The sequence below is a fragment of the Hirsutella rhossiliensis genome, assembly GCF_020360975.1.
Source record: "Hirsutella rhossiliensis strain HR02 chromosome Unknown scaffold00006, whole genome shotgun sequence".
NCBI classification, from domain to species: Eukaryota; Fungi; Ascomycota; class Sordariomycetes; order Hypocreales; family Ophiocordycipitaceae; genus Hirsutella; species Hirsutella rhossiliensis.
In genome coordinates this window covers 3,220,596-3,357,782 of record NW_025408672.1, presented here as the reverse complement: position 1 = coordinate 3,357,782, position 137,187 = coordinate 3,220,596, and the positions used below count along the sequence as shown (strand labels likewise).

General features: G+C 52.8%; 31 protein-coding genes across 31 annotated transcripts in view; 14 read left to right on the top strand and 17 right to left on the bottom strand.

Annotated features, from left to right (window-relative positions):
• HRG_06646 (PIF1-like helicase domain-containing protein) overlaps positions 1–109 on the bottom strand; it is a gene marked incomplete at both ends in the record, with an annotated part of 1,876 nt that extends 1,767 nt beyond the window's left edge. The window contains one exon of the mRNA XM_044865117.1: positions 1–109. This exon is cut by the window's left edge and continues 1,169 nt beyond it. Coding sequence (XP_044720057.1) covers positions 1–109 — 109 coding nt within the window.
• Positions 110–841: 732 nt separating this feature from the next.
• Positions 842–3,011, top strand: HRG_06645 (MULE transposase domain-containing protein; the record flags this gene model as incomplete). The annotated part of the gene is made up of 4 exons (XM_044865116.1): positions 842–1,856; positions 2,003–2,431; positions 2,488–2,710; positions 2,762–3,011. 4 exons carry the CDS (start codon positions 842–844, stop codon positions 3,009–3,011), a joined length of 1,917 nt encoding a protein of 638 aa, XP_044720056.1.
• Positions 3,012–3,526: 515 nt separating this feature from the next.
• On the bottom strand, positions 3,527–4,456 carry HRG_06644 (putative zinc finger protein; the record flags this gene model as incomplete). Its single annotated transcript, XM_044865115.1, has 2 exons — positions 3,527–3,696; positions 3,754–4,456. 2 exons carry the CDS (start codon positions 4,454–4,456, stop codon positions 3,527–3,529), a joined length of 873 nt encoding a protein of 290 aa, XP_044720055.1.
• An 859-nt stretch (positions 4,457–5,315) lies between these two features.
• On the top strand, positions 5,316–7,946 carry HRG_06643 (DEAD/DEAH box helicase domain-containing protein; the record flags this gene model as incomplete). Its single annotated transcript, XM_044865114.1, has 9 exons — positions 5,316–5,618; positions 5,691–6,023; positions 6,085–6,118; positions 6,174–6,315; positions 6,373–6,484; positions 6,544–6,669; positions 6,725–6,767; positions 6,814–7,832; positions 7,887–7,946. 9 exons carry the CDS (start codon positions 5,316–5,318, stop codon positions 7,944–7,946), a joined length of 2,172 nt encoding a protein of 723 aa, XP_044720054.1.
• Positions 7,947–9,314: 1,368 nt separating this feature from the next.
• HRG_06642 (uncharacterized protein) lies at positions 9,315–9,991 on the top strand (the record flags this gene model as incomplete). The annotated part of the gene is made up of 3 exons (XM_044865113.1): positions 9,315–9,437; positions 9,498–9,729; positions 9,807–9,991. The coding sequence occupies 3 exons, from the start codon at positions 9,315–9,317 to the stop codon at positions 9,989–9,991; spliced, it is 540 nt and encodes a 179-aa protein (XP_044720053.1).
• Positions 9,992–10,332: 341 nt separating this feature from the next.
• On the top strand, positions 10,333–10,864 carry HRG_06641 (centromere DNA-binding protein complex CBF3 subunit; the record flags this gene model as incomplete). The annotated part of the gene is made up of 3 exons (XM_044865112.1): positions 10,333–10,510; positions 10,585–10,724; positions 10,787–10,864. 3 exons carry the CDS (start codon positions 10,333–10,335, stop codon positions 10,862–10,864), a joined length of 396 nt encoding a protein of 131 aa, XP_044720052.1.
• Positions 10,865–11,023: 159 nt separating this feature from the next.
• Positions 11,024–11,486, top strand: HRG_06640 (centromere DNA-binding protein complex CBF3 subunit; the record flags this gene model as incomplete). Its single annotated transcript, XM_044865111.1, has 2 exons — positions 11,024–11,262; positions 11,348–11,486. 2 exons carry the CDS (start codon positions 11,024–11,026, stop codon positions 11,484–11,486), a joined length of 378 nt encoding a protein of 125 aa, XP_044720051.1.
• A 3,038-nt stretch (positions 11,487–14,524) lies between these two features.
• On the top strand, positions 14,525–18,479 carry HRG_06639 (MULE transposase domain-containing protein; the record flags this gene model as incomplete). The annotated part of the gene is made up of 4 exons (XM_044865110.1): positions 14,525–14,686; positions 15,804–17,091; positions 17,792–18,043; positions 18,115–18,479. The coding sequence occupies 4 exons, from the start codon at positions 14,525–14,527 to the stop codon at positions 18,477–18,479; spliced, it is 2,067 nt and encodes a 688-aa protein (XP_044720050.1).
• A 1,298-nt stretch (positions 18,480–19,777) lies between these two features.
• Positions 19,778–20,478, bottom strand: HRG_06638 (uncharacterized protein; the record flags this gene model as incomplete). Its single annotated transcript, XM_044865109.1, has 4 exons — positions 19,778–19,809; positions 19,875–19,981; positions 20,065–20,180; positions 20,302–20,478. 4 exons carry the CDS (start codon positions 20,476–20,478, stop codon positions 19,778–19,780), a joined length of 432 nt encoding a protein of 143 aa, XP_044720049.1.
• A 9,269-nt stretch (positions 20,479–29,747) lies between these two features.
• HRG_06637 (tryptophan dimethylallyltransferase domain-containing protein) lies at positions 29,748–30,087 on the bottom strand (the record flags this gene model as incomplete). The annotated part of the gene is made up of 2 exons (XM_044865108.1): positions 29,748–29,850; positions 29,915–30,087. 2 exons carry the CDS (start codon positions 30,085–30,087, stop codon positions 29,748–29,750), a joined length of 276 nt encoding a protein of 91 aa, XP_044720048.1.
• Positions 30,088–30,357: 270 nt separating this feature from the next.
• On the bottom strand, positions 30,358–31,079 carry HRG_06636 (tryptophan dimethylallyltransferase domain-containing protein; the record flags this gene model as incomplete). Its single annotated transcript, XM_044865107.1, has 2 exons — positions 30,358–30,941; positions 30,995–31,079. The coding sequence occupies 2 exons, from the start codon at positions 31,077–31,079 to the stop codon at positions 30,358–30,360; spliced, it is 669 nt and encodes a 222-aa protein (XP_044720047.1).
• Positions 31,080–35,686: 4,607 nt separating this feature from the next.
• HRG_06635 (cytochrome p450 domain-containing protein) lies at positions 35,687–37,497 on the top strand (the record flags this gene model as incomplete). The annotated part of the gene is made up of 6 exons (XM_044865106.1): positions 35,687–35,893; positions 35,959–36,075; positions 36,137–36,236; positions 36,291–36,359; positions 36,410–37,000; positions 37,070–37,497. The coding sequence occupies 6 exons, from the start codon at positions 35,687–35,689 to the stop codon at positions 37,495–37,497; spliced, it is 1,512 nt and encodes a 503-aa protein (XP_044720046.1).
• A 14,663-nt stretch (positions 37,498–52,160) lies between these two features.
• Positions 52,161–52,466, bottom strand: HRG_06634 (uncharacterized protein; the record flags this gene model as incomplete). The annotated part of the gene is made up of 1 exon (XM_044865105.1): positions 52,161–52,466. One exon carries the CDS (start codon positions 52,464–52,466, stop codon positions 52,161–52,163), a length of 306 nt encoding a protein of 101 aa, XP_044720045.1.
• An 859-nt stretch (positions 52,467–53,325) lies between these two features.
• HRG_06633 (DDE superfamily endonuclease domain-containing protein) lies at positions 53,326–55,491 on the bottom strand (the record flags this gene model as incomplete). The annotated part of the gene is made up of 5 exons (XM_044865104.1): positions 53,326–53,897; positions 53,982–54,174; positions 54,266–54,620; positions 54,897–55,367; positions 55,433–55,491. The coding sequence occupies 5 exons, from the start codon at positions 55,489–55,491 to the stop codon at positions 53,326–53,328; spliced, it is 1,650 nt and encodes a 549-aa protein (XP_044720044.1).
• Positions 55,492–55,960: 469 nt separating this feature from the next.
• HRG_06632 (uncharacterized protein) lies at positions 55,961–56,306 on the top strand (the record flags this gene model as incomplete). The annotated part of the gene is made up of 2 exons (XM_044865103.1): positions 55,961–56,110; positions 56,193–56,306. 2 exons carry the CDS (start codon positions 55,961–55,963, stop codon positions 56,304–56,306), a joined length of 264 nt encoding a protein of 87 aa, XP_044720043.1.
• A 325-nt stretch (positions 56,307–56,631) lies between these two features.
• HRG_06631 (ATP-dependent DNA helicase PIF1) lies at positions 56,632–58,962 on the bottom strand (the record flags this gene model as incomplete). Its single annotated transcript, XM_044865102.1, has 8 exons — positions 56,632–56,910; positions 56,975–57,197; positions 57,251–57,270; positions 57,357–57,577; positions 57,668–57,711; positions 57,802–58,617; positions 58,682–58,722; positions 58,951–58,962. 8 exons carry the CDS (start codon positions 58,960–58,962, stop codon positions 56,632–56,634), a joined length of 1,656 nt encoding a protein of 551 aa, XP_044720042.1.
• Positions 58,963–63,043: 4,081 nt separating this feature from the next.
• HRG_06630 (phosphotransferase enzyme family domain-containing protein) lies at positions 63,044–63,928 on the bottom strand (the record flags this gene model as incomplete). The annotated part of the gene is made up of 2 exons (XM_044865101.1): positions 63,044–63,680; positions 63,735–63,928. The coding sequence occupies 2 exons, from the start codon at positions 63,926–63,928 to the stop codon at positions 63,044–63,046; spliced, it is 831 nt and encodes a 276-aa protein (XP_044720041.1).
• Positions 63,929–65,210: 1,282 nt separating this feature from the next.
• On the bottom strand, positions 65,211–66,049 carry HRG_06629 (tc5 transposase DNA-binding domain-containing protein; the record flags this gene model as incomplete). Its single annotated transcript, XM_044865100.1, has 3 exons — positions 65,211–65,378; positions 65,405–65,517; positions 65,659–66,049. 3 exons carry the CDS (start codon positions 66,047–66,049, stop codon positions 65,211–65,213), a joined length of 672 nt encoding a protein of 223 aa, XP_044720040.1.
• A 2,151-nt stretch (positions 66,050–68,200) lies between these two features.
• HRG_06628 (uncharacterized protein) lies at positions 68,201–69,205 on the bottom strand (the record flags this gene model as incomplete). The annotated part of the gene is made up of 2 exons (XM_044865099.1): positions 68,201–68,919; positions 69,082–69,205. 2 exons carry the CDS (start codon positions 69,203–69,205, stop codon positions 68,201–68,203), a joined length of 843 nt encoding a protein of 280 aa, XP_044720039.1.
• A 2,679-nt stretch (positions 69,206–71,884) lies between these two features.
• On the top strand, positions 71,885–72,824 carry HRG_06627 (very large low complexity protein; the record flags this gene model as incomplete). The annotated part of the gene is made up of 3 exons (XM_044865098.1): positions 71,885–72,010; positions 72,071–72,198; positions 72,251–72,824. 3 exons carry the CDS (start codon positions 71,885–71,887, stop codon positions 72,822–72,824), a joined length of 828 nt encoding a protein of 275 aa, XP_044720038.1.
• A 1,077-nt stretch (positions 72,825–73,901) lies between these two features.
• Positions 73,902–75,708, bottom strand: HRG_06626 (transposase; the record flags this gene model as incomplete). The annotated part of the gene is made up of 3 exons (XM_044865097.1): positions 73,902–75,038; positions 75,083–75,243; positions 75,366–75,708. The coding sequence occupies 3 exons, from the start codon at positions 75,706–75,708 to the stop codon at positions 73,902–73,904; spliced, it is 1,641 nt and encodes a 546-aa protein (XP_044720037.1).
• A 2,800-nt stretch (positions 75,709–78,508) lies between these two features.
• HRG_06625 (very large low complexity protein) lies at positions 78,509–86,970 on the top strand (the record flags this gene model as incomplete). The annotated part of the gene is made up of 13 exons (XM_044865096.1): positions 78,509–79,257; positions 79,416–79,999; positions 80,154–81,267; positions 81,327–83,566; positions 83,632–83,647; positions 83,731–84,199; positions 84,275–85,317; positions 85,436–85,560; positions 85,616–86,009; positions 86,064–86,079; positions 86,132–86,368; positions 86,429–86,777; positions 86,951–86,970. The coding sequence occupies 13 exons, from the start codon at positions 78,509–78,511 to the stop codon at positions 86,968–86,970; spliced, it is 7,356 nt and encodes a 2,451-aa protein (XP_044720036.1).
• Positions 86,971–98,086: 11,116 nt separating this feature from the next.
• On the top strand, positions 98,087–98,473 carry HRG_06624 (uncharacterized protein; the record flags this gene model as incomplete). Its single annotated transcript, XM_044865095.1, has 1 exon — positions 98,087–98,473. One exon carries the CDS (start codon positions 98,087–98,089, stop codon positions 98,471–98,473), a length of 387 nt encoding a protein of 128 aa, XP_044720035.1.
• A 1,827-nt stretch (positions 98,474–100,300) lies between these two features.
• Positions 100,301–101,983, bottom strand: HRG_06623 (uncharacterized protein; the record flags this gene model as incomplete). The annotated part of the gene is made up of 4 exons (XM_044865094.1): positions 100,301–100,646; positions 100,724–100,803; positions 101,198–101,368; positions 101,489–101,983. 4 exons carry the CDS (start codon positions 101,981–101,983, stop codon positions 100,301–100,303), a joined length of 1,092 nt encoding a protein of 363 aa, XP_044720034.1.
• Positions 101,984–105,318: 3,335 nt separating this feature from the next.
• Positions 105,319–105,792, bottom strand: HRG_06622 (gag-polypeptide of LTR copia-type domain-containing protein; the record flags this gene model as incomplete). The annotated part of the gene is made up of 1 exon (XM_044865093.1): positions 105,319–105,792. One exon carries the CDS (start codon positions 105,790–105,792, stop codon positions 105,319–105,321), a length of 474 nt encoding a protein of 157 aa, XP_044720033.1.
• Positions 105,793–106,051: 259 nt separating this feature from the next.
• HRG_06621 (integrase core domain-containing protein) lies at positions 106,052–108,035 on the top strand (the record flags this gene model as incomplete). Its single annotated transcript, XM_044865092.1, has 3 exons — positions 106,052–106,293; positions 107,041–107,288; positions 107,476–108,035. 3 exons carry the CDS (start codon positions 106,052–106,054, stop codon positions 108,033–108,035), a joined length of 1,050 nt encoding a protein of 349 aa, XP_044720032.1.
• A 902-nt stretch (positions 108,036–108,937) lies between these two features.
• On the top strand, positions 108,938–110,165 carry HRG_06620 (reverse transcriptase (RNA-dependent DNA polymerase) domain-containing protein; the record flags this gene model as incomplete). The annotated part of the gene is made up of 2 exons (XM_044865091.1): positions 108,938–109,694; positions 109,765–110,165. 2 exons carry the CDS (start codon positions 108,938–108,940, stop codon positions 110,163–110,165), a joined length of 1,158 nt encoding a protein of 385 aa, XP_044720031.1.
• A 7,077-nt stretch (positions 110,166–117,242) lies between these two features.
• Positions 117,243–117,422, top strand: HRG_06619 (uncharacterized protein; the record flags this gene model as incomplete). The annotated part of the gene is made up of 1 exon (XM_044865090.1): positions 117,243–117,422. The coding sequence occupies one exon, from the start codon at positions 117,243–117,245 to the stop codon at positions 117,420–117,422; it is 180 nt and encodes a 59-aa protein (XP_044720030.1).
• Positions 117,423–118,946: 1,524 nt separating this feature from the next.
• On the bottom strand, positions 118,947–119,648 carry HRG_06618 (gag-polypeptide of LTR copia-type domain-containing protein; the record flags this gene model as incomplete). Its single annotated transcript, XM_044865089.1, has 1 exon — positions 118,947–119,648. One exon carries the CDS (start codon positions 119,646–119,648, stop codon positions 118,947–118,949), a length of 702 nt encoding a protein of 233 aa, XP_044720029.1.
• Positions 119,649–119,849: 201 nt separating this feature from the next.
• HRG_06617 (tc5 transposase DNA-binding domain-containing protein) lies at positions 119,850–120,467 on the bottom strand (the record flags this gene model as incomplete). The annotated part of the gene is made up of 1 exon (XM_044865088.1): positions 119,850–120,467. One exon carries the CDS (start codon positions 120,465–120,467, stop codon positions 119,850–119,852), a length of 618 nt encoding a protein of 205 aa, XP_044720028.1.
• Positions 120,468–123,139: 2,672 nt separating this feature from the next.
• Positions 123,140–127,211, bottom strand: HRG_06616 (endonuclease-reverse transcriptase domain-containing protein; the record flags this gene model as incomplete). Its single annotated transcript, XM_044865087.1, has 11 exons — positions 123,140–123,443; positions 123,534–123,696; positions 123,783–123,973; positions 124,020–124,105; positions 124,153–124,319; positions 124,398–124,419; positions 124,486–124,939; positions 125,002–125,629; positions 125,687–125,870; positions 126,082–126,839; positions 126,893–127,211. 11 exons carry the CDS (start codon positions 127,209–127,211, stop codon positions 123,140–123,142), a joined length of 3,276 nt encoding a protein of 1,091 aa, XP_044720027.1.
• Positions 127,212–137,187: the final 9,976 nt, after the last annotated feature.

Here is a 137,187-nt window from a genome sequence, read left to right as displayed (position 1 = left end):
CATGGGAATGGTGCTGCTGTCGGCAGTATTGGTACGCGGCCGCGAAAGATTCGAACCGCTGCCCGCCCACAGTGAGCAACTCCTCTGGGTAGCGATGCGGATGGACCATCATCAACTTGACACGGCAGAAGTCATTAAACTGGGGAGAAGCCTCCGGCCGGTACCGAGGGAAGTAAGACAGGACCCTCTTCTTCGCGTTCGCACAGAGTATCCTCCACGTCTTGAGACCCCTGGGCCCCAGAGGTGCTGGCCCCAGGGAGGACTCTCGACTGCAGCGTCACGCTCGCGGATGCGGCATGCGCCTGCACCTCTACGGGCAACACCTCCCCGGGGATCGCCTTCTCTCGGGCCGACTGCACCGTTTGCCGAAGACTGTCTTCCACCGGAACTTGACTACGACTCTCGCGATGACCTCCTCATTTCGATCAACGCTTGGGCTGCGACGCGGGGCTATGCCTTCACAACGGGAAAGTCCACCAGAGCCAAGGGTGGCAGACAGACAGTGACCTTCGCGTGCGACCGGTCTTGTCGACCCCAAATCCGTCGATAGAACGTCAGCGAAAGACAACAACCCGAGGGACGGGCTGTGAGTTTTCGATTTTGGCCAAAGAATCAGCCGACAGGCAATCTTGGGCTGTGCGACACCGCCCAGACAAACGATTTTCCCTGCATAATCACGCGCCCAGTCGCCACCCTTCTGCTCATCCTGCTCATCGTAGGTTGACGGAGAAAGATATTGAAAAGTTATCGCGCCTTTCTAATGCCGGCATTGTCCCAAAAGATATTCGGACCTATATACGACAGAACTGCGATTCTCTTGCCACACAACAAGACATTTACAATGGAATTGCAGCTACCAAGAGAGATGTATGCGAAGGGCAAAGTTCAATTCACGCTTTGGCCAGTCAGCTCGACCAGGAGGGGTTTTGGAGTCGGATCCACCCGCCAAGACGGCCGAGTGACCGCAGTCCTGTTCGCTCATCCAGAGTCCTTGACGTATCTCCAGGCATACCCAGATGTCTTGTTGCTAGATTGCACGTACAAGACGAACAAACACGGCATGCCGCTCCTCGACATGATAGGAGTAGATGCTTGTCAGCGATCATTTTGCATAGCATTTGCATTCCTTGGTGGGGAGACCGAAGCTGACTTCGTGTGGGCGTTGGATCGCCTGAGGTCACTGTACGAACACCATAGCGCCCGCTTACCCTCTGTCGTCCTAACAGACCGCTGCATCGCCTGTATGAACGCCGTTGCCATTTCCTTTCCCACTTCTTGCTCACTACTCTGTCTGTGGCATGCCAACAAGGCCGTCCTCCGCTATTGCCGGCCAGCCTTCGTCCGCCAGGACCAACCGGAGTCCACAAACGCAGAGACAATTGATACGTCAGAGAGCAACGGCTGGTCTGAGTTCTACCAATTCTGGCACTCGATCATGGCTGCACCAAACGAAGAAGCATTCAAGGACCGAGCTACGCAATTCGAGAAGAAGTACCTACCCAACCACCTCAAACAAGTTGGATACATCAAAACTTTCTGGCTTGAAGGGTATAAGGAAAAGCTTGTTAAGGCTTGGGTTGATCAACATGCTCATTTTGGAAATACAGTCACGTCGCGCGTGGAGGGCATACATGCATTGTTGAAGGCCCATCTCAAAAAGTCCACGCTAAATCTTTTCGAGGCTTGGAGGGCGATGAAGCACGCGTTACTCAATCAACTGTCAGACTTGAGATCGAATCAAGCCCGACAGCAGATTCGGGTCCCAATTGAGCTCTCTGGGCCCTTATACGCTTCAGTGCGCGGTTGGGTCTCCCATGAAGCGCTGAGAAAGGTGGAGGAGCAGCGGAAGATGCTTGGTAGGAGAGATCCTCCCCCACCGCCAACTTGCACGGGGGCTTTCACCAAGTCCCACGGGCTGCCTTGCCTTCACACTCTAAAATCTTTGCAAGAGCAAGGACAAGTACTCTTACTTGAGCACTTCCATACGCACTGGCACCTGCAGCGGGATGGAACTCCCGGCCGCTGCTAGAGCCGCGCCAGCGAATCGAGTCGACCTTAGCAAGTTCGGCTATTCCCAAGCAGAGCACTCGGAGAGAACCCAGTGCATTTGAGAGTATCGAGGAGGCTCGTAAAGCGCCACCCACATGCAGCAGGTGCCATACGGTTGGTCATAGGATGACCGCGAAAGCCTGCCCGCTGCGCTTTGGAGAGCTGCTTCAAGAGACTACGTCGTCGATGCATTCACGATCGGTGTCACCATCGGAGATCGTACCGTCATCCCAGTACGTGCAAGCCGCTTTGGACGCACAGGAGCCAGAGCTTGCAACTGAGCCGCCAACTGATGCGTCCCTGGCGACGGATTTGGGGAGTGTCGCAGGAACCCTTACAATTCTGCCCACTACAGCTCCAGACCATCCTCCTGCCCAGTCGGGTCAGTCCTTTCACGCCGAAATAGGTTCAGTTGCCACGACCTTCCCGGTGACCAAGATTCCGGGCCCGTACCGGGTCCGCCCCGCGATGCCACTGAGCTGCTGGTATCGCCACCACCTATCTCACCTGACTTGCCAGCCCCACCGCCGCCGAAATATGATTCACCAGAAGCTATACACAAAAGTTATACCGCTGCAAGAAGCGCATGGTATGCAGCGCAGCCGGCCGGCAGCATCAAGACAAACCAACAATACCGCAAGGCAATGAGGCTTCCAGCTAGGTATGACAAGCAAAGCTATGAATGGTGTATGGACTACAAACAAATGTCCAGGCATTGCGCCACTACAACGGGGTTGAGAGCATGGACGAAAGAAGAAATGATGGCATACCTTGACTGGAGCCATGCAGAAGATCAGCGTGTTGAAGCCCAGATCATGAAGGAGATGGGAGACAATCCGTTAGCCAACACACGGAGGGGCGTGGCCGACATTTGGCGACAGGTAGAAAAGGACAGCCGAGAGCAGGAAACGCTGTATTCTGCACATGTTGAGGCAGATGATTGTATTTTCGTCGAGCCGTAGTTGGCTCTACTGATATTAGCAGCTCTTTAGTTCTAGTAGACAGTAGACTCACACATACGACGAGCACAGTGCCGACAGACTACCCGCATCATGGCTTTACGCAGACAACGGACTGTGATTAGTCATTTTCGCGGTGCCCGCGAAATATTAGATTCGCGGGTACCGTGAGCCTATTGGCTCCCGCGCGGATGGGGAAGATGACGAAGACCTGAAACGGGTGGAAGCCCCTGAGAGGGATCTTGTCCGGGATCCCGGGAGTGATATAGGTAGAAAGCTGGAGGAAGCCGCAGCACCTCAGCTGGGCGGCGTCTAGACCTGGCAGAAGGTCCTGTCGTAGCAAGGAGTGGCCGGAGCCAACGATGAGGCCGGTGAAGGAAACGATGGGCGAGATACGGGGGAAGCTGTCCATGGAGGCAAAGAGCCTGGGAAGAACGCTGGAGGCCCATTTCAGCCAAATTTGGTGCTCGAAGTGTGCGCGGAGGAATGAGAACCGCCTCTCCACCCGTCTAAACGTCTCAAAAGGTAATCAGGCGGTTCCCGCTGACCATGTCCCCGATCTTGCGCTGTACCGTCTCGAAACGCATGCACCCGCAGGCCTCGCTCTCCAGGTGGTTGATGACGGCGGCTAGGCTCCTAAAGTCCATTGCGCACATGTAATTGGGGCTGTGGTACAGTGCCTGCTGGTCTGCGTGCGGACAGGCATCAGCAGACGGCGCGCCTCGGGGTCGGGGGAAAGACTTACGTCTCGGCGAGTTGAGGTGCTGATTGAGGCCGGCCAGCAGGCGGAACGCGCGATGGCAGAGGTAGCACTCGTAAGCAGCGCCGTTCCACGCCCGGTTGGAGGCCACATATTCGGCGGAGCCGGTCCAGCCGATGAGGTTTTTGGAGATGAGTCCGCACGGATCCTTACCCCGGACGAAGCGATACATGGCGTCGCGGTTCAGGTCCCGCGCGTCGGAGCAGGCCCCGGCCTCGAGGTGATGGGTCAATCCGGCGGCGGTGGCGAAGTCGATTTTTGCAGAAGGGGCACTCGATCTGCTGGCCTCTGTGGGCGCGCGACCGGAGGTGCTGTCACCGCCGCAGTCAGCTTCCGCCTCGCCGGAGAGTGGCGCCGGCTTGCGTACCATGGTTAGGTTGTTAAAGTTTTGAAAGGTTCGGTTGCACTCGGCGCAGTAGTTGTGGTCCTGGTGCTCGTGCTCGGTGCATCGCTCCTCGGTCGGCCACGTGTCGTAGCAGCACGCGCACTCGTACCGCTCGACGGTCTGCCAGTGACCCGTATCTCTCATGTGCTGGTTGCAAGCCTGCTGGCTGCCGAACCACCGTGGGCACACATCACACTCGAACGACCGTCGTGAGTGTCCGGTCGAGTTGCAGTGGTTGTCACGGGCCCTCCAGCCCGCCGGGAAGGTCTTGCCGCAGGTGTCGCACTCGAAGTCGAAGGCCATCGTGAGTTAACGAGCCGGTCGGGCTCAATTGACGCCAAGTTAATAGGAGCAAGACGTCGCGCCCGAGACTTGCAAGTTCCGCCTACGTCAACCAGCTCTCAAGGTTAGCGATTATGGCTGTAGCGATAACCGTTTTTTAACGATAGCATCAGTACACGCCTAGTTTAGGGAAACAGCCAATGAACACCTTAGGACCTCTCCATATAGCCGGGGCCCTAATGACAAATCTATATAAATATCCATAATACCGCAATAGGGAAGCAATCTCATCGGTCGTAGTGCACTCTTCTAGATCGTTGTGGAAACCTCCCTGATGTGACGCCAATACGTGACACCTGGTTATTCGAATGACACGTCGTTTCTGGCGCTGCCATCTAGCCTTCATATTCTAGTGCTCACCCGCACTAGCATGTACACACGTAAACCCAATCGCTGCCAGCAGCGTCACGGCAGTGATGCTCCCGAGCAAGCTTCACGCAAGCCCGTCTCAGCCTCGTGCGGGACAACTCGTTCAGGGCCGAGCAGCGTCACCAGCACGACAAGGCGCACGCGCTGTGGAAGAGGTTCACGATCGTCGCCATGCTGGACGAGCAAATTTATAGATAGTCTTCTCGGCATGCTCCAAGATTTAACATATGTTTAGACCCCAACAGCATTCAGACCTCCTGTCCAAGCTCGTAAGCTTGGCGACGAAAACACGGCAAGTAGGCGCGAAGCAAGTTTCCTTGTCGACGGATGACGCTAAGTCATCGCTTCCGGCAATTGGTCAGGTTCTTATCGCCCCCCCGCCGAGATACGGCTGATTTTCTCGACTCTTTCTTTTCCAGACACCCCCTCTCTCGTCACTGCATTTCCCAAGATGGACGACGTCGACTTTGACTCGGGCGAGGAGCTCTTTGACAACATCGACAACCAGGACCTGCTCCCGTCACAGAAGCGCAGGCGCCACGACCAAGATGGACACGACGACACTGCCTCTGGCGCCACGAAACGCCAGAGACGCGATGCGTCGCACGCCGCCCTCGCCCGTCGGATCCTGACCGACAAGTTCGGCTACCACAGCTTCAATCACCAGCAGGAGGCTGTCATCGGCCGCGTCCTGGCTGGCGAAAACACGCTCGTTATTTTCCCCACGGGCGCTGGCAAGTCCCTTTGCTATCAGGTAACGAGTCGTTCACGCTCCCACCTCATCGTTACTGCCGTCCCTCCGAGTCCTAACCAAAGTCCCCGCAAGATTCCAGCCATTGCCTTCGAGGAGCTCGACACGACTGACGGCTCCAGGGCCCCCGGCCAGTCCGGAATCAGCATTGTCGTGTCGCCATTAATCGCTCTCATGAAGGATCAAGTCGATGCCTTGCAGAGCCGCGGCATTCCTGTAGCGTCCATGAACTCCACAAAAACTTATGAGCAGCAGCAACTCACCCGCGTCGCCTTGCAAAAGGGACAAATTCGCCTTCTGTATTGCGCCCCCGAGAGACTCAACAACGAGTCCTTCATCGAGAATATGAAAACTGTCCCCGGAGGCGTTCGACTCGTCGCTGTCGACGAGGCCCACTGCATCTCTGAGGTTTGAATCCTCCCTCTCTAGGTCCGTGCAGCTCGATTCAGCTAACTTTCCCATGCGACAGTGGGGCCATTCATTCCGCCCTGAATATCTCAAAGGTGTGAAAGTCTTTCGTTCAGCCCTTCCGTCTCAATGCTAACCAGTGCCCTTCAGTCGCTCGGTTCGCTCAAGAGATCAACGCCGAGCGAGTCGTCTGCCTGACTGCCACCGCCACCCCCAAGGTTGCCGACGACGTTTGCAAGGCATTCAAGGTCGACAGCTCGTGTGTTTTCCGCACATCTCCATACAGGCCCAAGTTCGCTCCGCCCTCACAACAGCCGACTACACAATGTCACGACTAACGCCATCACAGTCTCCATCTCTACGCGGAATCTGTCCAACAAAAGCAAGACAAGTTTGAAAAAACCTTTGCGTTTCTGAAGTCCCAGCCTGGTCCAACTCTCATATACGTCACCTTGCAAGCGGTCTGTTGCTGCATCCTTTCCTTCCGCCAGTGGTCCTGAACCAAGCTGACAAGTCGTAGCAAGCAGAGTCGCTCGCCAAGGATCTCACGCATCAAGGCTTCCATGCTGAGGCATTTCATGCGGGCATGAAAGCCGAAGTAAAGCTGCAGATCCAGGATGACTTTATGGCATCCAAGATTCCGATTGTAGGTAAATGAGATTAACGGGACATGACAGGCGCCAACACATCATCGATTGCAGGTTTGTGCAACTATCGCGTTCGGTATGGGCATCGACAAGCAAGGTATGCCGACCTCCCAACCCCTCTGGGCATACTCTGACCACGTCAGATATCCGAAACATTATTCATTGGGACATTCCCGCCACTGTCGAAGAATACACCCAGCAAATCGGTCGCGCCGGTCGAGACGGCAAGGCGAGCCACTGCATGCTCTACATCTGCCACGAAGACTTCTATATTCGGGAGAACTTTGCACGTGGAGACCTTCCGTCACGGACGTCTCTAAAGGCCCTGCTTGAAGACATCTTTGACGAGGACGCCGTCTTGTTACCGGTTGACGGGGTAATACATACGAACCACAATGCTCAATCCAAGGACTTTGACATACGGCTCTCGCCGCTGAGCATCATATATGCGTCGCTGGAACTCCGCTTTGGGCTCATCCGGGCCATCACACCCCAGTTCACACAGTACTCCTTCGAGGCAACATCCAAGTACTACCCATCATTAAAAGCGGACAAGTCCGAGGAGGGAAAGGCTATCTTTTCCAATGCCCGCAAGGCGGCGAAATACCATCACATTGACGTCTCAGGTGTCGCGAGAGCAACGGGCCTTCTGCGTGCAGATCTTGTCAGGAAACTCAACCAGCTGGAAGAACGGGAGTGCATCAGACTTAAGGCCAGCGGGATCGAGCATCGGTATCGCATCCTCCGGTCTCTTCCATCAACAGATGGCGCAATCGTTAAACTGGTGGACGAACTGTACGCCGACCTTGAGTTTCGGGAGGAAGAGGTCATGCGTCGGGTTCAGCAAATGGCTGATCTGATAACCGGGACCAAATGCTTCGCATTAGCCCTCGCCGAACACTTTGGGATGAAGCTTCCAGATGGAAAAAGGAATTGTGGACATTGCACCTTCTGCCTCCTGGGATGGCCGGTCGTCTTGCCACCCAAGCCCCCTAAAGCAGTCGACAGGGCGGGAATGGAGCGAATCCTTCAGGCTTGTGATGTCCGAGACGATCCGAGGTTCTTGGCTCGTGTTGCGTTTGGCATCAAAAGCCCCAGAGTCACACAGTTGAAGTTGGACAGGTCGCCGGTGTTTAGATCCTTGGCCGACCACGACTTCAAGGTGAGCAACTCTTGCATGCGCGAATACGGGGCCTCGAAGCTGACAGTCATGCAGACACTGCTGAAGGAGTTTACCGCCGCGTGCGAGGAGGCTGGCGCGGACTCGAGGCGTTGAATTGGCGGCGTATATGTATGTGTCGGTGGACTGGGGCAGCCCGATAGGGAGGGACTTGGAGAAGGGATTCCTGGCCTATGTAGCAGGAACGCATGAGAACTTCCTGAGTAAGGAAGGCTACTCGGGGGGTTGAGTACCCCTTTATGCGTGGGTAGAGCACCTTACTCAGGAGGTCCCCAGAAGTCCCTAAGACCTCGTGTATAATTAGCCCCTTCAGGCTGCCCCCCTTAAGAAATAGAACATGCATCTTGAACCTAGCTGTGTGACCTCCTTATTCCGATGTTTATTGACATCACATTTCACCAACAGTATGGCATGCTCCTGTGGCAGCTTGTCAGAACAACGGGAGCATGGATCACGTGCGATAGGGAGATAAGAAGATGACTCATCGCAAGAGAGCCCGAGACACCCCAAAAAGGGGCACCGCGCGCGCCCCTGAGTGCTGTTACGGCCAGGCACATACGAGCCTTGACGGCTATAAAGATGTATTGGCACTATGAACAAAGACTCAAAGCTAAGGAGCAAGAAAGGAAGACTAGACTACACGACCGAGCGGGCCCTTATATAGACACGAGGTCGCGCGTGGGCACGTGATGCTGCTTGGGCACGTGACACTGGTGAGGTTCTGCGCTGGCGGCTCTACGCTGGCGCCCAGGGTCGTGACAAGTGCGACACACACACGCAATACACACATCTCGGCGGGCCACATAGGCCTGCCTTCCCTAATTCGATTGATCCACTGGATCACAGCCGTATCTTTCCTATTCTGGGATCACCTAGAACCTCTGGTTCTGACACAGCTTTTATCTCTGGACCAGCCTCTTGATCGCTCAGGGCGGCGGTGAGCCAACAACTGTTCTCGGGCACCTGCGTTCATTTCGTGTCACGCTTGGCGACGCGTACGACCCTGCACCTAAGCAGGATTCGCTTCTCACGTCATCGTCATATACGACAACTCCGATAAAAATAATAGCCGGCCAAATTCTTGCTACACGCCGCTATAGGCTTTTAAACTCGTCCGAATCTTTTCGATGACTGCGCAGCTTATGACAGTTCTTCATGGCGCTGACCTTGCGCAGGTTAGCGGTGTCACAGGTCCCGGGGCCGGCCGACCGGTCATCCGGTAATCGGATTACCGCCCCGCCCCACGCAAAACCATGTCGTTTTCGAAGGCCCGGCCCTGCGGGGCTGGCGTTTTCTTAGTCGGATTACCGCCATCGGACGGCAAAATCGAAGGTCCACGCCCGCGGGGCCCTGCGCGAGACCTTCGATTTCGGTCTCGCTCACGCGCGTTGCGCTCCACCTCCTCCTCCCACCTCCTCCTCCACCTCCTCCATTGCCACCGTCGCGACGGCGACCGCCTGCACCATGTCGAACGCGATAGAGGATCCCCGGGTCAGGGCGGCCATTGAGCACTACCTGTTAGATCTGGAGAACACCCAGCCGAAGAATACGAAGCGAAATTATCGTCCCAAGCAGGAAGAATGGAAGGCAAGCCCGCATGCGCGCCCTGCAATCTTCATGTAGATCCATGCATTGACTGCCTCACAGGAGTGGTGTCAAGCCAACTGGCCTGCGATCCCGGACGTTTGGCCGGCCTCGGTACCACAGGGCCAACAGCTACCCGGAGACCTGGTCGATGAAGGAAAGCTCTTGCTCTTCATGAAGGAGGTAGTGGCATCACGTCCTCCCAAGAAAGGAAAGAGGGTCGCCGATGAAAGAAAACGACACCTCGAGGCTCGGGAAGCCAAGAGGGCCGTGAAAAGACGCAGAGCACCATCAGGTAACAGATGTTGATCACGGGATGTGGTCGTCGGACTGAGCCAGCCCATCATACTAACACCCAGCTTCCCCCAGCAGATACCATCGTTGTAGGCGGCGGAGGTAGCGAATACGAGTCAGACTCCGACTTGGAGTTGTATGAGTCCACGCTCAAACTACAGTATAATACTGTACGGGGCTACGTCTCGGCCATACAGAAGCTTTACGACGAGCAGAAGAGCCGGGAGTCAATCCTGCGGCCCGGCCACAGGGAGTGGCACTGAAGGCGCTCAAACGCAGCATTCTTGCAACGACTTGGAGCCGGAAGAGGAAGGAATACATGGACAGGGAGTTGGAACTCTGAGAGATGTGTATGCGCCGGCGCAGATACCCGACCACACCAACGTGGCATGGTCCGAGAGAAAGAGATCGCCTGCGCCCTGAGGACGCAGGTGGACTTTCTGCTCGGGAACCACATGCTGCTGCGGTCCGGCAACCGCCTGCCGATGGAGTTGGCAGACTGCTTTCCCTGGACTTACCCAACGAGGGCTTCAAGGCCCAGGGGTATACCACGAAGGCGCTGGTTGTCGTGATGAACTGTGGGAAGACCAACCAGCACGGCCGCATGGAGTATGGATCTGCTCTGCGGCATCGAGATCCCAGGTCTTGTCTCATCGGCGCCCTCGCGTTCTGGCTTTTCTGGCGCTGGCAGGTAGAAAAGGCGGAAAGGTTTCCCGTCTTCCAAAGAAGCGAAGACTGGTATGAAACGAAGGTGCTCCGCCGATCGGCGAAGGAGCCTCAAGGTAAGCGTGATGGCATTCACCGGAATCCCATAACTCAGAGGGTGCATCGACCCTTTCACTCACCGAATATACAGCTCCGTTGTCGGGGCAGACTGCCCGAGAATGGACGTCCAGGTTCTACAAGAAGGCCGGCATCAAGGTCTCCAAGGTCAGCCTTGCGCCTAGAGTGGCCGCGACGCAAAACGCCGACATGGCCGGAGTGGATGAAGGCCAGGCATGTCATCTGCCCTAGGCAAGCCGCCAACCCCCTGGCCTGGGCTGACCCGAACTATACAGATCCGCCGAGCCGGTCGTTGGAATAACGGAGACCAAATGACCGGCTGCTATCTGACTTCCTGCCTTTCGAATTCATGAGGGCCGTGGCCGACTTTGACCCTGAATGGTCGGGGTCTTATTTCGTGCCCGGGCCACCGTAAGGCCGCCTGTGGTGCTACTCGTGCAGGTCTGGCCTCAACTCGACAAATGGAAAGAGGCCCACAGTAGCCCTTTCTCAGATCTCGGGTGGAGCAGAACATGGCCGCCGGCGCCTTCTTGGAACTCCTGGAGTGGCTTCGAGAGGTGCTCCTGCAGGACGCTGTCTTCCTTCGCGAGTCCTACCCCGACCATCCTATCTTCCAGGATCCGGTCTTCTCTTGCCCCGAGTTTGAAGCGTTCGTCAGCAAAGTTCAAGACACATGCACACGGGACCACGAAGACAGCCATACCACGGTCATTCAAAAGCGATGCCGGTGGTTGCGGAGAAGCTGCGCACAGTACTGACTCAACAGGTCGCAGCCGAGCAGTTAGCTGAGCGAAGACATCTAGACCTTTGGGGCTTCTTACGAACTATGCACAAAGTTGGATGAGTTTGCGCAGGCGACCTACACCGTCACCTTCAGCCCCGGCCAAGGTGCTGCAGGTCAACATGCGGAGATCGCGGGAGCTCATCAACAGAGGCGCCGCGCTCCACGAGAGACGGTCCTCAGGTCCGAGATAGGCCCTTCGCAAGCGGGCGGTCCGACATACGCTCCGCTCTCTAGAGCAGCAGCAGGGAATGGTGCAAGCGGGCCAGGGCAAGCCCCAGGGAAGAGCGCATGGCGAGCCGCCTGGGCCGCGCGAACCTCCGAGCTTCAAGCTCCCCGTTCTGTCAAATCTGTACAGGAGCTGCTGCGTCTCTGGCGGCAGGGCTGGGGCGAAATGCCTTCTGTGGATTCTCTTGAGCGAGACTGGGGTGCTCGATGGCGGCCATCTGCAGAGAAGAATTACTTTTCCACGCGCAAGATCATCGTCGATGAGGTTCGGAGGCGGGACCAGTCGGACGGCTTAACTGAAGATATCGTGGCGAGGCAAATGGACGAAGAACGTGGACCCAGCTCTTTGGATAAGTTGTTCAAGGCCATCCGAAAGGACAGGCAAGGCGAAAAAGGGACACAAACGTGCGTCGGGGCAATTCAACGTCGGTGGTAGCGAAAAGTCGATGGCGCAGTGATTTTGAACACCCGTCTGATAGAATGACGAGGACCTTGGCGGCGAAAGTGCCCCCAGGCCGTCAGGGGCTGCGTCGCTACAGTCAGCGGTAGTGGCCTGTAGACAGGGTATGCATCCGCTAAGCGCCGCTGTAGCTCCAGCGCGTCAAGGCTAGAAAATGCTTCAAATCACCGCAACCTCGCAACCGACAGGATGTAGGACCTTAGACAGGGTGCATTCTGATCGCACAAACGCAGGCTATCCAGTCGAACTGGTTTTCTCGTCGTCGGTCCCGCCTTTCGCGCTTTATGGCGCTCCGAAGATGACATCAACCCGGCAGAGGTGATGTCAAGGGCAAGCGGGTAATCGGCGGTAATCTGCGGGGTAATCCGCTGACCGCCCACCAAAGCCGGACCTGTGACATCCACTTGATGTCGCCGTGATCAGCAGGCGATTCGAAAGGCTCCTCCTACTGAACAACTCGACGAATGCCTCGATGATTCGCGACTTGCCAGTCCTGCCCTCGCCACCGACGAACTGGCAGAGTTGGCCGACTTCGCCTCCGTCGTTTTGTCGCATCAAATCGAGCTGGCAGCATATGATTGGGAAAGCGATCGACTGCGTTTTGTTCAGCGTCGGCCGTGTTGCCAACTCTCTGCCCGCCAAGCCTGCATTCCCGCCTCTACGTCGTCTGCGGTCTCGTCGAAGTCGGCCAACGCCATTTCGACATCGACCTCCTCGAAGCCAGCTAAGCCGACCATGACCCTCCGCAACGCAGCACGGCAGTCGCTTTCTCGGACCACGGTTATACTTTGTATGCCTTGGATCATCCTCTCTCTCTTTCGAGGCACTCATCTGCTGCGACTTGGTGGCCCTGACCTGATCCTACGGTGGCAGTGCGACCCCGGAAAATACCCGCCCCTACATGCTTATCCGTCTCGCCCTTGTTCGGGTACTGTACCACGGCGGCCTGCAGCTCGGCCGTCGAGGAAAGCGCTGATCGATGGAACCGATAGAGCTGTTGCATCATCGCCATTGCTCCGGCGACTTGGCCGTCACCTGATTCGAGTCCAGTGCACCTCGGACGACGTCGATCAGCTGCGTTGCGTTTCCGATGCTGTTTGGACTGATACGTCGCTGTTGATTCTGCGCCCGCCTCGTCCGTCCCGCCCTTCCACGTGTGCGACCGTCGGATAGGCATCTCCGGATGAGGATGCCCATTGCTTAGCGTCGCGTTTTGCGTCTTCGGCTGATCGTCGAACCAGCCGCACGATATCGGCACGATGTCGTCGAGACATGATATTCTCGGAGCCAGCGCCTCTCGCGCCCGCGCCCAGATGCTGTTGATGTCGCCCATTTCTTCGCACATGAAAGACTCCCATGGTACAAATAGCACAAAGTGCTACACGGTTGCCCTTTCAAAGGTGGCAAAAAATTAGCGTCTCCCATATCCTCCGGCGAATCGGTTTCCGCGCAAACCTCCGATGACACGAGTCCTCGTCGTGGGCAAAGTCTTGCTCAGGTAGCCGTCAAGGCAAACGGTGGCCTGCTTTCCCGGCCGCCTGAGCACCTGAACCCAGCGTCTTCCTGGTGCCCGCCCATCATCGAAAGGCACCTCCCCCCTAGCCCCACAGCTCCCGTCGTTGCTGTTGCGTTTGAGTCTGACCAGCGATACGTAGTCGTACAGGCATAGGCCTCGCAGGAGATCTCCACGGTGCTGATATGCCTCGACGCGGGAGATCCTGGGGCCTGCTTCTTCGACGACGACCGATTCATCCAGGGGATCATCTGTGACCCATGCGCTACTTGTCGCAGATGCCGCAATCGTCGAAAGACGTGCCAGTACAGCTAGTACCGGTATGTGTTTAGGTACGCCTAGGCGCTGCCATTGGAAAATTCGGCTGGATATCCTAGAAGATGAGCGACGACCTCGACCTGCGACAGGGGACGCTCCGTGAACATACGGTTCGTCACCCTCATCAAGAACTGTATGGTCCGATCCGTGCTCCATGGGGTGTATATTGCATGTCACCATCTCGTCTGCCGGTTCGGTTCGGCCGACGCAAGCACTAGATCAATCGTGCTTTCCGAGTCTTGGCCCTGCCACGTCTTGGTGCCTCGCGGCAGGCTGCAGAGCCCACAGTCATTCATCAGGTCGATGATCGGCTGCGCTTCCTTGTCTTCTTGTTGCTACCTCATCGCCTCCCCAGAGCAGATCGTGGCGATTAAAGTCCCCCGCGACGACGTCCAGTTCCACCACGGAAGCCCACCACTAATCCATGCAGTTCTCTTACCGCTCTCGATAGCACCTCGCTCTTCTACTCTACGTATACCGACACTACCATCAGATCTCGGTCCGGTAGCCGAAGGATTACCGCCGTCAAATCCGCTGACTGCGTTACCGCTTGCTCCGCCTCGAGGTCACTCCGCACCCAGAGCATGCTCCGGATCGGCCAGCCGGTCTCGTGTATCGTCGTCAGTATCATTGTCACCCAACTGCTGTGGCTTATTGAGCTCGTAATTACCCTGTCGTTTATCCTCCTTGCGTACGGAATCCTGCGCGGCACCATGAACGGCAGTATGAGCGACAGTATGAGCGACTCTACCGCCGGTGACGGCATCTTGTGCTCGATGTCGGACCAAAAGGGGATAAATATCATCAGTAAAGATATCGACGGCGGTATAGTGCTGGAGATCTTAACATTAGATCTCAACTACCGTGGCTTCAAGGTCACGCGTCATTTTCACTGGGTCTAACCAGACAGAGAAATATGGTTTTGGATGCTATACGCCAAGCTAGACCTACGAGGAGCACGAGCCGACAACTCCACAGGCTAAAAATCTCGAAGCTAGTAGCCTCGAGAAGACTTTGAGAAAGATATCTAGAGTGTTTGAGCGCAAGGAGCAGAGTTGGTGTTGAAGGATCAGAGATTTCAGGCCTCGGCGGCTACGCTGCATCGCATGAGGCCAAGGAAGGAAAGAATGATCCCCAATCCTAATAATATGTTCATAAACCTCCGATATATATTAGGGAATGTCTATATGCTTCCACAGGGCGATGAAGAGGTGCTATATGCGATTGAAGGTGCATTTGGTCAGGTTGAAGAGGAGGAGGGGAAGGGGAGGGTAAAGCCACCTGATTCGTCGCCTTCTTACACATGGGCGGAGACAGACCAGAAACCCAACAGTCCACGGCAATTAAACATTGAAAGCACTACAGAGTAGTATTTCTTTTATAATTTATTATGGGCTAATAGCTTCAATTCAATTGATATAGTTTGTATGGTCAAGGCACCTTTTTGCGGTACCGGTGAAGGGGGTGTAACAGGCGATGGGTGGGGCATGGTAGGCCCGGTCGCCCTCGCTAAGCAGGCGCCGAGGGTGGGTCCGAGTACTCTTCGGCTACGCGAAGAATATATATCGAGCACGAATCTGTCATTGGGAAGATGCCACGTGATCACGGCGTAACAGTCACATCCACAGTCGACGAGAGTGCGTATTCAGTAGCCTCTGTTGACGGGTCGACCGTTCATTGGTGGCTTGAACGCTTCCTAGTCGACCGTGCCGGTCACAGCCCGTGACAGATGGCCAGCTGTTGGAACGGCGCAGCAGGAAGGGCGGCATGGGTCACCTGCCAGGTCACGTGGGGGGGCCACCCTAGTCGCACGGCCTCTCGGCGATTGTCGCACGGCCTCTTTGGCCGGATTAGGCAGTTGCGACACGAGAGACTTAGGGCCTAGGCAATTTTATTAGCAAATTGATGTACCTCTTGTACCGATGGTTGCCGCACCGTTAAACGCGTAAGACTCGTGGTAGTAACGCGTAAAAACGCAGTCTGTCAACGCAGTCTATCAACGCCGTCAACGCCGTCAACGCCGATATCACCAAAGCCGCATTCACCGCCTTATTTGAAGCCTTTACAATGGACTCAATGACACTGCCTACCGAGATGGCTGCGCCCTTCGATTTAGGGCCATTCGAGACCGCGGATGCCGCAATTGAAGCTATTCAGGCCCTCGCGAGAGACGAAGGCTACGCTGTAGTCAAAGTCAGATCCTCCAATAAGCGTATGGGTATTCCTCACCGCTGGGACCTCGCTTGCGCCCGTGGACCTATCCATCATGTGTCTATTGCAGCAAGGCTCCGCGAGTCAGGCACGAGGAAAGCCGGCTGCCCGTTCAAGGTCAAGATAGTGCAAATGACTACACTTGACGACCTGTGGCATATAACGGTGATGTGCCCAGAGCACAACCACGGTCCCGAGGATCCAATCGCCTTCCCAGAACACCGCAAACTCACGCAGGCCCAGATTGACGAAGTTGAGCTCTTATCTCGCGATGCTGCCCAAACGGCTCGAACGATCCATATATCCCTCTCCGTTCGTAACGAGGGTATTTTGACAACGGAGAAGGATGTAACCAATCTTCAGACCCGGCGTCAAATGCGTGAACTTGGGGCTCGAACGTCAACGCAGGCGTTGGTAGCAAAACTAGACGATATACGTATACCGCACGCCGAGACCTATAATGACGAACACCTCGAGAAGATCGTCTTCCTGCTAGACGAAGGCTTCGAGTTCTGGACCCGGCATTCGCATTTAATGATGCTCGATGTGACCTATAATACTAATAGGTTCGGGCTGAAGTTACTCGAGGTAAACGGCATTACTCTCTCGGGCTCGATTTTCCCACTTGTGGCCTGTCTCTCGCCAGACGAGAACGGTGGTATCTTCGAATGGGCGCTGGGCCAGTGGAAGATCTGGATAACGGAATATGCTCTCAGCCTCGACCTCAACGACGATGCCTTCTATCCGCACGTTGTGATTACCGACTTCGATGCAGCGGAGCGTTGGGGTATCGATCGTGTGTTTCCGTTGGTCCAAAAGCAGCTCTGTACGTGGCATATCGAAAAAAACATCAAGAAGGCGGCTCGTGAGCGTTGGGTAGGGGAAATGGCCGCTCGTGAGGCTGATCCGATGAATATCGGTATTCTTGTTGATGGGGATCGCGGCGTACGAGCACAACGAACCCCGGATGACTTCGTGAAGGCGTGGAAAGGCCTTCGTGATGCAGATACAGAGGCAGAGTTTTTGGTATTGTGGCAAGCATTGCAGAACGACTTTTCAACGCAGCCTGGTAAGTCTATTATTCCGTACCGGCAGGCAGCTGCCGGGCCTACCTCTCAACACCATAGCTAAGATCACCACTTTCAACAGCCTTAGTCTCATACCTCTCTACGACGTACATTCGACTACGGCCACAGTGGGTGAAGGCGTATACCAAGACCTACCGTAACTACGGTCTACGACGACTTCGCCTTGTGAATCTCTTCACAATAGCTCGCAGAGCTTTATTAAGAACGGAACTGCACATCTTTTGCAACTATATAACGCCTTACGACTCCAACGGCAAACGGTACAGCGGCGGCATCGGGCTCTCGTTGCTAAAGAAGCAACGAGAAATAGGAATCCATACAATCAACTTCTATATCAAGAAGTCGTCTCATCAGTCTCCTACCTAAGTCTTCAAAAGGTACAGCAAGAATACCGTTTTGCTAAAGGTTACCGCCTCAATCCACGCCGGACGCCACTACAGCCTTGCGCACACAATTTTACAGCACAATTCGGGCTCCCTTGTCGTCATATTATATTGGATTATCTCGGGCTTCAAACTACCAACTCTGAGCGGATCGTGATACCGCTACGGCCGCTACCGCTATCCCTTTTTGATCGACATTGGCATCTCAAAAACCCGTTACCAGAGTCTGATCCGTATCAACGCATCCGTGACCCTCGAATTATCCTCGCCGGCGCGTTGGGCAAGATATAACAACGAGTATTCCTCAGCAAGCAGGATCGTCACGAGCCTCACAGTCACAAGCACGCCCTCGAGCACCCCGTCAGACCCAAGCCCAACGAAACGCCGCTATTGCACGCATGGCTGCCCTTGAAGCTCTACAAATGCAGCAAACAGCAGCCTCAACACCACAGGGTCAGTTCACGATATCTAACGACGTTACGATACAGCAGCCAGCCCAACCGCTACAGCCGGTACGTCAACCTCACAGCTTTCGATCGCACACAGCACAGTCACGTATACCGTCAAGCTGGGGGCAATTCGAGCCACAGGCCTCACAGACTGAGCCCGGGCCCCAACGAGGGTATCGCGAAATGCCTCGTTTTTTCACGTCACAGCTAGCTACACAAGGTGTATCTATCCAGCAAGCAATCCAGGATTTACAACAATCCTCACAGCCGCTGCCGCCGCCGCCGCCGCTGCCGCAGATAATAACGCCGCTGATGACGCCGCTGATGACGCCGCTGCTCCCACAGGATGATGTATCGCGAGCCTCACAGGATATGGCACAAGGTTACGTTGGATTTCCAAGGCAGCTACCGCAGGTCCCTTCTGAACAGCAAAATGAAGTGGGAAACGTAGGGCAGATACAGAGGCAGGCGAAGCCGCGGGTCACACGGCGCCAGGCATCGCGCAAGCGGCCGTACGAGCAGATAATCCAGTTCTGAATAGCCTCGCGGGAATCATTGAATTGCAATGCATTACTTGCGCCGGTCGGGTTGTCGCGCGATACTTCTTTTCGTATGCAAATCGCAGGCAAATTGGAGGGATCCAAATTACGTGTCGCAACTGCCTAATCCGGCCAAAGAGGCCGTGCGACAATCGCCGAGAGGCCGTGCGACTAGGGTGGCCCCATTCAGCTGAGATTTCTGCGGGCCCAAAGGGGCACATTCCTAGCCGGAAGGGGGCATCACACACATCGCCTTTACACACACACAGCCGTGCCTATAGCTCCAATTGACCTCTTCTGTGTGCCCACTATCGTTGCCACCTTCCTCATTCGGACGAGCCGCAGAACCGCTGTTCTGACACCAGCTTAGGATGGTAGCTTAATACTACAAAGGAACCCCAAACGAGCGGCAACACTCTGGGCACAGGGAGCAAGACGTATCAGCAGATTGAACAACTGGACGCACGTATACAGGCACGCCGCCATGAACAGTAACGCTGCACGGCTGCCTAACCAACAACCGCCTGTCAAGAAGAGATAGTCCCTTGTGTGGTCCAAATCGACAATGATGTGGCTGGCCACGGCCTGCCCCCATAACCTCGTCCGCAAAAGTCAGTTTACTTTCCCGAATAAGATCCAGGAGATTTGGGTGTATCAGAAGACTTGGGCGATAGCATGAAGCCTCGCCCGTACCTTGCCCCAAATTGGGACCTGGCCTCTGTTTTGGCACCGACATCAGGTCCAGGATATGCATTGTCTTGCGATTGAGATTCCTCCTCCTTGGGCCTTTGGATATTAAGTGTGATCATGTCCCGTGATATCTGCCGGACCGTTTCATCACGAAGGTGACCCCCTACTTGCCTGCTCCTCCATCCAAGTCCCTTGTTTTGTCCGTGAATCGTCTTTCCGTCAGTCGAAACCATGAACTGCATGGCGTCGCCTGTAGCGTAGTTGTCAATAACGCTAATGTTTTCCTTTAAGCGCTTGTTTGCTTCGGAACAAATGCTCAAGCTTTGGCGCGCGTTTTCCCATTCTTCACGCAGCCTCGCAATCTCGGAAGTATCCCCCTCAGAAGCAGGCACTTTCTTTATTTTCCCCATCAAGCGATCGAACAAATCCTTCTCGTGTTGTCCCAGTTTCACGACTGTGTTGTCAAGGGTCTTCCTGCACCCATTCAGACCCTCATTGACGACCTTTTCGGGGAACGTAGCTGTCTCTTCATTTTCGGACGAGCTTCCACTGCGTTTGGTGGCCAGCTGAAATTCATCGATATGCTTCGACAGTTGGTCACAAATTTCAAGGCATCGCTGCGTGCTCAATCGCTCTTCCTGCATGGTTTGCAATTCTGGCGCGCCTAAGCCGGTCTCCGATATGGCGTCTGCGAGAAAGACACCTATTTTCTCGTCGATACTTTCGAGGTGAGCCCGGAGGTCACTGTGCGCTGTCTCGACAAGGTCTTTGTAGCTTCGAATGGTCTCGGCGGTGGCAGAGCATACGCGGCTACATTCACAGCATAAACATTAGAGTTGTTACTGAATGGTTTATTTTATGGAGGGTGGTGGCTTGCAGACCGTGAAACGTACAGATTGGCGTCAGTGAGGGCAATAGTGATTGTCGACTTGTAGCCGGATAACAACCGCCTAAATCCGTCGATATCATCACCCATGTACTTGAGTTTAGCCCACCCCCGAAAGGTCGTCTGAGTCCCCGGACTGCGACACGCATTTCATGAGTTCCTGATTGAACTCTGCACAGGCATGGCCGCATCGCAGCAACGGTCGATCGAGCGCTGAGAGGTCGACAGTATGGACGGCACTGACCGTCTCCGTAAGTGGGCCTAAGACTCCGCTCAAAGCTTCAAGCTCGTCAATGAGATCGCGCACACGTTTGGGATGGTCTCGAAAACTCTGGACAGTGCTGTAAAGCGTAATGCTGGATTGGAAGGCGAACGTAGCCAGGGCCAAGAGCCCGGAAGCCAGTCCTACCGGCTCGGCCATCGCGGTGGACGGCCTCAGGCATGAAGAGCGTGTAGGAAGATCGCAGGAAGGTGTAACAAATAGTTGTGGGGTGATCGCTCGTTTTATGATCTGCGAGGCGGTGCCTAGAGCTTCTTCGTCATACTTGATTGGTTCATCTCAGCCGAATGCCCCACGTGACCTGGCAGGTGACCTACTCCGCCCTTCCTGCTCGCGTTCCAACAACATGCTATATTACCGAAATTCTGCCTTACGACAATAAGCGGGAACGCCAGTGCGCCAATCAGTGGAGTTCGTGCGCCAGGGGGGTACCATGATTTGCCGCTTCTTAACTGGCTCAGCACAGAACAAGGCGAATACGTGCAAAAAACAATTCTTTGACTTTCTGGCCAAATTTTCGAAACGGCCACTGAAATCCGAAACACCCATACCATGAAAATCGCCTCGACCGCCGTCCCCTGCCTACGGAAGTGCAGCCGCGCGCACGTTGTTGCGGGTGCGCTACGTGGCAGCAAAGATGGCGAGAACAGGCGGAAAATTCGCTCTGCTTGCGCTGGAGCCCCCCAACGGGAACCTTGGTCGGCGGGTTGACCGGGGTAATTAGCGCCATGCGCCAACCTGACGTGACTTAATTCAGGGCTGCAGATATAATCGTAGGCTTTAACCGTGCCGTACCTTCCTCTCTCCACATTCTGCTCCACTTTCTTTCGTCCCATGCAGAAACCTGATTCCCCCCCCCTCAAGGACGAGGAAGGCGGCGGCAACAAAGAGTGCACCCCGTGCCGCTTTGGTTATTCATGACTCGTGATTGGTGAGCACTATCGTTGCGTTGTTGGTCTGCTGTGCTGCTAATGCATCATCGCAGTTCGTTGTTGGGCTCCACTTTAACCTACTGGGATGCACCAGCGTACCACAGAGCGTGGACAGACGGAAGGAACGTCATCTGGACTATGGAGGCTTAGTGCGATCGATAAGAGCTAGCGTAGGATTTTGAGAGTGACAGGTCAGTCTGCAGGTCCAGGCAGCATCCAAAACACATTGTCTGTAGATTAGTTGGTTCCCATCGACTGGAGTAACCTACATACATTCGATGTGTAACACGTGAATGCGGCTCGCTGTGCGACTGCGGCAAAGTCGCCTCCCTTCCTCGCTCCACCTCTTATTGCGAAGCGGCAGTTGGGGCAGTATTACTCGTCTTCGCTTATCGATATGGAAGCCAAATTGTCGCCCGGTTCTAGTTCAAAATACGACATGCTCCATGTAGACGCAGTCTTCGCCGAAAAGGGAACCATGCGCCTCGTGTATGCGTATGACTCCGTTACAGTACTAGTTACAGGGCTGCAACAAACCAAGAACCAACAACCGGCCTCTAAGGCCAATCGGAGGTGTCCCGCCCCTGTAGGGCATTCACTGCCCACCTAACTATCATCCTGCAGCACGAGCGTGCATCATGAAAAGGATGTGGGGCCTGGCTGCAGCGCAATGTCTTGCAGAACAAGTGCTATTGGAAGTGGAAGCACAATGTGGCTGCAGCGTGGCAGCTCGCAGAGCGATGACATCAAAGTTGTTACGAGCCCAATAAGCCCCAGCGACGAGGTGAAAATGTTACCGCCGACGACGCACGAGACAGGCTGGCCGATCCGGAGCATGCTCTGGATGCGATGTGACCTTCAGGCGGAGCAGGTGGCAACGCATTCAGCGGATTTGACGGCACCATCCTGCGGCTGCCGGATCGAGACCTGATGGCAGTATCGGTGTACGCAGAGGGGAAGAGGGGAGGCAATGTAGATATGATGGTATCGAGGTACTATGAAGTACAACAGGAGAGGAGGAGGAAGGAAGGGAAGCTGGGCGACGCGGGGTCTCAGAGTCGTTGGTGATAAAGTGACCAGGAGCCAGAATCTACATTGCCAGACAGCGTCCGCTTCGAGATGCATTTCAGCAGCTCTACTTTTGAGTACATGTACATAATCACCCATAGTTCCGTGTTGCTCCTAATACTGCAGTTGGTTCTCAATGCGAGGTGGTGACCGCAAGGTGGATGTGCGTTGCTGCAAGTGGGTGCTTCTGACTGTCCCCGGCACGGGTGGTGTGAGTCATTTGGACGGCATTGCAGCTGCAGATCGTAGCCCCGTCACATCCTCTCCCTGTGCATTAGCGGATGTTTGCCTGCATCGAACTGCAGCCACCATTGTGATGTAACGACCTGAGCAAGAGCAAGATGGAGATTTCTCAGCCAGCGTCCACTCAGCCCATGGCCGTTCATCAAACCCGCTTTCCCACCGACCCTCTGCCTGGCACCCGCCCGACACGAATCCTTCTAGGATACTGGAAGCAATCCAGCGAGCCTGATCCAAGGGATCGGCATGCCGTCTATGGAATAGGGGGATTCTAACAGGCCACCACCTCTGCCTAGCAGGCCACCAAAAAATGGGTCCGATGTGGCGCAGTAGCCTTTGGCATCAGCCCGCCAATTTTGTGCACTTCCTCCGCACCTACTGCACAACATACTTCATATTGAAGTGAAGCCATCGCCACCCTCAACGCATTCTGCATTAAATTGAAGCTATCGCCGCCATCATGAATACTGTTTTCTCACGTCAATATGCCACCTTTCAGGCTGCTGGCGATGCCCTCAACGCTGCAGCCCGCGAAGAGGGATTTGCCCTTGCAATCCGCAATAAGCGCCCCAACGCTGCTGCTCCGACCTACGTGCTACTGAGATGCTCCAAAGGGCGCATTTGGCATGACCAGGGTAATGAGGCTATCCCTAGGTCAAAGCGGCGTAAGACAAATACGCAGATGACTGGGTGTAGCTTCCTTGTGTCTGTGAAGCTACACCAAGAGGCCACGCCGCCATATTGGACTGCCCAGGCAAGCGGCAGTCACAACCACGAATTCACCCCTGCTATTACACATAGCAAATACCGTGCTGAGATTACGAGCCGATACCATAATGCCATCATAACACAATATAATAATGGCCTACGGCCAGTTTATATTGCAGCACAGCTACGAGGGCGTCCCGCTGAAGACCCTGATGTTGCCGGCATCTCAAAGAAGCAGATACACAATGTGATTGCACGACATCGCCGAGAAGAGCTTGCTGGGCGTACGCCGCTTCAATTCCTCTACGATCAGCTACAGGATCGTGGCTTCTTCTTTAGGGATTCAAGGGATCCTGACGGCCGTCTCTCTAATCTTCTGATCGTGCCACCTAGCGGCGTGAAGCTGTGGCGCCGCTTCCCGCATCTTATGGTGTTCGACTGCACATATAAGACCAATCGATTCAACTTGCCCTTATTAAATATATGCGGAGCCACGCCACAAAAGAAGACATTCTCAATAGCCTCGATTTTCCTTAGCGGCGAGACCGAGGGCCATTATCAGTGGGCAATACAGCAGCTTCTTAATCTCGCAGCAGAAGAAGGAATTGCAACACCACGGGTTACAGTCTCTGACCGTGATGTGGCCCTCATCAACGCCCTAAAGCTAATGCCGGGATCAGCTCATTTACTTTGCCGTTGGCACATTAAGAAGAATGTGCTTGCAAAATGCAAGGGCTTCTTTGCAAAGGCTACGAAAGATGCCCACGGTAATGTTGTTCGAGCCCCTAGCTTTGAGAAATTTCTTCAAGAGTGGGCAGAGCTCATAGCATCGCCAAACGAGGCTATATTTAATACTAAACTTCAGGCATTCAAGACTCGGGCCGGCACCCAGAAAAGGCTGTCAAATACGCTACTAAAACATGGATTGAGCCCTGAAAGAGAAATTTGTTCTTTGCTTTATTAACCGGCATCATCACTTCGGCCACACTTCGACCTCTATTATTGAGGTCTCCATGCACACATGAAGCGGTTTCTTTGGTCTTCAACAGGCGATTTGACTTCTATTTTCCACAAGTTCTGCGGCTTCTGGAAAGACCAGTCCTCTGAGATCGAATATATTGCGAAAAATAGCCTACACAAGATATCAACCTTCAGCCTCAAGCCCATCTATATCAGGGTCCGTGAAAGGGTATGGTCTACAGCCCTTGAGCTAATGCAAGAGGAAGAGACCACAATCAAGAAGAAAGGGGACCAGCTACAACAGCCGCCTAGGCGTTGTGATGATCGATCTCCCTGTGGCTTCAAGTCCTCATTTGGGCTGCCTTGCCGGCATGATATCTTCACTCGAACGAATAGTGGCCTACCTTTCCTACAAAGCGATTTCAACGAATTCTAGCATCACGAGCCCCCCCAAGCACCGCCCACACGAATTGAGGCGCCATACGAGCCTCTGACAATTCGAGCCAAAGGCAGGCCAAAGGGTGCTCTTGGGCAACGAGGAACAAGGCGTAATCCCTGCGAATTCGAGGTTGTTGAAGCGCATGAGCGCGCCGAGGTAATGCCGCCGCCGTCAACAGCTCCAGCAGCGATGAACACACGAGGGCGCGGTGCCCAAGGGCAAGAGCAGCGGCAGCGGCCACAAGAGCGGCAGCGGCGGCAATAGTGGCAGACGATCCCTACGAGCCAGGTACAGAGATGCCTCGTGCATATCAGCGTGCCGGCACGCCTTCTGATGCTAGCGATGACGATGATATAGGCGCCTGCGCCGGCGACGACTCTCAATACCACGAATTTGACTCTATTCAGTCAGAAATCGTGGTCGCAATGTCCTCAAACGACGAGTCAGAGGATGAGCTTGCTACACAGGGCGCCCCTGCTGCTGTTGAGGCGTCGCAAAGGCGGCAAAGAGGGCCAGTAGCGGCCACAGCTACAGCGGCTGCCAATGAGCTAAGTTGGGATCACGTGGATGCAGCGGTTGAGGCAGACGAGCGGCTATTACAAGACCTTATAGATGAGGACTATATATAATTATCTCATGATAGCTTCAATTGATCACTTCAATATGAAGTATGTTGTGCAGTAGGTGCGGAGGAAGTGCACAAAATTGGCGGGCTGATGCCAAAGGCTACTGCGCCACATCGGACCCATTTTTGGTGGCCTGCTAGGCAGAGGTGGTGGCCTGTTAGAATCCCCCATGGAATACTTGACCACGACAACAAGTTCTGAGTCAAGGTGGTACGAGAGACGAGAGACGGCCGCTTCGTGGATGGAAACTTCCCCCTCGGGAGCTGGGGCTCTGGATTCCGTACGAGGAGGTAGGCTTTGAGAACCACCTCAAGGCTCTCAGCAAACAGGAAGTCAAGGAGTACTGCCGCATTCGGCAGTACCAGCTGGATCACGGCGAAATTGATAGGAAGCGGATCGAAAACGAAACAAGGGCCGTGTATGAGGCCAAGACCCGAGCCAGAACCCCCATTAAACAGACCAGTGTCGCTATGCCGACTTTCAGCATCACCCGTCTTGCCAACGTGGACATGGATCGGACCAGCCCGAGAACAAGCTATGGCGGCGGTGAGCCTGGCCAGTCGCGGCGAATCGATCCGCGAGCGGACAGACGGGCGCCGCGTCAATTGCTCAACGAGAACGAGCTGAGCTCGGCTCAGCTTCGTCAGAGGCTCCACGTCATAGAACGCACCAGCGCCTTAGCGCGTCGCGAGCTAGCCAGAGCTGAGGCGGCCCAGGTCATGTGAAGGTTGAGGAAAGTCACATCTTCGTAGGCATGCCGATGGTCCTTCCTGCGACGGATACCTGCGTGGAATGCTGGTGCCGAAATCATCAGTATATCGAGATCCTGCGCCCTCCGTTGGTACCGTGGCCTGATATCCTTCTGGCAGGGTCTCTCCACTCGATGCCCGCCAGTGCTCGGTTCATCTTCCCAGGTCATCCCCTCGATGAGTAGAGTACCGTGGACGATGTTGCCGTGGGCCGATGGTGCTCGTGGCCCCTGTTGGTTCCTGTATCGCGGGAGAGATCTGGATGATATGGGCCGCGCCGTCTTCTTCCTGGTCCTGTCTTTCTGCTTCTTCCCAAAGGTGGTCTCGCCGCTCTACGTCGGCCTGAACTCGTAGGGAAACTGGCTTCGGGTACATAAGACGAGAAGCCTTAAGTGCAATATCCGGGATCCAGTCCCTCTGGGCTTCCAGCTCAGGAGGGAAGATAAGGCGACGACGGCGGCAGTCGAGACGGATATCGAAATGGCTCAAGAACATAAGTCCTACGATCAGGTGGAAATCGTTCCTCGTCCCTAGGTCGGCCTCAAGGATCGGTTGATCGCGGAAAGTCCGCCCCTGGAGCTGGAAGTCTGCTTGGATAGAAGAAGTGATACACTGAGCACGACCATCAATTCCCTTAATATAACGCGGCGCTGTATAGCTGCGTCTAGGGAGGTCGAGTCGTTTAGCTGCTGGCTTTGTTAGGCGTGAGTTGCCTAATAGCCACGTTTGTGCTCCGGTATCCACAAGGATGCGTACTGAGATAGCGAGACCATGTTTGCGAATCGTGCTATTAATCACAAAACTAGGACCGCCAATTAAGTGATCAATTGTCGATAAGTTCAAGTTCTCAGTCAGCTTGCGAATACTTAGGATATAGCCTGTGCGGGAGCCTTTGCTCAGGCTATGGCATTTCCCGCTACCTCGAACTCCTCATCTTGATCGTCCTGCGACTCGCTACCTTCGCTGTCCGATCCTTCCAATAACGCTCTCAGTTGGTCGTTTACCGTCCCCACTGCCGCCACAAGTGCGGCCACTCGTGGGGATCCTTTGTCGGACAGACGGCAGCCTGATGGCCCGGTCTTTTGCAAACGAAACAGTTCCTTAAAGGTACCATCAGACGGCAACGTGGTAGTCGGCGGGGTCGAGGGTCGCTGGGCCCGTAACTCGGTTTGGGGAGCGAATCGGACTGCCTTTGACCGAGGAGGCGGATTATTCCTCGGTCTGGGGTCGGTATCCTAGTCTTCGCAACCTCCTCTCGGTCCTCCTTCAGTCCCTCTAACGCGTCAACCTGAACAAGATACCGGGCAGTCATCCGGTCACGATATTGAGCAAACGTAAGCTCCTCGTACCGCTCGTAGATATCTTGGCTGTTTAGGCGGATCCGACCGGTGAGCTTCTTGTGAAGCTCTGTGATCCGGTCTCGGTCATGGAGTCCTGCTTTTGTCGCAAGGGTTACGAACTTCGCTGCGAAGTCGATAAAGGACTCCCCTTGTTTCATTTTCAGGCTATCCAGCCGCTGCCTCGCCTCCCACTTGCGGCTCTTGTTATCGTAAACTGACCCAAGGAGCTCGAAGATCTGACCCACGGATCTGATCTCCAGGTCGTCCTGTTTCGCGAGGTAGGGCGCTAGGACCTCGTGCGCTTGTCCTTGATAAGGGTCGCGATCCACGTAATCCTAGCGAATTCGTCGGGAAAGAAGTAGGCGTTTAATTCCATCTTCCGCTCCACTGCTGCCTTCCAGTCAGCGTAACGCGGATTCGATCCATTGTCCAAGGGCTCCGGGTCCTTGATCTTGATTGTATTGTGCCGGGTCCGGGCTGTGGACGTAGTCGACGATGGCGCCTGCGAGGGTTCGTTCTTCAGACGGGGAGATGGCGTGAGGTCGTGGGGTGTGTGGTGCTCCTGAGGGGCCCGGGGTATCCTGTCGGAGCGCCCCAGAGTCTTTGATGCCTGCATAGCTCGCCTCGATCGCACGGATCTGGTCCGTGTAATCCATAAGATCTTGCTGGCGAGCTCTAGCCTGACGGCCTAGCTCCTTCTGGTTCGCGAGGGCTCGTTCGAGGATCTGACGGGCAACCTTCTCTCGGGTGCTGGACCGTTCGACCGTCCAACGAAGTAACTGTAACGCCGCGTTACGTTCGTTGACTAAGTGTTGCAGTTCCCTAGCAAGGCCCTCATGTTTCGCATTCGCGATGACGCTTTTCACCCAGGCCGCGTCTAGGTCCCGCTCGTGCGGCCTGTCTTTGCTGTAAAGGGGGTAGGGTTCTCCTGCGCGGCAAGGACGGTGTGTGCGAACTGCTGGACGAGGTCCTGGTCGGAATCCGTAAGGAGGAGCTCGTGCAAGTCTGTTGTCAGTTTCTGGGGGACCTGGAAGTCGCGGCCCACTCTAGCCGTCTCTTCTAACGGTCTCTGCATTGTCGTTCGTCCCTCAAGTAGGGGATCAGGTTGTCTCTCGTTCTTCTGACTAGCCATCTGTACTTCGATGCAGTCGTGGTCGTCGGCGGGCCCGTCTAGGCTGGCCGGAGTCTCGCTCGTCGTAGGAGCCATCGTACGCGTACTAGCGGACGGAAGATCAGTTTCTAACTGATATCTTTGGAATCTTCCACGTAGGGTAAGGGGTGCCGGGTGTGCGGCGTGACCGGCGGCAATAACCACTTAGCGCAATTGGCAGAGCAATTAACGCAAATGGGTATTGGGGTCGGTAAGGGCGATCTTAGTATTATGTCACGGCGAGCGAAAGGAGACTGCAGACAAAGCTAGCAAGATACTCTGTAACGAAAGAATACTAAGATGAAGAGGAAAGAAAACCACATAACTCCTAACGCCGTGACCTCCTCATATCCTCCCTGTCGCTTCGGACCTGGATGACGGGGCTGCCCGTACCTACCGTCGGAGCTGCCCGTGCCCGTGCCCGCCCGCGGGTGCCGTGCCCGTCCGCGGGTGCCGTGCCCGTCCGCGGTTTCAGTAGTAGTCCCCAGGTGTGTCACGGTAACCCAGGGGTCCCAGGTAGGGCCCTGACAGGCTCCCTATTTATATCCCTTGGTTCCCTATTGATATCCCCTTTTCAGTTGTATAGGTACAATATCTAGGAGGCTGGGCTCCTTTCCCCAGCCCCCCCTTTGCATACTGACTTTCCCTAGTCGCCGGGGGCTCTTTCAGCTTCCCCCGTATATGCAGTCTCTCTACAGCCTATGTGGCTGCCTAATGCGGTCTCCTAATAGCCTTCTGCAGCCTCAGAACTCTCTACAGGCTGCCTTTCGATCTAGCCTGTCGGGGCCCTTAGCTGTATACCCCTTATGGTCACCTCGAGCTCAAGATCTCAGACGTGCTTCGCGACAGCATTCGATTCGATGCGAATCTGCAGAGGCCCCGTTCGATTCTAACGCCAAGTCTTGGCGTTCGATTCGATAGATTCGTAAGATGTCCGTCCCTGGCAGGGGAAACAGCAGCGGAAGGACAAGGATAGGAATAGCCACGGTTTTATGTCAACACTACTCAACACACTTGGATTCAACGCAATTTTGCACTCGACTGATCAACCACACCAAGCCAGTCAGTTGACAAGGTAAATTAAATGTCACTGAGATGCCTGGTGGGTTGAATGGAATGACTTGGAACCCTGATTCCAGTCCTGAATATCTCCTCTTGGCTCTTTCTTCGTGCTCACAAGTTTACTTTCCGCGCTCTCTCAGAAAGGCGAGTAATAAAGACTTAGGTAGGGCTTTGAATGGCGATATGAGAAGGAAACTCCTGAGTGTATGTAGTTGGTTTTCGTTAAATCGAGGCCGGGACTGTCAGCAATGTTAGTTCTACTCCAGCCCGTTGCGGCATTAGTCCACCACAGGGTCAACTTACTAGTATGAGGCCACTTTATCCTTGTACGTGTTGGCCAGATCCGTCCAGCCCAGAACCTTGTAGAAGGCCACGAGTGCGTTCATTATCACCTCGTCATTCATTCCAACGGTAAGGAGGTATATTTGGGGGTCCGGGAATCTTTTCGTGGGAGACAAGGTCCAGTTCGCCATCATGACGGGTCGGTAGTCCTCGGGAGGAGGTGTCCCAAAAGTAAAGTCGGGCCGGACGTTGCTCCGATACCCTTCAGGTATCTCGAGAAGATCCCACAGCTTCCTCAGGAGGGTCAGACCATCAGCACATTGAGGATCTTCCAGACGTTTCCGCCAAGAGTCCACATGTTCTCTACCCGATCCCATGATACTACCTGGTCGGTGACGTAGAATTTCAGGCGACTTCGCTCGGGAGCGCACAGGTCGACGCCGAGAAGGAATGGGGCAATGGCGCTATCTCTTGGGTTTCCGTCGTCTTGTAGGCCGAGAGTTGCAAAGGTGTTGCACGGGCTCCTTCAATCCCGAAAGGGCGAGCGTCTCGATGGAGGCGAGAATGAGCTTTCCTGGCGAAATTCCAGTCGCCAGCGACTTCATGCCTGGGAAGAAGTAGGCCTTGGCGCTGATACCGCCATTCTGGAATTCTACCGCCAGGGTTTGCTGACCTCGTCCGGACATGGGAGGGGGCTTTTTGAGCAACCGACTTTCTTCATCAGGAGTCACCACAAGTTCGTGCTGGAAGTGCCTGAACCGGGCTAGATCGATGGTGTCGTCTATACTTGCAAGGCGGGATAAGCATTCGTCTGGTGCCGACTTGTTAAAAGCATCGACGCCGGATTCTGCCAAGTGCGAAAGTGGTTCGAACCCAATCCGCACGATATTATGGAGGAGATTCCAGCTGAGCTCGAAAGGAACGCCATAGGTGGTCACATTGCTCCACCAAGGCAGAGGTGCCTGCCCAGCGACAGGAAGGTGCCGAGGTATGGAACCAGAAGTTGCTGCAGGAGATGGAGGCAAGGAAGCTGGTCTTTCTGCGGATACTGAGCATCACGCAGAAGCTTGAGCAATTTGGGTTCAGTGTGTTCCCACCAACGTCGCTGGTCGTCATTGGGAAACCTCAAGTTCTTGCCGAGGAGACGGAGTGCCTCTTCTTCAGGGCGCAAAATCTCAGTTGCCATGGTCCTTGTATGGCAGGGATGCGGATACTAGAGCGAGATGAAAGATTGGGTGTTGTAGAGAAGTGGACTGTACAGGGAGTCATAATCTTCGCTGCTGGCCGCAGGACGAGGTGCGGCTTTGAATTCTTTAAGTACGATTCTATATAAATTGTAAGTGTCTGTGAACATGTACGGTAGCGCGGCAAAAAGAGCAGTCAGGTCACCACCCTAGACCTCATAACACCCCCACCCTGGTCAAGACCCCCCCCCCCCCCTTTCCCATTCAGCCGGCGCCTTCGCTCGGCCAAGCTCTTAGTTGCCGAGGCCCGAGGTCTTTGATGCCAAGGCAAAAAGTGCGGAGGAGGACCTGCGTGCTGCTTTAGGTCCCCTAAGGGTAGATCGCATCGTTATTTGCCTCGTGAACCTCGAAGCAGCGACACGCTTACAAGTAATAAATACATGATCTTAAACTGTACTAAAAGAAGCTTAAGTATATTTACTTCTACTAATAAATACTTCTAAGTAAAATTATACTTGTTGTTAACGTTAGGATAAACTACTCTGCTATATAAAATAGGGGCACTGTGGGAATTGTAGTAATCCATTGTACCCATCTAGATAGGTCACGTGCGCTCTCACGTGTGCAGTTGAGGATAGCGGAGGACACATAGCTAGCTCCGTGCCCTTTGCCCCCTCTTCCCCCTTTCTAGAACAGACATCAACGATTACACATACCATTGCGATTTGCACGCAGGCCTGTGTAGAGACCTACCGACACTGATCAGTGATTGCAGTGACAATCACAGACAGCTAGGACAGAAGAGACAAATCGCTAACCTTCAAGATCGGCTGCAAGGCATCGGTTAAGGAAGGTTATTTGTGCTAAGTGGCTATCTCAGACTGCAAGGCATCTGGGAGAACCTACAAGCTATTAATCGGCTGCAAGGCATCGATTAGTAGTGCGACCACATCGCCTAGCGACTTCTATTATCGGCTGCAAGGCATCGATCAACAGTTGTTACTAGACCCGACAAAGACGTATTTCGACAGCCAGATACGACTCCATCGTCTCATTCACTTGATCAACGATGACCCCGACCGACCGAGCTACGACTCCGAACGAGAGCGCCCAGCTCGAACAATTGAGCGAACGGATGCAAGGACTAGCTATCCAGACATCCGTATACGATAAAGTTGATGTTACCCTTTGGGGACAAGACATCAAACCTGACGAGGAAGATGAGATCGCAGTTACGACGTACGCCGCTAGGTTCATGTCCAATGCCCAATTCGAACGCCTAGAAGGAGACGACATCCTTGACCATTTTCAACAACACTTCGAAGGCTGGAACCAAGACATATGGAACCGGGTACATATGGACTACAAGAGAGCCCTTAGATTACTTCTAAGGAGACGTGGCATCTATACAGGACGGAAAAATGGCCCTTTGCACCCCAATTCATCATGTTGCAAACTGCGGAGGACCGACCTGCATGGCCAGAACGAGTACATGGAGATGGATTTTGACATTGGGACGACCGCTTATAAGTTACGAGCAACAGGATCAAATGCCCTAACTTCTCCCCGAGAACCCCAATCGCCACCGGTAGCAACACCCGTTACAGTCTTAACGAACAACAGCCCATTAAGACCTTAACGAAGCCACCTGCCCAGGAACCCATCACTGAGGCACTACCGATAACAACATCACCTCCCACGACTTCCGCTCTGACCCAAGATGCACCTAACTTGAACTCTCGTACAGCCCATCCGACAACCCACCGCTTCAAGCACCCCGAACTCGTCCAATCCGCCCAAAACCCCACCTAAACCTCCGTCCGAGCATATGCATCTCGACGCATATACAAAACTTCCCCCGGATGATACCCCGAATGCCACTGTTGACGCAGATACCCAATATATGTTCATGAAGCTCTGGGATAAGGACCAGAACTACACAGGAGAGCCGTACGACCTCCTCGATGAGAAACTCCGAATCTTCATGAGTATCTGCTACAACATCCAAGTGAAACCGTCACAATTTCACGCCCTTTCCCCGAATCCTCGCTGGAAGAGCACAAACGTTCTACATTGACAAGATCGAATGGACTACCACGTTTAGGAAGGCATACGACAGCATCAAACAACACTTTGACACGGAAGTTAACCATGTCCATTACTATACAGATTGGACCACAACCACTTTCAACTCGATTCGTGCCCAAGATGCTTCCAAATCCCTCCACGAAGTCCTTCAACTACTCTTCGATAAGCTACAACTCTGTCAGAGAGCCCTTGGCCCTGACTACGCAGGAAACATTCCACTGCGTACTACGCTTATCATCGCATGCCGTGGTGTACCCGAACTTGAACACGCCCTCTTCAAACCTGCAGCAAAGATCGAGACCCTCTTTGCAGATCTACGATCTTCCGTTGAGACCCACCTTGCCCGACAGACAAACCCTCAGTACTTGCAAAGCCCTGACGGATCATTTGGACCAACGAATCCGAACAATCAGTACTACCTCGATCGCCGATACCATAACAACCGCGTACGAGGAAGATACGGATACTCAGGACAACGACCCAATCGCGGATATGGACAAGGCTACAACCGTGGAAGCTACAGGCCCTCAAGCCATAGCAACTACACTAGCCACACCAATCGCAATTGGACCAAAAGTGCTTTGTTTGTGGACAAGAAGGTTGCTGGTCAACCAAACACTCTGCAGAAGAACGACAAGAGGCCAAGGACCAATATGTCGCACGTTGTCAATTCACAGGCATACAACCTCCAAACTTCATAGCCTATCTTATAGACTACGAAGGTCATGAGCTTGATGAACTCACTACCGACGACATATGGGAAGAACCTGACAATGGCACCAACAATCACCTAGACAATGGAGAAGTCTACCGGACGGATCAAACCATTGTTCCCGCCTAGCAATTCGTCATTGAAGATCAATATTCAGTGGACAATTTCCCAGGCATCATGATTGACACAGGTTCAGCAAAGTCTCTACAGCCGGTCACTCTCAGTACATTGCTCTACAACGAGAAGACCCTCTGTAGCCCTAGACAGCTCAACCTCCGGCCAGGCTACCATCACATTTGGACACGGCGAAGCCACTCACTCGATTGGTTCCATCGCCCTCAAAACACCAGTCGGAAGGATCACGTTCCACATCCTTCAGACCCTACCCAGGAAGAAGAAGAACCCCAGACCGGCATGAAACCCCGCACCCCACAGAGAGGACGCCCGCCCGGATCAAAGAACAAGCCCCAGCCCGCAGCACACGGAGCCTCGAGGACCGGCCGGCACACAAGAGCAAATAACAATATGTGCCTGTAGTCCCTAGAGGAGCCATATGCCCACAAAGAAGAAAAGCTCGAGGAAGCACAATTTCGAGCCAAGCCAAAGACCTCGATGACCACAAGTACAACGGTTGACTCCAACGCATTTGATTAGCACCAGCGCTACGTTCAAGCATCAGCGCTACGTTCAAGGTATACACAATCAAACAGTTCCTGTCACCGACAAGTCTTCCAAATCTTCTTCGACTGTTCACCTCTTTGACCCCAATACACTCTTTTCCCCTCTTTTCATTATGGCCCCACTTTTTGGGCCTGTTGACATTTTGCCACCACTGCAGCTGGTCTCTCCCTCTCTTTCCCTGCTCGTTACAGCGATTGCAACCACAAAAGAAAAGTTGCCAGTGTGGGAATTGTAGTAATCCATTGTACCCATCTAGATAGGTCACGTGCGCTCTCACGTGTGCAGTTGAGGATAGCGGAGGACACATAGCTAGCTCCGTGCCCTTTGCCCCCTCTTCCCCCTTTCTAGAACAGACATCAACGATTACACATACCATTGCGATTTGCACGCAGGCCTGTGTAGAGACCTACCGACAGGCACCCCTAAGGGAGGGCTAGTTTATTTAAGTACATAGGTTTTTTTCTATCTAAAACTTATAAATAAAATATATTTATAAAGTATATAAAAGAATATAAAATATTAATAAAGTTGATGGTAGGCACCTATGTGCCTACAGATACGCATGCGCACAAGCTGTAGGCTGAGTCACAGTCACGACAGGTAGGGTAACCGGTGATGACTTCAATTGTAACTAACTAGGGAAGAGGAAGCTATTCACAAGAAACGGAATGTGCACCCGGTAATGGGGGCATGCAGCCGGGGCTGCGTGCCCTGATCGCGGGGTAGGGTGTCACGTGGGAGTCGTGCATGAACCGTGATGGTATCCCGATTGCACGGGTTACTCAGCAGGTTAGTATTCCAACAAAAGTATTAATTATAAATATTATAGCCTAGCTAATTATAAGAGGGACTAGCTAAAAAGTAAGCTATAGCGCCTTAGTAATTAAGATCTTATAAAGTATAAAGTAACCCCCTTTCCACCCCCTTTCCCACCCCAAACACACACACCTACACCCACCCCCTCATCTTGCGCTTAAGCAAGTGCACTCCTCGTCAGGCAGGATATTATGTAGCGCCCGTTACTTAATTCTGAGCCATGGGCCTCCGCCTGATCAACCCCTGCCTGGACTTGAGCTGTCCTCAATCGATTGGCAGGCTCTACGACTGTCATAGAAAAGCGATTCGACAATGACAACCTTCGATGCGATTCCGCTGCCCTACGCCGGCGCAGTCAGTGCAAGCTTGCTCGTCATACTGGGAGTCACATTGTTATTTCCCTTGAACAAGGGCAACTTTATAATCATTAATCGACACCCGTGGGACTTTTTTCAGACAAAGGCCAAACAGAAGTTTGAATACAATGCAACTGCTCTACTCAATGAGGGTCTTCAGACGGTGAGCTTATAGATCCGGTCTGGGCTCCATATCTTTGCCAGCAGGGACTTACCTGCTTTATAAAGGGTTGCTCAGCATTCCGGCTGGTGACCAACATGGTCACCTATCTGATCCTGAAAGACAAGTATGCAGAAGAAATCAAGAATGATAGTCGGTTCGGCGCTCATGAAGCAGTAGATCCTGTATGTATCCCCTTTCATGAAGCAGATTTCTTGCAGAACGATCCAGTTCTCATCCGTCTAGGTACTACTCGTGGACCTGCCTGGCTTTGAGACCATGTTCCAAGGATCGCTGCATAATCAAGTGCCTCCCGTGGCAGTTCGTGCGTTAAACAAGGAGCTTGGTGAGTCCCCTGTTTCTTTCTCCTTCGGGAGTTATCACTGAGCCCGGGATATAGTAAACTTGACACCTTTCCTCTCTGAGGAAGCTATGAACTGTCTGCAAACCAGGTGGACGGACACAACTGGTACGTGCGTTTCTAGCATCTCAGTTGGACAATAATCTGATTAAAGGCAGAATGGCATGACGTGTCAATCCCGGAAACAGTACTGGCCTTGATTGCCCAAATGACAACCCGAGCACTGCTGGGCCCTAAGCTCTGCCGCGACCCCGAATGGCTGGATATTGCGAAATCCTTCACAACGAATCGAGCTATTGCCGTCGCCGCCGTCCATTCCTGGCCAAGATTTCTTCAGCCTGTGGTTCATTGGTTTCTGCCCCCTTGCAGGGCTCTTCGCCGTCAAATCCGATGCGCCCAGCGTATCCTCCTTCCGGCCCTCGAGCGTCAACGGCGTGCGTATCGCAGTAATCAGCCAACGAGGCGGGAATTCTCAAATCTGGCGGTCATCGATCAGTATGCCAAGGGAGCTCGCTATGATGCTACCATGGCGCAGCTGCGTATCATCGCCGTTGCGTTCCAGACTACGAGTGATTTTGTCGAAAAGGTGATAGCACGACTTTGCAAGCACCCAGATCTCATTCAGCCCTTACGCGATGAGATGGTTTTGGCATTCGGGGAAAGTGGCTTGCAAAACCACTCATTACGCAAGTTAACGTTAATGGAGAGTGTGATGAAGGAGAGCCAGCGGCTTGAACCTGCTGTTATCAGTACGTTGCTTTCGAAAATTTTTACCTTCTTCGCTACGGGCATCTTGCTAATCTGGTTTCCGGCCTCAGTCGGCATGTTCCGCCTCGCCAAAGAAAAAGTGACCTTGAAGGATGGCACCGTTGTTCCCAAGGGTACCAATATCGCCTTTGCGAATGATCTCCGCTTCGACCCAGAAATGTACCCGGAGCCGGAAACCTTCGACGGCTATCGGTTCCAGCGGATGAGAGAGGATCCTGAGAAGCTTGACCTCACGCCGTTAACCAAAACCAGAATGAGCCATCTCGCTTTTGGCCACGGCAAGCACGCATGCCCGGGCCGCTTTCTCGCCTGCGATGAAGCGAAACTGATTTTGTGTCATATACTCCTCAGTTATGATATTAGGGCCGTGGAGGGATCTCCTCCGGAACTGCGTGCAAATGGGATGTTTGTTCAGCTGGATCCTAGAGCAATGATGTCAGTGAAAAGGCGGGATAATGAAATAGCACTGGATGGGTAGGGGATCATCTTGGATGGTGAAGGTGCATTCTGTCTGCCTTCTACGGTTGACCACTCGCCTATTGTGCTTTGATAGAGATCACAGATGGTAGTATGGTTTGGCTTCGTCCTGCATGTAGGAGCTACTTTGATCTATCTATTATCGTGTACTATACAGTGCATAGATACATAGTTTTCACTTGAACGAGTGTTCCATGAGGAGCTACTTTGATCTATCTATTATCGTGTACTATACAGTGCATGGATACATAGTTTTCACTTGAACGAGTGTTCCATGAGTTGCGTGCTCCTCCTTGCTGTTTAAATCTTCTTGCCGTCAGAAATTGCAGGTCAATGTTCGTAAGGAACTTGTACGGTTCACCGAGCCCGTGGGAATTTAATGTTCGCTACCCGCTGATTCAATCCGAAACAGGATCCCGCAACTGCCTATTTAGGAAGTTGCATTGCTTTTATTGTCGTGAAAACGGGTTAACGATCTAAGTCCGAGGGTTACCTAGTCGGGCTGACTCTAGCAAAGGTGACTGAGAAGGATGAATAATGTCGTTGGTAAGCGGTGGTATCGAACCTTCTAGATGACAACAGACAACGTCATCTAGGCGGCCTGGGTGGCGACATCGCCACCACAGACAAGTGACAGAACTATAAGAAGTCACTTTTTGTTAGAGAGGAGGAATAACAGAAGGACAAAAAACATAATCTATTCATCACTTGCACCCTCTCTTCGCGAGAGTTATGAGCCCGGGAGAAACAGTGTTTCTGTAACTTCCGGCTGCTGCATTCTTCCACAGCCGTTCTCGATTGAACTTATCGTCGATTAAGACACCTTATGCCCCCTTTCTCACTCCTTAATCCTTCTTTCTGCTTCAACCAAGATGTCGAAGGACACCATCCAGCGCACGATTCTTACGGAGCCTCAGGATTGGGATAAGTGGCTAAAGAGCTTCGGGCCCGTGTGGACAAGACCATCCACAAGCTCATCTTCGAACATGACAAGACCCCCCTTGAACTACCTGAACGCCCCGAATTCAGTGATTTCAACGCTGAGGCTGAAAGATTTGCTGATCTGAATGCAGGCCAGCAGAAGGCTTATTCTGAAGCATCGAGGGACTACGAAGGTTGTTACGGCCAGGCACATACGAGCCTTGACGGCTATAAAGATGTATTGGCACTATGAACAAAGACTCAAAGCTAAGGAGCAAGAAAGGAAGACTAGACTACACGACCGAGCGGGCCCTTATATAGACACGAGGTCGCGCGTGGGCACGTGATGCTGCTTGGGCACGTGACACTGGTGAGGTGCTGCGCTGGCGGCTCTACGCTGGCGCCCAGGGTCGTGACACTGCCCCCCGTCTAAGGCCTTGATATGCGTATCAAGGTAGTCGTCGTGGCGGCGGCTTCTTGGTTTCACGGCTTTCTCTGCTGTGTCGTCATCGTCTCGTTCCTCGCAGCCCTCCTCCGCTGCAGCACATTCGATCCAGTATTGCAGGTTGACGGGCGGCCAGCTGAGCCGTCACTTGGGCCATCGTTGGCGGGTCTTCGATTGAGGCCGACGTCTCCTCTTGCAGCTGGAGAATCGGGGTCGAGTCTTGGTCTTGGTCTTGGGTCGAGGGCCTTGATCAGGCACTTGCGATGCCGTACGGACTGACTTCCTTGTCGGGGGTCCGTAGTCGAGTTTCTTCGGCATCACCTAGTCAAGGGCGAGTCGGGGTCGAATCCAACACGAAGCGAATCGGTGGGCCAAACCTCCTGATCACACACAGGAGGGTCAAGTCGACAGGCGGAGGTTGTTCCTTTCCAGTCTTTAGGAAGAGGAACGGGTCGATGCGCTGCACAGTCCTTAGTGCGTGCGCGGGTCAAGGCCGAGCCGAGCTGCACACGCAGACGAGTCGACAGGTGCCTCCAGTACCTTCGGAGGGCTTGGTCGAGTGTCCTCACGGACAGTCAACCCTCTGATCACATACAGAGGGGTCGGAAGTGATTCGCAACGCAGTCCTTAACGAAGCGAATCGGTCGGGCTCCTGATCACACACAGGAGGGTCGGTCGGTGTTGAGTCAGGGCACAGTCCTTAGTGCAACGGGTCAACGGTCGGTCGGAGTGCACGAGTTTTCAGTCCAGCGCGAAGGACCAGGTTGTGGGTGCCTATTTGTTTATCGCGGGGCACGCGAAGGTTGCCTATATTTGTTTCGCGGGGCACGCGAAGATTGAGCTTTGAGTAGTGTTACGGCCAGGCACATACGAGCCTTGACGGCTATAAAGATGTATTGGCACTATGAACAAAGACTCAAAGCTAAGGAGCAAGAAAGGAAGACTAGACTACACGACCGAGCGGGCCCTTATATAGACACGAGGTCGCGCGTGGGCACGTGATGCTGCTTGGGCACGTGACACTGGTGAGGTGCTGCGCTGGCGGCTCTACGCTGGCGCCCAGGGTCGTGACAAAGGTCGCCGAAAGGAATACCTCTACGAGACGAGGCTCGTCACAGCAGCCCGTACGACGATTACGGAAACGATTAGCAAAGCGAAGTTGACCTCTCTTCACGACGACGAGACTCTTCGGGAGTGGTTTTTAAAGCTCGAGGCCTCGACAGCCCCAACGAGGGGCTATATGATGGAACGTATCCGAGCCCAGTATACGATCCATCTTCGAGCTTTTCCGACGAAGAATATCTCTACCTGGCTCGCCAGATGGGAGGAAATCATGGGAGAAGCTGAACAGTACTTCCTCGTGGAGGCTGTGACTGGCCAATGGCTGCGAGACATAGCTAGCCTGATTAAGCCCCTTTCCGACGGCTTTTCGGCTATATTTATCCGCGGAAGCAAGAGGCTGAACGAAGAAGCCGCCGCCATCCAGTTCAAGATCTATCAAGCACATAGGCCAGGGCTTCATCGAGAACCTCCAAAGCGACAAAAACAATACCTAGAAGAAAGATGGACCTATCAGGAAGCAGCTCGCCAGATCAGGGAAATCGTCGAATTGAACCCAATAACGGCCCCTGGAACGGTCAAAAGAGGAGCCGGCTTTCAGGCCAGTCCGAAAGAAGATTCCACGCCACGGAAGAAGAGGAAGGAAGCATATGACAAAGACCGTTGCCCAGCTTGTGGTCTTGACAGTCACGAGCTTGAGGGTTGCTGGCAAGTCTTCGAGGAATTGCGGCCAGGCCATTTCAATCGATCTGAAAGGCTATGCAAGAAAGCCCAGAAAGCTGTCGAGGATAGTCCCGACCTACGGAAGAAGGTTGAAGATATCCGGGCAAGCCAGAAAGATTGGAAATAGCAACCAGCGACCCGAGTTCGAGGAAGGATGGTTGGGACGGCCAATCCGGCTTTCGTCTACCCAGCCGGGTCATCGGTGGCAGCGTCGGAATACCCGCTCCGCCTATCCGCGATGCTTGACTCAGGAGCTTCCCTTCACGTGTGTAACACACTCAGCCGATTCCGGTCATTCAGAAAGGCCCAGAAAGACTACCTAATCACAGGGGAATCAGAAGTCCGGATTGAGGGGTACGGCAGGGTTAATTTCACGATGACCTTACCGGACGGATCATTCCAAATACTTCGGCTGAAAAAGGTAGCTTACTGCCCAAGCTTTTCAACGAGCCTGATTTCCTTCCAAACCCTACGAGATGAAGGAATCTATTGGGACACCTTCTCGGAGCCTACGAGGCTAGTACGGCGGAATCAGACGATAGGGATTCTTCAAAGGAAATACCGACAATTCGTCCTGGAGTTCAGGCCAACAGCAGGAGCGGAGACCGTCAATTTCGACACAGTTTTCCAAGCAACAAAACCTCGCAGGGCCGGGACCAAAGACCCTCGCCCGGCCAGCCAAGGAGACGGCAACCTCTGGCACGCCCGCCTCGGTCACCCGGGCCCACTGGCCCTCCACAAGCTAGGCCTTCGGAACGGGGTTCGAATCAAGGGGCCAAAGACTGTGGAGTGCGAATTCTGTGCTCAGGGGAAGGCCAGGAAACAAATTTCCCGCAGACCCCCTGACCGGGAAAGAAATCGCCCTTGTCACGAGATTTGGATCGACTGGACCGACCTTTCTGCAGACCACGAAGACTTCGTCCGTGTGATGTTTATCACAGACGCCTTTACAGGAATGGTTTTCCCCTATTTTATGCGGACCTACCAAGAGAAGCATAATTGGGCTGTGTTGAGGATTTTGTCCATTGGATGAAAGACCGATACGGCTTCGAAGTGAAGATCGTACGCTCAGATGGGAGCTCTTTACGAAGAAGATCACAGCATGGTTACGAAAGAAGGGCATTTCAGCGGAAAGATCGGCTTCAAACACCCAATCCCAGAATGGAGGGCCGAAAGATCAGGAGGCCTTTCTATAGAAAGAGGCAGGGTGATGAGAATCGCTTCAAGGCTCCCGCATAACCTCTGGAAAGAGATCGTGGAAGCCGCATGTTATCTTCGAAATCGAACTCCAAGAGAGCCGAGGGTCCAAATCAACGCCGGGTCCGACGCTCCGGAGCCCGACGCGAAGCCAGGGGCCGAAGAAGAACTTGAATGGAAGTCCCCGATCGAGCTGTTCACAGGCAAGAATGCCCAACTGTCACATCTTCGGGCTTACGGTTGCAGGGCCTACGCGATGACTGCAAACGCCCAATTGAAAAGGGACAAACTGCGGAAGCTTGACCCGAGGGCTCATATTGGGTATCTTGTCGGTTATAATTCTACGAATATCTTCCGGATCTGGATTCCATATCTTAAGAGGGTTGTCTCGACAAGAGACGTTGTTTTCGACGAACATACCTTCTTCGACGGAAAGCTCGAGCAACAATCGCTGCTATCAGGCATCGAAGAGCTTATCCAGAAGATAGAGATCCCGGAGGATCAGAGAGGTAACCAAGAAGCTCTCGATGAAGAAACCGATGAAGAAACCGATATCGAAGACCTCGACGCAGAAAGCACTGCAGGAAGCACGATTGTCGTAATGACCCAAGAAGAAGAAGACCGAAGCGAAGAACAGGAAAAGGAAGACTACGAGAAGGCTAGAGCTCTCGAAGAAGCTGGCCTTCTTACGCCTCCCACAACAGCGGATCCAGAAGACGAACCAGAGGCAGTCTTTTCAGTCCATCTTCCTGTCGCTACCCCTGAGGGGGGGGAAAAGCCGCACTCCGTGAGGGGGTGGAAAAACCTCACTTTCCGGCAAATCCTACAGCGGCTGTTTTTTCGGCCCTGCTCTGCAAAGCCAATGAAGCGTCTGATCAGACAGGGATAGGACAGGAAGACCCGTTTTTCGACCGATCGGACCGATTTTCGGACTTTAATCCTACGCCCATCCAAGACGGATGCCGCGGAGCATTTACAGCAGGGAGGCTCTTCAGGCCACAAAGAAGCCCACCAAGGTCCACAAGAGATCTCCCGGATCCCCAGAAACCCAGCAACAACTCGAGAATCACCCTTATAGGGAGGAATTCGCCCAAGCCCAACAAGATCATCTTGCCTCACATGAGGAAATGGGCTCCTTTGAAGAGATTTCTTGGAAAGGGTTGCCGGCCACCAGGTTCTCGGATGCAAGTGGGTATTCATCTATAAGACAGATAAGCACGGACTTCTTCAGAAGTGCAAAGCCCGGCTTGTCGTTTGCGGCAACCAACAGAAAAGGGGGGACCTTCCGACCCGGTCCACAACCTTAGCCGGGATGTCTTTTCGGACCCTCATGGCCATTGCCGCCGAGTATGACCTCGAGCTTGATCAGATGGATGCTGTCAACGCATTTGTCAATTGCCCCCTTGAAGAGGAAGAAATCGTCTTTATGAGGATGCCGCCGGGCTTCCAGAAACCCGGAAAGGTGCTACGGCTTCGGAAAGCTCTCTACGGTCTACGCCGATCCCCCCTTCTTTGGCAACAGCACCTCACAGGCTCCCTCGAAGAGCTGGGGTTCAAGAAAGTCCCTCAGGAACCCTGTGTGATGATGAAGGGTGCCGTGACCGTCTTTTTCTACGTGGACGACATTATCTGGGCCTACCGAAAGGAAGATGAAGGCTTAGCTAAGGAAGCCATACAAAGGCTCGAAGAACGCTATAAAATGAGCTTCCTAGGGGAACCTAAATGGTTTCTAGGGATACACATCCTCCGGGATCGGCCCCATCGAACGATCTGGCTGACCCAGGATCCGTATATCGACAAGATAGCTCATAAGTACGTTCACGAAAGCCTAGGTCATTCAAAGCTCCCAGACACTCCGATGGTCACGAACGAAGAGCTCCTTCCGGCTTCTAGCCAAGCAACCCAAAGGGAGATACATCAATATCTCCAGAAGGTCGGATCTGTGCTCTTTTCAGCCATTTCCACGAGGCCGGATATTGCATTTGCAGTCTCCCGGCTAGCCCGCCACAACCAGAACCCGGACGAATCACACCAACGAGCCGTAGACAGAGTCATCCTTTATCTCTACGGCACGCGTTCGTATGGCATAAGGCTTGGGGGCTCAAAGAAAGTCGAACTGTTTCTTTGTTCGAGTGATGCATCATTTGCAGACAATTCTCTTGACAGAAAGAGCTCTCAAGGCTACGTTATGACCCTATTCGGGGGAACCATTGCGTGGAAAGCCTCGAAGCAAGCCACAGTCACAACGTCGAGCACAGAGGCGGAGCTCCTAGCTCTTTCAGAAGCCTCAAAGAAGCAATCTTCTTAAGCCGGTTGTTGACGTCTTTATGGATTCGGATCCCCTTGCCGTTGCTAGTAGAGTGTGATAACTCGCAGACAATCAGGCTCCTCGAAGAAGGAAGCGCGAAGCTATCTACACGGCTAAGGCATGTCGATATCCATCAACACTGGCTACGTCAGGAATGCCAGGAAGGCCGAATCCGGGTCCGTTGGGTCCCCACGGCACATATGAAAGCCGATGGCTTGACCAAAGCTCTGCCAAAGCAGAAACTCTTCGAGTTCCAAAGGATGATTGGGCTCGAAGATCTCAGGGAGCGGCTACGCCTAGAGGCCCGGTTAGAAGACCTCCGAGACCAGATCAAAGACCATAGGAAGCCTATGCCGCCGGGAAGGTAAAGCATTCGTATCTCCTATTCACACCGGTCGATCGGCCCTTCGATCGTTGCCCTTAAAGGCTTTTTAGCTACACCCGATCGGGATAGGCTATAGCTAAGGGGGTGTGTCGTGAAAACGGGTTAACGATCTAAGTCCGAGGGTTACCTAGTCGGGCTGACTCTAGCAAAGGTGACTGAGAAGGATGAATAATGTCGTTGGTAAGCGGTGGTATCGAACCTTCTAGATGACAACAGACAACGTCATCTAGGCGGCCTGGGTGGCGACATCGCCACCACAGACAAGTGACAGAACTATAAGAAGTCACTTTTTGTTAGAGAGGAGGAATAACAGAAGGACAAAAAACATAATCTATTCATCACTTGCACCCTCTCTTCGCGAGATTTATAGCGACCCCAAGACCTGTAGCTGAAGTAGAAACACCTTATAGACTGTCCAACCCTAGCCCACAATGGGACGTTCTTGTGAGGGAACGATCATGTGACTTTCATACTTTATGAAAGGTCCCGCTTTTATTCATGTAAATAGCGAAAGTCAGAGTCTTCCTTAGGAACCTCTTTCTCTCTTGTAGACAATCACTTTACCCAAGTCGCACTCGACCTTGTTCGTGCACTTGTACCGTCACATATTGTCTACCGACTACCCTTCCTCAATAGACCACTGTCCGCGACGTGACTATTGATTTCGATACCTCTAACCTCACCAAAACACCCTGCAACCAAATTTCCACCTAAACCACCACCACCGCACCAAATTCACCAATCAACGAATCAGCAAACCAACAAACCAACAAATCACAATCGCAAAGTCAACTAAAACGTAACGAAACTGTCGAACGCCACCTGCACTATAGCCATCACCGTCAACAACCCAATGGCTACCGCTACCCCACACCCGTCGATCGAGTGCCCCCCTGCCCCCTCCTCAACGCCAGCAATACCGATGAAACGTTCCGAAATGCCTTTGTTGCTAACCCAGCCGGTCTCATGAAAGAAGTCTTCCTCGTATGCAATGCCGCATACAGTATGCAAGCGGTAATCGATTCACTACGTGCCTCGACCACGACGACAAATAGGGCAATGGAGGACCTCCAAACCCGCCTAGAAAACACGCTCATTTCTAAAAGTGATGGAGACGCAATGATCGCCCGTCTTATGGCAGAAAATGAAGCGTACATAAAGATCATTCAGTCAAAGGAGCTTCACACCGCACACCAGAACACCCTGATCCTGAGGCCTTCACCGGAGAGGACCCACGCTTCTGCCGAATTTCCTCCAGCACCTCGAGTTGAAGCTCGAAATGAATAAAGATTGGTGGAACTCGGAACCTCAACGTATGGGATATGTCGTCTCATGCCTTAAAGGCAAAGCACATGACCAAGTCCGCTACAACATTAAAGATGGGGTGGTTCTCTTCGACGATGTCAATGCCATAAAAACACCCTTCAGTCAGCCTTCGGGGATATTGACGCTAAAGCTACCGCCCAACTCAAAATCTTTGACATGAAACAAGGCCATAGATCCCTTACGACATTCCTCCCGAATGGTATGCCGTCGCCAAGCTCACCGACTGGGATAGTGGGGCGCTCATTGCTCACCTCCGACGTGCCCTCCACGACAACGTTATCTGGAGACTTTCTCTCACTAAGGGCAAAGATACTCCTACCGAAATTAGTCAATTTATGGACCTTGTCCGTATCTGCGATAACGAATGCCGTCAAGTCAATGCCAATTACTTCAAGAAAAACACCGACAACTCAGCAAGTCACAATGCAACCTTACAACCTCCACTACGCCACAATCGACGACCTCTAACGGCGGGGATTCAATGGATTTGAGCGTCATCACCTGGGGGCCAAAGATGTCGCCTCTGGTCGTAGACCCCAAACGGAAGCAGAGAGCGGCACGCAGAGCCTATTGCACAGCGCATGGACTCTGCCATTGGTGCAGCTCAGGCAAACATCGTTCCCTCAATTGCGACACCGCACCATGGAGGACGGAAAAAGTGTAGTCTCCGACGGAAGTCGCCGCAGGAGACGCAAGAAAAAGGGCGATCTACTGCTCTCTTCTCTGGACACTAACCAAGCTCATTTGCTACTGCCTTGTAACCTAATCGAAGACAATTCCACTCTGATTAAAACCGAAGCAATGCTTGACTCAGGTGCCACTGGAAAGGGGTTTGTAGACGAATCCTTCGCGCACGCCAACAAACTCACGCTTTATGAACTACGAAACCGTCGCCGGCTGAACGTAGTCGATGGAAGACCCTCCTCGGCTGGCGATATCACTCATGTGGTGAAACTCAACATGGAAATCAAGGGACACAGGAGAAGATGCTATTTTACGTAACGAAGCTTGGGAAGTACAATGTCATACTCGGAAAACCCTGGCTGACAGATCACAACCCAATCGTCAATTGGAGCACGAATGTGGTCACTTTCAACTCTGATCACTGCCGCAAATACTGCATGGAGAAAGGACAATACCAACTGCCTGTTTCTGGAGCTCCTCTTTGTCAATTTCTGCAACCACGACTATACTGGCACGCCCATCAATCCCCGAAGAGTCGGCGCAGCCTGCATTCCATATGCTGACCAAAAACCGCGACGTCGACGTATTCTCACTATCACTGTATGAGATCGACAAAGGCTGGCTGAACTTGGAGTCATCACAGAAGCCTCCACCTTCGTAGAACCTAAAGCACGCCGAAGGGTCCGATTCGACTCTGCACTCACAGACATGGACAAGATGAACCGAGAACTCCAGCTACAGGACGGAATCACCTCCCTTGACCCCAAGGACCAACAAACACAGGAACTCCGAGCTTCCCGGAAAACGGCAGCCGATATGTACCTTTCAGGGCATCACTCGAAGACATTCACAAAGCCCTCGAACCCAAGACTTTGATCGATCCTGCAACAAAAGTACCCCAACACTACCATGAATTTTTGAAAGCATTCGACCAATCAGAAGCGGATAAACTCCCCACACCGAGACTGCGACCACGAAATTGAACTTCAACCTGGAACGACTCCACCACATGGACCTCTGTACGGGATGTCACAAGACGAACTTCTCGTCCTCCGGAAATTCCTTCAGGAAAACCTTGATAAGGGTTTCATACGCGCTAGCACCTCACCGGCAGCCTCGCCAGTGTTATTTGCAAAGAAACCAGGAGGGGCCTTCGTTTTTGCGTGGACTACCGAGCTCTTAACGCGATAACCATCAAGAACCGTTACCCCTACCGTTGATCCAGGAGACCTTTCCCAGCTAAGCCAAGCCAAGTATTTCACCAAACTCGATGTCGTCGCAGCGTTTAATCGAATCCGCATCAAGGAGGGTCAGGAATGGATGACGGCGTTCAACACAAGATATGGTCTCTTCGAGAGCATGGTGATGCCTTTGGACTATCAAACGCCCCGGCTACCTTTCAAGCTCGAATTAACGAAGTCTTACGCCCATTCCTTGATAGATATTGCACGGCCTACATCGACGACATTCTCATCTACTCAGACGACCTTGCCACCCACAGACTCCACGTCAAATCAGTACTCCAAGCACTTGAAGCCGCAGGCCTACAACTTGACGTCAAGAAATGCGAATTCGAGACTACTGAAGTCAAATACCTGGGCATGATCATCTCAACCACTGGAGTACGGATGGACCCAGAGAAAGTCAACTGTCTCATCAACTGGGAGGCCCTATCAATGTCAAAGATGTCCAAGCCTTTTAGGATTCTCAAATTTCTACAGACGGTTCATCAAGGGATTTTCACGCATCGTACGACCACTTGTTGCCCTGACACGGAAGCTAGTCAAATGGAACTGGACTTCATCTTGCCAAGAAGCATTCGATATGCTCAAAAATAGCTTCACTTCAGCGCCAATCCTCAGACACTTCGACCCCGCAAGAGAAGTGTTTGTCGAATGCGACGCGTCCGATTTTGTGTCTTCGGGTATTCTCTCCCAGGAAGACGATCAAGGAGTGCTACACCCAGTGGCTTTCATGTCCAAGAAGTACGACCCGCTGAGTGCAATTACGAGATATATGACAAAGAACTTTTGGCTATTGTACGCTGCTTCGAATGCTGGAAACCCGAACTCCAAGGCACACACCACCAGATTACAGTCATCACTGACCATGCCAACCTTCGATATTTCATGACAACCAAGCAACTTTCAAGACGACAAGTCAGGTGGAGCGAATTCCTATCACAGTTCCAATTCGCTATCAAGTCAGTGCCTGGAAAGAGAACGGAAAGCCTGACTCACTCACACGGAGATCACAAGACTTACCGAAAGATGAAAATGACGACCGCATCCAGTACCAACAACAGTCGCTGCTTAAGCCTTCCAACATAGACTCCTCTGTACAAGAACAACTAAGGCTTGACCCCGAGCTCTCAGAGCTCTTTGCAAATCTCTCCTGGGAACAAGAGATTGCACTATGTCCCGCCATTCTTGACGAAATTCAGCCAGAACCAATCAACCACAAAATCACAAGACTTCTAGACAAGGGCTATGAGGAGGACGAATGGTGGATGAAAATCAGGGACGAGATGCTCAAACCCCATGGAATTCCCCACTCAAAGGAAGTTTCTCTATCGGAATGCATGATAAACGAAGGCCGATTATATTTCCGAGAGAGGCTATACGTACCCGCAGGCGAACTACGGACCCTTCTCACTCAACTCGCCCATGACAGCGTCGAATCAGGCCACCCGGAAAAACAAGCTATACGAACTCATTTCACGCTCTTATTGGTGGCCAAAGCTTAGCGCCGATACGAAACAATTCACACGCAATTGCCACGGATGTCTGAGGAACAAAACCTCCCAGTTGCGGTACCAGGGGACATTGAAACCGCTCCCAATTCCCTTGCAAAGATGGAGAGACTTATCCGTTGACTTCATTGGCCCAATTCAGCGCACAGCTCGTGGATTCAACGCAATCATGGTGGTAGTCGATAGGCTGTCAAAGGACAGACATTTCACGCCCTGCAAGACCGACATGAAAACACATGACTTGGCAACACTCTTCGTACGAGATGTCTGGAAACTCCATGGACTACCGGATTCAATCGTGTCTGATAGAGGACCACTGTTTGTCTCGGAATTCTGGAAAGCGGTTTGCCACCGTCTACGGATCAATATCAGCCTTTCTACAGCATATCACCCCGAAACTGACGGCCAGACGGAAAACGCTAACTCATTTCTCGAACAATACCTTCGCCAATATGTTAGCTTTGCTCAGGACGACTGGGACGAGTGGCTCCCATTGGCCGAATTCGCAGCCCGTAACGTTGTCAGCGATTCAACGGGAATGTCCCCATTTTTTGCGAACACAGGCTATCACCCCCCGAATGAGCTTTGGTCCCCCCTCGCGCAATACCACTCGCGGCATCCAAAGACCTGGCAGAACGCTGCAACGAGGGGAACGAATTTGTCGCCAAGATGCAAGAAATCACTGATCTACTTCGGACAAACCTGCTCTCAGCTCAAGCCTCACAAGAGCAGTTCGCCAACGCAAATAGATCACCGGCGCCAGCTTACCGAGTTGGAGACATGGTGCTACTTAGCACACGCAACATTGATTCAGCCCGACCCATCCCAAAACTAGATCACAAGTTCATTGGCCCTTTTCGAATCGAGCGCGTGCTCAACCCTCACTCCTACCAACTGAAGTTGCCACATGAACTAGACTCAATTCACAATTCATTTCACACCAACCTCCTGCGACCGTCACCAAACGACCCGCCCCGGCCAATACAACACACCGCCCCACCAATAACGCTAGATGCAAAGGGGAGAAACTCTGGGCGATTGAAGAAATACTGGACTCGAAACGCACAAAACAGAAAGGCTTCCAGTACCATATACTATGGAGAGGCTTCGACCTTGAGCAGGCAACATGGGAACCACTACACAACGTCGTCAACGCTCACATCGCCATCAAAGAGTTCGAGAAGCACAACAAAACAAACCCAGACCGACGAAACAAGAAGCGCAAAATGCTCGCCTACAGGCTCAGCAAGACGTGGAAGAATCAGAAGCGATGGAGTAAAGGAGGCCCATGTGTGAGGGAACGATCATGTGACTTTCATACTTTATGAAAGGTCCCGCTTTTATTCATGTAAATAGCGAAAGTCAGAGTCTTCCTTAGGAACCTCTTTCTCTCTTGTAGACAATCACTTTACCCAAGTCGCACTCGACCTTGTTCGTGCACTTGTACCGTCACAGTTGACCTCCAGCGTTAACGGGCCTCAGACAAGCCGAGTCGCACTGCTCTTCAACCAGCTAAGCAACTATGAGCGCGCGCCTAAAGGGTTCATGAAGTCGTGGCGAGAAACCCAACAAGCTGGAGAGTGTTCAACCGCAAGAATATTCCTAGACGAAGGCAAATTCCCAGCCTGGTTCGCATATTTTCTCACCAAGAACGCTGCAGAAACCCGGTATCATTTCCATGGGAAAGCTGAGTGTTCTCGTTTGATCAGTGATCTGGAGACTGAGTCTGTCGCGTCTCGGAAACTGTTGGCGGCACAAGTTGCCGCCGCGATTGGACCGGAAGTAGCTCAGAAAATCAACAGTCTGCATCACAAAAGGATCAAACCGCTTCAAAATGGAAGCATGGTCCATGACTCGAAGAAAAGACGCAGTGAGTCGTCGGCCATATCCCAGTGAGCCTTCTAATACGGAACAGGTATAATAGACAGTGATGATCGTCCACCACCTTCCCCTGCCAATCTGCGCAGCCCGACCACGACGCCAAACGTGCCGGAACTGTCTCTCGATCATGTGCCAGATCAAACGTCGCTATGCTCTTCTGTCGACCTATCCTATTGCTTCGCCGAAAATGAACATGTGCTTGTCAATGCGTCCCTCGCCAATGCTACGCGCCTCTTTCCACGAGACCTCTCGAACGGTATCAAGAGAAATCATGACCCAATAGACGGAAACGTTCTGGCTGCCGCCATATCAATGACATTTCCCAATGCGCCGTTCACGGAAAAATTTGGATGTCAGATGGCACTGGAAGTCACAGACGACAAGGTACAGCATCTTGCACGAGAATTATTCGAGGTGCGCTTAGAGACGAGGCCGGACTTCGGTATGTGTGTTTCGCCGGCGGCTGCTCGAAAATACTGCCCAACCCCAAATTCACATTCCAGGGTGTCGGCGCAACGTTATTCTGTCCACTTTTGGCTCCGATATATCCAATGCAATCACAGCAAGCCCTCTGTATCAGGATGAAACCAGGCAATGGCGCGACAGTACAGACTGCGTATCAATGGTAATCTCGCACCAAGCTCACGACGGAGCTCTCATCTTCGTATCTCTGGGGTTATGGGAAGGAATTCAGATCAGGAAGAAATTGTATGTTTGATGGTGTGGATGCTCAAGTTCCTTCTTTCACCCTCCCATCCCTGCCGCCAAACAAAAGACTAGTGCCCTTCGGCACCGTCCCTCCCATCGCAGGTCTCGTGGGCTTTCGTAGGGTTTTGTATCGCCAGTATTATAGATTTGTATGAAGGAGTTCCTCCAGTACACCATTTGGCCTGATCCATCAATTGTGGTGGGAGTTTTCCAGCATCGCTGAAGAAACTTTCGTCTTTCGTGAGATCTTGTATCTCAAATGACTGATGATCATGTTAGGCGAATCCTGATTTACAGAAGGGAACAGACCATCGGAATCTGATCTTTGCACTCAAGAAAGCAAAATTTAAGGATCGTGACTGATGGAAGCCTTCGGCGCCCGGCGCGGTCTGGTCGAGAGCGTTGCGAATTGGAGGCGAACGACGATTATCGTTGAAGATGAGGCGGCAGTATTTGAGCGTCACAAGCTGCACAAAGTCTCCCGATTTTGGATCGCGACCAAGGATAGTAGAGTCCTTTGGGATGGGCGTGATCAGATCGACGACATGGTTGGGGGAGGTGGCGAAGGAGGGGTTGGGCATGGATGCGTCTGGCAGGAAAATCTTAGATTCGAAGTGGGGGCACGCCATAACCTCGGTATTAGGTCACGTGGGGGAAGGGATGAAAGGGAGCAGAGTATTATCAAGGGGGTGGTTATCCGTACAACACATTTTGGTAAATGTACAACAGAAAGTGGAGTAAACGTGGCTTGGGTGTACCTAATACATGGCCAAAGGTCGTAGGCATGCAGGCATAGCACTTACACAAGGCCACACAGGCAGAGGTTGCAAGGCCATAACAGCCAGACGTTGTGAAGCCTGCAGAGTGTTGCAAGGCTATACAAGAAGAGGGCACACAAGCAGAGGCCATACAAATCAGGCGGCTTGCAGCCTCACAAGGCTATAGCCTGCCTGCTGCCATGTCGTATTGCGCGAGAGGCGGGTGATGCGCACGTACTAAGTACCTTCTATACATTTTGACTGTGGCGTACTGTGGCGTATAGAGCCAGCCAATAGAAAAAGGTGGCGCCACGTCTGCCCCGCCTTTGTTGTACATTTACCAAAATGTGTTGTACGGATAACCACTCCCATTACTAGGGGGGCCTCAAAGTCGGCCAATCCCCGTGACAGCTCCACAGTCACGGGGGGGCGGTTGACCTAGAAAAAGCTCGTTGACTGGAAAAAAAGAAGTACATAAGAGCCCCGCCATTTTGCTAGAACTTAAAAGTACCTCTCTTCCCTCGATAAGTGCAACACATGTTCGCTTTATTGCAAGCTAGTCATAGCAATGCAAATGCATCACCATACTGCCTTTGAGGTGTTTTTGGTGTTTTGGCATCGAATTGAGCTCTATTCGATTTCTTCTTCCTTCCCAGCCTCGAGCGCGTCTTATGATTCCTCTTTATCGCATCTCGATGCCGTCAGCTTCCAAGGAAAGCGTCTGACGGCAAATAGCACGCTTATTTGCCTCCATCACCACTAATTCGGCTGCTTCCTTTACAATCTCGCGATCATAGTACTCCGGCCACATGATCGCCTTGCTTTGCCCTACGCCGCGGTTGTGTAGCTCGCGGAGAATCCTGTAGCTTGCGCACATCCACTCATTGCAATTGAGGTGTGCGCGCTTGTCGCCCTTGGCCCAGAGACCTCTGATGTCTCGAATCTTCGCCTCTGTGATGCTAATCCTGACGTTGAAGCGTACCTTGCGAAGCCAGCGGCGTATATAGCCAGCTTCGTCGCGAACCTCCTTATTCCTGACTCTCTGTGCCTCCTCTTCTTGTGCCGCTTGTCTATTGTATTCGTCTCGGGCGACTCGAATTCTAGCGTCACCGTCGCTTAATGGGCCGTATCTCGCTACAATAGTTGTCTGTTGCTGGAGACTGGAGCGCTTGGCTTGTTTCTCTTTTATCTTCGTCATCTCGGCCGTTGCGGTGATGCCGTTGAGAGCGAGGTTTTGTCGGCTTTCCGCGCCTTCTCATAGACGTATGTGACGGAGGAGTCAACGGCATGTGGGAGTCAACTGATGTGGCTAGACGAAGCTGTACGTAGGCGTGATACCTCTGAATCGTAGAGAGGTTGAGTCTCGGCGTTGAAACATTGTTCCAGTTGAATCGTTGAATCGAGGCGGCGTGTGTGGCGATGGTGTTGATGGTCTTGCTGCCTGAGGCCCGCCCTGAGGCTCGCTTTCGATCGAGCCCGGCAGGTCCTTAATGGCCACTTCTTCTGTGAGCGACGAGAGCGTGTCTTGAAGCTGGGAGAGCACGATCCGGGATTGAATGGGAAGAGGCCACATTTCTGCCAAGATGAGAGAATTGTGTGCTTTTGAAGGTGCGAGTGCGGACCTCTTGGAGATGATATAGAAAATCGGACTTGTTAAAGTCATATGCCCCGTCAGCAATCTCACGATGTAGAACTTGTTGATGCCAGTGTTTGTATGACCTAAAAACGCCGACATCAAGAGGTTGAAGCTGATGTGTAAGATGGGGAGGCATTGGGAAGACCTTAATGTTGTGATCGAAGCAGAAGTGAACCATCTCTTCTGTATAGTGATTATCACAGCTATCCATAAGTAGAAGCCGCTTCTGAAGTGGATCAACCGGTCTCGTGTGTTTCTCGAAGTGTTTGATCCATTCAATCGCGATGACATCGTTAATATACCCCTTTTGGCTGGTTGAAATGATGGTATCGTCGTCAAGGCTGTTGGTAACCCAACGGGCAGGAATTTGGACTCAGGAGTATCACAAACGAAGGAATGCAACTCCCAGCTGCAGAAATAGCCTCAATCGCTGTGACCGACACTGTATCGTGAGCGTCAGATAAAATAGGGGTATCAATCTCGCGGAAGGTCCAAATAAATGTGCCTTTATGTAGATATCCCACCATGAAGCCTGTCTCGTCGAAATTCCAGGTGTTCTTAGGGAGAATCTCGTCTTTCTCGATCGTTTGAGACCAGCCGCGAAAAAAAGCCTCAACGTGGATGCGATCTTGCATAGCCTTCCGTTTGATGTCTCGCGCTGCTGCTCTTCGACGGTGGAAGAGTTCTCTATGCCGCTGTATAAAGCGCTTGGCCCAGGCTCGCGATGCTGTAGCTCCACGCCCTTTGCCTTGAGAATGGCGTTGGCGTGTTGTTGGAGCGCACGACCCTGGATGTGGTGCCCCTGTGTGATGCGGCGATGTGCCCCGCAAAATACCTCCTCTTCATCCGAGGAATCAAGCAGGGCACGGTTGCCCCCATTCTCGGCCGTTGAGTGATGCCCATTGACTCGATAATAGAGGCGCTTGTAGGGCACGCCAAGCGCCTTCGCCGCGGCCACAATTGAGCCGTAGAAGCCCTCGTAGTAGAGCTCTGCTCCTGCAATAGTTCGCGTCTCGAGGTTTGCGGTTGTATGGCGCGAAAAGTTGGGTAAGCCGGTAGCAGAATCGATCCATTTTGGACAGCAGACTCTTTAGCTTTTGAAGAAGCCATAGTCAAAGAATTGGCCTTCCTCGATGACTATTGAGATAGTGACGTGACGATAAAATGGAGTGTTATGACGCCATCGTGAAATGGGTTCTGAATTATTGCCATAGGGGTATATGGGGTCGAATTGTAACTATGGTAGATATGATCTTAAACATGTCTACTTTTATTGTATGATGCGTGCACACTAATTGAAGTACCCAGTTTTTTCAGGTCAACGAGCTTTTTCTAGGTCAACCGCCCCCGTGACTGTGGAGCTGTCACGGGATTGGCCGACTTTGAGGCCCCCTATCAATCTTGCCCGCCCCACTTTTTCGGATTGACACGAAGCGAAATCCGAAAAAGTGGGGTCGGGCACGAGTAAAGAGTAGTCTGTAAGTATTGAATGGCCCAGGGTCAAGCGTGTGTGGGTACGGAATGCCCTTGCCTTGTGCCTTTGCCTTGAGGAACGATGTCTTGAGGAACGAAAGGACTTCATTAGCGCGCGGGGAAAAAAGGCCCCAGACTTGCTTCACCCTCAGAATTCTCCGCCTCTGATTGGCCCACCAGGTCTCTCTCCCGCACCTTGGACACGAGCATGATGCCGTCTGGAGTTCGGCAGCGCGATAGCTACACGTACAAGCTGTACGGGTCGCACTGCGAGGCACAACCATTCCATCGATCTTCGTCGTCCGTGTCCCTCGCAGCTCGAGGCCACGCGCTCAAGCGTTCGGCCCTGCACCTTATAGTCCGTGCACGCGAAAGGCTGCTGCGCACGGCAAACCCTTCCGGCTGACGTCGTTCTGCTGCCACGGCCGCTTTGTTGGCAGTCTATCTTGACGCTCATCGGCGTCAGCAAGATCGTGCCCGGCGGCATCCCGACGAAGTGGAGGCCCTTTGTCGTCTCCGATTCGAGAATGATCCCCGCCGGCGGCCCGAAGTGAAGCATCATGTGTGTGTGTGTGTGTGTATTTTTCGTCCAGCGACCTTCAGGTCGCTCAGGTCCCCGAGACGGGGCACAGGACATGCTGAGCTGCTGGAAGTCTACAGTCTACTTATACAGTGAAAATAGGGCGGCCCACAGACCGTGAAAACACCCATGCCATCTGTTCCCGCAGAACGTAAACAAACCATCATCCAGCATTTCATCGGCTCAGAGGCACTTCTTTGCTCAGCCTGTTTCCCGTCAGCGGGACTTCCAGGCGCGACAGTTACTTTGTCTTTCTATTTGGTCTTGCGGGACCGTTGTCGGAGACTGCGAGGGCAGGCTCAGAAGTGAAGCATCATGTCGGCCGAGATCCGATGTCCCGGGTACGCCTTGTCGACAATGACCTCCACCGCCGAGTAGCTGGCGCCGTTCACCAGCTTCAGCCCCTGATGGGTGTTGTGGTTCACGACGACCGGCATCCCGGCCACGAACATGAAGATGGCCGGCACCGGGATCGCGCTGTCGTCGCCCTGGTTGAGCATCATGATCGCCTCCTTCTCCGTCGGCAGCTCCTCTTTCCACTTATGCTCGGAGATGAAGATGCGCATCATCGACTGTTGCTACCCGGAACGACAAGCTCGCCTCCATATTTAGGTTCCAACGATTCCGGTTCAGCGGCGTCACCACGGTGATGCCCGCCTCCCACGGGATCCGCCTGCCCTCCCGGTAGCACCTTGAGTTGAGGAGGTATAGATCCGTGCGGTCCTGCACGCCCAGTCGGATTCGCTTCAGCAGCCCCTGCAATTCCGGATCCCCGGCGGCTCGCATTTGCTCGTCCAACATGACGACCGTCGTAAACCTCTTCCACAGCGCGTGCGCTTTGTCGTGCTGGTGCCGCTGCTCGGCCCTGAACGAGTTGTCTACGTCCCACGAAAAGCCGCGCTCGGCAGGAGGATCGACCTCTCTTGGACCGGCCGGAACTGCTGAAAGTCCCGCAGAAGAGAACGATGGGGATCCCCCCCAAATCTTCCGGCGATCCGCGAAGCCGGCAGAGCTGCTCGTTCACGGCGTGCAGCGTCCGTGATCCGAGCATGCTCACCTCGTCGATGACGAGCACGTCCTTCTCGTGCCAGCTCATCCGAGACTGCCCGTGGATGAACCGCTCCGTCCGTTTTGGCAGCCGCACCCCGTCGAGATCTTTGGCCGTGTTCGCGCCCGCCCCTTGGTCCTTGCTAAACCCGCAGGCGGAGTGGATCGTGATGCCATTGATCCGCGCCGCGGCAGCCCCTGACGGCGCCGTGATCAGCAGACGATTCGAAAGGCTCTTCCTACTGAACAGCTCGACGAGTGCCTCTATGATTCACGACTTGCCGGTACCCCCCTCGTCGCCGACGAACTGGCACAGCTGGCCGGCATCGCACCTGTCGCTTCGTCGCATCAAATCGAGCTGGCGGCATATTATTAGGAAAGCGATCGACTGCCTTTTATTCAGCGTCAACCGTGTTGCCAACCCCCTGCCCGCCGCGAAGAAGGAGGCTGATGGTCCGAACAGGACGCGCATTCCCGCGTTTACGTCGCTAGCGGTCTCGTCGGAGTCTGCCATCGTTATTTCGATCTCGTCCTCCCCGAAGCCAGTCATCACTCTCCGCAACGCAGCGCGGCGGTCGCTTCCCCAGGCCACGGGTGTGCTCTGTATGCCTTGGATCATCCGCTCCCTCTCCTCCGAGGCACTTGCCTGCTGCGACTTGATGGCCTTGACCTGATCCTGCGGTGGTAGTGCGGCCCCGGAAAATATCCGCCCTGGCATGCTTATCCGCCTCTCCCCTCGTTCGGTCATCACGGTGGCCGCGAGCTCGGCCGTCGAGCGCAGCGCCGATTGCTGGAATCGACAGAGCTGCTGCATCATTGCCGTGAGCTCCGGCGACTTGGCCTTCACCTGATTCGTGCCCACTGCACCTCGGACGACGTCGATCAGCCGCGTTGCGTCTCCGATGCTGTTGGACTGATACGTCGCTGCGGATCCCGCGCCCGCGCCCGCGCCCGCGCCCGCGCCCGCGCCCGCCTCGCTCGCCCCACCCTTCTCCACGTGTGCGACCGTGGGGTCGCCATCGCTGGACGAGGCTGCCCATTGCTTGGCGTCACGCTTTGCGTCTTCAGCTGATCGTCGGAGCAGCTGCACGTGGTCGACGAGACATGATATTCTGGGAGCCAGCGCCTCTCGCGCCCGCGCCTCTCGCGCCCGCGCCCAGATGCCATTGATATCGCCTGTTTCTTCGCATAGGAAGGACTCCCACGGCACGAAAAGCGCTAGGTGCTGCACGGCTGCCCTGTGAGGGGGGGCGAGTTAGCCTCTCCGATAATGCCTGTCGGCGGAGCAGTTCCCATACACACCTCCTCCGATGGCAGGACTCCTCGTCGCCGTGGGCGAAGTCCTGCCCGATCCCGACCAAACCCCAACCAAGAGACCGCGACTTTCTCCCGAAACTTCCACCATAGTCGCCGCCTGTAATAGTCAAGGCTCCGCCAAATCTGACACTTCCTCCGTTCTGTCTCAGGAAGACCCCGCAGAGTCAGAGACAGACACCGACCCAGTCAATCACCCAGACACATCCACCCCTGGCTCTATCAGACCTCCCACGTCGATCTCTTCCCGACCGCACCGCGCCCGACATCCGCCCAAGAATATTCTGTAAAGCATCGAACGAAACAACACAACATGACAAGGAACATGTCACACATAGGATATCAGCCTCCAACAGTCTGACCCCCTATTCGCACAGTCCGTTTCCACATTTCCCCACAGAAACTTCTAGGAGGCATCATCAACGCATCAGTAGCTTCCAGATGATCCGATCAGATGCTTCCATTCACTACCATTCCCTTCCATTCTCATATTCAGGCAGTCTATAAAGATCTCGCCTCTTTCCCACCTTAGATAGCAGAATCAAGAGTCTTCCAGTCCCTGATCTTTATGCCCACTTGCTCATCCTCCGTGCGATAGAACATGTTTCATCATACTCAAACGCAAGGTGCGAAAGGCTCGAATAGGACATTCCCTTCTCCTCTTGCTCACCTTTTCACAAAGACAATCCAGTCAAAACTTCTCCAATATACTCCTTATTCTGTTTATATCTACTACCACTTAAGGGATTTTCCGATGATCTGCCGGATCTGGTGATCTGCCGGATTGCGACGACTTCGCACAGCCTCCATGGCGTAGTGGTGACACGTCTGGAGCCTCTGCGTCGCAGAGGGGTCGGTTCGAAGCCGTCTGGAGGCACCCCTGAGCGAACAGGGTACACCGGGTTCCCGCCCGTCAACAGGGAACAGCGTCATGAGAGAACACAATCGGCGTACCAACCACCATCAATGACTAACACAACCACGCTTCAACTTCGACACATCGCGCTTCAGTTGCTGGGAATAGGATGCTAAACACTTGGAGAAATTGACCTTCAAGCAGGTCTGTCATGGAGCAAGACAGTGGTACGGTTGGCGCAGCGTAAGATGATCTGTGGGGCTTGGGAGTCAAGGAACAAAACGTGCTGAACTGTACTCTGGACTGTGTAAAGGCCTTATAGGGACGAAATAAATCCTACCTACCTACCTACCGACATTCTGTCTCAACATCAATCTGGAACGTCTCAACAACCATGGCGGCTATTGACGAAGCGCTTGCTTTCCTGAAGTCCTCAGAATCGGTCAATTACGCTGAAACAGTTCGCCAATTTGGCTGCGATGAGACCACGTTGCGCCGCCATCAAGGCAAACAGCGCTCAAGACGCGATGCGGACTCCCTCTATAAATCTCGACTTTCAAAACAGCAGGAACTAGATCTTGTTGCTTATATTCATAAGCTTTCGTCACGTGGCATCCCGCCTACGCTGTCTATGATCAAGAACTTCGCTCAGGATATGGCGAAAATGAAGGTAGGAAAGAACTGGCCGTATAGCTTCGTCAACCGCCATCGTAACGAGCTTGGTTGTACCTGGTTCGATGGATTTGATGTGGCGCGAAAGAGAGCCGACAGTGCTTCAAAGTATAGAGATTATTTTGAGCTGGTAAGTTGATGCACAGCAGCATCTCATTTCCGTTGCTGACGGTAGAAGTTACGCTCAAAAATTGAGGAATACGACATCGCCCTTGCAACACGTATGTATAACATGGACGAAAAAGGCTTTCTCTTGGGTGTCATCAACCGAACTAAGAGAGTGTTCTCTCTCAATCAGAAAAAGCAAGGCAAATTGCTCGGTGCATCGCAAGACGGCAATCGATCCTGGATCACGTTCGTAGCTTGCATCTGTCAGGACATGACATCGCTGCCTCCTTTTCTCATCTACCAAGGCAAGCCAGGACAAGTTCAGGATGCTTGGCTTACGGAATTTGACCCAGAGCATCAATCAGCCTTCTTTATGACCTCGGATACAGGCTGGACCAACCACGAGCTTGGAAAAGAGTGGCTTGTCGGCGTTTTTGATCGGTTTACTAAGGCAAAGGCGCGAAACGGCCGCGATTATCGCCTTCTCATTACCGATGGCCACTCGAGCCATATTAATACGGACTTTCTGGAGTGGTGTGACCAGCATCGGATCATCGTTGCGGTGTTTCCCCCTCATTCTACTCATCGGCTCCAGCCCCTGGACGTATCTCTATTCGGTCCCTTGTCGACGGCATATACAAATCAGCTTATCCGGTGGATGGCAAAAACACAAGGACTTGTTGGGCTGTCCAAACGCGAATTCTGGACCTTGATTTTGAACGCATTGGAGGCGTCCTTCTCCCCGGAGAACATCGCAAACGGGTGGATGCGGACCGGCCTCCTGCCTTTGGACTCCGAAGTCGTCTTGTCACAGATTGTGAAGAAGGAATACGACGATTCCGATGCAGGCAGCGATTCGGAAGACTCCCCTAGCATTGCAGCAACCTACCGCTCGAGAATTACGACGGCTTGTCGACAAAGTGGTCGATAAATCCACCGCCAATGCTGAAGTCAGTGCTCAGAAGCTGAAGAGCACTCTTGAAAGTCTTCAATCCGAGGTTGAGCTGCTCAGATATGAGAACAAGGGACTCCGTGAGACTATAATTCATGAGAAACAGCGCAGGCAGCGTGGTACAGCTCTGAAAGATTATCTCTTTGACCGTACGGATCCTAACTCTGCTCAGGTCTTCCGCCCGCAAAAAGTGGCTCAAGCTCGAGTGAAGAAAGCGGCTATGGAGGTCCAGAAGAAAGAGGAAGCAATCCAGAGGGAATTCCAGAGGTTCAGCGACAGAAAAGGCGGAGGAGCAAAAGAGCAGGCGTTGGAAAGAAAGAAGCAGCGAGAGGAGAAAAGGGAGCGAAAATTGCAGGAAAAGAAGCCAAGAAGCAGAGAAAGCGGCCAGTCGACAACTTCGAGACGATCTCAAAGGTGTAAACCGGGAAAGTGCGCAACAGAAGCCGCGGCCCCAGCGGGTGCCTTCTAAAGCTCGAGAGAGTCCAGGGACTCTAGACGAAATAGTCGTCGCTCTTCCACCAACCCCAGAGCTTCCGGTAACATCGCAGCCGCCAGATCAGCCAAAGGACGGGTTAGCAAAGAAGGTAAGGAGTCATCGATGGCCTTGATAGCGTGAACCTTGCGGTGCGCCCTGAGTTCGTCACCAATGCGGCAAATAAGAGACGTCTGAGGAAAACAGATATAATTAATTTGAATTGATTTAAGGCGTTTAGAATTGGGATTTTGATGGTTATGGCCGCATGGGTGTGGATTGGTGTCCAGCTTACTTGTCTGTCCAGCTCACTTATCAAGTACGTTACACTTCAGTGAAGTTCAGTCCATCATTTGAGCCCTTCTCTCCGTGCCTAGTGCTGCGGGCCCTCACGGGTGGATGCTACAGGTTTCTTATGGGTTTCGCCGCCCGTTAGAGCTGGTCGAACAAATGTACTCTCTAGTGACTTTGACCTTCTTCTGAAGGCGGTCCGACATTGCTGGACTGGCTTTCCTCGGCTTTGGCTTCTGAGAGTCTGCCACATGGGAAGTATTTTGCGTCTCCCCGTTCGCCGATGCTGGAGCGAGCTTTGGTAGCTGAGGTGGCTGAACAATGCGCTCCCATTTGCTCGAAAAGTTAACGTCGTTGACACGTTCGTGGCCATGCGACCTATGCGTATGACCATTCATAGTCGCAGGGTATTCATCGATAGCTTCTATCCATCGCCAAAGCCGTCTGTCTGCCACGAAAAGGGGATTATGTTCGGACGCAAGTGTGATCTTCTGAGCCAATGCAAGTCGTCCCTGCCCGACAGCACTGAAATACTCTCTCTCACGCCTTTTGACTTCGCTTTCGGGCTCGTCGTCAGCTGCCAGTGCTTCCGCCAACGCCAGTGCCTCAGGGTTTGTGGCCAGTCCAGCGAGGATCGCGCGAATATGGTTGGCACCGCCACCATCTTGAGAAATGGAGCAACTAAGTGCAAGTTGATGGAGTGCCTCTAAGTGGTGGTAATCCTGCAGGGCATCCAGGTTCACTAGGCGCATTAGATGTGACATCATGTCACCTATCGTCCAGTGCTTGGGCTCGGGTACAAAACCGCCGATAGTCCTGCTCTCGTCTTCAAACCCGGACCGAAAGGCGTCGACTGAGGCCGAGTCAAACACCAAATCCGGGGTGTGGTAGACCAGGGTGCCGAGTAATTGAACGGGCGGAACAGTGGACGAGAATGCCCAGTCGATAACGCATGTGATATTGAATTCCCCATCAACAAAGATGTTCTGGGTGCTGAGGTCATGGTGACAGAGGAAAGCCGAACATCCGCGGGATATTCGGCCGAGTCAAGTGAGGGATGATTTGGTCGCGAATGAGATAGCTAGCAATGCTGTATTGCAGGCGATTTTTGCTCGACTCTGCCTTGCCACCAAGAGCAGCGTAGTCGTTCCACCGTCGCTCGGCAGAGCGATATTTGGTGAAATCTGAGTACTCCTGGGGGATGGGAACAGGCGCGAGGAGAATGTGGTGTTCCATTGGGAGTCGCTCAGCATGTAGAAGAAGGGCAGAGACGAGGGAGGAGTAGTAGTCGGGCTCTCCATGGTACGGGCCACGCGAGATATCTTCAATATCGTCGCGGCCGTGGAGAACATGACCGGGGGAGAGACACTCCTCGATGTTGTAATCTTCGCCATCCTGTTCGAAGAGGGATCCAATTGTAGCAAACCGTAATTGGAATAGCTGACACGCGTAGTTTCCAAGCTGTCTCATAATCTTCCCCTTCTCGTCCCGAGTCATAGCCCGTACCGGGTCTGTAGGACTTGCAGGCTTAGGGCGCTCATGGTTATACGTTTGCCAGTCGTACGTTGCGAGAGGATTGCCGGCAGCCTTGCTCATAAGGATGTACGGGATTCCGATATCATTCTGGTCGGTCACGCTTTGCTCATGTCAGCAGTATCCCTAGGCTTGAGGCTGGAAGACACAAAGTTACCAATAATGGAACACCTCTGGAACAGGTATAGAAGTGTGTTTGCGGATATACTTCAGCGTAGCGGCCTCGCTAGCCAAAAGACGGCAGGCGGCAGTATCGCCAACAACAGCATATCTCGTCCTGGGCGATCGGAAAACCCACTCGACACCGTCATCGAACTTCAACAATATTGCCCAATTCAAAGCGCCGGACATCGGGGCTTGAGATACGTCGCAAGTACATGGCTGATGTCGGAACCGTTCTGCTAAATGAAGGAGTTGTACAAGGTTGAAATCGCCATGGTAGAATATATCTCTCTTGCGGCGTTCAGCAGGCATAGACTCCGGCATCGAGGCTCAGCCGTGGTGTTTACCCCAGAATTGCATAAAGAAAATGGGCGCCCGTCGATTTTGTTGGGGAAAGATTCTTGCCTTAGGCAACAACAAGAAGACGGTGGGGCTGCTTACAACCCCGAGCCCCGCACTACCATGCCCCACCCCCCTTTCGGTAACACCCACCTTTCGGTAGCGCAATTGAAAAATTCTCCACCAAAAGTCTACCATTTGAACTACATGAAATATGATCAGAACTTAACATTATAAACACAAAAATTATATCATTCCGTAGAGAAATGGACGCTCTTATATGTACCGGCGCTTTTTTACCATTCGCCCGGATCTGGTGGTGACTGGAAGGGCTTCGGTTGCCACCTTGACTTCGATCACTGAAGCTGTCTCCACCTCTGAGACCGCCTCCTCCTCTGTGTCAGAATTCAGCACAACGGCTATCTCTTGGCTTTTAATTTGGGAATGGCTTCCTCAGCCACCAAAGCTTCACTGAGAGTCATGAACCGTCTGTTCGGGTTCGGAATTGCTCTCCTCTTCTTGCCTCTCTGCAGCCGGGCCACTTCTTCCTCTAGCTTCGCGATTCTGTTGCTGTGCTCGGCAAGCGTCTGTTCTTGGGCTTCAAAGCCTCTAGCTATCACGGCGTATCGTCTCCGGGTGCCAGGAGTCTTGTTCTTTCCGAAATCGCGAATCTGGCGGCTGTTTCTTGGCGTATCATCAGAACCCAAAATGGCGCGGACTTTGGAGACGTCTCTACAATGTCCGCGTGAATTTCTGGATGCCGCAATGCCTTGGATCGTGAGATCGGCCAATTCCCAGTGACCCTCCAGCCGGACAATATATTCTTTGCCGTCATTCCAACCTCGCGCGCTTTAGCATATGCCCGTATAAAATTGACCTTATGAACAGGCGCAGAATCGGTCAAACAGGTCAATTTCTGAAGTTCTTTCCGGTAAGCTGCCTTGGAGGCATTGAATACACCGTTATCTAACGGCTGGAGGCCATGAGAGCAGTGGGCAGGAAGGTAACAGCAATAAACGTTGTTCAAAAAGCATGTGGCCATCCATGCATCCTGGTCCCGGTTAACGGTAATTCCTACAGAGGTGGATAAAGAAACGCACCGTTGCATGACTTCCATGTCCATCTAATATGATCAGTCTAGCATCTGAGGCATCGGCTGGTCGCGTCTGGGGCAAATAGACCTCTCAAGCCACTCAATAGCGATATGGTTGTCCGTCCATCCGTTGGGCGACGTTATGTAATGCCAGTCGGCTATTTTGCCGAATTCCGTCAAGAACCACTGTTTCTGAAGTTCTTTGCCCTTAAAGATAATGCCAGGGTAAGGACACGGCCGTCCGCGGTGATAGCTTCAATAAATGAGGTCCAGTTGCGGGACTGTGGCCCTTTCAGAAGGGCCTTCCGTTTTGGGTCTGCACTCCCAACCACAAGACTATCCAAACCTGGCAAAAGAGTCTGGTTAGTAAAAGTAATGAAAGACAAGCCAAATACTCACCAAAGCCAGACATAATACCGCCTTCGTCAACATTCACGGTATTTTCTGGTTTAATCCATCCATACTCCTTTCCCTGATATCGAAGAACCAGTGAACCGCACGAGGCGTAAAAGCATTAAATCGGTTAGCTTCCTGACGTCTCCACGCTTGTTCTTGATGTCCGGATGGCGATTGATGAATTTAGAGACCCAGTTGCGCCCCACTGTCCGCTCGTTGTTCAGTTGCTTCATAAGAGCCTCCACACATGCGCGGATCTGACTGTGGGAGGGAGCATAGCCGAGAGACTCTTGGCGGAGGATCCAAGAAACCAAGCGAGCTTCCTGAGACTTACTCAAGAGTTGACGAGGCTGGATCTGATCAGCCAGGGCTACCTGGCCTTTGAGTCTGTCGGAAATAGACTGCTGAGGTATGTCATACTTTTGGGCGGCGCGGTACTGCGACAAGCCGTTTTTTGTGACATCAATTATCGCATTAGCCATAATATCCTCCGTATAAATACTCCGAGGCCGCTTTAAGGTCATTTTGGTCATGTGGTGGAGGAATAACGAGAAGAATCATCGTCAGGAGGCGGAAGGAGATTAGGGGGTTGGATGGTAATTTCGCGTGCAAGGTACGCACAGGCCACAGAACCGAAAGGTGGGTGTTACCGAAAGGGGGGTGGGGCATGGTATGAAGTCCGGCAGCCAGTCTCACAACACTCGAGCAGCACAACAGAAACAATCAGCCATGCCTCGCAGAAGGGCACTGCAACCACCAACGCCGGAAAACATACCTCCTCTACCTGCTGGGGCGTATAAGAAGTTATACTATTCCTACCCTGATACGGTGTATTACCTGCAAGATCGTGTGTTCTGTCGTCTCCGGGGGGCGAACCCTTGACTAATGGCGCGTAGCCAACGACACTGAATGGAGCCGAGGAACCGTCGATCAAAGTACCAGTAGTACCACTCTTCATTATGTAGGAATGTCTTTGCTTCTCAGCAGATTTCGTATAACTAATGTTTGCTAGGTGATTGACGAGTCAGATGGCCTGATATATTCTGTCTACGCCCAGTACATCCGCAAACGGGCCGACGGGGACTAAGGTTTAGCTAAGTTATCTCACTGGCTCAGCAGAGAAATATAACGCATCAAAATGGTCCCTATAGGCTCTAGAGCCTCTACTCGTTACCTATATAGGGAAAACCCGGTGGCCCAGGAGGAAACCTATATACAACCTTCTCATCTGCCTCGGCTAGCGGGCGGCCCTCGTCGCGGTGTTGAGCAAGATGGGTCGCAGCCGCCAGCCTGGTGCAGGTGGGAGACCTCCGTCCCAAACCGGGCCGGGTCGTCAGGTCCCGTAGGCGCGTTACACCCGAATAGCCGTCAACTCGCGCGCGGCACGGCGGAGACTCTATCCCGCTTATACCTCCTCCTCTTAGGAAGCTCTTCTCACTGGTGTTCGGTCGGTCGCCCACGGCCCGCCAAGACCCCGAGTGTTGAGCCGTACTAGGGGCGGGGGGGCACGCTTGATGCCATTATGGGAGCCGTTCGCAGCTGTTCGTGATTGGGAGCCGACAAGAGTAAAAACCTTCACTGCTACCGTGTTCTCTCTTTCTACTCTCCGTCCGCTCGTGGTCGTATTGTTGTCGCGGCGCTGGCAGACCAGCTTCTTGCGAGGTCTGCTGCTACCTTGTAGCGGGGTATTGACCGAAATTTGAGAAACCATCGGACGAGGGATGGGGCTGTGTCGGTCGAGACTCTGTTGTAGAGACGAGTTACGTGGGAACGGGTTGGGCGAGAAACTCGGGGTGTCGTTCCTAGACCCTTCCGCCGCGGCCTGGTGGGGGGCAGCAATGCTACTCGGCGCCAGCTCACTTTCTGGCTGCAGTGGAGACGATTTTGCTTATCAATAAGGGGTTGCAACTCTTACAGCTCAGTACTACCAGGCAGCCAGATGCGAGGGTGCTGTCAATCACCCAAGACGTGGACTTGCTGCACTGTTGTGAAGACAGAATCGGCCGCAGGTACGGTAACGGGAACCCAGGCGCCCATGATCGGCGGAAGGGTCTAGGAGCGACACCCCGCGCTTTCTGTACCCAACCTTCTCTCCCGAATTTCACTTATGCGACAGCTGGTAATTTGGTCTTATTCGAACGCGTAAGGGTCCATGGCGCAAACCCGGAAATGGCCGCGAGTGGCGACAGCGCTGGTGCATAGGCTCAACGGAGCCTCGTGAAGCTGTATGGCGTGAATGGACGAGAAGGTGGGAAAGAGAGCTGCGAGACACGAAGGCGCGCAACCCTCGTCGTACTCTCCAACCGTCAGACACCGAACCGCCCGGGAGAAGGCTAAAGGCCCACGCCGACCTCTACAAGCACGAGAGCTCCACGCTTATCCAGCTCCGCACCGGGAAGATAGGTTTTAACAGCTTTCTCTATCACAGGAACGTCCCCAGCGCGACGACCCCCCTCTGCCGGTGCGGTGGCGGGGAAGAAACTGTGTTCCACGTCTTCCTCCACTGCCCCCTACAAGCTGACAACCGCAGGCTCCTCCCAGCCGCCCTCCGCACTGACGCCCTCGCACTGACGCCAACCTCCGTGCGCTCCTTATGCAAACTAGGTGCACGAGGGCTTCCGACCCAAGATGACCTAGGCGTTGGTGCCACCGTATGGCTTCTGCAGCGGACTCGGGTCTCGGCTGCGCGGATGAAGTGAAGGCAGTTGCCGACTGGGTGTGCGATTCGTAATCGACTTGGTTGTATTCGATGATAGGCTGGCGAAATCGCCTCTCTGTGCGAAAGATCGTCTTTCCGTCTCTTGAGACAGCGCCTGTTGCAGGGTTCCAATTGTATCCTCTTTGAGAAAGAGATCAAGAGATGCAACGTTTGTGTGGAAGTTTGGGATGTAGGCGACGTTCTGCAATCTGAACTTATCTGAGCTTCCGATGCGGATGAGAACGTCTCCGTATCCGTGGATCTCAAGCAGTGTGTCTGCCGAGAAGGCTGCTTCAGGCTCATCGCAGGACTTGTACGTGCCTTCCGTAAAGCGTACCGAATTGTTGCAAATGTGAAAGTCCGATCCGGAATCCATGATGAACGAGTCACGGAGTGGATAGACTGGTGATGTTGAGAAGGCTGACTTGATCTGTGGATCGGGTGACTGCTCTTGCTCCTGGTCCTTCTCGCCTTGGTTCTTTTTGTCCTTGGCTCTGAGTCCAGCGAAGGCAGTACCTCGGAATTCCGGTGATTCTTGTCGAGACTCTTCCTTCCTTTTACGATTCCTGATGGACCGTTCGATTTTGCCCTTGGTAGTAGGGTCTTTGAGCTTCTGATCGATTTCTTCCTGGACTTTGCTGTCCGGAGACCATCCTTCAGGTCGTACCGAGTCAGAGAGATATGGACATTCTGAGTAGAAATGCCTGTGACCGCAGAGGCACGGTGGTTTTCCTCCTTGGTTCCTGTTGGGTTTTGATGTTCGGGTTGTACCGGAAGCATCGGGCTCTCCTTCACCTTGGAAGGTGGAAAATGCACCTTTGGTGTCTGAGTTGCTGGTGGTTGATCGATACGATCGCTCGAAGATCTCACTGATCTTGATTCCGTCAGGGAAAGTCTTTTGCCAGTCGTCGTCCGGATTGGACAGGGCATTTGCTTCCATCTGATTGATCCAGACTTTGGAGAAGGTCGAGTCGATTGCGTTCACAGCTTTGAGGAAATGGCGAGTTGGTCGCAGGTCTTTCACGTCGGGTAGGTCGAGATTCTTGGCTTCGTTCAGGACGACTTGCCACTTCGAGATCCATTCTTCGACTTTGGACCGGCTGACTGCCTTAAGCGTTGCGTAGTATCGATCTGTGACTTCACTCTCCCGAGCCCAGTCGGTTGGTTTGACTCGGTTTTTCAGGATTGTGAGTTCCTTGGCCACATCATCTTCCTTGGCGATAATATCGTAGTATTTGCCAACGGTCTTCACGATGTGTTCTTGCAATTTTGCGAGTGCCTTAGTTTTGTCCTTGTAGGTCTGGAGCTGGCTTCGATGCCGTGCCTCAAGGATCTGAAACTTAGTAAGGCTGTCCCCTTGCAGTTGGTGTATGCCGGTGGCATTTTCCTGCACTTCTCCTGGCGTTGGTTCGACTGGCGGCATCAGAGCCGGCTTGCGCGCAACGGCAGGGTCAATGAAATCCCAGATTTGTTGATTCTTCGCAAATTTGCGAACAATGCTGATCCATAGATCCCAATTACCGGGGCCTTTGAGGGTGACCCGGGAAGAGACTTCGAGGTCGTCAGCGGCCATTTTGGCGTGCTTATTGTTGGTGAGGCAAACGCAGTGGACGCAATGTGTGTAGTAGAAACCCGGCTTAGCAGACCGGGCTCATAACTGTCACACAACAAGAGGCACGGACAGTATGGATGACTGAGCAACGATCGGGAAGGAGATCCTGTGAATCGGGCAACGAAAGACTCTTGATTCTCTATCTAAGTGATGGTGAAAAGTTGGCTTCTTATACTTGTGATTTTGGGCTGAGTGGCGATGTTGCCACCCAGGCAGCATAGATGACGACGTCACCTAGAAGGTTCGAATCCATCACTAATATGGCATTACGAACTGCTTGCTGCCTGTTAGGCAGCACAGTGAATGAGCGTTCCGATCTTGACACTTTTTCTTTCCTTCTTCTCTATCTTGATAGTAAACAGCATAGGGACTAGTCAGTTGAATCAACTCACTAGAGGCCTTTCACAGTATGCTCCTGAATCCTTAAGAGGGATCGGTCGATGTACCGGTAGACCCTGAGATCAATGCAAAACACTGGGAAGATAGATTCACCGTCGTACTGCGGGGTCCAGCGGTTGAACCGCAAATTTGCCACCATCATCTTCTATGTTCGAAAGCTAGAATATCGCGTCATACGGGTCAGCCAATCACTGTTCATTACCGACAGCCCAGTTATTAGTCTTCGGAGCTAAGTTTTGAACCCGCTTTCACGACACCTCACGCTTCACTTGTCGGCTTAATGCCTCATACTTTGCGTGCTCGTCAGACTGGAAGCCTTATTTTTTTCGGGCCCGAGAACAAGACGTTTACAACGAGTATCGCACATCGCACGACCGTAGATCTTTGATCGCACGACAGGCCCATTCTTCCGTGACCTTCGCCCCACCAGGCCCCCCATCCGATCTGTGTAGTCCGGCGCCGCTGGGAGTCACACTAAGTCACTAGGTATATCAAGCACCAAAAGTCAACTGTACGTCGCATCTGCCTCGCGTGGGGGTTGAAGAACTCTTGATTTTTCTATCTAAAGAGGGAATGCTAAGCCATTATAGACTGCCTGAAAGAGGGACTCTTGAGTAGTAGAAATATCCGATCAGAGTGTATGGAAGCTATTGGTATTAGGTGTCTCCAATTGGAACGTGTTCATACCTGGCTGGTCTGAAGAGGGAGAAAGGGTCAGGCTATTGGAGGCTGGGATCCCTTGTGTGATGCCCTGTGTGACACATCTTATGTGACAATCGATTTTCCTGCTGCCGTTTATTTGCCGATATTTGATCTATGGCCAGGGAAATCGTTGCGCTCTTGGTTTGTAGGTAGAGATACAAAGCCCGTCACAGAGCAGGACATTCCCTCAACGAAGCCTAATATCCTGGTTACAGGGAAGTTCCTGTGACCTGATAAGCGATGCCGGCCTTCCCCTGCGACGAGGCTATAGGTTAGCAGCTAGCGGGTTTAACAATCATATTCTGCGCACATCGGTACTGCATTGAACACAACGCATGTCCCATCCCTCTATGTACGCGTCAGCCCGCATGCGGACACGTAGAGGAGCAGTGAAATGCATCCTCATTCCGCCTGAACCTGGTTCTTCCCAACACGTTCGCTCGGAGAACATTGACAGTGGACACCGATCAAGTGCCGGGACCATAGCGTCAACGATAAAAGCATAACTATAGCATTTCTCTATGACATAGACAAGCATTGGCAGCAAATCCAAGGAATCAAATGCTTTAAATTCATGAAACTAAGCACTGTGAAGATGCAGACCTAGTCTTCTAGGGACTGACAACGCTATTCCCGTGATGGCCACCCTTGGTATGCTCTAAGCTGCCACCTCGGCCTCGTCTCAACAGTATTTTGAATTATGCACTCAAAGTCCTCCCCGCTCCTTACATATTGGGAAATAAAGCTCAAGATGATCCTTAGGCCCCAAAGCCTGAAAATAAACCCCCTCTTCATCCAAAGTTCTCTCCTTCCTCAGAGCATCCATCAGCTTGCCCTCGACACACCGCTTTCTTTGCTATCCAGATTCCTCTTTATTCTTGGACCTCTTCCACTGCCAACAACGCCATGGAGCCTCTTGATCTCGTCTTTAACCACCTGGTCTTGCCGCCCAAGCTGCCCAACCACCGGGATCTCGATACAGAAGCCATAGGATCAGCCATTTTGGCTCGCCTGCAGAGCGCCTGCCGAGTCGTAAGCAACAACTCTGGTGATGGCTGGCACGCTATCCAACGCTGTCTTTGCAAATGTAAGGGCATCGCGGAAGCGAGCTTCGATGCCCAGCATTTTCTGCGAGATATGGCCAATTTCCGCCCCGACGATGTTTTCTTGCTGCGCATATCGGAGCAGAATGCAGCGCTTTTGATCCGTCGTCACGTTCAGTCAGTGGCAGTCTCTGAATGGTGTGATGCTGCGTCCTAACCGTCAACATAGAAACGAGGAGCACTTCGTCATCTTCGAAGTCTTTGAAACCTCACCCTTGGCGAAACACGTGCTTGAGTCCGACAACGCTCTCGAGTGGGATTTCCCCGGCCGCGCCGCTCAGATCACCCTAGACGTGTTCCAGCAGCCTTCGTTCCAGGAAAATCTCTCTCGGTTCCTAGAACAAGCGGCTCAGGAACCGTTGCATCGCTTCGCCGCGCGTGCCAACAAGGCTGGAGCAACCCCCGTCGAGTCCAGAGACACCACCGACCCGGGTCTTTTGACTCAGTTCCTCATGCCCCTACTGGAGGCGACGGGGCATTCGGTCGACACGATCAGGGTACGAAAGCGCGTCAGAGACGATGTGAACATCTACAAGGGCGAATCTCCCTGGAGGAGAGACCCATCTTGGCTGGCCTTGCGCGTGGCTGTCCAGCGCCAACTCTGCCTCAGCATGGGCAATGAGAACGGCCGAGCGTCCTATAAGTTTTTGATCTGCGCCGTGCTTGCTCAGCTGCTCAAGGACTGCGCCGGAAAGCTCTCCCCGGGCATGACGCTTGTCCTGAGAGCCAAGCTGTGCCGCTAGGGGTGATAGATGAAGGCAAATTTTTTGAAGATTTTGAATGAAGGATGAATCAAATGAATTGAATTTTTTGGATCTTGATTCAAAATCTTCAAGCTCCAATTTTCGCGATTCAAGTTGGGTTTGGGCCAATTCAGGCCATTCATGAATGGTTTGAAGGGATCCCCTAAACGAAGTGAATTTGGTGTGTACCGGTACCTAAGCGATTGCAAAGATACCTCAAAAACGCCAATAAGTAGTATATATTGTAAGAGGCTGGCCCGGAGTTTATTCAACAAGCAGGTGCCTAGGTGTTGTCTATCTAGAACTACGGAGGAAAGAAAGCCGAGCTCGAGGCTTCGCCTCGAGTGCGAGCTTATATCGCTCATCGTAGAATGTTCTCGCAGCATCCGGCTCCGCGGAGCGGGGCCAGGGCATGACCCGCCGGGCCCGGTACAACCGGGTCCACCAAGCCGGGCACAGCCCCTGACATATATATAGCCTTCAGAGAAACCTCTCGATAATCCCGAATACTAAAAAAATTACCTGTCCTAGGTAAATCGACCGAAAATAAGCACTTTCAAAAGCTTTGCCGAATCCTCAAAATACGACGGTACAACGCGCTCCAATCCGCCATTGTACACGGTTACACGCCCGTATAGCCTCAATCCTCCGAAGCCTCCATTGTATCTGGACAGGGGGTTGATATCGTAGATTCATCGGCTTGGGAGGTAGGAGGTTTGTGGGTAGGGGGTTCGGTGGGAGCCTCAGCCTCGGTGGGAACTTCCGCAGCAGCAGGGGGTTGAGAAGGAAGATTCTCGTCTGAACGCATATTAGCATATACACATACAATGAGGGTATATTCACACCATCTACCTGCTTGCCCGGAATGTTGTCTGGTCTCCAAATAATACTGTTGGCGAATGGCAGGATGTCATACTCCATGGCCGCCTTGATCAACGCCTGATCGATCTTATCTTCCTGGGTATGCAGACTTGCAAATAGATAAATCAAATCAAATCCGGTGTCCAATTTGATTTGATTTGGATGGCAAAATCATGGATCTGATTTGATTTGATTTGATTTGAGTCGATTTGGATCTCATTTGGATATCTGGATAACTCCACTTTTTTCCCACGACGAAATACACTGAGCCGCCCCGATAAGGTCCGCTTTGAGGCGGCCTCTCTGAGCTGTGACCATCTGTCCGGCAAGGCTAAATATTCTCTCCGGCTCTGAAGACATTGCCGGAATAGAAAAGAGGTCGATTGCCATTCGCGACAAGCGTGGATACTGGCGTCTGCGGAGAAGCCAGTACTGGATGGGATTGTCCACAAGACAATCGCCCGGATCGGTACTGGCCACCCATTCTGCGTATTCGTCACGCGTGGAGGACGGTGAGGGCGCAGGTTGGGCGCCAAGTTTCCTAATTGAGGTCATGAAGTCATCTAGGTCCGTTGTCTTCCTTGCAGCTGTGGGCTCCTCGGGTATCGTATCTTGCTCGACCGCGAGGGTTCGGTACTCCTCCCATAGCTCTTGCACAGCCGCCCTTCCTCTGGCCAACCAGTCCGGATGATCGGACCACTGCGACTCGACGGTGGACCAGCGAAACGCGGGATGGAGGACGAGGCTTGCGAGGTACGCAGGGCTATCCTCCGTAAGGGCGTAGTATTGATCCAGCTTCATCCAGCCGAGATTGCAGCCGATTCGCAGGTACGGTTCCTCGTCCCGTTCGTGCTGTAGCTTTGCCTCTTCTAGGTGCTTCAGAAGCCACTCCATTGTGAGCAAAACTTCCCAAATCGCGCCGAATTTGCCTTGTCGTGGCTGGCCCTCTAGGCGCTTTGTCGCGATCTTCAATGGTTTCAGGATCGCCAAATACTCTGCAATAACGGACCAGTCCTCAGTGACCATCTGGTCGTCCACAATTGTAGGCTTCTTGCGGCACTTCTTCGGCATCGGCTTTGCCCCGTGCTGTGTCCTTCTCGCCACATATTGATTCCACTCTGTCACTTCCGCTTGGACCAGCGAATCGAGTGCATTGCGAAGCATGTAGCCCCGCTCCATCATCGCTTCGGACGAGTTCCAGCGAGTAGCGTTGTCCATGACCACATCGTAGGTTGTTTTGTCTTCGAGGCCCAGGGCGGTGTTCTCGATGGATTGGAGCATGTGGAGCCTTTCAATGCGCTGCCCAGACCTTTCCACCCAGTGAACGATATTGTGCAACTTGCCGATGGGGCCCTTGATCTCCAGAGTCTGACCTCATCTTGGATCTCTTTGTTGGCTTGGCAATCCTCTTCGAACGCGTCGGCGTCCGTGCCGAAAAGGATGGATCGGGCGACGAGGTTGATGATGTGGCCGCAGCAACGGAGCCGACGATGCTGCTTGTTGAACCCCAACTCAGCGCCCAAGTCTTCAAGGCACGTGTCGTTGCTCTCCGCATTGTCTGTGACAAAATATCCAACGCGATCCTCGAACCCATACTCGTGGATTATCTCGCTGACACGGTCGGCCAGGTTTTTCCACAGTGGCGACCTTCAATCCGTGGCAAGCCGAGGAGAAACGTACGGAACTTCCCTTCGTCATCAATAAAGTGTACGGTAAGGCCGAGCAGAGATGTGAATTTTCGGGAGGACCAAGCATCAAAGGAGACGTTGATGCGGCTGAGCGACCGACGAAGCAATTCCGTCACGACACCTTTGTGACAATTGAAGGAGCGCACAATCCAGTCGCGTATTGTGCTATGAGTGGGAATACTGCCCGAATCCGCAATTGCGCTGTTCGCGTAAGCCATAAGGTCGCGAAAGTACGGACTCTCCAGTTTGTGGAATGGTATGTTGTCGCATGCCACCCAGCGTATCAAGAGATGTTGAAAGCGAAGCGGTTCAAAGGACGAGATGAAGGCATTCATCAGAGCCTGATCCTTCGGTCGGTTGAGTCTAGGTCAACCACGTCGAAAAGAGTGCGTTGCTTCTTCCTCTGTGGTAGCATTGGCCCGCCTTTGTTGATGTGGTGAATTTCTTCCATGTGACTGTTCGCTTGACTTGTGGATGCAGCATCGTACATATGGGTAATTGTAGCCTTCTTCCCGTGGCAGGCCTTGCAAAGCCAAAACCGATGACCGGAATCGGTTTCTCGATATCGAACCCATGCTCCCATACCCATCCCGTCCGCGCTCTTTTCTATACTTGCGTATGGAGAAACCCAAGAGGCGATTCCAATCGATGCCTTCATATCCAACGTAGTCGATCGAAGGTGATGTGTCAAGGTCGGGGGAGCTCTCGGGAGCGCTAAAACTGGTGGACGGGACACTAGAAAGGGCGGCTGACAGCGCCTCGCCTTCTGCTGTATGCGCCATTGCAGTCAAGTGCAGAGCTGTCCCATTTTGGCCACCGGCTACAAATATTTCCCCCAGTAATATGGCAGACGCACCCAAAGATATATTTCACGATCAAACGTGTCAGGTAAAACGCAAAAAGAAAGCTTAGTGACACGGCCTGGAAAAGCAACTGCCAGTAATAAGCGACCGCTCTGGGCCGGGGCTGGCTCCCAAAAATGATTGGCCCAGGTCGCCATTGTGGGGCGTATCCAAATAATCAGATATCCAAATAAATTTGGATGTTGCGATTTGATTTGATTTGATTCAGCGCAGGGGCAATTTGATTTGATTTGATTTGGATAAATTTGATTTGATTTGATTTGATTTGATTATGATTTATCTATTTGCAAGTCTGGGTATGAGCACTCCGTAAAAGTGTTAGTACTCGCGCTGTATCTGCCTTCAAAGCGTGACGGCGGATCCCGAATTCGTCTCTACAGCCACTAAAGAGGCGTTCCACGTCAACTTCAGAGCCAGAGATAGAGAGAAGATCACGCGCCGCCGCAGCTAAAAGTGGCCACTCGTCCTTGTGTTCTTTCCACCACTTCCGTAAGAAATCTGGAGACTTTGCAATAGACTCGTTGAACTCTATTCGAGGAGTTGCAAACCACCGTTCAAGCTCCGAAATAGGGATCGCCGCGCCGGCCTCCGCCCCCTTCGCCTTCTTGATTTGTATGGCTCTCCAGTGCGCAATGGAGACTCCTTGGGGACGCTCAGCTGGTCTGGATTGGCTCATAGTTGAGTTTGTGGCATCCTGTGTCCCTTCTTGCGAACATGCTTCTGTTTGTTGTCGGCCCACTTCTCGATAAGTCCGGCTTTCTCTGCGAGCGTCATGTGACTACTGTTCAATGGCGGCTCTGGTGTATCCGCGTCGGGCATGTCATCATCTGACTCACAGTCAGGCTGGCCCGGGGGCGCGCAGACGATTGTATCTTCGCCAGTTAGAAGAGGAGACGAAGGAGCCGGAGCGGTGCTAGGATCAGGGCGCGCGCGTGCGGGATTCTGAAAGTTGAATTAAGGACGTTCAATGCGAGCATAATTCTGCGTTGGCAATTTACGCCGGGTCCTAGGGGCGAAGAAGTTCGCTGCGGCAGATGTTTTTGATTCGGCAGGGGCCATACTATGTAGCACGTTATAATTAGCTATCCACTCGTAAAGTAATTAAATAAGGAGGGGTAGGTTGGAGTTTTACCTGGTCTTGGCTCAAGGGCTCGAGAATGGACGCGCGACACAGGTAGTCGAAACAACACCAAATAACCCACAATAAATGTAAGGGATTCGAAGTTGAACGGGCAGGATAGCTCGTCGGGCAGGACGTTGATTCGGGGGCCGACCCGAAGCCGCTGTCGGATTTATTGAAGCAGGAATTAGGCGAGGTCGTGGTAAAATAATGCGGCAGTTGTCGCGAAGACCGTTGCGCATGCAGGCAAAAAGTGGGAAGGGCTGACGACCGTGTCTTGCCGACAGCAGGTAGAATTAACAAGTGGTCAGTGGAGCGCGAATAACGCGTCTAAACGCAGCTAGTTGGCATAATATATCCCTATCATGCAGATGTTGCGGGTACTTCCTGATCGTGCCAATTTTATGTGGATAAACAAGTAAAAGTCGTATTGGGCCCGAGGAGTAGGTAACTCCCTAACAGCCTCCAAATCGCGACCTGACGCAATTCGTGTCAATTCCAATTTTTCGCGCAATATTGAGATGTTGACGGGTCTGAACGCGTTTTTCGAATCAGCTTGCCAGAGGTTGTTTAACGGTATAAGTATGGTATTACATATCCAAAATGTGGACTGCCGAACGTGATACGTGCTTCAAATGTAGTTCTGCAACTAGAAAATGACTTAATCTATCGATCGCCTTCAGGATGATGTGGCATTTCTTAAGCAAATGTTAAGCACATGTATCGAGAGTTATATCATCCGAACGAGAAAACCCAGAACATCGAGTGGCACTACATTTTAATTGTGTGCATTCTGAAATGGCACTGTTCATAAGCTTCCCGGTGTTTTTGATGCTCCCTATAGGGTGGCAAGATTGGCGAAACGGTGGGGCGTATCAGGCACTGTTAGGGCAGTTATACCAAAATACATGGACGCCCTAACTACCCCACTTCCAATACATTCAGACTTTGCGAACTGGAGTGTGGACGGAAGATTTTTTTTTCGCCTTATATTTCGACTATATCGCCATTCATTCATAATTTGCATGAATGAATTGAATGAAGACTCCTGATTCTTTATTCGTCGAATTTGAAGACCTTGCCCGATTCGGCTTCATTCAATTCAAGGGTCCTGAGGCCGATTCGACTTCAAAATCTTCAAATATCAGCCCTATGTGCCGCCGCCTTGCCAAGCTTGAGCAGGAAAAGTCCAAGGCCTCCAAGTCCGCCCATGGTGTATACCAGGCGTTGTTCGACACCGTTGGAACCCAATGCGAGAGCATCATAGCCGAGGCATCACTTCAGATTGAGAACGCCTGGGACAACTTCAAAAAGGCTACGACACGACTGATCCCTCTGCTTCCGTCTCGCGCCAAAGAGCCTTCGCTTCACCTTTCGCTGCCGAGAAGCGGTGAGCACCTGCGGAACCTCCTTCAACAGCCGCCCACAATTACCGCCAACGACAACCGTATGGACTTGAGCCTACCTCCGCTGGAGAAGACTGCGATCCATGAGCTGAGTCAGCTCGCAAGCCGCTACTTCAAGCTTGCAGACCTGGAGTCGAGTGCCCTGCAGCAGTCTTATTTTGCAAGCGAGGCATCTAGGCAAGCATGCCAAGATGGCTGTGTCGCAATGGCCGAGTCGCTTTTTCGCCTCTTGGCGATTAGTGAATTCAAGTCTTATACTTCAAAGCCGGACCAAATGAGCCTCTTTATACTGAAAGTCTTTGAGCTTTGGGTCGAGATGGACAAGTGCGCAGTGACGGCCTGCCCTCTTTTGGGCGACTATCACCCCTTGTTCCCTGCCGAGGCTTTGGATGTCCTGCACCTCGCCGAACTGTCAGCCATGAACCGACTCCAACAAGTCCAAGGCTATCTGCGGAAACGAAGATTCAACTGCAAGTACCCGAGCGAGAACATCTTGTGCGGGCCGAGCAACAACTGTTTCGCTGCTCGCTACCTGCACGAGGACGAGAATGGCCGTTCGCTGCAACACCTGGTGGCCAGGATTGAGAGGAACTCCGAGGCGGCACGCGATGCAAAACCCTGGAGTGGCGGGAGGCCTGCCGCGAGTATGACAGGTTGAGCGAAAAGATTTCATCCGGAACCTGTGTTTGCACCTTCGACGCCGATGGATCGCGCAATGTTCACGGCTGTGCCAAGTGCTATCACTGGCGTGTCCGCAAGAGGATGACTATTTCGGTCCACGAGTCCTATCTCCCCGCTGACTCCGTGCAAAAGTCAACCGTTGCTTTCGAGCTCGCCATTCCACCGTTTATCCAGACCTATCGCAACGCTACCTGGAAGATTCTGCACCAGCTCGGGCACCCGGGTTCAGTTGCCAAGTCGGCCTCACCAACCATGCTGCTCAAGAGCTACTCCCAACTGACGCCGTACAATCAAACTGAGGCCAACGGAATCTCCATGGCTTCCGCCAAGAAGTCCTTTCTTCAGACTCACTACAAGCAGCAGCGCATGAAAGTTGACCTGCCCAGTGTCGTCTTGCCTTGTGGACTCAGCTTTGAATACTACGACGAGGGCTCTCAGTCTTGGGTCAGCAACTTCAAGGATCCCGTCACCTTTCAGCATTTATGCGGAATCCGCATTCCGAGAGCTTTGCTCGAAGCCGCCGTCGCCGATCCACGAATGCCTACTTGGACGGATGGTCCGTCCTCGTTTCAGACTGTTGCCAGCCAAACCAAGTGCCCCCTACAGAGTGCACAGACGATGTACTGAGGGACGTTCATGTCATTTTTCGCGATGAGTTGTTCTGCAGTCGTCTCCGGGAGCAGATTGAGAAGCGCATTCGAATGGTCAAGACCAACTGGCGGAGTCGCACTACATGGAACTTCTCATCACACTGGCCCTTCGACTCCATGGCTTGACAAGCGGAGGAATGCGTCAACAGGCGTACGAGCTGCTCAAACTTGCTCGCCGGGCGACACTGCAATGGAGCCTGGACCTTCGCGACAAGATTCACAATGAGACCGATGCCAACGAGGCATTGCGGGTGGCGCAGTACAGGTTTCAGGCAGCGCTGCTCTGCAGACGAACCTTTCGGTATTCGCCGACCGAGAGGGAGACTATGGACGCCGAGGAGCTCAGCGCGTTTGTAGAGGCGTCTATTTCCTTGCAGCAAAGTCTCGTCGTTGATCCGACCAGGCTCACCCCCAATCAGGAGAGCATGTTAATGAGAGACTTGAAAATGGCATACCGCTTCCGATCTATTCTGCGAGAGTCTGTCCAGAGCAACCCAGAATTCCTGGGCTCGGCTTTCTGTGGCGCGAGATCCTGGGAGCCTCGAGAGCAGTCAAAGCAGCGCTTTACGCAGTGGAGGTTTTTGGACAAGCCAAACGACTCATGGATTGCCTCTGTCATGAGAAGCGAAGCACAGCATGGGGCCGCACCGCAGGTCTTTCACTACAACATCGTCGAGGGCCATCTTCTCGTAGATGGCCAGCCGTTAGGAAGACCGCCACTGGATATTATCGGATCAACAGACGTCAAGTACTTGTTTGGTAAACGAAATTTACTGACATATCCTTCGTATTTGACTGGTATGAGTCATGTCGTGGCCATCCCTGTCGATGATCATCATATTCATTTCGGCCGTCGCGGCGATGAAGTTGTCATAAGGGCCATCCACTGGACCCGTGGCCGGACGGATCTTCTTGAGTACATTCCGGGCAGAGTCTTTCGAGGGGAGTCTGACTTTGACTTGCCGTCGGAACTGGTTGACAGCTGCGCTCACTGGCTCAACCTCTCCACCGGGGACCTTGAGATCCGAAGACAGCCAACCATCTGGACCTCTAGGCCTGGAAACTGGACTCTCAATGTTCAAACTCGTCAGGCCAAACGTCGTGAGACTTACCTGGTTGACCCTCACTCGGAAGTCTTTGGCAAGATCAAAGACATTCTGCAAGGCTTCGAGAAGTCAGAGAGAATCACGGTCTATCAGCCCCCCTATAGGAAATCTGTCCGTGGAATTGAAGTTTCTGGAGCTCTCTTTCGTCGTCAATCGCAACAGACTGCTTCAGTGTCGGCAGCTGCAAGCCGAGATTGATCCCAAACCAAGACGCTGGAGCTCTTTACGGGTTTGAGGGCAAAATTGTTCTCCGAGACATGGTTGATGGGCACCGGCGAAGTATCATTGCTGGCCTGGGAGAGCTTTCCTATCAACGCCGCGGGATTCACGTTGCCGTTCGAGTCAAGGATACTAATGCCTACGGCAAATTTGACATCGACGGCGTTCTTGGACGTCTCACATGTCCGCCGGAAACGCGTCTCCTATACTCTATGGCCTTGTTCCACGCATCAACCTCTTTCCCTCTGCCGGATCCGCTCACAGCCTCTACTGGGGCCGAAGAAGCGTATCGGATTCTCGGCTCTGGTGCCTGTCAACCCTGGATGCCCCTGGCCGACGGCAGTCGTTTGATTTTGAAAGAAATTGAGCAACTTTGTCCGCGGAGGGATTACTACCCAAGAGACAAGAGGATTCTTCAGACTGTCCAATGGAATCGCGACCTGACCATGGAAGTCCAGCACGACAGTTACGGAAGGCTTATTGGGGAAATTCTTCTCAAATCCATGCGCCTTCACGCATTTCACACTCAAGAGCCGTGCGTCAGCTCGGCAACAGAAGACGACACGCATTCCCTCCAACACCGCGCCACTGTACGTCGAAGTCTCTACGAGCGAAGTCTCACCGACAGCTCAGTGGAGCGGAACGAGAAAGTAGTGGTCTACGAGTCTAGAGATCGCATCGCTGGCTCCCGCTGCGGAATCAATGTCTACCAGACGGCCAAGATCCTCTACTGCCTACCATTCAAAATTCCCAAGACGAGTCTCGCCCAGATCCTCCAAGATATCCCCGGGAAGATCATTGGGGGATTTCACGCTGTTTCCGATAGCCCCTGTGGCTCCCTGGATGCCTTGGTCGGCAATGATGTCGGCGAGCAGTGGGGGAGTTTGGTGAACCTTTGCAGGAATGTAGACGACGACAACATCTATGATGTCGTTTTCCGCCTCGGGCTGCTGGCTTTCAGCACGAAGCCTAATAATGCGGCAATCAGGGCATTGTGTGCATTCTCGAGACTTGAAAAACTGCGAGATTTGCAGCCACCAGACTGTCCTCTCTTCACAGACTTCAAATACCGGGCATCCCTGACGCTGGAACGTCTGGAAGAGCTGATCTTAGTCGAATTGCCTGCTCATGAGCCGCAGCCCGCGACGCTGAAGCATCAGAAAGCGCAGTCCGAAGGTCGACGGGAAACCAAGCGGAGAAACGTTGCGAAGGGGTTGGCGAAACACCTTCTCGCTCAATGGCCTTGTGCTACACCCTCCACGGTGGATTTTGATGCTGGCGACACTGAGATTCCGCAACCCATGGAGAGAGTGCACTCGGAATGGACCCGGCTGCACAACAACCTGACGCTCTCGGAATATCTCGATGAGGCGCAGGCAATTTTGGACCGCCACATCGGAGGCGCGGAAACCTCGAGACCCAAGCCTTGGGATCCCTCAGAGGGAACTGGTTCGTCGGCTCACGGAACAGTCGTCCCGTCTCTGTCGCAAGAGCTTCTGCTCAAGCAGGGGCCTAGCGCTCCTCCCGTTGGCAACTTGTGCCCTCTCTCCCAGGCCATCAGCCCTGCCTCGGATAAGGACGAAACTTCTAAGGGAAGCGCTGAAAAGAGAGAAATGAAGGAACTTGGCCAGATCTTGACAACATTCGCAAACTCGTCGAAGCCACTGTGGCAGCAGTATGGCAAGGACTTGCTTCAGAGTCACGACGCGTTGCGCGAGCTTGGAGACGAGCAACAAGGTCAAACTAACGTAGAGGAACTGGAAAGTATCGACCAGAACATATCAATGGCCCGCGAAGTGGTCTCGAGATGCGTTGCTCTCATCGCCAACGCGCTGTCCTTAAACGACAACCGGTTTCGATGGCTACGGCAGGGAAACCTCTGGCCCCGAGTCTCTTCAGTTTCGCTCCTCCAGCAACTGCGGTCAAACGACAAGGCCATATTTGGCCCGGGAATGAAGGAGCTGCTAGTGTTCTATGGCACCTCAATCACAACTCTTCAGTGGCTTCTGAGAATTAGGCATGCGTTCCGGAGAGGGGACCGTCAGAAGCTCCTTGAGCATTGTTCGGACAGAGGGCACAGCAACTGGGACCCGATCGAGTTTCCAGATTGGCTGCTTCTGGAGATTGAAAGCAACCTCCTCATTCGTCGTGAGCAGGTTGAGGTTGCCAACGCAATCATCTCTCCGCCTTCGTCCGCGAACTCTGTGCTGCAGCTCAACATGGGAAAAGGTAACACGCCCAGCCACACCGAAGGAGACATTCCAATCGTCGCGTCTCTCCATATGTTGATCAAGAACTAACACAATCTACAGGAAAACATCTTGCATCGTGCCAATGGTCGTTGCCGTTCTTGCAGACTCAAAGCAACTTTGCCGGCTCATCGTGCCAAAAGCCTTGCTGCTCCAGACTGCCCAGACTTTGCAGTCCAAGATCGGAGGCTTGCTTGGACGTGAGATGAGGCAAATTCCGTTCTCTCGACGCACCCCTTCGAGCTCGGACATGCAGAAGCTCTACGTCGATCTTCATCGAGACATTCTTGGCCGCTCCGGTGTCATTCTCGCCATTCCAGAGCACATAATGTCATACAAGCTGAGTGGATTCCAGAAGCTCGCCGACTCCAAGCTCAAGGAAGCTCGCGAGATGATGGCCATCCAATCTTGGTTGACCAAGACTTGTCGTGATGTGCTCGACGAATCAGACTTCACGTTGGCAGTCAAGACGCAGTTGATCTACCCAAGCGGACAGCTCGTGCCCGTAGATGGGCATCCCGATCGCTGGAAGGTAGTCTAGGGCCTTTTAACACTCGTACACGACAATCTGGCTGATCTGCGCAAACGGTTTCCTCATAGGATCGAGGTGGTTGAACGAGCGCCTGGTTTTCCCATGATTTACATTGTGCAAAGCGAGATTGAGGACACGCTCCGCAGCAGAGTCACCGACACAGTTTGCGACGGACACACTTCGATTCTTCGCCTGCCCAGCTCCTACACCGATGCTTGCAAGGCGTGTTTGAGGCGGGTCCTAACCGAGGACAATCCGGACCCCGAGGACTTTGCAAGTTTGTCAAAAGAGTTCGCCGCAAAGCCATCGCTGTTCAAGAACGCTCTGATTATTCGAGGCCTCTTGTTGAAGGGAATTCTTCTCCTCTGCCTCAGGAAGAGATGGAATGTCCAATACGGGCTGCATCCGAAGAGGGATCCTCTTGCAGTTCCCTTTGAGGCAAAAGGAGTGCCGTCCGAGCAAGCCGAGTTTGGCCATCCCGATGTTGCCATAATCTTCACCTGCTTGTCCTTTTACTACGCAGGCCTCACGATCCACCAGTTCCAGGAAGGACTGGGGAGAGTGCTCAAGTCTGATGACCCAGCCTCAGAGTACGATAGCTGGACTGCCGGATGCGACTCCCTCCCGGAAGCCCTCTCCCATTGGAACCTCATCAATGTTGATGATACCGGACAAGTTGAGAAACTCTGGAACCATCTGCGGCTGAGTCGAGAAGTGCTCGACCATTATCTAAACACCTTTGTTTTCCCGCGCTACGCGAAGCAGTTTGCCGTCAAACTGCAGTCTTCAGGATGGGATTTGCCTCTCTTGTCTTCATGTTCAGACGAAAAGAAGCTCACGGCAAAGACAACAGGGTTCAGTGGCACCAACGACAATCGAAGGCTGCTGCCCCTGACCATCAGGCAAGATGACCTTCCGAGCCTGAAGCACACCAGTGCCGAGGTGCTCACATGCCTTCTCCAAGACAGGAACCGGGATTGTATGATCGCAACGAGCCATGGAGCGCGGCTTACTGAGGAGGAACTACTCAAGCACCTGTCCAACGCAAAAATTCGGCTGTTGATCGATGCTGGGGCCTACATTCTGGAGATGGACAACCAAAGTCTTATCAAGAAATGGTTAGAGAAAGACACGGATGCAAAGGCAGGAGTTTTCTTTGCACGCATGACAACCGAGCCTGGGTTCGGTACCGAGATGGAAAGGAAATCCTCTTCTAGCCACGCCATTTGCCGAAAGCCTGCAGGAATGCCTCGTCTACTTGGACGAAGCCCATACTCGTGGTACTGACCTCAAGCTCCCACCACACGCCCGCGGGGCTCTCACCTTGGCTCTGGGGCAGACCAAAGATCACACAGTTCAAGGTATGCAGCGACTTCCCTTGTTTCTTGAACCTCAAAGCTAACGAGTACGGCGTAGCTGCCATGAGGCTTCGGCAACTGGCCACGACACAGTCCGTCACTTTCTGCGCTCCACCAGAGGTCTACCGCAGCATCTTGGATCTGCGTCGCAAAAAGGACGGGATGCGAATCAGCTCATTTGATGTCGTCCATTGGTTGCTCGAGCAGACGTGTCGAAACAACGAGCAGTTGCGCAGCCTCTTCAATGCCCAAGGCATCGACTTCTGTCGCCGGACAAGTGCCGCTCGGCAATACCCCAAGTTCCTCTCGGAAGAAGCACACACATCGGCCCTCCTAGAAGTTATCAGATCTCCCGAACAGATTATGCTTGATGAACTATACGGGAGCGCCGCACAGACCCCGAGGAACAATGCACCGGAGAGCTTCCACTCTAGCCTTCGCGGGATTGCAAGGCAGCTGGAGCGATATCCTGCTAGCTGTGGAGACAGCTCGTCTCTTACTTACAGTTCACTCATGGAGGAAGTAGAACAGGAGCGAAGTAGAATTCCAGGTTGAACAAGTCCGCCAATTCCAGAAACCTCATCACTACAAGAGCCTCCGCTTCTCCGGTCTGCATCCGGCCATCTCATCGTTTGTCCAGACGGGACTGCTCGACGGAGATTCGGGGTTCGAGTTGGTGTCTACCTTTCTTGCAAACACAGGCCTGGGGAAGAAGTACAATGTTCGCGCTCCAGGATCGCGGCTTTTCGTGTCCGCCGAGTTCACGCACACGATTGAGAATGGGTCTGAAGGTCCGAACGACAACTTTTTGGTAAGTTCCGATGACTTGACTTTGTCACTTCTCGGGGCGATAGCTAAACGAGCCGAGCAGAGACCGATCGAGTGGGTTCTGTGGGGTCCTGTTCATGGGACAGCTTTGGTGATCATTCCGGAGGAGGTGGAGCTCTTGATACCGGTCATCAGGGCCATGGAGCGAGCGCCGGTACACCTGATCCCCTACGCTGCATCGACGACCAATAACATGGTCCATTCCAGCGAGTTGGCCGGCTACGTCTTGCCCTCCCCTCTGCTGAGCAGCCCTTTGCCTTCGTGGCTTTCGATTGAGCTGGGGCTGCTCGGTGCTAGACTGTACTTCGACTTTGAAGAGTATTCGATGCTCCTGAAGTACCTGCGCTCAGTACTCAAGGTTGGCAGCACCGCATCTGCCGGAGCTGCATCTGGTAAAGCTTCCAGAAGCGTCTCAGCTGGAGACATATACACCTTTCTGCTGGAGTGGTTGAGCGTCCGCCGTAAAGGACAGGACATTATGCACACTCCAATGGGATACATTTGTCAGGGTCGACAGTTGGAAGCGAGTCACCCTTCTTTTCCACCAAGGAGACATGCAAAACAGGGGTTCGCAAGATTGATTGAAAGGGTGGAGAATAGCGGTCCGGGGATTTGGAACCCGATCTGAGCCAGCCACGGGACTAGCGAGATAGGCCCCAGGATATCCATACCATCTCCCCATGACGTCGAAACTCGAAGCCAAGCCACCTGTGCATATCGATAGACGGTTCTTTCAATTCTCGCAGCAGGCCCCTTGGTGATGTCTATATAAAGCCCATAGCATCCCGACGGGGACTGCCAATCAATCTAGAGGGACATCGTCAAGAACCATCACGCGATTGAGATCATTCTCGAAGTTCTGTCAACTTGCTACTCTTTCGATCGTTTCATTCCTAATGAAGGCGGGAGCATTTGTCGTTGTTGTTCGTTGCCTGCGTTGCGTAAGCAGGACAGATCTGATGTTAACGGACGACGTACATTTGCACGGATATGTGAAAATCGGGTACAATCTGTCTATTGCACTAGTTGCGCGAAGAAGACTGGCTATCTGGGCTTGTAATACAGTACGCTAGGGGATTGACGGGTTTGCGGGCTCTTTCGGGTGATCATGTTTCCTGCCAGACCGAGAAAATGTCGACTGCGGCGCCATGGCATGATACGGAAGCAAAACGTGACTCTCTGTCGGCTGCATGACGAGCGAGACGGCGGTGTCCCGGCGCGGAAATCCGTCCGTCGCCAGGTTGTAGACAAGCAGACTTCCCAGTGTCCTCCCGCCGCTGCAGCAAATGGCCCAGTGGCTGGTTGTGCTGTTTTGGACTCGCCCTAGGCGGCTCACTAGGACGCGGTAATTACCCGTTGGCGGGGCCTTCGGCAGCCAACGGGTATACTTCACGAAGTACAAACTTCACTACAAACTTCACTACAAACTTCACCACAAACCTTCACCACAAACTTCACCGCAAACTTCACTACAAACTTCACTGCAGACTTCACCGCAGACTTTAACTCTCTTCTTGACAAGCTTCGAACTGCTACTACTCTAAACTCCAACTTCTTCCCATTGCAGACCTGCCACTGGGTCTGCCCCAATATTTGCCCGCTACTCACATCTATCGTTATCTCCCAGAACTTTCATGTGAACGATGGTTTAGAAGCTTCCAAGTCTGCAATTTGCGAGCCTGCATTCTCAGCTGCGTGTGTCTTTGGGGCGGGGCGCTTCGGGTGGAGTGGAAGGCGCTTGCTCTTCCGTGAGTCGCCTCGGTGATGGATTGGTTGGCAGTTGGGTGTGTGCGGTATATTGGTATTGAGCTTCACGGCGGCGTCTTCGGTCTTCAGCGCGCCGGCGGTCCATATCGTGCAAGACGCGGAGGATCTCGTCGTGGGGAACTCTGACAAGCGGTGAACGGCGCCGATGGGACCTCTGCGATTCGAGATCCCCCAAGGTGCGCCTCACCTCTTCGGGTGAGACCGTGACTGGGTGTTCTCGCGGCATTCTGTAGGGGGATGGCTGGAAACGAGTGCTAGGAGGAACAAAGGGGGAAGGCAGTGGTCTGCTACTGGCGCCCGGGAGCAAGCGGGTAAACAAACAAAGGGGGAAGGCAGTGGTCTGCTACTAGCGCGCGGGAGCAAGCGGGCTCGCGGAGTGGTCAAGCGGCCCGGGACGGCCCGGGAAGTGGGGCGGGCGGGCAGTTTGCGGGGAAGGAGGCGGAAGAAGGATCCTTTCGTCTCTTCGTTCCTCAAGGCAAAGAAAAGATCCTCTCGTCACGGTCCTGACTAGCCGGCATTCAGCTCTGGCTATTCGGCATGCAAAAAAGGGTTTAATTACAATGAGCAGTCGGACCAGCACAACCTCTTTGACAATGCTCAATTTGCTGAACCCTGTAGTCGGAGGCGCAGTAGTAAATGGCATCTCTGTCGCCAATGGTGAAACCTTCGGTCCAAGTCAGCAGTCGACTATCTCCTGTGATGCCTAGGTCAAAATTACCTAAAGTATCTTGGAGATACCATCCACAGTAGTTGTACCCAGACGAGCAAGGTCGAATGGCAGCAGCCTTCACGGCCGAATCACTGCCTGCGAGCACAATGGTAGCAAGGCATAGAACAGTAGATGAAATGAAGTGCATGATGACAAGCTGCGTTTCTCGCAATAAAATGAGGGTAAGAGTCAATCTGTTCATTGTCGTCTATCTAAAATGAATGTGAGAAGTTCTGTCTCCTTATAGTCCTGAGGGAATATGACTGCCTTGCGGTGGCGAATTGCCACTTGCCACCCAGGGTGCTTTTGTAATGTTATCTAGAAAGTTCGATGACATCGCTTATCAACCGCGCATTTCATTATACGCATCCTGAATGCGACACACCCCCCCAGTCTGAGGGAAAAGCCCTCAGGCTGTGTGGTATTCACTCCTCATCGTCAGAGGGAACGTGGTGAACTCGTGGAGAAATGTCAATGAGACCAAGTTGTTGAACAAAGGCCTTGAAGGCTTGGCCAGGCAGTGCTTTGGTGAGACCATCCGCGATCATTTGGTTCGTTGGGATGTACTCGACCTCAAAGTGGCATTCTTGAAACGTTTGCCTTGCCCAGGCGTTGTGAATATCGACGTGTTTGAGAGCAGTTTTTATACGTGGAACGTCGGCTGTGATGAGCCTGATCGTCTGTGTGTTGTCACACTCAATAACGGGGTCGTTGTCAAGCTCCAGATCGATTTGCTTGAACAATCGGAGGAGGCTGAGAGTCTCTTTGGCCGTGTGGGTGAAGGCGAGGAGCTCTGCCTCAGTGGAAGAAGTAGTAACAGTGGTTTGCTTCGTAGCGTTCCACCAAATTGGACCATTGAAGAGAGTGATGAGACATCCTTGGGAGGATTTCCTCGAATCAGGGTTATCCGCGAAAGCAGCGTCGGTAGCAATCCGGATTTCCTTCGGCTTGGTAAGAAGTTGGAGCTCGTTGGAATTTCCTGAAAACTCAAGCGCGAAGAATCGTGTTGCAAAAAGATACTCAAGCATCCGATCCATGATTTCATGGTGCTTGGGAGACGGATTCATCATGTGTTCAGCCAATTTGCTGACACCAAAGGAAACATCGGGTCGAGTTGATATCGCCACAAAATTGATCGATCCCGTTTTCTGTTGAAAAAGGTTCACGCTTTCAGGAGTGGCCTGTCCGTCGTGAGGTTGAAGAGAATTTCCGGGCAGCGGATTGCCTCGGAAGAAAGATTTCTTAGTGATTCCATACTGGGTTGCAATCTTGTCAATGTACGAATCTTGGCAAAGCCAAACCTTACCGGCATCTCGGTCTCGAATGACTCGGATCCCAAGGAACCAAGATACTTCACCCTGGTTGGTGAGTTCATAGTGGCTTTGTAGCTGTGTGATTAGATGGTTGACATTATCCTCGTTCTTCTTCCGATAAAGAATCGAGATATCATCCACAAAGAAGAAAATGATGCACCAGTCATTTACCTGGATGTATGGTTCATCAGAACAGGTCTTGAGGCCTAGTTCTTCAAAGGTGGTCGTGAGTTCCTTCTGCCAGAGCAAGGGTGATCTTCGTAGACCATACAGGGCTCGGAGAAGCTTGAGAACCCAGCCAAAACGTTTAAATCCATCGGGGAATTCAACGTACACGAGTTCATCTAACTCGGCGTTCACAAAAGCGTTTACAGCATCAAGGTGCCATGATTCGAGGTCGAACTTGCACATCAGGGCCATCATTATGCGAAAGTTGCGCGCTGCAAGCGTCGCGGCATATGTGTCCCTGCTGTTGGTTTCTTGTAAGTCTCCGCGGACGCAGAGGCGGGACTTGAACTTGGTCAGGTAACCATGCTTGTTGAATTTGTACTTGAAAGCCCAAGTGAGGGGAAGGGGTCTTCCAGCGGTCGGATCCATCTGATCGCGCCGAACGGGTTTGAAGGTGCCTCGGGAAAAGAGTGCATCAACTTCAGTTTTGCCAGCAAGTTTAAACTGGTCTCCAAAGGGGTGAGAGTCGAGTTCTCTCCAGGATCGTGGTTCAGGGGGAAGGCTCCGCTTGTGGAGTCGTTCCTCCCTTGCTGTTCGAAATGCAGCGTGAAAGGAAGCTGAGGATGAGACTGTTTCTCGCTTGAACTCGGGCTGAGCGTCTAGTTGGCTCTTGAGGAGTCTTGTCCACTCGATTTGGCTCAGGCTCGGGGTTTAGAGGCGGGGCCTCCCGGGCAGCAACAAAAATCGTGTCATGTGGGTCCGGGGGTTGCTTTGGGGGAAGCAGTTGTGGTGCCTCATCTTGGAAGCACACGCGTTTTCAGGGCGGACTGAGAAACCATCTGATCGTTGGGCTCCTCATCCTCTGACTCAGAGTCGATGTGCTCTGGGAACGGGATTTCTGGTTCTTTAATGATCAGGGGAATGTCTCCAGCAGATTTCTGGTAGACCTGTGATTCATCGAAAGTGACATCACGGACTCGGCGGACTTCCGAGCGTGATGGAATCCAAATGCGGTAAATGTTATGGGAATCGTATCCCACGAGATATCCAATCTCAGCGTGTGGTTGAGTCTTAAGGTCTCTCTTCTGAGTACCTTCAAGCACAGTAGTTGTTAAAGGATATGCTCTACAGCCATATGCCTTCAGGTGAGTGATGTCGGGTAAAGGATTCGCTGAGTAACCTGTGTCTCGGTTGCTGTCCCTAAGCCACTCGTGTAGCCTTTGGAAAGGAGTCTTCCAGTTCTCGCGAAGTTGAGGTGACCGGTTGTATAGGTAGGTGGCGGCGGTCCAGGTCTCAGGCCACATATCATCATCGAGATTCGCCTCGACGTGCATGTTCCGAGCCCTTGCGCCTATCACCCCCCCAGAACGCTCGGCAGGGCCGTTCTGTGCCGGTGTGTGAGGAGCAGTAGGTTCATCCTCAATGCCCTCATCATCTATCCATGTAACGTACCCGGACTGGAGTCCACGGTCGTTATCCCGGTGAACGACGCATACTTGGAGCCTCCATTGGCGCCAAATGTACGAAGAAAAACGTGAAAGCGTTGAAATAAGGGTCTCTTGTTGACTGTTCGGAAGTGCGTAACAGAAAATGAGCCCAGAAAAGTCATCCTTGAGTAGCAATGCTACCTTCTTGCCGTTGTAGCTTTGGTGCATGCTGAAGAGGTCAATGTAGATCCGCCAGAAAGGCCTTGGAGAAGTTGCCTTGGACGGTCTTCGTGAAACTTGCTTTTTCGCTTTTGCGAGGGAGCACACCTGACAGTCGATCGTTGCTGGGCCTTTGATCTTGCATCCAGTCGTTGTCTCGACGAGGTGTTCCAATGCAGCGGGGTTCAAGTGACCCAGACGTCGGTGCCAGAGTAGTGCCTCTTTCGGATCAGAAGGCTTGGGATCCTTTGAGGTTACGGCGGCAATAGCAGGCGGCAGGGAAGGGGAAATTGGTGTGAATTCGAGGACGTTTTGTCCGTGCATTGGGGTCGTCCTACATATCTCCCAGTCATTCTTTGACACGACTCCTGTCATAAGAGTCCAATCGATTCCTGCCTTGCGGAAACGGTCGGCTGATGCAACGTTGGTATGAAAAGACGGGACGTGTAAGGCTTGGTTGAGTTGGAAAGTTCGATTGTAGCTGACGTTAATGATGACGGTGCCTCGACCAAGGATAGGCAAAAATTCCTTCCCCGAAAGAAGTCTTTCTCCTTCCTCTGCAGATTGGTAGTCAATAAAACGGTGCCGATCCCGAACTACGTGGACATCTGATGCTGAATCAAGCAAAACAGAGTCTCGAAGCGGGTAGACGTATGATGTGGATGCGGCTGCCGGTGGAGGTGAGCTTAAGGTGACTGCAGCAGTTGCTGACGGTTCACCCGTACTCGGAGTGTAGTTTTTGTTGCCAGAACCATCCTGTCGATTCTGACTCTGCCCTTTTGAGTGTTTGAGCATACGTTCGACTACCCCAACTAGGTGTGGTTTCTTCTCAAGAAGCTCTTTCTTCTTGGCCTCTATATCGGTCCTCGGCTGCCAGTTGGTCGGCCGAATCGACTCATTGTAGTAGTAGCAGTCAGGGAATCGGTGGTCCTTGCCGCATACACACGTGGGTATCCGATGTGTGGTCGAAGAGGAGGAATCATTGTTGGAAGAGGATTGAGAGGATCGTTTGGTGTTTGTTTGGCTGGAATGCTCGCCCTGCCAAGTGGCGAACGTGCTTCCGCTATTTCCACCCTTTTGATCAGAAGTGAGGGAATGAGCCCTCTCAAAAATGGTACTGATCTCAATGCCGTCTGGAAATCGACCTTGCCAGAGTGGATCGATGCCACGGGCTTCGTCTTCCATTTTGTTGAGCCAGTAATGAGAAAACGTGGGGTTTACTCCCGAAACTGCCTTAAGGAACAGCCGAGTCGGTCTGAGGCCTTGGGCGTCGGGGATACCGAGCTGTTGGGCTTCGGTGAGGACTTGGTGCCACTTTGTGACCCAATCCGAAATCTTTGTCCTGTCGGGCGACCTCAACGTGGAATGAAATCGGTCAAGGACGTCTTGTTCTTGTGCCCAGCTGGTAGGCTGAATCCTCTGCTTGAGGACCCTAAGTTCCTTTGCAACGTCATGTTCGTAGGCAATGGTGTTGTAATAGTTCCCACAGGTCTTGACGATATGTTCCTGTAGGCTTGCTAGAGCCTTCTGTCGTGCCTTAAAGATCGAGTACTCATGACGGTACTGGGAAGTCAGAAGCTCAAAAGTTTTGATCTTGTCAGGATTGAGGGTTATGAGTGTTGCCTCATCCTGCAGATCTGATGGTTCCGGTCTCCGTGGTTCCCGTGGAGCCGGGTTGAGGGGTCGACTTGGGTCGACAAAGTCCCAGATTCCGTGCGCAATGGCGAATTTTTGAATAACGCTTATCCACTGTTTCCAGTCTGACGGGCCGTTAAGCTTGACCCGGGACGAATCGATGGACGCTTCCTTGTGTGACTCCATCCTGAGTGCTGATGGTAGTCGATAGACTGAGCTTGTACGTCTTCGTGGACGTAGATCTCGATAGACTGAGCTTGTACACCTTCAAGGGCGTAGATCTCAAAAACTGGCGCTGTCGCTCTTCGTGGAGACGATTTGTGCCAAAGCGTAGGTGCAAGAGAATCCGATGGCGCAACTAAGGGCCAACCGGGCTCATAACTCTCGCAATAAAATGAGGGTAAGAGTCAATCTGTTCATTGTCGTCTATCTAAAATGAATGTGAGAAGTTCTGTCTCCTTATAGTCCTGAGGGAATATGACTGCCTTGCGGTGGCGAATTGCCACTTGCCACCCAGGGTGCTTTTGTAATGTTATCTAGAAAGTTCGATGACATCGCTTATCAACCGCGCATTTCATTATACGCATCCTGAATGCGACAGCGTTGATCGACTCGTAATTTCTATAAATGATGCTTGTTGGCCTTTGCTTTAGAGCTGGGCACTATAACTTGAATATATATTCTCTTTCAAGCGGGAGAGTGATGTCTTTTATAATGTCAACTACGCTGCGCCTCCTCAAATTGTTGATGAGCTAAAAAAAATGTCGGAACTCGGAAGCGGGTCAGCTACTTAACTCAAGGTAGAGATGGACCATGACGCAGCAAATGATCGAGGGCAGGCTGCAGTTGGCGGACCGGACCGTTCTCGATGCTCCAACATGGTGTCTAATGTTGCAGTATTGGACATTTACCCTGTAGATGCTCGTAAATTGTCACGAGGAAATAGGAGCTGGTACGCCATGATGAGATATACCAAATCTAAGACTCTGATGGAACTTGTGTAGTGATGCCTACAGGCTGGGCTCGTTGTGACATTATGTGCCCTAGAGCATTGTCACGCTGGTTGATTGCTACCATCCCCACCCCTCTTTCGGTAGCGTAATTAAAAACTCCACTAAAAGTCTACCATTTCACTTACACCGATTCCAGCCAACTTTGAAGATATTTGCAAGCCGTCACTTGGAGCAGATAGAGAATTGACTGATTTCTACTTTTCGCCGGTTGAATGCTTGTACAGGGCGTTGTGGTCTGTGTGAACGTTGCACGCGAAATTACCATTCAGCAACGTAATCTTCCTCTCCCTCCCGACGATGATTATTCTCATTATCCCTCCACCACATGTCCAAATTGACCTTAAAACGGCCTAGACGTGTCTACGCAGAGGAGGAAAAGGCAATTGTCATATCGTAAATCACAAACAACGTCTTTTCGCAGTATCGCGCCGCTCAAAAGTACGACATACCTCCGCAGTCCATTTCCGACTGACAAAAAGACAACGCAGCCCTGGTTGATCAGATCCAGGCTCATAAACTGTCACACAGAGTATATCAGCCTCCAACAGTCTGATTCCCCTATTCACACAGTTAGCCTATATTTTAGGTCGTGGCAGTTTGAAATGCCATATTAGTGATGGATCAGGGTGGTTTTCCATAACGTACCCCACTGCGTCATGCAACGCACTAGGTCATGCAACAATGTTCAACACCTGACGCGTCTTCTTCAAATTGACGCGATATGGACCACAACACTCGTATTGCAGAGGCAATTATAGAACTGCAATCCCAAGATCGCCCTAAATATGCAGAGACCGCGAGGAAATACAATATCGACAAATCCACGCTGTGGCGCCGCTTCAAAGGCAAAACAGCCTCAAATCACGACGCGAACTCTTACTCGCGACAGAAACTCACCAGCGCGCAGGAGGAGATTCTTATTGGGCACGTCAATAAGCTGACCGACCGTGGTATCCCGCCTACCCTCAGATGTTGAAGAATATCGCCGAGGAAATCGCAGGGACAGAGCTTGGTGTCAACTGGGTGAGCCGCTTCCGCAAGCGACACCATGACCGTCTTTCGAGCTTGTATTTGCGCACCATAGATCATCAGCGGAAGGCTGCTGATAATTCCAGGCATTTCAAAACTTCTTCAATTTAGTAAGACTGCTTTTATCGTCATTTCAAGGGTATACTGCCGACAATACTCGGTCAAATGCCGTAAAGTCGCCATTTCTGACCGAATCCAACTAGCTCCGCGAAAAGATCGAAAAGTACAACATCAGTCCCTCAAATGTTTATAATTTTGACGAGAAGGGATTCCAAATTGGTCTCTCTCGCTCTGCCAAGCGAGTTGTCCCCCGAGAAGCCCTCAGGCGCGGAAAACTGGTCGGGGCAAGCCAAGACGGGAACCGGGAGTTCATCACGCTGATCGCTGCCATATGTGCAGATTATTCGTTCCTGCCACCGGCCCTCATTTACAAAGGGGAGTCAAAAGACTTCCAAGATACTTGGCTTGAAGATTTTGACCATTCCAGCGAAGTAGCCTTCTTCGCCAGTACGGAAAACGGCTGGAGTTGTGACGCACTGGGTTTACACTGGCTTCAGCGCTTATTTGAATGCCATACGAAGCAAAAGGCTGGTCGTGCCTACCGTCTCTTAATTTTAGACGGTCATAATAGTCACATTAACCTGAAATTCATTGACTATGCCGATCGGAATCGAATTCTCATTGCTGTGTTGCCATCGCACTCAACTCATCGGCTTCAACCACTCGATGTTGGCCTGTTTTCCGCACTCTCCACCTATTATGCTCAAGGTTCCGACCAGCTGATGTCCATTGGATGGGGGTTAATTCGCCTTAACAAACGGAACTTTTGGCCACTCTTTCGTGATGCGTGGAACCAGGCATTTACGGCCAAAAATATCGAGGCTGGTTGGCGGGCCACAGGAATCCATCCACTCGACCCCGGCAAAGTATTGTCCAAGATTAGCCACAGCAGTGATGTGACACCCCCACAAACTGCATCTGAGGAAAGGGCGATGAAGACTCCAGGCTCTCTTCGGGCTATTCGGCGCATTACCCGCCGTCTCCGCAAGGAAGGGCTGATGGACTCCCGAGTCACAGCGCTCTCCCGAGCATCAGAGAAACTGGCGACACAATATGAGCTCGTACAACACGAAAATCGAGATCTACAGGAAGCGCTCAAACTTGCACATAAAAAAGTGAAACGCAGAAAGGCCTTGGGCCTTTTCAATCCAGAAGAAAGTGGTGGCCAGCCGGTCTTTTTCAGTCCAGCCAAGGTGGAACTGGCGCGGCGACGTCAGACGGACAAGGCACAGGCCGACGAGCAGCGCAAGCAAGCCATTGAAGATCGTCGACTCCAGGTAGCCATATCACGTGAAGAAAAGGCTCGAGAATCTGCCGAGAAGAAAAACAGCGGGCTGCAATGCGTCAGGCCTTGCGAGAGCAGCGTTCTCGAGAGAAGACAGAGCGTGCTGCGGAGCGCGAGGCAAAGCGAGCTGAGAAACGGGAGGCCGCAGCAAAATTAAAAGCAGAGAGGTCTGCACGCGAGGCTGAACGCCAGGCTATTCGGGAAGTCAAGTTTGAGGTAGCTGCTACGTCAAAGCCTGGTGTAAGAGGCACAAAAGACATGGTAGCGGTGAGAAAACGAGGGGCGTTGGAAGCGGGTTTGCGCGACGGGCATTCAACCACGCAACAACTCGGAGGAAGAAAGGGTAAAGATTGGTTCTGAAGCTTCAGTGGCTCGAGACCACAGTCCCGGAGCTTTAGGGGTAAAAGACATACCTCCCGTTCGACGGAAGCGCAGGGAAGTATGGAGGCCGGTTTCTCAGTCTCTCAGGTCTGGGCGGACCACAAGACCGCCTGCTCATATTTCCTAAGAAAACCATCATATCGATAGACTCTGTATGAAGTGTTTCACATAATTGTAATGTTTAATAGTATTTTAAATGGTTGTGTCGGTTGCAGGATTAATTTTCGCTCTGGCTTGCCGGTCGGGCAATTTGTTGCATGACACGCGTTGCATGACTCAGTGAGGTACGTTATATGGAAAGGTGTGCAATTGTCGGAACTGACGGGTAGAAACACATGTCGGATCACGTGCATCATCACGTGCAGACACCGGGCAAATCCGGCAGCCAATTTCCCCCCTTAGGGACGAGGCCTCCAAGGAGGCCTCAAGAAGAAAAAAGAACACAGATCATCACAATCAATACAACCTCTTTTGCAGCTGCACACAAGCTGCTGCATTAAGCCTTGATCCATCGTACATACCCACATATTTCCTCATTAGGCCCGAGCCGCAGAACCACCGTTCTGACAATTAAGAGTCTCACATCTCTATTTGCTACCAACCATCCATTACGAAAAGGCTCCCTTTGAGAAATACCAACAACCCGAATACATAGCGATCGAAATATACCTATAAAACACCCAACACTAAGCAAGATGGACACCAACACGAAAAAGATGGAGGTCTTGCTCAACAACCCGCAAGATTGGTCCATCTGGAACAACAAGTTCCACGCTCACGCCTGCGACCGAAAGCTCTGGCTGTGGATTGCCAACGACCCTGCCGCTGGGCTCCTCAAGAGGTTCCCGGCCGAGCCAGTGCCTCCAAACTTTGCGGAGCTGCAGACGGCCCCAGAGAGAGATAGGGCCCAGAAAGAATACTCCCAACAGTGGCAAATCTACACCCATCACTTTCGACTATACGAAAAACAGGAAGACTCACTCCGCGAGCTTCGGGACTGGATCTCAAAGACGATATGTCATACATACTATCAGACCTGCTGCAACCCCGATGAGTCCTTGCGCGTGTGGTGTAGCGATTGAACTTGCTTCTATTCAATTCTGTCTGACAGCTCTCAACATACATATATACATAGTGGCACGTCCGTGCCACTATCCAGTGACTCACCACTTGTAACTGCTGCCTAAACATGTCTTGGTCCATGTCTCATATCAAGTCAACACTCCCCTAGAGCTGTCAGACTTCAACTGCAACGCTATTCATAGCGTATGGGTCCAATTCCAATCCTCCTCCTGTTCCTCTCGAAAGCATCCCTAGGCAGAGGCTTGGTCATCCCATCTGCTAGCATATTCTCCTGGAACCCAGTAGACTTGAATTCTCCTTCCTTGACCTCATCAACGACGTGATGAAATGCTATATCAACATGCTTGATTTTCGACGTGTTCGATACTCCTCGGGTCAGCTGTACAGCTCCTTATTATCTCCAAGCAGTAGTGGCACTGTTTGCTCCCCCTTTCCTTCCAGCTCTGCAAGTAGTCGACGTCCCCAGAGAGCAGCTTTTGTGGCCTCCCCCATCCCAACATACTCTGCTTCTGTCGTAGATCTTGCCACTGATTTCATCTTCTTGCTATACGTCATGACGGCGCCTCCGTAGACCATAAAGATGAACCCCAGGATACTCTTCCGGTCCCTTGGATCAGTAGCGTAGTCGGTGTCAGAGAACGCTTCCCCATCTTGTAGGCCTGCAGAGCCGACGTGCCCTTCGATGTTGTGGTCAATGGAATAATAGTCGATATCGCTGCCTTCGACTCCTTGAGCGTGCTCATTATTTCCGCCATATGTGATACCGTGGTGAATAGTCCTGCCGACATAACCCAATATTCGTAGCAAAGCCTTCCAGTGGTTCCAGCATGCCTCTACCGTGAAAGATGCCATTCTGTTAACTGCGAATATAATGTCGAACCTCGTATTGCATAGCCAAATCAGCTTTCGAGCAATTCAACGTATTTCAACCATTCGTCATGGTTCAGAGGCCGTCCCGGTTCCTCAACGAGCTTCCGTATAGCTCCAGGTTCCATGGGGGTTGCGTGCTTCATTGAGTCGTCGTAGAGAAATTCTGCCACGATTTCCTTCGCAAATTGTGATTGACCAATCATCAGCTTTCCTTTGTGCCTTTGAATCCGAATTCCGAGAATGTTCTCTGCTTCTCCGAGGTCTTTCATCTCAAATCTTCCTTCAGCTTTTCCTTGACCAGTTCAATGGCATCCTCGTCCCCTGTAATCATAAAGTCATCCACGTGCACGCCGATGATTACCCCGACTCTGTATGTCTGAATATTGTCGGGTCCACTGTCATCGGTGAGAAACCAATCTCCTTGAGATATTCTGATATTAGCAAATACCACATCCTTGCAGCTTGCTTCAATCCGTACAAACTCTTCAGGATCTGAACGTATTTCCCGAAATATTGCTGGAGCTCAGTTGGCACTTTCATGAAGATCCTTTCCTTTAGGTCTGCTGCAAGGAACGCAGCCACAGCATCCATCTGGTATACCTTCCAGCCTTTCTTCGCCGCTAAAGCTAGAATGATCCTCATCGCATCGAGCCGGATCGTGGGTGCGAAGGTTTCCTCGTAATTGATCCCGTGTTTCTGTGTGAACCTCTCGCGACTAGACGTGCTTTATACCGTAGTATCTTCCCTTCTTTGTCTTTCTTGTGATCAAACACAAGCTTGGCATCAACTACTTCTTCTCCGTGCACGTCAACTTCGTTGATTTCCTCCGAGAATGTCTGTCGTCGAACGAGATTCTGAACTTCCTCATCTATAGCTCCTACCCATTGATCCTTCTCACTGCCTTCCATCGCCTGTCGGAAGGTAAGCTTTTCGGGTCGAAGTCGTACAGGTCTGTATTAGGCTGGAGAAGCGTCCTTGCTACCATGGCTCTTTCCTTCCTGCCACTCTCCTCGCTTCTTCAGACGTTCTGCCATGCGCTGTTCTTCTCTTTGCCGCCATTCCAGCTCTGCTCGCTGCTTCTCTGCTCTTTTGAGTGCCACGGCCTCTCGTCGAATCTGGGATCTTGTTTTCGGCAGACTCCTTTCAGCAGAGGTTATATCCGCCTCCCCTGTATTGACAACGATTGTGTCTCCTTGGAGCTCTTCCTCCGAATCTGCAGTGTCTTGGTCGGTCGGGTTCCCATCCGCTGCTTCTCCGGCATCCTCCCCAGCTTCTGTAGCTTCCTGGTCCATGGTCCTATCCCTGACCGAATCTTCGGCATCAGAGTCATCATCAGTGAGCTCCCTTGCTCCTTTTTCTCTTCCTTCTCATCGTCATACTGCGATTGTGATTCTTGGCTGATTTCATTGTCCATATACTTGCTCTCATCGAATTCCACGAATCGAACCTCGTGGACCTTCTTATCAGCTGGGTTCCAGACTAGATAGATTTTATCTGTCTCCTCTTTGTATTCAACAAAACTCCTTGCCATGCTCTTTTCAGAAGCTTTGTTCTCTTTTCTTTGGGAATAAATACCCAGGCAGGACATCCGAACACTCTCAAGTGCCCTGATCTTGGCTTCTCTCCACGCCATAACTCCCATGGGCTTTTAGCCATTCCCTTGACAACTCCCTATTTCTCAGATAGGCCGCTGTTGCGTTCGAAAACTCCCAGTATGCTGCAGGGAGATCCATTTCGTGGCGCATAGCAGACCCCTCTCTGATATGGTTCTCATGCTCCTCTCAGAGATACTATTCCTCCGGGTGGTAGCCCACTGTTGGTTCGATCCGAATAGCTCTCCCCGTGCAAAATACCTTCATTGCCTCGTTTAGAAACTCCTTCCCGCGATCAAAGCGCATCGCCTTGACCTTTTCGCCTTTTCCGTACTCGCGACACTCTGCCTCTGCAACAACTACCCAGGCTTTGATCTTGTCGGTAATTCTCGTTTTGTCTCTAGAGAAATAAACCCAAACTCGCCCGGTAGCCTGATCGGTGATTGTCAGCATGTACTTCATTCCTTGAAGTGATAGCTCAACTGGCCCCCAAAGATCTATATGGACTCTCTCTAGCTTTTCTGTCACCGCAGACATTGGCTCCCTTGAGACCTTTCTTGTCATTTTGGCCTCGGTGCAGCTTGAGCAGAATGACGGGCAGAATGAGTTGTCTCCGAGATCATCCATTACGGCGTTCAGTTTGCCCTCCATATGCTTTCCAGGGTGTCCCAGCCTAGCATGTAGTAGTCTTTCAGGCATCTTCAGGATTGACTTCAGCGCTACCCCGTTATCGCCATCCTTTTCTTGGATTGTATGGGCTCGGTGCCCTCTTGTCTGGCTCAAGCGCCACACCTTTTTATGTCTGTGGCCAAACAGCACCTCCTCCTTGCTATTATCGCCACCATCCTGTGCTTTGGACCTGTTGTTCCCTTTGTTCCATGCACTGCGGCCACGACCTGCGAATTGTGCGGTTTCTCCCTTGATTGTCGTATCGACGAGCTCCAACTCTTTGCTTTCCAGAGAGCTCTGCACCTTTTCCATTGTCAACGTCTCTGTCGAGGCGTTCAAGATCTCGACCGTAGTGTTAAAAGCGTCGTCCATGCTCATTTGCAAGAAGCAAATCAATAGCTGTTCATGGATAACAATGTCCTTGTCTTGTGTGGGAATTGTAGTAATCCATTGTACCCATCTAGATAGGTCACGTGCGCTCTCACGTGTGCAGTTGAGGATAGCGGAGGACACATAGCTAGCTCCGTGCCCTTTGCCCCCTCTTCCCCCTTTCTAGAACAGACATCAACGATTACACATACCATTGCGATTTGCACGCAGGCCTGTGTAGAGACCTACCGACACTGATCAGTGGTCGACTTGGTCGATCACAGACAGCTAGGAAGAAGAGACAAATCGCTAACCTTCAAGATCGGCTGCAAGGCATCGGTTGAGGAAGGTTATTTGTGCTAAGTGGCTATCTCAGGCTGCCAGGCATCTGGGAGAACCTACCAAGCTATTAATCGGCTGCAAGGCATCGATTAGTAGTGCGACCACATCGCCTAGCGACTTCTATTATCGGCTGCAAGGCATCGATCAACAGTTGTTACTAGACCCGACAAAGACGTATTTCGACAGCCAGATACGACTCCATCGTCTCATTCACTTGATCAACGATGACCCCGACCGACCGAGCTACGACTCCGAACGAGAGCGCTCAGCTCGAACAATTGAGCGAACGGATGCAAGGACTAGCTATCCAGACATCCGTATTCGATAAAGTTGATGTTACCCTTTGGGGACAAGACATCAAACCTGACGAGGAAGATGAGATCGCAGTTACGACGTACGCCGCTAGGTTCATGTCCAATGCCCAATTCGAACGCCTAGAAGGAGACGACATCCTTGACCACTTCCAACAACACTTCGAAGGCTGGAACCAAGACATATGGAACCGGGTACATATGGACTACAAGAGAGCCCTTAGATTACTTCTAAGGAGACGTGGCATCTATACAGGACGGAAAAATGGCCCTTTTGCACCCCAATTCATCATGTTGCAAACTGCGGAGGACCGACCTGCATGGCCAGAACGAGAGTACATGGAGACCGATTTTGACATTGGGACAATCGCTCATAAGTTACGAGCAGCAGGATCAAAGGCTCTAACTTCTCCCCGAGGACCCCAATCGCCGCCGGTAGCAACATCTCGTTACGATCTTAACGAACAACAGCCCATTAAGACCTTAACGAAGCCACCTGCCCAGGAACCCATCACTGAGGCACTACCGATAACAACATCACCTCCCACGACTTCCGCTCCGACCCAAGATGCCCTTGACCCAACCTCTCTTACAGTTCATCCGACAACACACCGCTTCAAGCACCCCGAACTCGTCCAACCCGTCCACACCCCCAACCCGAACTATTATCCGAGCCTATGTCCTCGAGGCATACACAAAACTCCCACCGGATGATATCCCGAACGCCACCGTCGATGGCGACACACAGCAGAAATTCATGAAACTCTGGGACAAAGACAAGAACTACACAGGAGAACCGTACGACCTCCTCGATGACAAGATCCGAATCTTTATGAGTATCTGCTACAACATCCAAGTGAAACCGTCACAATTTCACGCCCTTTTCCCCCGAATCCTCGCTGGAAGAGCACAAACGTTCTACATTGACAAGATCGAATGGACTACCACGTTTAGGAAGGCATACGACAGCATCAAACAACACTTTGACACGGAAGTTAACCATGTCCATTACTATACATATTGGACCACAACCACTTTCAACTCGATTCGTGCCCAAGATGCTTCCAAATCCCTCCACGAAGTCCTTCAACTACTCTTCGATAAGCTACAACTCTGTCAGAGAGCCCTTGGCCCTGACTACGCAGGAAACATTCCACTGCGTACTACGCTTATCATCGCATGCCGTGGTGTACCCGAACTTGAACACGCCCTCTTCAAACCTGCAGCAAAGATCGAGACCCTCTTTGCAGATCTACGATCTTCCGTTGAGACCCACCTTGCCCGACAGACAAACCCTCAGTACTTGCAAAGCCCTGACGGATCATTTGGACCAACGAATCCGAACAATCAGTACTACCTCGATCGCCGATACCATAACAACCGCGTACGAGGAAGATACGGATACTCAGGACAACGACCCAATCGCGGATATGGACAAGGCTACAACCGTGGAAGCTACAGGCCCTCAAGCCATAGCAACTACACCCCTAGCCACACCAATCGCAATTGGACCAAAAAGTGCTTTGTTTGTGGACAAGAAGGTTGCTGGTCAACCAAACACTCTGCAGAAGAACGACAAGAGGCCAAGGACCAATATGTCGCACGTTGTCAATTCACAGGCATACAACCTCCAAACTTCATAGCCTATCTTATAGACTACGAAGGTCATGAGCTTGATGAACTCACTACCGACGACATATGGGAAGAACCTGACAATGGCACCAACAATCACCCTAGACAATGGAGAAGTCTACCGGACGGATCAAACCATTGTTCCCGCCTAGCAATTCGTCATTGAAGATCAATATTCAGTGGACAATTTCCCAGGCATCATGATTGACACAGGTGCAGCAAAAGTCTCTACAGCCGGTCACTCTCAGTACATTGCTCTACAACGAGAAGACCCTCTGTAGCCCTAGACAGCTCAACCTCCGGCCAGGCTACCATCACATTTGGACACGGCGAAGCCACTCACTCGATTGGTTCCATCGCCCTCAAAACACCAGTCGGAAGGATCACGTTCCACATCCTTCAGACCCCTACCCAGGAAGAAGAAGAACCCCAGACCGGCATGAAACCCCGCACCCCAAGAGAGGACGCCCGCCGTATCAAAGAACAAGCCCCAGCCCGCAGCACACGGAGCCTCGAGGACCGGCCGGCACACAAGAGCAAATAACAATATGTGCCTGTAGTCCCTAGAGGAGCCATATGCCCACAAAGAAGAAAAGCTCGAGGAAGCACAATTTCGAGCCAAGCCAAAGACCTCGATGACCACAAGTACAACGGTTGACTCAACGCATTTGATTAGCACCAGCGCTACGTTCAAGCATCAGCGCTACGTTCAAGGTATACACAATCAAACAGTTCCTGTCACCGACAAGTCTTCCAAATCTTCTTCGACTGTTCACCTCTTTGACCCCAATACACTCTTTTCCCTCTTTTCATTATGGCCCCACTTTTGGGCCTGTTGACATTTTGCCACCACTGCAGCTGGTCTCTCCTCTCTTTCCTGCTCGTTACAGCGATTGCAACCACAAAGAAAAGTTGCCAGTGTGGGAATTGTAGTAATCCATTGTACCCATCTAGATAGGTCACGTGCGCTCACGTGTGCAGTTGAGGATAGCGGAGGACACATAGCTAGCTCCGTGCCCTTTGCCCCCTCTTCCCCCTTTCTAGAACAGACATCAACGATTACACATACCATTGCGATTTGCACGCAGGCCTGTGTAGAGACCTACCGACATCTTGGCTATTAATCTGAGCTCGAAGTCGCTTTAGGTCGTCGACCTTCTCCTGCACAGTTCTATTCGTCTGCGTACTAACGTCGTATAGCATTCGGATCAGCTGTCGAAGGCGCGCTTTGTTCGATGTCGCATATCGCTTAACGAGGGATTGATAAATTGCTCGTGGATCGGTGAGATGGTTGACTGAGTTCTTGTGGATCTGGTCAATACTCTGTCGTATTTTCATTCTCGCAAGAGAGACATTTTTAATGTCCGCAGCATTCTCTCCTGGCGTTGATAAATCTGATGATTCCGCTGTTGCCTTACCGGTGACGCAGCTCATAAGATCGTCACTCAACAAGTTATCTTCAAGATCCATCTTCCAGCTGTCAAAGGAGTCTCTTCCATCAAGGATGGTTCCTTTGTAGTCTTTCTTGCCCATAGTGCCGGGTCTTTGCTGTCAACCGTCGATTCTTGACGAAAAAGTGTTCTCATATGCCGAGTTCAATCGTGCAGTGGAAGGATAATAAAAGCAACCGGGCTCATAACCTGTAGCGATTGAACTTGCTTCTATTCAATTCTGTCTGACAGCTCTCAACATACATATATACATAGTGGCACGTCCGTGCCACTATCCAGTGACTCACCACTTGTAACTGCTGCCTAAACATGTCTTGGTCCATGTCTCATATCAAGTCAACATGTGGTATGCAAAGCTGCAAAAACACGCCAAGGGATCACAGGAAGAAGTTCTCCGTACTCTACAAAACAACTACGAAGAAGCAGTCAAGCCTCTTGTGAAGGCCCCTCGAAACTGGCACCTCTGGTTGGATACCTGGAAGAAAGCCATGAACGAAGGAATCCAGGAGGGCCTCCCAGAAGCTTTCCACCACTCAATTTGGATCCGCGACTTCTTTAAGGCTATCTCGCCACAGTTCCCCGCGTGGGTGACATCAGTCCAAGTATCTGGAAGAACAAGAGACCTAAGTTTCGACATGCATACCATGTCAAACATATTCACCGAATTCATCGACACCCTACCTGCAACACCCACCGTGGTGAAGAGGAGCCTTTGGCCCAACCTACAACGACAAGGACAAGGTCCTATCCAGGGATACGGCGACGTTGACATCCAGGTCAAGACTCCAATGGGATCAAAGGTGCTTAGGCTGCTCGATGCCGCCTACTGCGAGAATTTTGCTTGCAACCTCGTCTCTTACCAGCTACTTAAGAAACAGGGTATTTGGTGGGATGAAGACCCAAGCAGGAAACCAAGCCTGCGCGCCCCTGACCGAAGCATCGTCGGCCTCGTGGAACGACACCATGGTCAATTTGTGCTTGAATATATTCCTCAACATTTCTCGAGGCGGGCATTCTTCACCCGCCGAAACACATTCAATTCCTTCACCAAGCGGAAGCCTCAAAAGGCATCAGCCGAGGTATGGCATCTGCGACTAGGACACCCTGGACCTAGGGCCCTAGAACACCTTGTCAACTGCTCCAGAGGAGTTAGAATCAAGGGAATCACCACCGCGCAATGCGACAATTGCGGGACAGCAAAGGCAAAACGGATGATTCGACGAGAGCCTCGCACTGCAGACCACTGTAAAGGCGAGAGACTGGCGATCGATTTTCACGACCTTCAGCCTGATTCGAAAGGATTTAACTCCCTGATGCTTCTCACCGATAGAGCAAGCGGCTTTTCTTGGGACTACTACCTCCAAGATCGGAAAGCCGATACCATCATCACTACCCTTAAACACGCTGTCGACTACCTTACGTACCAATTTGACTTTAAGGTCAAAGTCATCGAATGCGACAATGAACTAACGAGCCAAAAGCCGGCAGTTACACAGTTCCTGCTCGGAAGAAACCTCAAAGTCGAACCCTCGGCCCCTTACACTCAAGACCAAAACGGAGGTGCCGAGCGCTCAGGGGGTGTGATCAAAGACAAGGCACGTGCAATGAGGCAACCTTCCTTCGAAACTGTGGAGAGAAGTTTACAAATCTGCCGTCTACCTCAACAACCGCACGCCAAAATGCAGAATTAAGTGGACTTCGCCATATGAAGATCTAACAGGGAGAAAGCCCGCACAAGAGCATCTCCGAGCTTACGGCTGCAAAGCCTTTGCCATGACTCCATCAACCCAAGACAAGAGGAATCGCCTCAAGAAACTTGACCCACGGGCTTGGATAGGATACCTTGTGGGATACACGTCCTCCAACGTATACCGAATTTGGGTACCATCAGAAGGCAAAGTGATCTCTACCCGAGACGTTATTTTTGACGAGCAACAGATTTTCGATGGAACACTCGAGAGCCTCGCTCAAAACGTCAAGGAAGCAGACCTCGAGGAGCTAGCTCTAGCCCTCACACACATAAGTCTTCCAGAAGACGACGAAATCGCCCCGAAAGCAGCCCCACAGGCGCTTGACGAGCAAATCTTCGAATTTGACCACGATGACGATGACGAGCACACAGCAGAGCCTGAGAAAGACCCGGAAGGTCAGGAAAGTCGATACACAGAAGCCCGATTCGAGCTGCTACCGACGCCTCCTTCAACTCCTCCGGCGGCCCTGCTTGCCGCATCAATACAAACAAATCTGCCTGAAAAGCGAGTTGATCTCAACGAGCCCCGGAAATCATCCATCAGCAGGGTCAAGGAATCCTTCCTCGCACATTGATGGAAGCTCACATTGGGAATCTTCCCTCGAGCACGCCTGGCTGGGAACACTTCCCACGCACAGTGCAAATCATGCCCGGCAACGAGGAACCCTCAAGCTTGGAGCAGTGGAGCAAGGAATCCTTCCCACACAAACACATTGCGTTGAGGAACCCTCTTCGCAGCAAGGCGAAGGAATCCTTCCCTTGCAACAATCACGTGTTGAGGAACCCTCTTCACGGCAAGTAGAAGGAACCCTTCTCTTGCACCCATACCCATGCGTTGAGGAACCCTCTTCGCAGCGAGCAGAGGGAACCCCTCTCTCGCAACAACCACACCGCTTTGAGGAATCCTCTCAGCAGCAGGGTCAAGGAATCCTTCCCTCGCGTAAACACACAGCCAACTGGCATGCCGCCTTCATGGCAGGCACACAAGCAGGACCACTTGCAAAAGACAAGCTGAGCCACAAGATTAAAGACAAAGCATATCTTGAACGGCTGATCATGAAGAAACAGATCCATCGCCGAGACCTTCCAGACGTGCCGAAACACCACTCCCAACTGCGAGACCACCCTCTCGGACATCAATTCGAGGAGGCAGAGGAAGTACACCTTCAGAGCCATAAAGACATGAAGTCTTGGTTCAGGTGAGCTCTACAGAGCTCCCGAAGAAGGCCCAAGTGCTTGACTGCATGTGGGTTTACGTATACAAATTCGATAAGCATGGGAGGCTCTCAAAATGCAAGGCAAGACTGGTGGTGCGAGGGGATCAACAGCTCCGAAATGGGCAAGAAACCTACGCAGCCACGCTTGCTGGAAGAAGCTTTCGCACATTGATGGCGATGGCGGCAAGGTTCGATCTCGAACTGATCCAATACGACGCTGTCAACGCGTTCGTAAATGCCTCTCTGATGAGGAAGTCTTCATGAAGATGCCACCAGGCCATAGGAAACACGGGACCGTATTGAAGCTTAACAAAGCCCTTTACGGATTGAGGAAATCACCATTGCTGTGGCATCGAGAGCTCACCAACACGCTCAAGAAGCTCGGCTTCAAGCCAGTGCCACACGAGCCCTGCTGCCTCACCCTCAACGGAATCATCGTTTTCTTCTACGTTGACGACATCGTCTTCGCATATCAGCGAAAGAACGAGTCGAGGGCGCAAGCCCTGGAAGCACAAATGCGTGAGAAATACCAGCTGACAGGTGGTAACAGCCTTCAGTGGTTTCTTGGCATCGAGATTCTTCGAGACCGCGAGAAAGGCTTCATTTGGCTATCACAAGCCTCATACATCGACAAGATCTCGCGCCTCGCGAAGAAACACAGGAGCTTTGACACCCCGATGGGGGTCAACGAACTTTTCCCATTCAACGGCATTGCTTCATTTGCTGACATCAATTCGTACCAAGTGAAAATAGGCTCCGTGCTATACGCTGCGGTTATCACGCGCCCAGACATCGCGTTTGTAACTTCAAAGCTATCAAAGTTCAACCCCAACCCGGGACCCAAACATCACGAAGCGGCCGACCGCGTGATCTGCTATCTGCAGCAGACAAAGGACTGGCGCTCCGCCTGGGGTGGGGACGATTTCGAAGTGGCAAGCGATGCCTCTTTCGCCGACAACTCATCAGACCGCAAGAGCTCTCAAGCTTTCGCAATGAAGCTATTTGGAGGCCTCATCGGCTGGCGAGCAAACAAACAAGACACTGTCACCACTTCAACCACAGAGGCGGAGCTACTTGCCCTCACAAGCGGCAAAGGAATCGATATACGTGAGCCGCCTGATCCGAGAACTTGACGTAAAACTCGACCACTCTCGAATCAGCATCCAATGCGACAACACGCAAACAATACGCATCGTAACCGCGGAGGTGGCAACGCTACGAACCAAGCTGCGGCACGTCGACATTCACAACCACTGGCTTCGCCAAGAAATCACGAACGGAACCCTCGAAGTCAAATACACACCAAGCGCCGAGATGATGGCCGACGGTCTCACCAAGGCCCTCCAAGGACCCAAGTTCCAAGCCTTTGTCAACCAAATCGGCCTCCACGATATCTCCGACCGCCTTGCGTCACGAGAGCTCCCCGAATCGACCGACTCAATACTTCAAGAACAATCTTACAAGATGTGGGAGGACCAAGTTGTGTAAGGCAGCACATAGCAGCGGCCCAGAAAGAAGGGCCCTTTGCCTACGGGCACTGTAGACTGCAGGGGAGATTCCTCCATGAGTCAGGGAGCAAGAACATGGTCATTGGCCAGCCTCCCACTCTTCCACATGGAAGAGGGCTCGGCTGGGGGGGTGTGTCGGAACTGACGGGTAGAAACACATGTCGGATCACGTGCATCATCACGTGCAGACACCGGGCAAATCCGGCAGCCAATTTCCCCCTTAGGGACGAGGCCTCCAAGGAGGCCTCAAGAAGAAAAAGAACACAGATCATCACAATCAATACAACCTCTTTGCAGCTGCACACAAGCTGCTGCATTAAGCCTGATCCATCGTACATACCACATATTTCCTCATTAGGCCCGAGCCGCAGAACCACCGTTCTGACACCTATAGGCTGCCGTAACCCCGCCCTACTAGGGGGGCCTCAAAGTCGGCCAATCCCCGTGACAGCTCCACAGTCACGGGGGGGCGGTTGACCTAGAAAAAGCTCGTTGACCTGGAAAAAAAGAAGTACATAAGAGCCCCGCCATTTTGCTAGAACTTAAAAGTACTCTCTTCCCGCGATAAGTGCAACACATGTTCGCTTTATTGCAAGCTAGTCATAGCAATGCAAATGCATCACCATACTGCCTTTGAGGTGTTTTTGGTGTTTTGGCATCGAATTGAGCTCTATTCGATTTCTTCTTCCTTCCCAGCCTCGAGCGCGTCTTATGATTCCTCTTCATCGCATCTCGATGCCGTCAGCTTCCAAGGAAAGCGTCTGACGGCAAATAGCACGCTTATTTGCCTCCATCACCACTAATTCGGCTGCTTCCTTTACAATCTCGCGATCATAGTACTCCGGCCACATGATCGCCTTGCTTTGCCCTACGCCGCGGTTGTGTAGCTCGCGGAGAATCCTGTAGCTTGCGCACATCCACTCATTGCAATTGAGGTGTGCGCGCTTGTCGCCCTTGGCCCAGAGACCTCTGATATCTCGAATCCTCGCCTCTGTGATGCTAATCCTGACGTTGAAGCGTACCTTGCGAAGCCAGCGGCGTATATAGCCAGCTTCGTCGCAAACCTCCTTATTCCTGACTCTCTGTGCCTCCTCTTCTTGTGCCGCTTGTCTATTGTATTCGTCTCGGCGACTCGAATTCTAGCGTCACCGACGCTTAATGGGCCGTATCTCGCTACAATAGTTGTCTGTTGCTGGAGACTGGAGCGCTTGGCTTGTTTCTCTTTATCTTCGTCATCTCGGCCGTTGCGGTGATGCCGTTGAGAGCGAGGTTTTGTCGGCTTTCCGCGCCTTCTCATAGACGTATGTGACGGAGGGAGTCAACGGCATGTGGGAGTCAACTGATGTGGCTAGACGAAGCTGTACGTAGGCGTGATACCTCTGAATCGTAAAGAGGTTGAGTCTCGGCGTTGAAACATTGTTCCAGTTGAATCGTTGAATCGAGGGCGGCGTGTGTGGCGATGGTGTTGATGGTCTTGCTGCCTGAGGCCCGCCCTGAGGCTCGCTTTCGATCGAGCCCGGCAGGTCCTTAATAGCCACTTCTTCTGTGAGCGACGAGAGCGTGTCTTGAAGCTGAGAAAGCACGATCTCGGGATTGAATGGGAAGAGGCCACATTTCTGCCAAGATGAGAGAATTGTGTGCTTTTGAAGGTGCGAGTGCGGACCTCTTGAAGATGATATAGAAAATCGGACTTGTTAAAGTCATATGCCCCGTCAGCAATCTCACGATGTAGAACTTGTTGATGCCAGTGTTTGTATGACCTAAAAACGCCGACATCAAGAGGTTGAAGCTGATGTGTAAGATGGGGAGGCATTGGGAAGACCTTAATGTTGTGATCGAAGCAGAAGTGAACCATCTCTTCTGTATAGTGATTATCACAGCTATCCATAGTAGAAGCCGCTTCTGAAGTGGATCAACTGGTCTCGTGTGTTTCTCGAAGTGTTTGATCCATTCAATCGCGATGACATCGTTAATATACCCCTTTGGCTGGTTGAAATGATGGTATCGTCGTCAAGGCTGTTGCTAACCCAACGGGCAGGAATTTGAACCCCAGGAGTATCACAAACGAAGGAATGCAACTCCCAGCTGCAGAAATAGCCTCAATCGCTGTGACCGACACTGTATCGTGAGCGTCAGATAAAATAGGGTATCAATCTCGCGGAAGGTCCAAATAAATGTGCCTTTATGTAGATATCCCACCATGAAGCCCGTCTCGTCGAAATTCCAGGTGTTCTTAGGGAGAATCTCGTCTTTCTCGATCGTTTGAGACCAGCCGCGAAAAAAAGCCTCAACGTGGATGCGATCTTGCATAGCCTTCCGTTTGATGTCTCGCGCTGCTGCTCTTCGACAGTGGAAGAGTTCTCTATGCCGCTGTATAAAGCGCTTGGCCCAGGCTCGCGATGCTGTAGCTCCCACGCCCTTTGCCTTGAGAATGGCGTTGGCGTGTTGTTGGAGCGCACGACCCTGGATGTGGTGCCCTGTGTGATGCGGCGATGTGCCCAGCAAAATACCTCCTCTTCATCCGAGGATCAAGCAGGGCACGGTTGCCCCATTCTCGGCCGTTGAGTGATGCCCATTGACTCGATAATAGAGGCGCTTGTAGGGTACGCCAAGCGCCTTCGCCGCGGCCACAATTGAGCCGTAGAAGCCCTCGTAGTAGAGCTCTGCTCCTGCAATAGTTCGCGTCTCGAGGTTTGCGGTTGTATGGCGCGAAAAGTTGGGTAAGCCGGTGGCAGAATCGATCCATTTTTGGACAGCAGACTCTTTAGCTTTTGAAGAAGCCATAGTCAAAGAATTGGCCTTCCCTCGATGACTATTGAGATAGTGACGTGGCGATAAAAATGTAGTGTTATGACGCCATCGTGAAATGGGTTCTGAATTATTGCCATAGGGGTATATGCGGGGTCGAATTGTAACTATGGTAGATATGATCTTAAACATGTCTACTTTTATTGTATGATGCGTGCACACTAATTGAAGTACCCTGTTCTTTTCCAGGTCAACGAGCTTTTTCTAGGTCAACCGCCCCCCCGTGACTGTGGAGCTGTCACGGGGATTGGCCGACTTTGAGGCCCCCCTAGTAAGCCTATCGTGTTGTGGCGGGGTAAAACGGCGTCCAAGCAGCCACACTATCGGGAGCAAGCCTCATCTTTCCTTTCAACAGACTTGTCAGTGTCAAACCAAACCCAATGCTTCAGTCCCGTTCCTCAAGGCATTGGCGGACCCTGCAAGGGGCCGGTCTCCTGTAGACCGTAGCTGGGAGTGCGCGCACATAAATTTGCGACATCGGACCTCCGCCACGGCGCTACGCCACGTTGATCCACTTTCCGTGGAAATTTATCCTGGCGCCGTGGATTGATACCTAGCCCCTCTTTGTTCTGCAAGACGCTATCACCAACGGCTCGCCAACGCCGGAGAGCATTCCGAAAACTGTGATCTTCATAGACTCCCGTCGGGATATACAAAATTGTGCGGAATGCCTGCGCCAGTGGCTGCAGAAACTGTCAGCTGGGGCAATCGGAACCCGCGATTGCAAGCAAATTATCCAGGTCTACCACTCCCACACCACCCTGAATGACAAGAATGCCCTATACGACGAGTTTTCCAAAGCGGACTCTAAGATCCGAATCATGGTGGCCACAGAATCGCTGGGAACGGGGGTAGATCTCTCGGATGTCATACGAGTTGTCCAGTATGGCTTCCTCTCGAACGCCTCTTATGTGTTCTTATCCAACGCTTTGGTCGTGCAGCTAGAATGACCAGCATCAAGGAGAGGCAATCTTCCTGGTAGAAAGCTGGGCTGTGGGCGACAGGGTCGCATCGACAAGAGCGGCAATGTTGTCCAGCAGTCAGACGCCATCGTCTTCGAGAAGGCTTTCCGCAACGACCGGGTTAGCACATTCACTCTCTGCTGAACCAGTAGTGGACGGTAACCTTCCCGACGATGAATCAGATATCGCTGTGAGCGTCATTGAATGTGACCTGCCAGGAGAGCAGCGCAGACGCAAGACAGACAGAGAGCGCCGAATAGAGTTGTACAATTGCTGCCCGGCGCTGTTCAATCTTGTCAATCGATCCTCATGCTTACGCCGAATCCTCATGGATTGGTTGCAAGAGAGTTTGTCAGACCCCGCATCCAAGTTACCTGCTCCAGGACCGGGCGAGTGCTGTAATGTTTGCAATCCTTCCCTGACGCGGACGTTGCCTTTCCCGTGGGAGATTGTTCCCAGTCTTCGGAAGCCCCACGATGGAACGGCATCAGGTGCATTTTATGACCGCCTAGTCCTCTGGGGAGACAACGCTGTCAACTCGGCGCATCAGATGGCGAAGCCCAAGCTTTCCGTGAGGCTATTCACTCGGAAGAGTGAGTGGATATCATTGTCGACAGAATACGCCTACATTCACACGGCTGCTGAGTTGGAGGAGTTTGTGGGGTCGACTTGGTTGAGAGACCATTTTGATGAACTCTTTAAAGAGTTCAACACTGGCCCTGCACACCTGGGGTGGATCCTGCCCGTAATTCTGCCCAGTTTGCAACACGTTCCTCAAGGCAAAGGTCGGGAGGCGGCGCGGGGCATAAATCCTTTCGTTCCTCAAGGCAAGGGTTCCCGTTCGAATAGGAGCTCCTCCGGACCCCTCAGTGGTCTAGGAAGAAGAAATAACAGTCTGCAGACTTCCCTTCTTACCTGGTTTCAAGCTGTATTACCTAGAGAGACCTAGAGACGTCAAGTCGTTCGGACCTTCGACAGTTTCCGAGTGCCAATAAAGTGGGGCGTGGCACGGGTACCTTAATACTCATGAACAAAAGCGGCGGCGTTGATGTAGCTATTCGGGGGCCGCATCAAGGGGGGCGGGACCATAAGAGGAAAACAGCAGCCGCAAGCGGCGGTGACAAGGAACAAAGCTGTTTTCATGTTAGGCCCGGTGCCTATATAAGGTCCGGGCCACTACGCCTTTCCTCAATGATGGAGCAGCGCAATTTACACGCACCAAGACCTTCATGCATTGCACCCACCTACGTGTGATACTTCAAATATGTTTGGAGAATTGCATCTGTCCGTTATAGGGCTGGGCACTCAATATCCGACCTTTCTCTTAAAGCCAACACCCTCGATATAATTAGCAAGAGGCACTATCCTAAGTCCCCGTCGTAAGTAATAATACTCTACGATATCCTATGTGCCCCTTGCTGGTCACACTTAACCTATGCCGACAGTCTTACGAGGGTTCTCTCCATCAATAGAGCTACCGGGATCAAATCTCGTTCGGCAATACTCTCGTGTGACCACCCTTTAATAAACCAAGGAAGGACACCAATCATTTCCGAACTACATAAGACCTTCCTTGCCGATGGCGTACCGCTCGCTGTGAGAGCAGCACGGAAGGCTATTTACGAAGCCAAGATAGATATCAGTCAGATAACCCACATAGTGTCAACAACTTGTACCGACAGCGCAAATCCAGGGTTTGACTATTTTGTGGCACAAGAACTTGGGATCACCCACGCTGTGGAAAAGGTTCTCCTTCACGGAGTAGGCTGCAGTGGTGGTCTGGCTGCGCTAAGAACTGGTGCCAACTTGGCTCTCGGATCTACGGCCATGGGACGACCAGCTCGGGTTTTATGCCTAGCACTAGAGATCACATCGTTCTTGGTGCGGAGCGAGTTGGACAGCATCAACGAACGACAAGAGACAAGAATAGGCCCTTGTTTGTTTTCTGACGGCGCCAGCGCCCTCGTGTTAAGCAACGGTATTGGTCAGCAATCAACAGCGATTTACGAAGTCCTAGGATGGGACCATTCGATCATTCCAGGAACAGGAGCTGACCTAGGATTCCATGTTGATTCTTCGGGTATGACGTTGAAGCAATTTTAATGGGAAATTTGAGGCTTACTGGATTTAGGTTGGAAAGCCGTCATTACTCCTCGAGTCCCTCAGCTCGCTCAGTCTGCAATCTCGCCTACTTTTGAGCGCCTCAAAGCTTCCCTTCCGCAGCTGCCGACCAGTTCTCAGCTCGCCGGCGACTTCGATTGGGCAATGCACCCTGGAGGAGCATCGATCCTTTCTCGTGCGGAGCAGGCCCTTGGGATTTCGGCGGAACACATGCGTGCAAGCATTGACGTATACACCCACCACGGCAACTCTAGCTCCGCTTGCATCTTCAGTGTCATGGACCGCCTGCGCTCTAAGGACATGGACGACTTGGCATCTGACAGCCACCCTCGTGAGCATGTTGTCGCCTGCGCGTTTGGACCCGGAATCACTGTTGAGATGTGCATGCTTCGGCGCAAACTTGGCACAATCCAGCATCAGATTACTGGGCCAAATCCGCCAGAGCCGGGCATTGAGGAGGGAGGGGAGTCAGGCGTCACTACTAGGGGAGACTAAAATACTGTCGCGAAGCACGTCTGGAATCTTGAGCTCGGGGTGACCATAAGAGGTATCCCTAGTCCGACCGACCGACCTCAGCATAGCCCCTAATGTCCTTAGTACTTGTCATCACGGCGAGCTTTTCGTCGGGTTGCCACTTCTGTCTGGCAAGCGTGTAGTTGAGTCTCACACAGTCCAACAAAATTGTCTCTATCGCCTTCATGCCCAACGCAGATGCAGATAAGGTTGGTATATCGAGCGCTGGAGATTCAAGCAAATTATCACAGCCGACCTCAGAAGCCAACCCAGCACTCATGCCCACGGCTGTGCGACTGGCGATGATCGGGTTTTCCGAATCGTCACTGGTTGGCGTGACTTCGCTTCCTGACGGGGGCGTTTCTGATGAAGATGTTTCGTTCAAATCAATCGCAGGCAGGGTTGATCTAGCAGCTATCTGCTCTATCTCGCTGTGGTCCAGAGCAGCAGGATGGCTCCGGACAGACAGGTTCGGACAGACATATTGCAGGGATTATCGCGCTAAGCATGGGTCAAAAGCCATCGCGCCTTGACTACAACCTGAACGGGAATAATCGTTCATCGCCCCTTGCTAGGGTGCGCGTCGCAATAAGAATCGCGTTGTTCAGGTTCAATGGAGATCCAGCATCTCGTCCGACGCGAACGCGAACGCGATGGAGATCCAGTACCGCGACAGCCTCCCCGATGATGTCCGCTCCGGCTTCGACAAAGCTGTAGAAGCCCTACCGCAAGAGCATCTCCGCGCTCCTGTTACCGGTGACGAAGTGAACAGCCCCGAGGAAGCCCTTCACTGGTTTCTCAAGTGCCCTGATCTTGGCTTCTCCACGCCATAACCCCATGGGCTTTTAGCCATTCCTTGACAACTCCCTATTTCTCAGATAGGCCGCTGTTGCGTTCGAAAACTCCCAGTATGCTGCCGGGAGGTCCATTTCGTGACGCATAGCAGACCCCCTCTCTGATATGGTTCGCATGCTCCTCTCAGAGATACTATTCCCCTCCGGGTGGTAGCCCACTGTTGGTTCGGTCCGAATAGCTCTCCCCGTGCAAAATACCTTCATTGCCTCGTTTAGAAACTCCTTTCCGCGATCAAAGCGCATCGCCTTGACCTTTTCGCCTTTTCCGTACTCGCGACACTCTGCCTCTGCAACAACTACCCAGGCTTTGATCTTGTCGGTAATTCTCGTTTTGTCTCTAGAGAAATAAACCCAAACTCGCCCGGTAGCCTGATCGGTGGTTGTCAGCATGTACTTCATTCCTTGAAGTGATAGCTCAACTGGCCCCAAAGATCTATATGGACTCTCTCTAGCTTTTCTGTCACCGCAGACATTGGCTCCTTGAGACCTTTCTTGTCATTTTGGCCTCGGTGCAGCTTGAGCAGAATGACGGGCAGAATGAGTTGTCTCCGAGATCATCCATTACGGCGTTCAGTTTGCCCTCCATATGCTTTCCAGGGTGTCCCAGCCTAGCATGTAGTAGTCTTTCAGGCATCTTCAGGATTGACTTCAGCGCTACCCCGTTATCGCAATCCTTTTCTTGGATTGTATGGGCTCAGTGCCCTCTTGTCTGGCTCAAGCGCCACACCTTTTATGTCTGTGGCCAAACAGCACCTCCTCCTGATTTCTTGTCACCGTGACTGTCTTCCCGGAGAGTCCACGACAATACATGCTCCCTGTCTTCCAGTTCACCGACTGATAGCAGGCTGCTCGTCGCCTCCGGGATGTAGTGCACCCACGTACTATTGTCGACCTTGCTCTTCCTTTCTGTGAGACGTAAAAGATCCTCACATCTCCTTTCCCTCTTGAACGAACCTCGGAGCCGTCTGCAATCTCAACACTTGTCTTTGTAGGGGACAACTTTGAGATAAATTGGTCTTCCCTTGGGGTGATATGGACGGAAGCACAGCTGTCGAGATACCATTGTGGAGGGGCTGTTACTTTTGTGTTCGGAAGCAAGTAGGTAGATCTCTCAGATTCACTACCACTGTCTTCAAGGATCCTGACCGCGTTTGCCTTTTCTTTGCTATCCATGGCCTCTCTCGCCTTCGCTTTTTCAGAGGCTAGCCAGGTCTTCCCTGCTTTGGTTTGGTGCCAAATTGCACAATCATGCTTGAAATGCATCAGGGCTCCTAATAGTGCAACCGGTTTACACTGATAGTGCACACTGAGCCATCAGCTCAGATCAAAAGCAAATCTAGAGAGTATCCAATTGGCCAGATCCTATTTCCGCCAGTTAAAATTCAATATTAATTGCTTTTGGCAGGCGTTGACGATCCAGTGTGCACTATCAGTGTAAACCGTTTGCACTATTAGGAGCCCTGAAATGCATACCGCCACAAGACCAGCACCCCCCTGCCTTCTTCAGATACTCCTCCTTGCTATCATCGCCACCATCCTGTGCTTTGGACCTGTTGTTCCCTTTGTTCCATGCACTGCGGCCACGACCTGCGAATTGTGCGGTTTCTCCTTGATTGTCGTATCGACGAGCTCCAATTCTTTGCTTTCCAGAGAGCTCTGCACCTTTTCCATTGTCAACGTCTCTGTCGAGGCGTTCAAGATCTCGACCGTAGTGTTAAAAGCGTCGTCCATGCTCATTTGCAAGAAGCAAATCAATAGCTGTTCATGGATAACAATGTCCTTGTCTTGGCTATTAATCTGAGCTCGAAGTCGCTTTAGGTCGTCGACCTTCTCCTGCACAGTTCTATTCGTCTGCGTACTAACGTCGTATAGCATTCGGATCAGCTGTCGAAGGCGCGCTTTGTTCGATGTCGCATATCGCTTAACGAGGGACTGATAAATTGCTCGTGGATCGGTGAGATGGTTGACTGAGTTCTTGTGGATCTGGTCAATACTCTGTCGTATTTTCATTCTCGCGAGAGAGACATTTTTAATGTCCGCAGCATTCTCTCCTGGCGTTGATAAATCGGACGATTCCGCTGTTGCCTTACCGGTGACGCAGCTCATAAGATCGTCACTCAACAAGTTATCTTCAAGATCCATCTTCCAGCTGTCAAAGGAGTCTCTTCCATCAAGGATGGTTCCTTTGTAGTCTTTCTTGCCCATAGTGCCGGGTCTTTGCTGTCAACCGTCGATTCTTGACGAAAAAGTGTTCTCATATGCCGAGTTCAATCGTGCAGTGGAAGCATAATAAAAGCAACCGGGCTCATAACCTGTTGCGATTGAACTTACTTCTATTCTATTCTGTCTGACAGCTCTCAACATACATATATACATAGCGGCACGTCCGTGCCACTATCCAGTGACTCACCACTTGTAGGTGCTGCCTAAACATGTCTTGGTCCATGTCTCAACACTGTTCTCAGGGATACCAAAATAATGGGCTCTCTTTCGTTTAGTGACGACCAATTGATCTTTGCCAACTCCGATCCGAAATCCGGTCTCGTCCATATTCCAGATATCTTCAGAGGGTATACCCTTCTCTTGGATGACCTTGTGGAGGCTCTGGAAATACTGATTGACGCGGGTGAGGTCTTCGGAGGCTTGACGCTCTGAGTGGAGCTTCTTTTGAAGCTTCTTGAAGTAGCCGTGACGTTTGAGAAAGCGAGAAGTCCACCTGCTACCAATAACGAGATCGGCTTGACCAGATCGCTGATGCAAGATGTGATTTGCCGCATCGGTGACGAACTCTGGGGGTACCGCAAGGTTGATATTATCAAGGCGATCGATGTAACGACACAAAGCCGCCTCTTCTGGTCGCGATAGCTTCAAATTCGTGGCTGGTCTGCCTGCTTTGGGACGACGGCCTTCAAGGCGGCATCGCAATCGATTGCGTGGTACGCCGAATTGCCGAGCAACCGTGGTCACCTTCGCACCAGAAAAATGCTCAATATATCGAAGAGCTTCTTGGATACGTGCTTCCATCTCTGCAAGTCAAAGGATTGTGATCTGGTTGAAGTGTAGGTGATTGAAGTTGGACGGTGAAAAATCTGGCTATTGCGGTGTACTGGCTACTGCGGTGTCCAGCACCAGCTTTTTTTTTTTTTTTTTGTATTGCGCCCGGAGGGTTCCCCCATAGAGCCACTACGCTACGGCAGGCTATAGGGGTGACTGTTGCAAAACCCCAAAATCCGTCACCCAAGTGTCGAAATAGGTTAGCGGCATGGACATCCTGCCCCGCAGTACACTGCTCCATGTACCTCAGCGTTTATCTCTTTGAATTTTGTCACGTAGCAGAAGGTGCCAATACACCAGCGGGGACGCAGCGGACCAGCAGAGCGCATTTCTATCACGCCCTACAGGCATTTGCCGCCACCGTGGAGGTCGAATTGGGCAACATCAACGCTCAATTGTTCACCTCCTCCTCGCCTTCCTCTTCATCGTCCTCCTCGTCCGGCTTATTGAGCTGCTGAGCATGGGGTTAGTAGTGGAAATGTATCTGACGACTTAATCCCGCTCACAATCCAGAGCCGAGCAGCCTCGGCAATGGTCTCCAACGCCATAATCTTTCGTTCCTCGGGGCTCTTCTCAGCTCACCTCGTCATGTGGGCCTGGGAATGCTGGTGTATTTGACCTTGCCAGATGCTGGGATCGAAAAGGGTTGGCCAAGCCGCACCGGCCACAATAGTTCGCGCCGACATATATGGTGGTGAAGAGGTCATAGTGTTTCTTTCCGGCTTGGATGCAATAGAGATGCTCTGGGGGGAGGTTTGGATGGCCCATTGTGCTTGAATGAAGAGAGTAAAGACTCAAGCAGGAGGTAACTGTGCTAGTCCGCTGCTAATCCGCTGCGAATAACTGCAGTAAGCCGCCGCTGGCTTGGGGCGTTGCGCATTGCTAACACGGCAGGGACAATGCAACAGAGGCTGCAATCAGAAGGTCGAGATTTCGACTCGGCCCCGACTGGTGGCCATTGGGCTGTAAAAATACCTCGGCAATTCCGGCGGCGTTGCCATTAATTCGGCTTGCATTTTTCGTTTGTATAGCGTGGGCATTTGCAAGTTTTCTAGCACTGCATCTAGGGTAGGAAGCTGGGCGACTTCGCTGTTCTTTCTCCCGGTCGCTGTCCGATTCCATGACAATGGCAAACGAGAACTGTTTGGTGAAAAAACGTGTCGCTCACTCAGATCCACCCGAAAACAATCAGTCACTTGGTCAAGTCTGGGCTCCGAGAATTGCACTGTGAGCTTTATGTGCCAGCGGTGATAGGTTGACTACTGACCTCTTTACAGTATTACTGCTTTGACTGGCAGTTGGACTCCCAGAAGATCAACGCGCGGTCCCGCCGCTAGTCCGCAGTACATTTTAAATGCCGACTCGAAGTACTCAAATGACTAGGGGGAAAATCGCCTAGACCAAAAAGAGATGGACAGGGGGTTTTGCAACAGTCCCCCCTATCGCCCACCGTACTACGCTAAGCTACGTACCTACTGTACCTGGTTCCATCGCACCTGAAGCCCCACGCTTCTTTTCATCTGTTTCCAGCCTCGTTCGCTGTGACATGACAGGCCTACTTGAAGGTCAGTTTCTCCAAGTGTTCAGCGTCCTACCTTCAGCGACTGAAGCGCGGTCTGCCAAGTTTAAGGCTGTTGTGTTAGTATGATTATCCCTTGATCAGTACATGGCCCGTTAACGGTCCATACTGAAGCGTTTTGTTGCCAATGCGAACTGTATTGTCGCCCGTACAGCCCCCATATCGGGCTGCCACTTGTCGTCGTCTGACTCTGCCTTGCCTCCTAGGAAGAAAGACAGGTTTCCCATCTTTCCGCGAGCATATCGAAGCATGATTTCTCGTTGTACCGTCCATCTTCTGCATCGAAAGAGGAAATGTTCCACCGTTTCCGCCGACTGTCCGCAGGTGCACTCATCCGATTCCTCTGCCCCGATTTTGCGAAGGTAGCCATTCAGTCGTGATTTGCCAGTTCGAAGTTGTACCAACACTTCAGATTCCTTTCTAGTTAGCTCGTCGTACATCTTGCGGGTGTGCTTGCCCGGCAATGCTTTATCGATGCGCTTTGAGTGCTTTCCAACCCCTTCTGGGATCTGACGAACGCGAGTGTGTTCGTTGAGCAGCAGTCGTAACGTCGTTGCTCTTGCCTGAAACGTTGCTGGTTCAGCGATGCATTCATCTCGCGTCGCTCTTTTCGCTTGCATTTTGGCCAGTGGCCCTAGAGTGAACTCCTCATTCTTTGCAGGCACCCAGCGAAGTCTGACTCTGCAGCCTCTTTTCGCCAGATACTCAACAGATCCGTATATCGCCCGTATCGTGCACTGACCAGACTGCTGCCGTGGCCGCCCGATGACTTGCAGGACAGAGCGGTTGCTTGTCACAACTGTGAGCTCTCGGTCATGAAGACCTAGAGGCACACACCTCAGGGCCATGGCGATTGCCTCGAGTCCTGCTGTGTAGGCATTCTGCTCATCACTGGAGCCGAGTGGCGGAGTAGCTGGCCAGCACCCGTCTGCGCTGTCGCGGGAAGCATCCCGAACGACGCCTCCCAACCCGACCTTGCCTTTCCTTTGAGAGCTGGACGTCGCGATAGTGATGCCCTCCGAGTAATCCGGCTTCACCACCTCCACTCGGTCTGTCTTATCCGTTACCTGCACTCGGTCCTCCACGGCGCCAGTGCGAACTCGTGGATGACTTCCAGGCGCTTGGTGTCTATTCTTCCCATCGCCGAGGCGAGCTTCTGCATTGGCGAAGCATACCTCCTGTTCAGCTTGAGCCTCAACGATGTCAGAGGATGCGTCTTCGGGAGCGTCCGCATCCTTATCCAGAATTTCGTCGCTGCTTGAGTGTGCCGTTCTCGAACTGATTGCACTCCGGCCTCGGCCTCGGCCACTGCCGTTGCAACTGTGCGGAAGCCTCCCGTGACTGCCTGGGCTCCAATTCGCTGGGCCCTGCCAATCCACGACGCTTCTTTCGCCCCGCACGCGTGCGACCACACGTTTGAAGCATAGTCCATGGTTGGCGCCACGGTCGCGACGAACAGTTGCCTCGCCATCCGTGGCGAGGCCATCTTCAGTCGTTTCAAGCACATGGCCGCGGCCAGCCCCTTGGCGGCCGCACTGGCGATGTGCTCTTTGAAGCGAAGCGCTTTGTCCATGATGACTCCCAAGAGCTTCACGTTCTTCTTCGGCTTGATATCGTTTCCTTTGATGGTGAGGGCAATTCGCTGTCGCGCTCCGCGATGCGTGTGAAGTGGATGACGGATGTCTTATCCGCTTCAAACGTGGCGCCGCTGCGCTTCTCCCAATCGAGCGCATCCTCGATAATCGACTGAATACCATCTCTGTTCGACTCTGCCGTTGGTCCCGTGACCCAGGCAGAGTAATCGTCCACAAAGGCGATGGACCCACCGTTGTTACTGATCCGTCTTTGCACCAGGTCCGCGTTGAAGAAAGAAAAGCCACTGGCGACAGTGGCGATCCTGTGGTAGACCGGCCTGCGGCAGGGCTTGGTGCTCGGATGTGTGCCCGTTGACAACCACCGACGCGGTCCGTTCCGAGCAGAATGCGTCCATCCAGACGACCAATCTGTCCGGGATGCCCTTGCTCTCATCCTGTCAAGCAGCCGCTCTTTGCAAACTCCATTGTATGCCCCTTTAACGTCAAAGCTGATGAGGCTTAGCACTCTGCCCATTCTCCACGCCTTGTAGATCCGCTCCTGCAGAAGCACTAGTGCTTGGTCTGCCGATCTACGTTTCCTAGCGCCGAAGTGGTTCGCGGGCAAAAGCCCATGGGCCTCAACTGCGTAGCTGATGCGTTCTGCTACGACTGCTTCCAGAATCTTGCCAAGGGTCGACAGAAGAGAGATCGGTCGCCACGCCTTGGCCAAGGTATAATCTCCTTTACCAGGTTTCCTCAAGGGAATGATCTTGGCCGTTCGCCATTGATGAGGCACCACGCCCTCTCGGAGCGATGAGTCGAAAAGCGTCCACACCCGGACCTTGACCACGTGCCAGAGCTTCTTCCAAACCATCGCAGGAAGACCGTCCTCCCCAGGCGCTTTCCAAGGCTTCGCCGCCATCACCTTATCCTCAATCTCTTGCAAGGTGAGGTCCGGCATGGCTATCTCTTCTCTTTGCGGACGTTCACCCTCCGGTTCGATCCTCGTTGGCAGAGGCGGGAAGAAGGTGCTCAGGAGCTCCTCTGCTTGCTCGCCCTTGCCTTCGGTGATCGAGCCGTCGGCTCTCTTCAACGGCGGCACCTTGTCATCTGTCATCTCCGTACCAGACTTCACATACTTGACTGCCTTCCAGATGTTGCTCTCGTCCGTGACGAAGTCATCCCAATGGGCCTTTTTCTGTCTCCGCAAGTTGTCGTGGTACTCCTTGGCAGCCTCCTTGGCGCGTTGCTCCAGATCCGGCCGTGACTGGCCGGCTCGTCGCTGTGCCCTCGCTTGATTGCGCCAGTACGTGTATGTCCGCCGCAGTCGTGTAAGGGGTCCTTCGTCCACCATCGTTTCGCGTAAGGCGGCGGCTGTGCCCGGGGTGTCAGATCGTGCAGCACCTTGGTGACCACCCGCATGAGCTGATCCGCCTGCGTCTGCACCCCCACGTTCCACGGAAGAGGTCGAAGCTCGTCCTCGACCCTGGCTGCGATGGCGACCCACGGCGCGTTCCTGAGCAGCAGGCGCTGCGGAAACATTCGCTCCGGTACTTGAATGTCAAAGGTCGTCTGGATCGCTCTGTGGTCTGATCCGTGCTCTGTCGGGTGAATCACGCAGGATATCACCTCGTCTGCCAGTTCTGCCGATGCCAGCACCAGGTCGATGGTGCTCTCCTTGTCCGGCCCCTGCCACGTTTTCGTCCCTCTCGGGAGAAGGCTGCAGAGACCAACGTCGTCCATCAGGTCAACGATGGGCTGACCTTCCCCTTGTCTTCTCGCTGACACCTCATCTCCGCCCCAGAGGAGATCGTGGCGATTGAAGTCCCCCGCCAGAACCATATCTGTGCGGTTTCCTGTTCCATTGCGGAAGCGATCGATCACGTCGCGCAACACCTCCATCGCGCTCGCCAGCGCCTCGTCGTTCTTCCCTTCCACATACACTGACACCACCATCACCTCCCTCCTCTCGAGTCGAACTATCGCTACTGTAAGGTCAGCCGACGGCACGGATACTTGCTCTGCCTCAAGGTCACTTCGGATCCAGAGCATGCTGCGGATCGGCCATGAGGCGTCACGAACACACGTCGGAATCATCTTTGTCCAGTTACGATGTCCCATAGGACTCGTCACCACCTTTCCGTCGATATTGCGCGCATGTGGCTCAGATATAGCCAGTGCGACAAAATCCTTCAGGTCTTCGTCGTTCATCAGACTCTGCTGCACCACATCACTCTTGTGTGCATTCAGCTGTAGGATGCGGAGGGACTCAAGCATCGCTGCTCGGGTTCCTCATCCTGCACTTCCAGCTAAACGACTCATGCGGTCCGCCGCACGGGACGCATTTTGGCTCAATCGCTGTGCACTCTCGGTGGTGATGCCCAGCGTTTGCGCACTTGCCGCATGTCCGCTGCTTCTTGCATGAATATGCTTTGTGACCGATCTCCTGGCAATTGAAGCATTGGATCGGTCCCGTTCTTGGCTCGAACGTATAAGTGGTGGCCGACTCTCCCGCTAGGTCAAAGTAGTAACCGTCCAGAAGCCTTTCTGCATCGCTTTTCTTGGTGACGTATACTACCATGGATCCGTAGGCTTTACCAGACTCTCGTTTGCTCAGCCAGGAAATCTTGCCAATGGTCACTCTGTTTTCCGCACTCAAGGCTTCGATCGCTCCGGGCAGGACATTGCCCTCCGTGTCGAGGATAGCTGTCCGGTTGGCATTGTCGACCCGGACCGGATACAGCTGGTCTCTCATGACTCGCGCTCCCTCCACGGCTGTCTTCTGCGCCGCCTCTTTGACCAGCTGAAGCTCGGCTTCGTCTCTGCAGACGATCTTGACTCGGTCGGCGTTCCGGGATTCTCTCACAACTGCTGCGCACCTCCAGGTCTCATGTCCGTTCTTCGCTCTCATCTCAACCTCGATGGCCTGTCGTATCTGCCCGATTTGCGCTTTGTTCCTGTTCGACTCACTTACACGAGACGTGTCAATGGTACAATGGACAGACTCGTTGGTTGTCTGCTGTTTGGTTGGACCAGGTATGCTGCGTGTACTGGAGGGCGGGCGGTTTGGCAGGGCGCGCGCGACGTCCGCAAACGTTGTTCGAGGGCCGCTTGGCAAAGTCACCTCGCCCGATACATCCAGCTTTTGCATCAGCTGGTGTAGCTGCTCTTTCACTCCAACCAATCTCTCTTAAGATCCCGGTGCTCCTGTTTCATTTCCTTGTCGTGCTCTTCGCTCTTACGTCGAAACTCTTCCTTGGATTCCTGGACCTGGGCTTCCAAGCCTCGGATCAGATCTTCCTGTCCCTGAATGATAGTGCTTTGCTTGTAAACCGTGGCGCTCAGCTTCCTGATCGTGTCGCTTTGCTCGGATACTCGATGTTTCAGCTCCACCATCTCACTTCCCATCTTCGCCAGCATCTCTAGAACCCTCTGCATCATCGATTTGGCGGTCTCCGCATTGCTGCGTGACTTCACCTCGTCGCCTCTTTCGCTTTCGTTGCCCACCGATATGACTCGCGTCGTTCGGGTCGAGACACGCTTGGGAGCTCGCGGTCGCATTTTCCAGCGTTCGTAACGTATCCTGCACTCGTGCGCTGGGCGTCATCCCTCGCGTCGGACGCGTCAATGGCGACGGGCTAGTTGGATCCAGCCCCGCCCCCACGTCGGCCGGAGGCGCCATTTCAGGCTCTGCCATGATGGCAATCAAGAGCCACACCTACCCCAGAGTAAAGAAATATGAAGAACTATAGTAGAACGTCGAGGAGCGTCGAGTCTCTCGCGCAATCCCTGCACCAGCTTATGGAGCTGGTGAGGAACGAACGCGAGATTAAGTGGGGCGTGGCACGGGTAGGGGGGCCGTAAAGTTGCGAACTTTACGGCCCCCCTAGTACTGTACACTCGTCCACTACTGTAGAGGAGAGTAGAATGTGGCGGAGCTACGGTCTGCATCTGCAAGGCCGCATGACTCACACCACCCATGCCGGCCAGGGAACAGTTGGAAGCAACATCCCACCCCTTCGTCCTATTGTGGCTGTTCTACCCCGGACGCATGTGGAGCTGTCGTGCATAAGCCGTCAACCAACCTGCAGCAACACGTCCACAACCTTCCTCACATTGAGAACCAACAGCGATATTTGGAGCAACGCGGAACTGGATGCCGATTTCGTCCGTTTGCCCGCCGCGCCAGGACAGCATCGCTGTTGGTGTGCATGTACCTAAAAGTAGAGTTCTTGAAATGCATCTCGAAGCGGACGCGGTCTGGCAAGGTGGATTCTGGCTCTTGGTCACTTTCTCACCAACGACTCCGAGACCCCGCGTCGCCCGCCTTCATTTCCTTCCTCTTCTCATCTTCTGTTATACTTTACAGTACCCCGTCACTATCATCTCTACATTGCCCCCATCCGCACAGCCGTCGGCGGGAGGCCAGGCGCCCGCACCCTTGTAGCTGGCCATTGACACGCTCATGTTATGATTGAATCAACGGCGTCTCAGCTCCTGACACAGCAAGTCATATGGACAATACTGTATGTGACGATTGAGCAATGATTGGACAGAATGTCCCCCACTAATGAGCTGTTGCACTGTTGTGAAGCCAGAATCGCCCGCGGGTACGGTCACGGGCACCCATGATCGGGGAAGGGTCTAGGAGCGACACCCCGCGTTTTCTGTGCCCAACGTAAGTTACCTTCCCCTTGCTTCATACGGTCTAGGTACAGGGATAATAAAAATCGCGTACAGGACGGCTAAGGGGGCTCGGACATGCTATCTATGCATGCCACCCGAAAAGGGGGGGGGGCGTGCAGACTTTAACCTTGTGCGAGGCTGACCCTAGCAGAATCAGGGTTTGTGCAGTGAATCTGGCTTGCAACCCTGGGCGGAGCCTGCCCATAATTCGCAACGGGGTCAGGGCAATGTTTGCAACTTCAATCCTAACCGGTTAGGGCCTTGACGGATGCCACCATCCACCGCCAGCACAGCTTGGTCACAGGTTATGAGAAAGCTCTGCTTCTCAAAGCTCTCTGGGCGATGTTATGCAGTAATAGCCTGCCGCTCAGATCCCACAACTCAGACCTGGCTCAGTCGCACGATCCGCATGACTGACCGCAGGTGCTGTAGCATTCGGGGTCACACACGGTCCCAGGACACACACGGTCCCAGGACACACACGGTCCCAGGACATACACGGTCCCAGGACACACACGGTCCCAGGACACACATGGTCCCAGGACATACACGGTCCCAGGACACACCGCATGACTGACGGCAGGTGCTATAGCATTCGGGGTCACACATAGTCCCAGGACATACACGGTCCCAGGACACACACGGTCCCAGGACACACAACGGTCCCAGGACACACACGGTCCCAGGACACACACGGTCCCAGGACATACACGGTCCCAGGACACACACGGTCCCAGGACACACATGGTCCCAGGACATACACGGTCCCAGGACACACCGCATGACTGACGGCAGGTGCTATAGCATTCGGGGTCACACATAGTCCCAGGACACACATGGTCCCAGGACACACACGGTCCCAGGACACACATGGTCCCAGGACACACACACCGCATGACTGACGGCAGGTGCTATAGCATTCGGGGTCACACATAGTCCCAGGACACACATGGTCCCAGGACACACACGGTCCCAGGACACACACGGTCCCAGGACACACATGGTCCCAGGACACACACGGTCCCAGGACATACACGGTCCCAGGACACACACGGTCCCAGGACACACACGGTCCCAGGACACACAACGGTCCCAGGACACACACGGTCCCAGGACACACATGGTCCCAGGACACACACGGTCCCAGGACATACACGGTCCCAGGACACACACGGTCCCAGGACACACACGGTCCCAGGACACACACGGTCCCAGGACACACACGGTCCCAGGACACGACACACACGGTCCCAAGGATACAAATGGATCCCAGGACATACATGGTCCCAGGGATCCCAGGACACACACGGTCCCAGGACACAATTGGATCCCAGGACAGGACACACATGGTCCCAGGACACATCTGGGGTCTCAGGTCTCATCGAAGCCGGCCGTCGCCATTTCGACATCGTCCTCCCCGTGGCCGGCCATGACTCTCCGCGATGCAGCGCGGCGGTCGCTTTCCCGGACCACGGTTATATCTTGTACCGGTATGCTTTGGATGATCCTCTCCCTCTCCTTCGAAGCACTCATCTGCTGCGACTTGATGGCCCTGACCTGATTTTGCGGTGGTAGTGCGGCCCCGGAAAATACCCGCCCTGTTGGAATACTAACCTGCTGAGTAACCCGTGCAATCGGGATACCATCACGGTTCATGCACGACTCCCACGTGACACCCTACCCCGCGATCAGGGCACGCAGCCCCGGCTGCATGCCCCCATTACCGGGTGCACATTCCGTTTCTTGTGAATAGCTTCCTCTTCCCTAGTTAGTTACAATTGAAGTCATCACCGGTTACCCTACCTGTCGTGACTGTGACTCAGCCTACAGCTTGTGCGCATGCGTATCTGTAGGCACATAGGTGCCTACCATCACGCCCCTACATATTTATCCGTCTCGCCCCTCGTTCGGGTTACCAGGCGGCCTCCAGCTCGGCCGTCGAGCGCAGCACGGATTGTTGGAACCGACAGAGCTGTTGCATCATCGCCATGAGCTCCGGCGACTTAGCCGCCATCTGATTCGAGTCCACTGCACCTCGGACAACGTCGATCAGCCGCGTTGCGTTTCCGATGCTGATAGACTGATACGTCACTGTAGATTCTGCGCCCGCATCGTCCCTCCCCACGTGTCCGACCGTCGGATAGCCATCTCCGGAGGTGGATGCCCATCTCTTGGCGTCGCGTTCTGCGTCTTCGGCTGGTCGTCGAAGCAGTTGCACGTTATTGATGAGACATGATATTCTCGGAGCCAGCGCCTTTCGCGCCCGCGCCCAGATGCTGTTGATGTCGCCCATTTCTTCGCACAGGAAGAGCTCCCATGGTACAAATAGCGCAAGTTGCTGCACGGCTGCCTTTCAATGGTGAAAAAAAAATTGGGATCTCCCATATCCGCCGGCGAAACGGTTTCCGCATAATCCCCCGACGACACGAATCCTCATCGTCGTGGGCAAAGTCCCTGCTCAGGTCGCCGTCAAGGCAGACGGTGGCCTGCTTTCCCGGCCGCCTGAGCACCTGAACCCAACGTCTTCCTGGCGGCCGCCCATCCTCGACAGGGGCCTCTCCCCAACCTGCACAGCTCCCGTCGTTGCTATCGCGTTTGAGTCTGACGAGCGATACGTAGTCGTACAGGTACAGGCCTAGCAGGAGCTCTCCACGGTGCTGATATGCCTTGACGTGGGAGCTCCTGAGGCCTGCTTCTTCGACGACGATCGACCCATCCAGATCTCTTGCAGGAGCACGAGAGCCTGCTCTGCGAAACCCCTCTTCCTGGCTCCAAAGCGGTTAGTAGGCAACAGCCCAAACGTTTCCATCGCAAAGGAAATCCGCTCGGCCATCTGTTGCGAAGACCATTGCGCCACGCAGGCAAAAGTGGAACGCGCTCGCTGCAATTGACACATATCTGATGTCTGTCTTTCTTCCCGACACCATCACCGCCTCCAGAAGACTCCAAATGGGAGGGTAAAATAGTGTACGCCTGCGACCGGAACAGACTGCCACCGAAGACACAGTCGAACGAGCACGCCAAACCTCTAGTCGCAAAACGGGTTACAAGTTCTCAATATTAGCTAAAGAGTCACTAGATGGACACACTTGGACTCTCAGCCATCGACCAGACAAGGAGTGCGCTGAGCACAACCACTCACCAAGCGGGGACCCGTCGGCGCGCCCAGTGCATCGCCGACTCGAAGAGCGCGACGCTACAAATATTTCAGATCTTGTGGCGTCTGGTAGTCCTCGGGATATCATAACATACCTTCATAACCATTCGAATACCTTGCCAGCCAACGAGACATTTACAATCGGATTGCGGCGACGAGAAGGGACCTACACCAAGGCCGGAGCAGCATTCAAGCAGTGGTTGGTCAGCTGCATAATGAGGGCATCTGGTGCCGGGTTCGAAAAGATGTAGACAATCGTTTGACAGGCATATTTTTCGCCACCCGGATTCTGTTGCATCGATGCGTCGTATATCTGTAGGATTGTGCACTGGCCAGACTGTTGGCGTGCCCGCCTGATTACCTCCAATGCCGAGCAGTTGCTCGTCATGATCGTCAAATCTCGGCGACGCAGTCCAGCCGGCCAGCGCCGTTGCCACTGCCGCGATTTCTGCTATGTACCGGTTCTGCTCATCCCTCAATCCGAGGGTGACCGAGTAGCTGGCCAGCTCGCTCGTGCTGTTGAGGCTAGTGTCGTGAACGACACCTCCCATTCCAACCACGCTCTGCGAGCTGGGAGTGGCGACGACGATATCTTCCACGTCGTTTGGCTTGACCACCTGTATCTGATCCCGCTCGCCCACGACGCGGTCGTTCCGTGGTGCCAGAGAGTACTCGTGGATGATCTCCATTCGCTCTGTGTCTGACTCCGCGATGATCGAGGCAATCCTTCGCATCGACGAGACGAGTCGCTTGCTCGCTCTGACCTTTGATAGCGTCCGCAGGCTGATCTAGAACCTCGCCGCGACTTGACCGTGCCGTTCTCGAAACGATGCGATGCCGGCCTCAGCCTCGGCTATCACTGTTGCAACTGTGCCGGAGGCTCCCGTGACAGCCTGTTCCCCAACCTTCTGGGCCCTGTCTAGCTAAGCCGCCTCTCTCACGCCGCACGTCTGCATCCACACACTGGAGGCGTAGTGCATGGTTGGTGCTACCGTCGCGACAAACAGTTTTCTCGCCATTTGCAGGATATCGTCTTCAGTCTTCGCAAAGACATGCGGCCGTGAGCCCTTTGGCGGCCGCTCTAACTATCTGCTCCATGCACCGAAAGCTTCGTGCCCATGACCACCCCTAGGAGTTTCACGCTGCTCTTCGGTATGACCTCTTGTCGTTTGGTCATGAACGGTGTGTCGCTGTCGCAGGTGCGCTCCATTACTCTTGTGAAGTGAATGATAGTCGTTCTGTCCGCTTCAAACGTTGCGCCGCTGCATCTTTCCCACTGGAGCGCTTCGGCAATGATTGATTGGATGCCCTCTCGGTTCGCCTCCGCCGTTGGCCCCGTCACCGAGGCTGAGTGAGTAGTAGTCCACCAACGCGATCACGCCACCTTTTGCATTGATGCGTCTCTGCACCAAGTCTGTGTTGAAGAACAGGAACGCAATTGGCGACAGTGGTGATCCTTGCGGCAGACCTGCTTGGGGCAAGACTTGTTGCTCGGACGTGTCCCCGTTCACTACCACTGAGGCCGTCCGTCCCGGAGCAGAATGCATCCATCCTATCCACCAGTCTATCTAGTATCCCCCCTCGATTCATCCTCTCCAGCACTCGCTCTTTGCAGACCCCTTTGGTCGCGTGAAGGTGGAGCAAGCTGAATAATCGATTTACCGCCGTCTGCCACTGTGCTAGGTGCCACGCCGGCGCTCCACAGCTTGTTGCTAGGACTCGCTGCTCCTGCCTCAGTCAGGACTGGCTCTATCGCTTCGTGATGGTTTGCTCACTTCACAGGGCTCGAACGTGCGCGGGGTTGAATATCGGATCTGATTTTGCGTGGCGGAAGTTCCAGGAGGAACTGGCGTAGAACTCCTCCCGGGCTCATAACTATTGCACCAAAAGTAGAACGCGCGCTCCAACAAGTGGTGCGCAATTGACAGTTATGGCATTTGGTCTGTGTGACAGACAATACTACTTTGGCAAGCTCGATAGGCGGGGTAAGCCACAGATCTTCTATGTATCGCCGACTCGGACAAACATGCAGCATAATGTTCAGCCGCTCAGTACTGGGCGTGGGAACGAGTGAAATCAGTGTCTTAGAAAATGGTGCCAACTTAGTCATTAATGGTTTTGTCGATACCCTGCACACAAGCTGGGTAAAGCCTGTCGCTGTTTACCGGCAACTCAGGGCAGCCAAGGGCCTCAGGCGGTGATCCGGCAGCTCAGGGCAGCTCAGGTCATCAGGGCAGCCCAGGGCGGCTCAGGATCGGCTCAGGGCGGCTCAGGGTACTTCGAGGGAGCCCGGGCTGTGCTCAGGAAAATGTATGTGCAGGTGAATTTCCGAGGTCCGAGGGGTAGATTCTGGTTGCTGTGTTGTGTAGGTGAGATAATTGAAGGATGATGCTGAAGCTCGGGGATTCTCGCTGCCAGCTCTTTTCGTACTCGAGATTGGCTGCACGACGGCTTTGTCGGGAAGAGGTAAGATAGGAGCGTGCTTGAAGTAGCTTTATAAAATACTACTTGGTTCGCCCTATGAATATTTGTCCATGTTATCCATCATGCTGTAAGTAGGAGGAGCGAGTTGGCCCTCAATAGTTACAAATGCGGTACACTATTATTCCTCACTCATTTTGCGCCACTGTTGTTTGACCGCCGACACCGTCCGATTGAGCTTGGAAGCGATCCAGGACTCCGACTTGTTCTCCTCTTCCATGCTCTTAGGCGACGTTCCTCTAGCGCTGACCACCGGCGGCGCTTGGCAAGCACCTCCTTTACCGCTTTTGACGATTAGAGGATCGTCCTCGTCGTCGCTACCAGAAATGCTATTATCACTCCCATTGCGATTCTCGTCGATAGGACTCAGAGACTCTGCGTTGGCAGGTACTCTGCGACTGCTCTCTGGAGCCGTAGACCTTCCGCGCAAGTTGTAATGCCGCTTCAGAGTGTTGCTCACGGGTTGGCTATGCCTTGCCTTGCCCGAAACATCCTTAGGGAATGGGTTGGATAGTAAGGACAGTGCTTCAAAGAGAGCTGCACGAAAAATCGCGCATGATTTACATTGTCCAGATTGTTCCATCTCTTGCGTTCCACGGAACGATATTGCGGAATGGGGCCCATTTTGCAGCGACCGCTGTGTGCCGTCTAGGGGAGGTTGACTCGTCGTCGCAGAAGAGAAAGCAATAGGGTCAGAGCCAAAGCTTGCAGGAGAACTGATAAGGCCGCCCTGATGAGCCGCGGTTGGATGGGAGCCGCTCGTGGGATAGCGGGCAAGTGCCCTCACAGCCGATCGATTGTCATCGAGATCGTGACTGCCATTGAGGCGACGAGTCTCCAATAGTTGAGGGTCCTGGTCTTGAAAATCAATCCCATCGTCGACTGGGATCAAGGCACTATCGTAAACACCCGGTTGATGCAGCAAAGTGCGACGTTCAGCCGCGGAGGGTAACTTTAGACGTTTTGTTTCCTGTTGATCATCAACGCCACTGCCATGATGGCTGTCCCCCAGTAATCGCTTTGTCCTGTTGGATATCGGTGCGATGACGTGCTGTTGACCTTCATTTAGCCAATGCTGGAAGCCCGCATCGTCATCAAGGAGGCTCTTCAGAGAGAGGCTCTCAGCATTGGCGGGTGCAGGAGCAGATGCGCTCGAGCCCGGCGAGGAAAGAGGGGAGGAGTAGTGAGGACCTCTGAGTTGGTCTATACCGAGCCTTGAAAGATCCGCCGACTGCTTGGCGGTACCGGCTTTGGGCCAGGTCAACGCTGTCTGGATCAAATTGTCATCGGCAACATCTGCCGGAGGGACCATCACTGCTGCCGGAGCGGCCGGGTCCATCAGCGTTGGAGACTTCTCAGTGGCCTTGCTATCCCCCTTCTGGATATCTTCCACCCGTACGATGGAACCTGAATAAAATTCTGTCAGTCCCGCGAAATGAACAGTGTGGCAGGGGTTGACTACCTGATATTGCCTGAGGATTGTCCGCTGCAAGCTGAGCCGCCGCAGGCTTCAACGCACTGCCGAGGTGTTCGTCGACTTCTTCGCCACCAGCATTGGAAGCATAACACCTGTTCATGGGGTGCGAGACAAACTGCATGTCATCGGACCAATCGTGGCCGGACCAATCGAGCGCCATCACGACTTCCTGGTCTTTGAAATGTCAGCAGTAATTTATCTCCAGTACGATTTCCTTCAGCGGCATACCGTTCATCTTCGACAAGCCTTCTGCATTATGCTGTGAATAGTGGTCTTCACCGCAAGTTTCTAGTAACGTGGCATCATGACGACGCTCCTTGGGCGCGAGATCTGGGTGTTTTTTCTTTCGCTGCCTTTGCGGCAGGGGAACATATGGTTTGAACTTCAGCGGCCATGATGTTTGGAGACCAGATGCGTGCGTAGTCTGTACTAAAGGTATGAGAAAGGGGGAGAGGAAAGCTGAGGTGGGAAGCCTTCCATATTTATCAAGGGGGGCAGTCACCCTCTCGCGGCGCGTCAACCAGATACCCAGTAGCAAGGGACTTTGAGCTGAGGTCGGACAAGTCGTTCTGCAAACAATTCCATCGCCGAGAGGTAGGAGCCGCAGGATCGAGACCGTTCCATATCAGTCATTCCCTCTGCCACTGTCCCTGAAGGTTACTAAATTTGGCTCCGACGATGGTCAGCTCTCGGAACGACAGGGGACTAAATCGACCTCCCGTTCCCGCCTGATTCCAGCTGCAACGCACGACCAATGGCGGAGTCTGCAGCGCTGCAGCTACTTGGACTGGCAGGACCGGCGAAAGAGAGATTCGGGCCGACCGATTCGCAAGGCAGAATCCATGGGCGCCGCTGGTTGCACGCTCTTGGGCCCCTGACAGCTCACGTCCCAACACTTTCACAAGGGTGCGAACATGGAATATCACCTCGCAGGGCAAGGCCATTGCATCCTGCGGGCTTACCCATAGAAGGCCCGGTTGAGTCACACTCCGATCAGGTTTTGCAATGCCATCCTCGCCCCCTTTACGACGGGTTAGCGGCGGGAGGATCGTCCAGGACCCGGTCCGGTCCAGTACCAACAAAGCAGGCTGTGCAGGACGCTTCAAGGTGATTTGTGCCTTGGAAAACTGCCAGCCCGCCGACGGTGGGCATGTGATATGATATGCGTCCTACCCAGATCCTTCTCGGTACAGTTTCCCATATTTGGGGGTTAAACGTGATCGGCTCGGAGCTGCAAAGTTGCTGTATCTTAATTCATAGCCAGGAGGATTCGGCAGTCTGTCCCACGGTGGCAGGCTCGCGCCCTCGAAAGGAAAGTCCTGTTGGTGTTTTGGCCTGATGAGCAAGATTATTAGTAAGGGCCTCGTGCTTGGATGTAGGCTACTGCGAGTCCATCCTCTTTCAGTTCTGCCTCGTCATACTTACCGTCAACAACGCGTTCGGTCAAAAGTCCGTAGGGATTTATCCCTGCCGCCTAACCGGCGAGCCGATGGTTCGTCCCCCCGCTGCATAATGAGAATCAAGCTCGGAGAGACGATCCATTCATCAATGCGTGAGGAAACGTCACTCGTTGGTCGAGGCGGTGTAGGACTGACGAAGATCCCTGCCATTCGGGGGAAACCTTGCCCAGCGCAGGCTTCAGTGCCGCCCCAAGAAGTCGATCGGGAGAGGCGAGACGAGATGGGACATTGGTGTGTCTCCCAAAAACCCCGGTCAAACTGTTGATTATGTGATTT